Source organism: Sinohyriopsis cumingii, chromosome 6, assembly GCF_028554795.1.
Source record: "Sinohyriopsis cumingii isolate HCF-2022 chromosome 6, ASM2855479v2, whole genome shotgun sequence".
In the NCBI taxonomy this organism is placed as follows: Eukaryota; Metazoa; Mollusca; class Bivalvia; order Unionida; family Unionidae; genus Sinohyriopsis; species Sinohyriopsis cumingii.
The window spans coordinates 82,199,958-82,333,492 of record NC_142966.1 but is presented as its reverse complement, the minus strand read 5'-3'; the positions used below and the strand labels follow the sequence as shown (position 1 = coordinate 82,333,492).

Sequence of the window (133,535 nt, the reverse complement as noted above, 5' to 3'; positions counted from 1 at the left end):
GGGAAAGAATTTCGTGGCGCATTATCATCACTGATGAAACAACATAACGTTAAAATCAGACGCGGTCATGCCGCCATACATCGCGATTAGGCAATCGTTGAACGATTTAATCAAACGCTTGCTCAGCGATGTTTTGGACATCAGTCCGCCCAGGAATTACTGAGGAAAGAGACATATCGCGAAAGCGTTGCGAGACTACCTCACGTGCTAGATGCGTTAAACATCGATGTCACAGGTGGAACTGCTATGAAAACCGTTGATGCCATGGGGACGAAACACATACCGGCTAAGCGGCGCGTTTCGCCGGTGAGACTGGAGCTGGAGAGCAACGTGACGGTCAGGAATTCATAAGAAACTGTTGAATTTGAAGGTAGTAGAAAAAGAAGCAACTGATCATGTCCAGAGTGAAACCACCATTTCGTGAGATCTACTAGTAGGAATGCAATCTACAGACTAGATTATGTGTCTCCTCAGTGTAGATTTATCCGTGGACAATTACAAGTAATTCCTGAAACATTACCACTAGGTTGGATTAGCGCTAGCAAAGGACACTTCCTCCTCGACACCGTTTACATTCAAGACACGTCAGCGCGAATTTTCGCATATGTAGCCGAGAACACTATCGATTCTGTCCACGGTGAATTGTGTTTCGTCATTAGGAAATATTTCCGCAACTTTATTGTGTTACATCAGGCGCAGTTATTATTTTGTCTTTGCTTTAGCGCCATGATACATTCTGGATCAAGATCAACCTGTCTCTATTTTTGTGTCATCTCGCTGAAAGACAGTTACATTTTTCTTTTCCGTGCCAGGGATTGGCAAGAGGGTGACTTACCATCTGCTAGGCTCTTGTGCATTGAGGTTGATTATAAACCATCTTGGAATTGTCGTAGACAATTGTTTGTATCTGAAACATTGCTGTAGCTCGAGATCCTGCCAATTACACTACATTTAACCATTCAACATCATCATCGTCAATCCCTATATTGGTATCTGAGATTGTTAGTCCCTGCTATGAATGAGTTGTTATTTCATATCGTAGAGTACAGAACGAAGGTTGTGCATAGGCCTGCAAGGTAACAACAACTATGTCATTAAGAACGAGGTTTTGCTGCTGAGTAGGTCACATTACTGGAATATTAACAAGAATATTATGGCGACTAGTATCCGATGAACGATAACATACTAGAACTGCCAACGTTAATTCTTTTCCTTACGAATTTAAAATGATCTTGTCTGATGTGAATCACGAAACATTTTTCAGGACGTAACATTCATATTATTTGGGCGCCAAAAGTTCCAGGGTTATTGATTGCTGTTTCTGGAATAACACTGCGCATTATCTCGCCTAGAATCTTGTATGGCTGAAAACTAATCCGCACGGTCAGCTCTCGTAATGATTCATCGCTGGCCCGTGATCTATCAACATTTGCTTGTAAATGTCCAGGTGATCTCGAAGCCATTTATCTGGCGATTCTCCTGTAAACGGAGGTGGTTGCCCATGAATGCCGGAAATTTGTTTTGTTTCTAACCAAACAAGAAATATTTCTAACATTTGTTGGACACAGGAGATACTTCTTCCAAAATGATGATTTTTGGGAATATTCGTTTTTCACCTATTCGTGTTGGTGTCTACGCATCTCCCTTCCATCGAAAGAAGTTGAGGTAAGTGAAAGACTTAGAACCCCTTTGTTTCATCTCTTTGGCAAGCCGGTGAGTTGGGGTTAGCACTAACATATTGGAATTTCTCTTTTGTTCTAATGCACGCGTGATTATACCAGAACCACCAGAACCATTCAAATAAAATGATTATGTCGTGTAATACGATCATTAACTGATAGCGCCGATGACGGATGTGATAAAGTATCATTGCGATAATATACACGACGAGGTATATGATCTGCAGATTCAGAAAAATTACGTATTTTGTCATATTTATTATCCAATGACCCCAACGAGTTGAGTCAGTGTTGTTGGTGTGCATCATCGGGAGATTTTTACAAAAAAATCTTTTTTTTATATATTTCTATAAATTGAGTCCGTGGCTACTCTAACAGCGTCATTTGGAAATCGATTAATCATCGATTAAAGGTTTATTGATGCATATTCCACCATCGATGCTTTCAAATGAGTAAACTGGGGAGAATCTCCTTCGTAGTAGCTGAAGATGGAACCGACTGCGGTTCCATCTGGTAAGTTTACCCCATCTCTGGACGCTAATAACCCTTTTGCTGCTGTATCTGCTATTATAAAATTAAGTTCTGCTTGGTCCATAATTAACCATGATTAACGGTGCATGTTATCAGATCAGGATCCCTGAGTAAATTGGACAATGATTGTTCGGTTCATATCTTTTGCAAATGATCTATTGTCATCCTTTGGCAGCCACACATTTTTGTTGCCTATATGAAATTATCTCCGTGCTCACTATCAGCAATGTCAGTATCATCATATTGAGCACAAATCTCAATGGCACTATTGGAGCCCAACCATGTTTATCTTTTGCAAAGCAGGTTAGGAGATTTTTCTTCGTATCTGGTTTATTTAAATGACGACCAAACCAAGTAAAAATAACTGGATGAACGTTGTTGCAAACTCCAATGATTCAATCTCATCAAATCCAGTTAGATCCACTGGTGGCAGCGGTCCGTTTATTGCAACTCTGGTCATTTCACTAGCAAACTAGCGGGGTAACAAGCCATCATATCAGCTGAATTACATCAACGTGATTACATTTTGTGTTGCTAATTCAATACATGATATATCCCTGAGAAAGTGTTTCTGCGTTGGGCGCCATGAATATTTTTGCTGGGCGACAAGAGTAGCCGTAGGCAATATTGTAAAACAGTTATTCAATAATTCATCTATGTCGAATTGTGAATCGACGATGGTATATTTTAGCGCTACCTTTTTTATCTTGTCTTGGAGAGGTAGCACAAAATAATCAAACCACAATTCCGATTCTATATCACTCTGAAACAGCCAGACTGAGACTGTCTCGCGCTTACTAATATTATAAAGTTCCTAAAAAATATTACAGTGGTAAAAACTAGTAGTTTTTTTCGGCGGAAATTTTGTTACACGTGCGGTCCATGCATGAGCGTTGTGGTAAATTATCACTACAGGGGCGCCTTCATTGCGATAGTTGCCGGAATTGTGCAAAACTTCGTGGGTTATTGTTTATACTATTATCGGAAACTTTAGTCACTTTTACAACATTACGATATCTTCCGTGCGGGCTCCACTGTCGTTAACACGCTCTGGCCATTCGTTTACTTTTTATTGGTGATCCTGTTAATCCTTTTCCTCGTCGTGCATTCATATAATGTTCGGTGACCCACTGAGGTACACAATTTAAGAAACCAGTTGGCATTGTTTGAAGAACTTGAATATTGGAATCATTTAAACGATAAAGTGCGTAAACAACATCAGTCGCAGGATATGACTTTTCATGATATGGCCTACTGATGCCTGTCAGCATTCCCGATGCAGAATTTTTTTCTGCAACGACGATATGCAGTTTACGTCCTCGTGATTGTTAAACAGCTTATCCCGGATAATCCATGTTGGGACATCCACACCATCATCTTCAACAAAAAATTTAATTCTACAAAAATAACTTGTATAACCAGCTACACGATCAATAATCATCCCCCGGGTTGGTCATTCATTGTAGTATCAGTTAAAATACTGTCGTGATCTATCCGGAACTTTAACTAAACATGAGCTGCACCGTCCCGCTTGAACTCTTCCTTGGCCATTCTGATATATTCGTGTAATTGTAAATGAAAAGTCGTTAATTTTTCCTGATATTCTACTTTATCAAAATGAAACCTATCTGCATCTGGTTTAATCATAGATAATGTTGCAAACTCTTTTCTCGTAGTTTCTAACGATTTAATTTGATTTCTCAAAATTTCTAGGTCAACTTTTGACTTAACAAGTGCTCGTCTAGCATCGGTGAGATTATAATACTGTTCTTGCAATTGTTTTGCTACAGTCCATCTATCCATTGTACAATTAAGACATGATGTTCTCCAATTGATCATTTTCCCGGAATATTATATAATAATGTCACGAGCACAAAATACTTGTAAGAGGCTTACAATTGGATCGACAACCCCATGTAGAAAATATTGTTTAAATGAGTTAAGGATCTCGTTTAGCGACTGTCTGGCGTAGACCCTTAGGGCCAAAACAGAGCATGAAATGAGGGATGGGGGTATTGGGAATGTCCAAACTTTGTGTTCAATGTAGTGATAAAAAATACAGAGCGCGAAAACGATATTATGATAAAAGCCGTCATGAGTACGACGAGACTAGAATAAAAGACGACAAATAATATCTTGATAAAAATAATCACAGATTTGTTCGCGAGAAAATCCAGGAAGAAATCGTGATCATAGTTTTAGTAATATGAAATTATTAATTGACAAGTAAGTAACGTACTGCATTTTTTCTTTTATCTCTGAACTTACAACGCCCGGACCTCGACGGGATTTTTACTGCTCTAAATATAACGTGGAATTACGCATTTAAGTTTAATGACCTGACAACATATAACTTTTACAGAGATATTTTCATTTTTATTGTTCAGTGAACATTTTATCAAAACGCTAAACTACATATCTGGTATGGTTTTAATTAGTCGCTGACATATTCAGATAGGCCGATTTTATTATATAAACGCTTGTAACAGACGCTAGTGTTATTGATTTGGCAATGTAATGTATATAGTCATCCATAAAAGACGTTATCGACGTAGAGTAGCTGAAGGTAGTAAATCCATGTGGGCTGTATGATTTATACCGCATTTAAGTTCAATGACCTGACCACACAGTAATTGTACAGATACATTGTCATTAATATCACTGATTAAGTGGGTATTCATCAACACGATAAACTACATACATTTTGTTTTAATCGGTCTCTAGCATAGTCAGATAGGCCGATGTTTTTTTTTTTTTATATAAAAACTTGTAACAGACGCTAGTGTTATTGATTTGGCAATGGAGTGTATAACGTCACGCATGAAAACGTGTTATCGATCGATCTAGAGTGGCTGAAGTTATTAAATCCAGGTGGATCTCTAGCAGAGCGAGAACAACAAGAGAAGGAAATAATATTAAAAAAAAAAAACAGAACTAAAATGAAAGAAATAAATATCCTTCGTTGTGCTTATTACACACTGAAATTAACATATCGTTGCCAGTATTTTTCCATTGAGCTTTTTGTGATATTTAAAATTTATCTGTCAAGAGTAATCAGTGCCAGTAGTTTTTCTAGAAGTTTAGAATGGTTGACTAACCAATGCCAGTATTTTTCCATTGAGCTTAGAAGGATGAGCACTCAATTCTTGTATTTTATCTATTGATCTTGTACACAAGGCTCGAACTGGTTTTTGGCAACAAAGAAATCAACATTTTTCCAAGGCCCGGATCGTACGCTCCCCCAAATGCTCGGCTGCCCTACTCCCGCTGCCGCTGCAAACACGGTAAACAAAAGTGAATAAATAGTTTATGCGTACTGCATATTGCAAATTTGCGTTTCATGTGCATAATTAATTTTAGAACAAATTTCAATTCACAGTTACTGAGCACAAACTTACTTTTACCTCCGACTGACTTTAAACATTATGTAAAGAGGCGTCACACATGTCTATTTTCAGAAAAACGTCGGCTCGTCTATTGTCTCAGTTAGAAATAATATTGGATGAGTTAATATGTCCTTTAAAAATCGAACAAGCAATCATTAGAATGCATATTAGGGTCTCATCCAGCGGACAAGAAACGTACAAAATTGATGAATATAATGCTTATGTTTGATGCACAAGATATAATTTCTACACAAAAGTAAGAAGGATGCATACAATCAACTACCTGTTTTGGAATGGACCATACACACATAAATAATCCACTTGCAGTTAAAACCAAGATGTCATTCTCATCGAACTATTGATAATGCCGACTGCATCATCAACGTAACTAGACATAGCGCGTGGTATGGGTCACATGGGAAAATCCTCTCATTTTAAAAATATGGTATTATGGGACTTACGGGAATTTAATGTTACTATGTCACACAGCTATCAAATTAAATGGTGATATAGGGCTTGCGGGACGGGACTTAACGGTAGAATTTAATGTTTAAAGATCCACATAATTAACCTAGAAGGTATTATTGGCGTTAGAGGAATGTAACATTATGGGCCGCTGTGGGTCATGTGGGAATTTAAGATGGTGGGCTGCTGAAGGCTATGCTAGTAGAGCAGATGTTGATAATACTATATTCATGCTATTTCGCAACCAGACTATTGTAATGATAAACAGATGTATAAGGAGGAGTGGATGTTAAGGGGTTTAGATGGGTAGAATAATGAGGACGTCCACCTAATAACGACCCATTATTTCCCTTGACCATTCAAAACAAACCCTTTCAAACAATAATAGAGAGAGGAAAGGAGAGTCATGGGGAGATCAGTATTACTCCTGTATTTAGTACGTGCGTTCGTACATACATACATACATATATATTTTGGCAATACTTTAAACCTAGATCACCCTGAAAATGACATTATAGATGACCCTGAAAATGGAATTTCTTAATGACCACACGTTGGCCGTACTTCCCAGAATCCGCAGATACATCGATTCACTGGTTTCAGCTTCAAATATTAATGGATACAGAAAGGTTATAGCAAGCATAGCTACCCTCAAATGCCCAATACTCTCCTGGTATCAAATATTATATGCTGGCAGTGGTGGATGTTTCTGTAGGTTTTGCTGTTTTGGCGACATTAACTTTGGTGTAACATCTCAGATTGTTCTTGTTGGAGATGATGCTATTCCATTTGTTGGCGCAACAAAGCAGTTCTTTCGTCCCATCTAGTCTACTTTTATTTTTCGTTTTCCTCTCCCAGGACATCTTGAAACAAATGTTTTGCTATTTTCGTTAAGTACACACCACTTCGTTTCACTGATCTGTGTCACCTTCGAAGACGATTTAACTCCTTCACCCGTTCCTGTAGGTGCTTCAGTCTCTGCAGTGTACAAATATCATCGCAATTCACACTCGATCTTAATCTTGTCGACGATAACCGGCAAAACTAGAAAATTAACAGTTTTATATGCCAGAAACGAAGGCTTGAAGGGATATATGCCTATGTCTAATAGAGAAGACAGAACACATTGTCAGGAAGGTTTATTCGGACGTAAATACAAACATCCTTTCAGAAATTCAAAGCAGATAAAATCACGAGAATGAAAGCGCATCCACGAATTAAAAATATGAGACAGAAAATGAACATGAACACACAATTATTAACAAATTTAGAGGTTGTTTTACTTTTATAAACAGTGCCTAATAATTCATAATCAAAATAATCAAGGCGGAAGAAAAGGCTAGTCCTCCGTCTTTAATTTGTACACCCCACTCTCCCAAATAAATAAATAAAAACAGAAAAGAACACGTGTGCACATGAACTTATTAATAGTGCTGGGATCGTTGTTGAGTGAGACCTTGGTTGCAGTTATATATTATGGGTTTGTCTTGCAATGGACTCAAACTATGTTTGCGCTAAAGAAAAGAGATAACCATAATGAAGATAATGATAATTAAGTGAATGTTTGGCCATCAGTTCACTTGTTTCCACTGCTTCTATACAGCTACATGACATAAATAGTGGATACATTAGTTTCTCAAACTCCACTCATTATAAATAGCTAAACATTTACTTTATTCTAGCTGCCTGTGTTTCATTAAAGTCAAGAAGAACTGACCTTCAAAACGTCACCGAAGATCATTATGATACAAATAATTTAGCTCGTCTGAGATTTCTAGATACAATATTACTTTGTAACCGTTTTATGTTCTTTGTACAGATGAACTCCAGCTGGATAATTTACAAAACTGTCAGTCGTAAATGGTCAGAATGGTTCAATTTGTTTCGCTGTGTCCTAAAAACATGGTGTATTCCCTTCTTTCACATCGCTGTTAACATCTACTTGAGTCCGTTATGAAAAAGACAAAACTAATTATTCACATTCAGTGTCCTCCAGAGTCAGAAGTATCTGGGAATTGTCAAGTGAGGTCTCCGAACATTCCCCTTTCTATTAGTGAGTCTCTTTTTCTTTGCTCGGACTTCAGGGAACTCTGACCTTGTTCATGTGAATTAAGATTACACAGCAACTGGTTAAAGTCGTCTCTACAAGGGCATATTTCCTGTACAATAAAAACAATAGTGTAAGTTCTCTAAGCTGACTAATGAATATAACTAAAACATTACTTTCCATGGTTGTTGAAAGTAACTATGAAAGTGTATTTTAAAACGCGGTTATATAACTAATTATGATAACAGATGAAATTGTGATCCTGTGGGAAATATTATTTTTTCAATCAGAGCCAATCATAGAACAAAAAATCTTCTCACTCTTGTTTCAACTTTGACCAAATTAACACTGTTCTCTCATGCCATTAAGTTTTCCTTACACACACACAAACACACATACACACACACTCAATAACATATATTATTAAACATATCTTCTTCCTAAAGATTAAAATATTTGTGTATAATAAAACATGACACAGCGCAGCTTAGTAGCTTTAAAGTTTAAAAAACATGACTCTTGTCAAAGCTCCCTACATTACTTTCAACCCTGTTGCATTGACGAATAGATGGATAAGGATTATTTCCTCGTTTCATATGCAAATGGCGGCATTTTTGAACGTTTGTTTTATGGGTTTCAGACTTTTTCTCCAACATAGTGACATTTATTAACGTCTTTAATATTTAGTAAGTCATTAGGACACATTTTAAACACTGAAAGTGTTGTACGGCCAGAAATTTGAAGATTTTTAAGGTATGCTGTTGATCGATGTTTGCGCATTTATCGGCGTTAATGTCACAGGGAAATGTTACCGGCGACATTGTATGTCGTGTCTATGGTGAATGTCACTTGTAGTATTTACGGGCAAGTGTGAATTTTACAGCAGTTGCAAAACTTTCTTTTCTGTTCTTCTGTTAAAGCGCTTGATTAGAAATTGTACTTGAACGAACACTGTGGACGAGATATCGTAATCAACCATTCTGGACAGCTATCATGTTTATGTCCTTCATAATTCTTGCTTTTTAACTGACGATAATATATTTTAATTCAATCAAATGTTAAAGCACACAAATATGTAAGTTCATGTTTTTTCTTCGACTCTATGATTGTCGAAACACTGTTAGACAGCTATAATTGTTTGCTTTGAAAGCTATAAGTGCACAGATCAATCTGGTTTCCAGCCAAAAGATCTTGGACTGGCAATAGTAATCGATATTTTATTATCAATAACAGTAGATTCGTTCACTAAATGCCTAATGTAGGCAAATGAGATGCAGATTATCATCAAACATTACCCTATATCAAATTACCTGACGTGAAGAATGAAAGATTCCTAATAAATGAGAGAATGTTTGCAGCATCTTCAACAAATCCGCAACGTTAAATTGTAGAGGATTTGCGTCTTAAGGACAATTACATCAATTTTCCCATTTACAACACGCCTATTTCCAAGTATCGACAAGTAACATTTGTTCGCAAAGTCAAGAAGGAGGAACCATGCTATGAAATTGTCAGTGAAGAAAGAAATCAATAGAATATTAGGAAAAAAAGAAACCAATTCCCACACCAATATGAGCCACGCTCTCTAAAAGCTTGCCAAACAGATAGATCTTTGATAATTTATTATAGATATGATGCAGAGAATATTATTTTTAAGACACTTGCTATTCTGTAGAAGCAAATAACCAAACCAATCTTTATTTACTCGCCCTACCATAGCAGAGTAAACTGATTGCAATCATGTTTTACAGTTACTATTTAATGCGGACATGGAGGATTCTTAAGAGTGAATGAGATTCCTATAATGATGAGATTAGAAAGACATGCTAAGGGAAAGCAAGACAATATAAATAAAAAGGGTTGTTCAGAAAACAAATGCGACCTTTACGTGTAATCAATATGTTGTAAAATGTATATCTTTTCAAAAGATGACCTAATTGTGGTGTCTGCAAATCATTAATGAGGGATTGTGTTTGCAATCATACAATATTTCCCTTTCGGACGACTGATTGTGTAGATTCTTTCTAAATGCAGAGGTTTTCATAAGACGGAAGGTACCAATTAAGAGACCATGTTGTCACCTATAATCATTTAAATAAATATTATTTGAAACCGTATGATCTTTTTCTGCACACCCATTCAACAGTTTTATAGAGAAGATATGAACCATCCATACTCATAATTACGTAATATAAAGACAGCAATGGTACAATTTGAATAAATTGATGAGCAGACACATTGCTGTTTGAAAGATGTAATAATACAATGTATTTCTTTATCAACGTGCGGTATCATTCATCTGTGTAAACTTTAACATTTATATATGCCCATATAATTTCTTCTTTTGCCAATGTTCATCGTCTGAAATTCATATCATTATGAACAAAGCGATTGTACTGTAGAGCTTACACTTGTTCTAGGAATGTGAGAAATGTAATGCTTGTGCATGGACTGATATAGGATTATGAGGATCATTCAAAAGGATTCCTGAAACCAAAAAGTTATTTGTTATCAGATATTTGGAAATCACTATTTACCTCTCAGTTGATGTTATTCAGAGTAGTAAAGATAATGCACTGTTTAAATAAAATAATTCTGAAATTGCGACTTTGGTCCAGAATATATTTCATTCTAGGTGACATGACGTTTTTGTTGTAAACCGTTTGCTGAATTTACTGTGTGTACAATACAAAAGAGGGATCTCTCTCAGACGTCAATAACAGAGATTTTCCCTAGTCATTTATGTTTATGAAATAAACAACGCATTGACAAATTTCAAGTATGTTTCCACTATGTGGTACAGTTTTACAATAAAGTCGTTGTATTAGCATTACATTGCAAAAGCATCCTGTACGATGTATTCCATTCTGGGCATTCGAGTTATACTCTGTATTCAAATTATAGATACGCCAATTCTCCTTTTCGTCGAAATTATAGAAACAGTTTTGGAGAATGTTCGATCGGGATAATTGGGAAGAAAAAAATATCAATTTTATCTTTCAATTAAAAAAAACTGTCTAGTATGTGCGAGAGAGGGGGGTGGGGGGGGGCTTAGAGAGTGATACAGAGAGAGAGGTTGACAGCAAACATACTAGTATCGCCTGTGCAGGTACGTGAGTTGCCAAACAGTCAATACATCGTTATTTATTGAGTATTTTCTCAACATTGTGACAGCAGAAGAATGCATTTTCCATAGATCACGTAAGACTAGTAGGTATATTGCTTACGTGTTGCATTTTGTCAAAGATTTTAAGCAGTTAGTTTTTCATGTGTAATAAACTCGAGTCATCTTAGAGACTTAATGCTGTCGTAACATTTAAATGCTCAACGTATGTTCCGGTGCATGCTACCACATGTTTTACATATGAATTATTAATTACCGTTGATCTACAAAATGTATCATTGTTGTACTTTACTCTTTTACCAAATTATTTTCTATTCTTAAACCGTTTTCTTTATGTTACAGTGGTACAGTGATGATCGACATTTAACACAATCTTTGGAGCAATAAATTTGCTCCCGCAACGAGGTCTGTTATATTATTTGAAATCGTTATATCTGAAGAAAAAAAAATCATCGAGAAAGGGTCTAAGACTTTGCGCAAAGTGGCAACAATGGTCGCTGGTCATATATCGTCTGAGATAATAACAGTTGGTTAAATGTGAAAGCATGCAATCTTTCTTTTGATAAGCAACAAATTATTAGCCGTGAAAGAAGACGATCGCAGCATGACATTTATCAACAATATATGTTGTGGCATCGAGTACAAACTGAAGAGTTTATTCAAAGTTCTGAAAGCACTTTGCAATGACGAATATTGAATTTTATGGCAAAGAGCTCAGTAGGGACAACGTTGTAAAATATTTCATTGTCCAAATGTGTTATCGCATATTCCATTTTAAGATCTATTATTCTTGTGGGCGAGTATCACATCAAGTCCGGCTGCTAGAGTTAGTAACATTCGTTTGCCATCAGACTACATTAATAAGGATACGCTATACTAAGGATTTTATGAATACGGGCTTCCTTGTTTGCATGTATGATCCGGGATGATCTTCGCTCTCATATTGTATGCAAATCCGGGGCGTTCTGGTACATGTGTTCATATCTGTTCACATATATATTCACTCTTGCATCGTTGTTACATCTCTAGTTCTCGGTAACGCTCTGTCTCGGTAACGACAGAGCGTTATATTGATGTTTGTTAGACGTCGCTGTTATTGACTTCATAATGTATAAAACTGGTAGACAAAAATATACACTTGCTAATTTAATTTGTCGAATGTTTCTATATGGTGCTAAGAAATGCGCAATACGATGTATATACATGACATCAATCATATTCAATAGCGGAAGTATGCGATATAATCTTCACTTACAGATAACATTTGAACAAAGGTAGTCAATATGGCGGCCATGAAAATGTTCATCTGGATATTCATTTTCTGCACATTGGCAGGTAAGTTTAATAGCAATAATAATAAGGTCAAAAATACACTGGAATTTAGACTTCACCAATGAGAAGCCTTCGCAAAACCAGCTTTAACGTACGGAAATTAACTCATATAATCTCACAGGGCAAGCAAGGAAAGATAATTGAAGTACTAGATATGTATTTGCTATTTAGGACCATTAATAATGTTTTCGTCTTCAATGTTGACTTCAGTGATCTTCTGAGCAAGCATATCTCAATCCCATTGCCGGAATTAGACAGCGCATGTTGTTCTGGACTTAGATACTATCTATCAATTTCTTCCGATGAATAAACAGAAGGAACTGAGTTTATGGTTTGTTCGTGTATCTGTCAGAAGGGATACCTAAAGCAAATGTTAAAAGTTACTTCTACAAACAAATAATAAGCAAACACTTGAGTGCTCTTCTGGTTTCTAAAATAAAGCAAAGATTTTCTATGAGACCGCTTTCTTTCTAGAAACAAAAATGAACATGTACATCGTTAGGTTATGTACATCGTTAGGTTATGTATTATTAGCATCTGAGCATATATATATACTCACATAGTGAAGGGCACCAATATAACCAAAAAGTTAGAGTTGTAGTTACTTTAAGGCATTAGAGCAATTGAAATGCTAAAGGACATACATGGACCACTCAATGTTTTAAAAATAAAAACATTATCCGAAGCTACCTGAAGAATATACGTGATATTTTACGGTTAAATCCTACATATTTTGCTATTTTAAAATCAAATGAAAAATCTTGTATTGTCATAATATGCACCTTCTGTAGGTATTAAGGTAAACGGATACTAAAGTATTTACTGACAAACAGGTAGTCGTAAATAAAATGTGTGTGTGTGATTTGGATTTTTAACGTAGCTTTAACAATTTTTCAGTCATATCGCTACGATGTCTGTAGTGTGGCAGTTTATATTTATATCTATCACTGGGCATCATGCCGCAGACATGTAGCATGATGTACCACCCAGTCACGTTATCCTGACACCAGGCCAACCTGTCCTAACACTAACCTCTTAATGCTGAGCGCCAAGCGAGGCAGCTGTTAGCACCATTTTTGTAAGTCTTTGGTATGACTCGGTCGTGAATCGAACCCACGACCTCCCGCGTCTGAGGCGGACTCTCTAACCACTAGGCCACAGGAGCGGTCAATAAAAAAAATGATAACGCCTTACTTTGCTCAAGACTTTGAGTTAGTTACCTTTTTTGTTAATCAAGTTAATGGGGCTCTACTGTATACATTTCGAAAATAAATTAAATTCGTTTTCTTTTGGCTCCTTTCTAATTAATAAAGAGAACCTCCCATGTCTTTATTTTGGGGGAGGAGACTATTTTAGCACCAAATATATAAACTTATAGCCTCCATACCCAGAGAGAACATATTATATTAAATTATATTAACTGAAACAATTAGCCATCTTAAGGTAACAGAAAAAAATATTTATGTTTTGAAAATAAATCCAAGTCCCCCTCCTTCCAGACAAAATAATTTGTTTGTCCCTTAGCATATAGCATTTTTTTCTCCACACTTAAAACAACTGTAGAAAATGTAAAACATAATTATTTCATTTGTAATGTCTGACTTATTCTGCACTTATAGATTCTTTTAAAATATTTGGTTGATATGGATGCATACGAAACAACATTAAGTAAAGCATCTCACATATTAACACTTCTTGAAAGTTTTGCAATATTCAATGAAGTAGATTTGTAGAAGGTGTGAAAGTTAGCTTTCTCACCCAGCTATCTTGGGGATCGAGATGCACAAATTTGTATGTAGACTATGACAATAAATATTACATCCAATGCTTTCATAAAAATCTTACCTGTGTATTTGTTAGTGGGGACATAAAAATATGTACTGAGGTACCTGGTTGCAATGGAGTTTTAATGGTTACTATGGTAGCTCTCAAAACAAAAACTTGCCTGAAAATACTTATAGAATGTTTAGCCAAATATAATTATTTCTTTAGATGTTAAAGTCTATTTAAAGTCTATTGTTGGTCCGTTACATGCGATCTTAAACTTCGTCACTTCATTAGTTCATGCAATGCAGTTTATATATATATATATATATATATATATATATATATATATATATATAGAGAGAGAGAGAGAGAGAGAGAGAGAGAGAGAGAGAGAGAGAGAGAGAGGTGGGGGAGAGGCATATGCCTGCCCATTAAATGTAAAATTCGTTCCTGGACAATCTTAACAATTTATTGCTTACTAGCCAGGGTCAACTTCACAGCATCAGAGACCCAACTTAGGCACTGTGTTAGACATCCATCCAATTTGTTTCCTCTTTCCCTTCAATTCTAAATATTGTTTTCGAGTGGGCATATCAACACTCAACAGTCTCCAAGTTGTGGCCCAGGGACAACATACATACTGGGACTATCCCTGGGCAAGACCAAAGAGTGCTACCAAAAAGTCCAAGGATATGTCCTTGCCCTGGTAGTGAAGATGACATAAACCAGTTTTCAGATTTTCACCTCAAGCACTTCATATATTCAGATTTTTGTAGAAATATTAACCATCTTTTTGAAACCACTGTGAATATCGAAAGACCACTCCTGGGTATACAGCAAAGTTTCAAGTATGTGTCTTTAATATTGTAGGAGATACATTGCATCACTGAAGGTGGGACATACAGACTTTTCAGGCAGCAGGAAATAATCCCACCTTTCGAAAAGGTGCATGTAGATATAAGTCACAGTTATTGTTTTTTATTTTAACTTTAACATTATCATCTTCAATGATAACTTTTAAACGACCTCAAACAATATCAAAACTTTGAGAAAAATATAAAATTGGTTCACCAAATACGCCTTTAATGAAACAGCTTTTTCATGAAATGCGAAACATAAAAAGCAAATTTACATACCTTTATTTCCAAGTATAATGATATTACTAAAACCTACACACATTACTGCATCAGCAAGAATTCTGTTAAAACAATTTAATATTAAGTATACCTTAAAAACAACTATAAACAACAGAAGCTCTGAATAAAACATTATTTTCAATTTACGCTATTAATATGATGAGCCAATTGTCTTCCCATTTTTCATAAATTCTGCATTTTCCATTCAGTTGTCATGAAGAAAGAATGGTTGTGAGGAACAAGTAAGTAGTGAATGGGAAAAATGAAACGACACATAGCAACTTATGCACTTTGCAAGTGAATATAATTATTATTATTACTATTATTATTATAATTATTATTATTATTATTATTATTATTATTATTATTATTATTATTATTTCCTCCACCTTTGTATTTGAAAAAAGGGAAAACATTTAACGTGTGTGGCTCTTGTACGTAACGGTCTATAGGTGATTTTGTGATATTGTAATAGCCGACTCCGTTATTGCGAAGCAAGAAAATTTGATTTCTTCCTTACAGATGATGATTTTAAGACACTCTTGGTTACTATGTATTCCGAAAATACAAATGTTAGCAAACAAGAAAACTTTATTTCTTCTCTACCAATGATAATTTTAAGATATTCTTGGTAACTATGTATTCGAAGAATGCAAATGTTGGCAAACAAGAAAATTTGGTTTCTTCCTTGCAGAAGATAATTTAAGATACTTTTGATTACTATGTATTCGATGAATACAAATGTTAGCAAGCAAGAAAATTTGATTTCTTCCTTAGAGATGATAATTTGAAGTCACTAATAGTTACTATGTATTCGATGAATACAAATGTTAGCAAGCAAGAAAATTTGATTTCTTCCTTAGAGATGATAATTTGAAGTCACTAATAGTTACTATGTATTCGATGAATACAAATGTTAGCAAGCAAGAAAATTTGATTTCTTCCTTAGAGATGATAATTTGAAGTCACTAATAGTTACTATGTATTCCAAGAATACAAATGTTAGCAAACAAGAAAATTTGATTTCTTCCCTACAAATGATAATTTTAAGATACTCTTGGATTACTATGTATTCATGGCATACAAATGTTGGCAGACAAGAAAATTTAATTTTTTATCCTTCAGATGATAATTTTAAGATACTGAATGATAATCTATATTATGCTACTGAAAACAAACACTGCTTTTCGTGCAAATATTTATACAAAACACCACTTTCCTCTTTCTAATAACACAAATTTATATCTATTTTGTAAACATAGACTAAAGCTATTCTTTGGAAACACTGTTGACAAAGTATAAATATGATCATGGTAAAAATATACATAGAATCCTTTACTAAAACAGTTACACTGCTATAAGTGTAAGTAATGTTTACAATGGGTCTATACAGACAAAATAGGTTTTGACTATAATACAGAAGAATCACTGGTAGGTCAATGATACGCTCGCATGAATAATTACCTTAAACGTTGATTTTATGACACTCTGCTGAACGCATCTGCAGTCCATACCATTCTTAATAAAATGTTGAGTAAAGTAACTGAATCGTGATTTAGCAGTAATAATTCTTTGAATTAAGCAATATTATTGACGTAAGAAACCGTTCTTGATTATGTAGATAGCATACACTGCAGACATGCACTCAGTTAAAGGTCAAAATGATGAAAGTATAAATTTAAAACTTCAGTCTCCACGCTAATTTCCAGTAAAAATACCTGTATTCATTATATTGAATACATATCCGTTTCTCCATCATTAATGTAAATTATCATTGTGATTTAAATTTGCAGCATTGACAATTCAGCTTTTGTAGCGGTTTTTGAAGATCCAATTTTTCCTTCATATCAACTTACTTTATGCCATTTTCCATGTAGGTTTGAAGCGTCTGTCTCCATTATATATTATGTCCTGTCTTCTATTTCTTCTTTTGTCGTTTTCTTGATCTAAATAATCCCGTACGTACCTGCAGAATAAAACATGAAACTTTGCAGAATCGCCTGCATTTGTGACTATTCTTCTTGTTTTAAACTTACAGCAATGATTTTATTAAACGCGTGTAAACAGTTTTCAAATTGTTCTCCATGTTCAATTCTATGTGCAACCTTTTCGTTTTATCATAGTAATTAAGACGGTAAGAACAATGTAAAGGGGCTCGCCTGATTGACTATCTTAGGTTGGGGTGGGATGCTCCCAGTATTATCTTTAATTTTTACAGAAGACCCACCCTGTCTCGTTTGTGTTAGAAATTGAAGTAGTGATAGAGGTGCAAAGCGTCGAGCCCCGAGTCAGCGATGCCGACAGTTAAATTACTGAATACACAAAAGGTGAAATGCAAATAAACAACAAATGTAATGCCATTCAATTACAGATAATCTTTCCTCAAATGAAATTCAATATTCAAAACCCTATAACTCGTCTTTCACTTGACCAAGTGACGGCCTATTTCATCATCTGACTTAATGTGATATATTTTCCTCCTGTCCTGTGTTTCTACTCATCTCTTGATCTGTATTATTTCTTGACTGGTATCCAGTACCCTTTCAATCCGTCCAACAACCACGTCCTCCAACCTTCCACTTCCGTTCTCTCCTTCTCTTGTCTCCCAGAGACTCGGGACCAACTGTACCAGGGTCTTTCCCTTCTCTGTCTCCTACAGCTCCTCCGGTCCCTAAAAGCTTCCTGTGCCAACACACAAGGACATCAGTATATTCCTCTACTAGCTAGCCTCACACTAAACAACAATATATCATCAGATAACCCATTACCTTCTTTTGTCACGCGTTCGTACACATCGAAATACTCATACTTTCTGGTATGGTATACACGGTATAAACTGCGTATCATGCATATATCAATAGATTTCATCGCATCGGTATATATAGATTCTCAATCTTGTTATACAAAACAATATCACGTAATCAGACGCATTTCTGTACATTACACTTCTTCAAAGTGTACACAGATATCCACATATCCATGCGCTGTTATATCCGTACACATTATGCTCCTACAAAGTATAAATAAATAGTCAAATACTCATATTAACTAATGCTGCACACTGCAACCATTATACAAAGTTATAATTCAATTCAAAATTTGCAAATCTAAAATATCACATGAATAAATACACGAAGTTACCACGAATTAACCAAATAGCGAATTACAATATTAATTCTTTACATAAATATTGCTCATATCTCAAAATATGCATGTAGATCAATAACTACAAATGAATCGAACCCTACAAATGGTAATTATACGTACTAACGATTCTAGTAATGAAGTATACATACTGCACATAATTAAAGTACAATTACCTTGCCGTAATAGATTGCGACAATTGAGCAAATAAGTCACTGACCTTTCCGAAGCTCCTTTGTAACTCCCAGAATAACAATGTTTCCCGCCAATTTCGAATGACGTCGGAGTAGCTTAGAACTTCCTTATGTAATTGCGCAAGATGGTTTAGCAACTACTGACGTTTAGTTTCAAGACATTAGGTTTAAACTTGTGATTCCAATGGCGGCCACGCCTTGCTCAATTCCGAGTCGATGTCGATTTACCCATGGTCTACATAATTAGCAGACGTTGCCCCCTCGCCGGCAGTTGTCAAGGGTGGATTTACAACTCCCACTTGATTTCCTTTGAGTCAACACCGGCAATTCGAGCCACTTGCCTGCGAATCGCATTCAGAAGAATAAGGCGCCGGTAAAATGTTCTTATGGCCATGTTATATACATCTGGCTTCCCTTCCGTCTTTTTGATGTCGGCTTACCTAGCAACATTTATGAAGCGAACAATTAGCCTCAGGGTCTGGCATATACATGTTGCAATCTGGCTATTGTTCCTTACTTATAACTTGACAAACAATACTATAGCTTTCCCAACGTCTTAGAAAATCAAGATTAAAGATGCCCTCGATTACTTTGAAAAATTGCTCTTGACAACTTGCATGTAAATAAACGATTTATCTTTCATACAAATAACGAGAGAGGAGATATAAGAAAGAATGATCAATAAGAAAGTAATCAAAAGAGGAAAAGAAAGAAGACTATAAACAAGATAAAGTAGAAATAGAGAATTAATATCAGAAGAAGAGTAAGACAACAATGGATGGATTAGTAAAGAAACATAATTTCACCAACCTCGCCAGGAAGCAACAGCAATACCGGAAATAATATGTCGAATGAAAAGCAATGTTTGTAATGTAGTGTGCATTGGATATACAGTGTTAAAAGTCAAGAAGCCTATTGCTGAAGTGAGTGGAAAAAATGAGACAATCATATTAACTAATATGAAAAGGTTATAAACTCATAAAAGTCCATATGTTCAATAGTAATAAACTGACAGTATTTATAAACTAAGGAATATGAAGTCAGTTTTTCCTTTTCATTAAGATTTTTATTTTCATTATGTTTTTATTCTCGTTCGTTTTCTTTCAGCAAGGCAACGACAGGCGCCACCGTTTTATAATAGCCTTTTGCTTCTTTATCCCATCTTTGAAAGTAAAGAAACTTTGCTAAAGCATTATTTACAATCCCTATACAATGGTTGGGGTCGATCTGGGTCCGCCCTGCATCCCTACTCATAGGGTAACTTAATAGATTTCCTTAGCGCCAAAGATATTATTGTCGGATAGCCTTATCAATCTTACAGTGATGGTAGATTTCTCTTTTACATCGTATTGGCTTTAGAATGCAAACAGTCTGTCTGTTGTGGAACTGTACCTGACTACTTACATGTTTCTTACGTTAAACTTTGGAAGTAATGATAGAGTTCGGTAGAATCTTTGTACTACTAACGCAAGGGAAGACATACAGCTGAGCATGCCTTTTCCGAAAATTACTGGAAGCAGATCCAAAAATATCTTACGGGTTGTGAGGCAATGCGGGGAGGGTGGGGGTCAGGTGCATAGACCGATATGCTTTATGGTCCACGTGACGAAACCCTTAGTAGGGATCCAAAGAAGGTTTTGTATTTTGAAAATTTTTAGGGTATAATTTGAACCATCTAAATGTAAAGAAAATTTACTGTTGGAAACGTTCTGGTTGGTTCGCGGTTATTTTATTTCACAATACTTTTGCGGGTAAGGGCTCGTTCCGCCTTCCCTACCTTCCTAACCCTATGATCCAAGCTTTATTTTGTGTATATTCTGAACAACCAAGCTAGGTGCCATTCATCATCCTATGTAATTGTAATTATTATAATATCATATGCATATTTTACTAATATGTAAAATAATTCTTTATTGTATAAATTTTTTTCTTTTTGAGGGGAGGTGTTAAGTATATTTCATTTTTTATATGTGCTTAACTTTTGTCCATGATTGCTTGTTGTAAACAGAATGTTTACCTAGCTAACTATTGTCCGTTACTGTAGGTTGGAAAGATAATGTTTACGTTGCAAGAGTTCAATACCAGTCTTTTTTACAATTAGACTAGGATTTTACATTAGAATGATTCATGTTCTATTGCGGGGTATGTCAAGTGAAAATATGTATAAATAGGAATTTGATGAACACATAAATCATTTTTGTTCTATATCGGTCTGTGGGAATCCATGATCAGAATTTGAAGATATTCTGCTGACATCAGATATAATTCTGGATGAATTATTTATTTAAAATATTCATTACAATTACTGAAAGGGCTTATTGACTTTTGGGATTTTTGTGAATTCATTCGAATACTGTCTGGATTGCATCATTGTGTTATATCAGGATATTCATGACTATTCGATATCGTTTGAAACTTTCTCTATTTTATGTACTCGTGATCGGATATTTAGGATTCACTGCGATTTAGTTCACAATTCTGAAATTTTCCTTTTGTACTGTAGCGAAAAACAGAACTTCCTGATTTTACTTAAAGTGTTGGTTTCAGTTCTTTCTGTTACCTATTTACTGACCTAGAGTCGTGTTATTTCAACATGTTTAGCTCCCTGTTTCTGAGCAGCAATCAATTCTAAATCTGTCAATTGTCAACATTATCCGCAACATCATCTCGGTACAGTAAGATACGTTATGACGCATTCAGCATGTCTGAATATACTGCTGGTGACATTCTAAGGATATATATATATGATATAACATGTTTTCACATCTAAAAGATCCCGCTAAATCATGAAGACGATTACATAAAGCAAACCACGTCACAACATAAACTTTCTTAATAGGTCTTTTGTCAAGGTACCTAAATTATCATTATCGTGGTGGAAAAAATGCACTAAATACATTATACTTTGAAGCTGAGATTTAGTTATATAATTTCTTATCTTGATATTTATTTATTTATTTATTTATTTATTTATTTATTATCGAACTATGTAAAGAGCGAAAGGAAAATTGTTGAACAATTTTAAAAACGACGAGAATCATGGAAAATGTAATAATTATTTTACTGAATATATTATGACGGTTAATTCGTTTAAGTATATTATTCTCAAATTTGTAAGCATAATATATACTGTATGAGACAATAACTGTAATAATTGTTATTTTTTTATCTAAATCTAATCTATTTACACGCGTATAGAAGCACTCACGTGTATATAACATATGTATACTTCTAGGTAATAGTAGCGCGTCACATTTTTTTTTTCAATATTTCATACGTCAAAACATACACTCATTCAATTTAACGTCGTTATACAAATCTTTTCTCTTCAGGATCAATTATCGTACGAGAACGCCTAGCATATTGTAAGAGCATTATGTTGTATGATGTATTTATACTATCAAGGACTTTCATACGATCGCCAATAGCAGCCGGCCGAATACAGCATCCAAGTAACATAAATGTGTACATGTGCACAATTTGTACGTGACGGCTCTACATATTAAAGCAAGAGAAATCTGTACATGTACACATTTTGCTTAAGTGTGTAGGTGACGGATCTACATATTAAAGTAAGAGAAAGTTGTACATGTACATGTTTTACTCAAATGTTTACGTGTACAAATCTTTCTAACCCGCAAGTAAAAGCAATAAAGACATTCCTTGCGCAGTAATAAATCAGAAACAACAATTCACCTTTCTGATAAGGACTTAACCTATCGGCTTATTTATTTGTTTGTCTGAACCAAATTACACTGGTCTATGTTAGCAAGAAAGCGGAAGAAAATCTACATTCAATTTATATCAAAATAAATTTTACAGTATTTAACTAGTAGCTCAGACACATTCTCTCTGGCTTAACAGCCTCTAAATATCTACGAATGTGTATTTTCATTTGTCGAAGAGTGTCTGTTATTTGTCTGTCACCAACGATGTGTGGCAAGTCAGGTAATAACGACTGGAATCAAAAAGAAGAAAGTATTTACTAGATAGAAATAACATGCAGATTTGTACATTTCCACAATTAAGCAAAATGTGTACATGTACAATTGTCTGATTTTAATACGTAGATCCGTCACGTACACAACTGAGCAAAATGTGTACCTGTACAATTGTCTCTCATTTTAATACGTAGATCCGTCACGTTCAAAATATGTACATGTACAATTGTCTCTCATGTGAACACGTAGATCCGTCACGTACACAATTGAACAAAATGTGTACATGTACAATTGTCTCTCATTTGAATAAGTAGCTCCGTCACGTACCCATTTGAGCAATATGTGTACATGTAAATGTTTCTCTTGCTTTAATACTTAGATCAGTCACGTACAATATATGTACATGTATAAATTCATCTTCCATTGATATTGTATTCTGTCGGCCGCTATCGACCATCGTACTTTCAACAATGGGCGTACGGATCACGATCTTCGCTTATCTCTAACATTTCGCACAAAGGCAGCCACTATGGTGGTCAAGAAAGTATTCATATCGATATGCATTTTCTACTCATTAGCAGGTAATACTACTACTGCTACTAATAATACTGTTAATAATAATAATGATAACAATAATATGAAGATGATAATGATGATGAGGAGGAAGATGATGCTAATCAATGTCTGTAGGTTATACATTAGAGAGCAATGAAGGAGCTCTGACATCACGGGCTTTAATGAAAGGAAATTACTTCATTTAATCTACGAGTGTGAACTATGAAAGTTAATTAGAGTACTAGAGAGGCATTTCCTATTGAGGACCATTAATACTATTTCCTCTCCCATCTCAACTTAACCGATCTTTTGAACAAATGTATGTCAATCCCAATGCATGATATAGAAGATTGTGTATTTTGTTGTCACCTGGGGAATGTATGTCAATGCATTCCCCATAACAAAAAATAATTTAATTTATGATATATTCGCCCATTTCCTATACAAGGTACCTTAAAAAATGTTGTATGCTACGTTTGAGGGCAGGTAATGGGTGTAAACTTTAGGAAATGGTTCTAGTGCGCCAGTGAGGAGAAGTACGACGTACCGGTATTGTCGTTACGATCTTATCAGAAAGACGGAGTCGAGGGTCGGAACCATACCGCTTCGAGTTAAAAACTACTTGCACCACTGACTTTAGGGTTCGTACGTTATTGGTCTAAACGGCGTTTAAAACACGACTGAAAAACAAATCACAGCATAAGTATTTTCATAATATATATATATATATATATATATATATATATATATATATATATATATATATACACACACAGGGATGGTCCTGGTTTTATAAGTTGGCGCCAAAAAAATCGCCAATCTTAATATTTTGTCGTCAATTTTAAAAAATGTCACCAGAACAAGCAGTGAATATTTTTCCAAGCACATTAATGAAAATTTAAAAAGATGGGATGCTTATTACTTTATTGACAACAAGCAATACAACCATAATATTACAAAATAAATCATTACATGATAGTTTTGCACTACTTCCATTGTCATCACATCCCGCATCACCGTTAGTGCATAGGTATGACTGATGTCACCTGAAATAAATGCATTATCAAATGTAAAATATCTACTTTCCTGAGACCTACAGTCTCTCTCTCTCTCTTTCTGTCTCTCTTTATCTCTCTCTCTCTCTCTCTCTCTCTCTCTCTCTCACACACACACACACACACACACTCTCTCTCTCTCTCTTGCTTTCCAAACAATAGTTTTGTAAGGTACTTTAGTTAATGACATTTTAATACTAAAACCCTATGATCGTACAACTTGCAATGTAAGATAAGTGACGTATAATGCGACCGTCGATTTAATGCAGAGTTGACCAGAATATGAAATGGAGGCACATGGGGGGGGGATAACGCACTCTACAGGGATAAAGGGCGAGAATTTCACGTGTATTGGACCCGAAAATGCGGTGAAAATGATGCTTAAATATGCCGCAAAAATCTTCTCGTGGGTAGGCCCTAGTCTGTGCGTTTTCGGATTCAATTTACCAGCTTGGTTTTTGCATGACACGCTAGAATAACTGCACGGTATAACTAAATTTATTCAACGACTATTTGAATTTTTTGGAAATCTTTCTGTACATTTGAAACTTCAACACAGAAGGGGCGTTTTTCGTTGGAATGTATTCGAATTTCTTGGAACTATTGGAATTGAAAGGACTTTTAGGAAACAGGAATCCATTCACCATGCTGTTAGTTCATTTAATTCTTGTACTCCTGTATTTTAAGAAAATGGATTATTTTCAATTATGTAAAACTTGTTTGTTTTGCTATGTCTTGTTGCATAACGTCCCTAGAGTCGTAATACGGGATTAATGGCAAAAGTAAAAGAGCATTGAGCAAAATTATCCTTCCTGAATTCATGTTTGGTGACACACCCTTTCTTCAAAATATCACAGCCAGTTATAAATGAATTGACGACTTGTACCTTGATACATATACGACAGAATATCTGCTTTAACTTTGTATCATATCTCAGCCACAGACGCACAAGTTTTCAGCTGTCGAGAAATTTGACCCGTTCATCATCATGTGGTGTTGCACTTGAAGCATAACTACCATCACTACATGTAGATGATGTTGGACTGTCATGTATAAAATCAGGTTCAGGGACTGTGTTGTCTGATGAGGTCTATTATCTGTAGTATAAATCAAGACAGCGTGAGACCATGTGATGCATACTGAACATATCATAATTTGTATGACCCGTACAAACATAACAAACGCCCCCAACAGTTGAAGAAAAGAATAAGATCTTCACTTTTTATTAGCATTTGCGTGATGATGATAAATAAGGCAGTGATGAAGCAATTCATTTGGATACACATTTCTTACATATTAACTAGTAAGTATTATACAAATACATGATCTTGAAAGTTTAGATTAGACGTCAATTGAAATGCCTTCACCGCGTTAATATTAATTGATTTTCTGGTTTCATTGTTACAGACACAGCCAGAGATACAAGGGTTGCGGTTTTGGATTCACCTTTATACGAGGTTTTGACATACGTATCACAAAATAATGCATAAATAGAGAGAGAGAGAGAGAGAGAGAGAGAGAGAGATTGTACACATTTAGCTGATTTGATTAAGAGAGAAAAAACAAAAGATTTAGTATACATTATTTTCTGATACATGGTCAAAGCAACCTGACATGGTTTGTACACGATATGTTGGTAAGTGTCTCACGAGACAACTCGTTATGCCTAATCACATTTAAGTGTGCTTCACTATGTCAGAGGTGTACAAACGCGATCCTGTACCTGTCAGTGGAATAGCCTGGTGTTAATCACACACAAGTGATTTTCTTTCAGCCCTTTCGCGCATGTTTGTAACTATGCATATTTATTATTTTAGGATAAAGTGTCCTTAGTTTAATCCAGATAAAATGAAATGTAAGATCTTATCAAATCTGTTCCGATTATAAGTTTAATATCCTCAAGAATATGCAGGTTATTTTTAATACTTCACGTGATTCTACACACACACATACACATAAACACACACACACACATACATACACACACACACACACACATACACACACATACATTGAAATTTCCATGTTAGTAATAATCTTGGGCAGTATGACGACGAATATTATTTTAACATTATAATGTTGGTTTTCATTATTGTTCCCGGACCACATTATATACATTGTTACTTTATTATAAGTTCTTACATTCAGCTGAGGATGAATTGATATATTGTTACAAGTTGTTTATCCCAAACTTTTAATGTGAGATACCTTAGGTGTCTACGTGAATTTAACATTAAGCCCCTATTTTGTACAGTGTTTATTGCTTTTATAGATGACATATAAATTAATGATATACTATCCAATACTCATTGATGAATATCAGAAACAAGAGGAAAGGACTGGTGATGTATAAAAAATATTCGCATACACACATATATACTGTCACACGACTCAAAATGAAAGGTACAGTGTTTTCCTGTGCAATTTTTGGACACCAAATGATTTTTAAGTTTTGTTACATGTGAACAGATGTAGCCAGAGACACCGGTGACTTTGAAACGGGATATTGATGTGGTGAATATATATATATATATATATATATATATATATATATATATATATATATATATATATATATATATATATATATATATATATATATATGTATATATATATGTGTGTGTGTGTGTGTGTGTGTAGTTTACAGAACTATCGAAATCGAATCTGAAGTTCCAACGATAAAAACTCGGGTAAAATATTTGTCTTGGAAATATCCAACCAGATTACATGAGTCGGTATGGCGTCATTTTAGTATCAGAAGGACATGCTGGACCATCTAATATTACTCATCCTTATAGGCAAGCACACAATATAACATCGTTGAGGGTAGAGGGATTGAGTTTTTGTCATCAATAAACAACGACATACACACAATAAACATGTTTTTTCAGTCATTATTTGACAATAGTAACAGCTCCTCCCGATGCGGCTCCGCAAGGTACATGTCTTTTTCACACGGATCTACAAAATCAGAGAGGGAGTAATAAAGATGGTTAGCCTCACTATCCCAATCATTCGCTTGAGGGACCAGAAGCTCATCTCTATGATGTGTTTGTGCTTGTTACAGTGTCTACATCTCTAGCTCCATTTCCCAGTCTCAGTCTTCGTGCTTAGCTCTCTCCAAATGCTCAATAATGTCGCTGCTGCTCATTACTCTGGGCTTTTATCTTCATTCTACTCCTTCTTACCGCTTTCGTTTTGTTCCTTCATCAAATACTTTATCGGCTCTTCTGCAATCTTGTACTAGATTAACGTTTATTTAACTTATCTCATATTTGCAACGATCCCCGTGCCTTGAACACAACATTGTAAATTCTTGATGTTGAATGGTGGTTTGCAAACATCTTACACTATTTTTGTTTAAGTCATTTTGCTTTTTGTTAAATTGATGAAAGAATCCCTCTTATTCAACGATGGACAGTCAATGAGCGCTTTAGTAATTCCAATGAATTATTTAAATAAATAATTACTTTGGAATTATTTATTAACACAATTTCAAACTCTGGTCATGGATTCCCATAAACTGTTCCCATAAACTGCTATAAAACAGGAATGGAGTATTAATTTATCATGTCCCAATATATTCAGACCACCGAATAACCTACAACGCAATATAATATTCTGGAAAACTAATCAGCCTAATGGAAAATTCACTAACTCTTACATACGCCCAGGCTTTGAATACAAATGATATTAAACATCTTGTTTACCACTTGCAATCATGGACAAAAATCAGGTATCCAAATCTCCATTCATAATAGTGTCTTTCCATAAGATCCAATGGTACAAGTGTGATGTTTTTACTAGAAAAGCGTCATCAACTCATCACTTTCCCTAAACGAGGTCAGAAAACGGTTCTAACAAAGGGGGTGCCAGTACTGACACAGGTCAAATCATCAGGGTCGAAATCCCTATCGTTGAATGAGCATTTTCCACTTTTGATTATCAGAATATTAATTTTCACCATCTGACTTAGGACGTAACTGTATTTTCCTAATTGTTCTTTCTGTACCTTGGACAAGGCACCCTTCAGTTGAAAACATTTATATAACATTCACACACGATATCAGTGTTTCGTTTGATTGATTTGTTTTCGCATCGGAGCATTGGATTTGATCAGCTATGTTTTAGCTACACTAGAAGGGAGTCCCTATTATTTTGTGGAGGTTTGCTTCTTATTGTAACAGTGTAAATTTATTGTACCATTTGTCTTCTTTTTGGTCTGTCATTATGGTGGCTAGACTTCGATATTCCTTTTCCATCTTAGAAGCGAACAAATAATGACATTTCCATAAGAGCTACTTCTACCTTGTTTCAAAAGGACGCATTGTTTTGGCTTGAGTATATAATCATGAATCAGCTAGCTGTGACAAAGTTACTTATGTTTTCCAAGACACATTTTTTCATGTGGAATGTGAAATATGTCTTGTAGTAACTGACGTGTTGTAAAAATAATCCATTGTAGCATTTGTTTGAGACTAGCTTATAACAAATGTTAGTGTGCCCGCAACTGTGAATGTTTTTTGTGATTAATGGTATAATGGCAAGAGGATGAGATTGAAAGGAAGTCATTTTGAATTCTATTGAAAAGAAAACCGTCAATAATTTGATAATATTTTATGCAGACAAAATGAAGAAAGTATCGTGTTTATGAGGAAAGCATTCGCGATAACAATCGTGAAATAAATCCGTGTGAAATCTCGGATAGTCTGGAATGGTGGGTTTAAATCGATGAAGAAATATGCATGTGTCGAATGCGCACCCTTTTCATAGGAATAATATATCTAAAATGTTCCTAATTGTTTGGGCGACACTTGTACTTTTGGACGTTTAAACAGTATCGCATAATGGATATTGATAATAGTGATGCAGTAATGATTACTTAGATTTTATGTAATGTAGATTATACTTGCACAGTGATGGTGTCCTTGTAAATCAAAGTTTAATCAATTCCTTGTCTTCTCGTAACACGCCATCCGAGATGCCACAATGATTCGGACTAAAGTCGTACATGATTCCTTTGATTTTCTTTTAGACACAGTTTAGACCTTTTTCTTGAAACACGACACGATACATTGTGGAGAATAATGAAGCAATTGTGATTTGTGTTCGATCCCATGTTTGACAAAATGGGTTTTCCTTGAACCAATTGTCCATCAATGAACATGTTAAAGGGATGTAGACGATACGGCAATGCCTTCCACGATACAGCAACAGAAAAAGAGCCAAAGTCAGTGGAGACATCCAACAAAGCAATACAGTGAAAGAAAGAGGAAGAAAAATTATCTTGGTGAAGAATTTTGACATTTCCTTGCGATTTTTATTCATAGAGAATATACCCCAAAAGGTATATTTGTCTTTGTCTTGATTTAGTATTTTCCTATTCATGATAAGATAACAAACACACACACAGACAGACAGAAATACCCACATTATAATGGAGGGATTAAAAGTTTTATCTGACTCCTGCTGCTGTGGTAAGGGAAGATGTTGCTACTGATTATGCTGATATCGTCTAAGTGTTGAAGGCCTATAAGTAATGGGTAGTGAATATCTCTGTATGTTCGGTTTGTTTAAAGAAATATGATGCATTTCTTTTAGGAATTTGAACTTCACCAAAATGTCTTGTAGCAACGAAACCGTTTTGTTTTCACTTTCTTCCTTCTTCTCACTGTTCAAAGTTTTCCTCTTCTCCTCTTATTTCTTTATTTGTTCCTCTTGTTCTTGTTGTTGCAAACATCTATCCAACTCTTCCTTTTGTTTTTGTTTCCTGGTAATGATGGTTACTGAGGTAAAAGTGGTACTACAGATGGCAAAATTTCTTGCAGAGAAGATAAGAAATTGCACAAAGCCAAACTGAAGTCATTCTCTTCTGGACGAATACGTGCTACAGCAGCTACGGTAATAGTAATGCTAGTAGCAGTAGTACTAGTAGTAGCAGTAGCAGCAGCAGTCGGCATATCGCCCCAAAATATAGTCTTCATTTCATCCATATGTTTTGTACAGTATTTGAACTCTTCAGCACAGGTAGATCGTAGCATCGTATATATTGTGAATGTAGTCACGCGTCCGCTGTATTCTTCTGGAAGATAGACCATATGCCCTGACTGAGTTATGTTACAGGGATTCTGACAGGTACAACTTGCTTATATGTTTCGATTCGGTCCTACAGAGATTAGTTGGCCCACTATATCGTTTGTTCTCAAGACAACTCAGCAAGATGTGAATACAAGTCGACCATCATTTCCAGCAAGCTGCTTACTCCAGACCACTTGAAATATAGTAAAACATCACGAGAGGTCACACACTCCATCGATACAGCTATTTGAAGAGATAAATCTATGTGGAAAGGCCAATTCACCACAACGGCCCTTTAAGAACCACATAAAACTCTTCAAAAAGAGAGATACTACACAAAGTCATTGCCACTATGTTTAATGTAAACATGTTTGTGTATGTCGATCTCCAACCCAAAAAACTTAACAACAGTTTTTGTGTGATAAAAGTGTGTACCTAAACACTGCTACCCTCTGATTTGGCGCTCAGTAATAGTATGTTTGTGTGTTTGTAAGCATAGTAAAACTACTCGCGCCCTCTTGAGTGTGATAGTATGTTTTTGCGATTCCATACCCCTGCTGTTACATCCTACCCTTTTGTCTTGGATATGAGGTGTCGAGTTTGGTTACACACGGTCTGTTGGATAGTATCGTGCGGGCTATTAGATAATAGGACAATATATCAGTACTTGAAGATAACTAGGTCTTGGATAGTAGATTAGAAGGTGTTGCGTAGTATTTCACTAAATATTGGATAGTAAATCACTATTTCACATTTCCATCTATATAAATCCATACACATTTTTCAAACTAGAAGGGTAATCCTAAATTCACATACATTCCCAATCTATCCCCATTGTGAACCTACGGCGTAATGTTAATTCCCGTAGTCACTAGGGTATTCCACATATTCTACTCCCATCTGAGGTCAATAATGCCATCTGCACAAGGTGATATCGACAGCATAAGTATCAGCTTTATGGCCTCAGTGCTAACTTTACCTTGTCAACATAACGGTCCTTAGTCTCTCCACATTACTACTGATGTCATCGAGATGCAAAATGCCTGGGTAACTTGGCCTGCAATTGTGTTTGTACACTTACAGCTGTAGAATCACAATGTGTGCCTTGACGTATCTCAATGTCATTCGGGGCTACTATATTGTTGCTGTGACATCTACAGCTTTAACGAATAACAATTACTTGCTACAATCTCAAACTATTAGCGCTAAAGTATTTACAGTGGATGCATCTGTATTGTTCAGAACCAGTAACACATGAAAGTTTCCTCTCGAATGTCTTTTTATGGTACCCACTTACTGAGTATATATCAAGGTCATTTTTAGAATTAGCAGGTGGAACATTCTGCCGTGGAGCTGAGGAATGTATGTATATTTGTTTCTGCATGACCGTCATATTCAGGATATTCATTTTAAAGTAGTCTTGCATACCGGTACTAGGTGGTATGAATACGCAAATAGATGTTGCAAAATACTGTTAAGCCCGTACAATTGACATAAATATGATGGGGTATTGTACTACGTATAACAAAATACAGCTCTGTATTAGACCGAATCATTTTAAAAAGTGATTTAAAAATGTCATATGTCCTCTTTCTTGAAACAAAAATAAAAAATACATCACTGGATAATGTATTGTTTCAAGAAAGATTAAACTCTTGACTCGCAATGTTGGTAATATGGCTGACTGAGAAGAATCATTATGATTCGCTGGTTAAGTTACTGTCTGGGTTTGACAAAGAAAGAGAATATATTCCTATCATGTATAAAAGGTACATGCACCCAAGCCAGTCTATCAATGTTCGAATTGCAGACGTACGACCTAAGCTAGATTTAATAAATAGCAACATTTATTTCTGTTAGGTCACAAAGTTAGAGGCAGAACAAAAATGTTCATTTAGATGAGTGTTCATTTCCTATTGCCTAGCGAACTTGTCCCATCAATAATTGGGATGATCCTCTATCCAAGTATTTCATGTTGATATCTAATACACTATCCCCAGCACAAGCTGGTTTTGAAGTGAGAGAAGACACCCTGTGTTCCGAATTGTGTTTCTTAACGCTGTGTATTCCCGTATTTGGGAGGCAAAGAGGAATACTTGTATATAACAATAATAACACAAATATTTAAGTAATACAGATGTTGTAATTTTTGATCTTTGTTCCGTTCAGTGATATCGTGTGAGTGGTCCCTCGCTTGCTTGCTTCAAAGCTCATACCTCCTCCTCACTAGAACCTGTAAAGAGGTTACATACGCTGATCCTTTGCAAGCTTGAACTTGGGTTCGTACTTCCTTCTCTCTAGACATAAATCATTGTTATTTATGTATAACTTGTTATTATGTTATTAATATAAAGTGACTTTTGACAGTATATTCATTTATCCTCTTATGCTGAAAAATGTGTACGCAAGTGTTGATATTGCACCCCATTTTCATGTGAGGAATGGCATATCTATGTGAAACAATGAGTTGTTGTCTAATACATTATTAAATTATTTACAATAGACCATAGCCTAAATTGTTTAGGTTTTGCAAACCTTTTGATTATAATCCAGAATGAATTATTTGGGGATAGGATCGGTAGGGGGTGGATTAGGAGAAACAAATCCGCAATGTGAACTGGGCAATTTCGACAGTAAATCTTTCTAAAATACAAAGAAAATAAATAATTAAGTGCGATTATTTATGTATGGTGTTTGCCTGTTTGTATTCAGAATTAAAGGAGTGTTTAGAATAGTAGTAGAAGAGAGATAAATTATATTGCAGTTCTAGTAAACATGTAGTAATTCTGTTTGTTAACAGTTTGTGAAGAGTTCAAATGCATTATATATCCAAGTAGGTTATCTAGTCATTCACGAGGACGGAAAAACAATTATATCACGCATTAGTTCCGTGTGGTACGATTTGGTGTATTTTAGACGGTAATCCTTTTAGAAATAATCCATTAGGCATCAAATGTTTATTCATTTTTCATTTAGAATTAATCCTTGATGTAGTATTAGAGTATTGTGTCATCATTTTCTTTTTATATTGCTTTGAGTATAGCCGTTTTCAAGAATCAGTTTCCGTAATAAATTGCTCTGTCGTTTCCTTTGGAAATCTATTTTGTTTCTAAATTAGTAAATGATTCTTTTCATATTGTTATCTACTATTGAGTTTTATTAACAGTTTCGTTTCTCCTCTTGGTACCAATATGTAGTCTTCTCCATCATCTTAACGAAATAATTCAGCTTGAAACAATCTTGGGTAACAGTTCGTCTTGTGCGGGTCTCTTTTCCGATGAATTTAACCCTTTGGTATAAATCGTTTTTCAGGTATTTCTCAATGCTTTATTCGCTTGTTTCATGTTTGTTACTGCTGTTTCCATTTTATTTTTTACTTGGCGATTTCATTTCCTATGCTTTTCTTCTTGTATTTGCCTTTTCTGGTAGTATTTGCCTTGCTTCTATTATTGTTTGTGTAATTGTGTTCTCGGTAGATTTTGAGCTTGTAAATATTTTCCTGGACGATTATTATTGTTTGTTGTGTGTGTATACTTGGTTTGTTTCTTCAACTTGTCTTGTTTTAAGTATCGTTTTTCTTTCACGTGTATTATTTGGTTTGTTTCATCAACTCCTCTTGATTTATAGGTAAGTGTTCATTTCGTATTGCTAAGTGAGCTTGACCCATCCATAATTTTGGATGATCCTATGTCATATTAGAGCATTGGACATGAAATATGGGTGATGAGTGGGAACGAATTATAACTGTCTAATTTGTTTGATGATTTTGGTGTCAATGAAAGTAATAAGTTTTTTGTTTTTAAAACAAAAGGATAAGATATTATCATTCATACAATATGGGATTCAGAGATAAACACTCTTCTATATTTAGTTTATAGCTATAAATTTGTGTAGAAATAATTGCATCTTTATATTTTCAAAATCTTACAACTCCAGTGGGTTTGTGCCTTTAGCTGCGCGTTAATTTGGTTTCCTTCGATCTCGAGCAGAGAGAGAGAGAGAGAGAGAGAGAGAATGCACATATTATTATCTTATCGTGTCTCCGAATATCCAGGTGGTCTAAAGCGCTCGCCTTTACCCATCATTGCCATCTCACCTCTGTCTGTGTGGGTATGTGAGAAAGCTTGGCATAGCTTCCAGTGGAAAGATTGTTCTTCCCGGGAATTTCCCCTGTTCTTTTACGACAAGTTTTAGCGGCCGCCCTGTATGATGTACTAAACATCTGATTCATCTTGATGTTGCATGTTAAAACTATAGATTCCCTGGAAAAACCTTCATGCGTTTTTAAACCTATTAACATTACAAAAATAATAAAACGAAAATAAATCATAAAACAGAAAGAAAACGTTTCTTTCGTCTAAAAAGGTTATTCGTGTATTGTGTCCCTTCAATCAGCAGGATTCACTGGAGCAATGCAGTACGTTACAAGGAATGAAGAAGCGAAATTGAGGTAAAAAGGGGAAAGTCATATAATGAAGGTAAATATTTATTATATTATATGCGTAATATTTTATGTCACCAATTTGAAGAGTATCTGTGCTTTTGTTAATTTTGTTGAATTAAAAATAATTTGTCATAGCTGTGGGTATCCCCACTTTAAAGAGCAAGTAGTCGTCGCAATTGTGCTCATTTCAATCGTTTCAGTTGCTTTTCAATCAGTCTTTTCTTTGCTCGTTAGTCGGCAAAAATATCATAATTACATTTTATCGCAGATATTTGGACATTGTTGTATGTTATCGGTCACGCACGCGTAAACAAAACTATCAGATAAAAATTAGAACGCACGTAAATATCACGTCAATCTCAATGTTCCTTACGCACAACACCTTGGATCGATCTATAAAAATGGTTTACTCAGGCAAGCAAAGACACAAGGCAATGGGATGCAAATACACAAAGTGATGGCAGACAAATACACAAAGCAATGGTAGGCAAGGACACAAGCAACGGCGGACAAAGACAGAAACAACGACAGACAATGCACGCAAAGCGATACACAAGCAACGGGAAAGACACATGCAACGGCAGACAAATGCATAAAGCAACATCGGGCAAAGACAAAAGCAACAACAAGCAAAGACACGAGCAACGGCAGACAAATATACAAGCAAGGCAAACAAAGACACAAACAACAGCAGACAAAAACACAAGGCCTATAGCACTGCTGCAGAGAGAGCCGTTTGATTTACAATCAAACTGAAAGCAGTCCACGGACCACACTAGTTCTAGAAGCCATCCTACAGGGGTGCGGAAAGTATTTCGAAGAATACGAGGACAAAAGACATAGATCGTCGATATTCTACGTTGTCCATTTGCGACTAACGTGGCGTGTCCTGCTAGAGATCCATCGTCCGTGCTTGTCCCTCAACAACTACGGCAGGGAAATATTTTGCAACAAGATATGAGCATAGGGTTTGTCTAGCGACAAAAGAAATTGACAGACATGCATATATAAATCATTTTGTCTGTAAATAAAAAACATTTTTTGGAAATAGAGAATATACATCTGTTCTAGACATATGAGTAGCCCTGAAAAGGGCTGTTTAACTTTCGTCTACTTTCACTAATCCCTTCTTCTTCTCCACCGGCACCTCATCTTCTTCAGTACATTTTTCTTCTTTTTCTCATCTTTGTCCTCCTCCTTCTCCTCTTTTTTCCACGTCTCATTTTCTTCTTCTTTCATTAATTTCTCATTGTAAGCTTCAACCTGTTCCTTGTCCTTCTTGTCATCCTTTTCCTCTTTTCCCTGCTTTATATTTACGTTAATCACTCTTTTCCTTTCCTCAAATTATTTATCTCCTTCTTGACTCTGTGTAGGCTATAACATTCAAACTCCACCCTTACTAACATCTCTTTTACCATCGCTATTTGATTTACCACCTCTTGCATCTTGTGCATTTTGTCCACTTGATTGCTCGCCATCGTTGACTATTCAATGTTAAATGGCGCGAATTAACTTAGATTAACTTAGCTTGATTTTACGTCGATTTTGCAATAAGGCATGCGCGAAGAGTTTATGCCCGCACAGCTGGCTAATTAATTATTCGTACGAGGGGAACAGAGCCACACCTTCTACACGTTTATGCTCACATAGTGAGCTGATTAATTCAGCACGAGTCGAAATGACAATTATGTCCCACTCGATTCGTATGTAAGCTCTGGTGAGTTGGAATCTACCCAACACGCACTCACCGTGAAGAGGTAATCGTGAGAGGTGGAAATGACTCTCACCCCATCACGCGTGTATGCACAGATTACTTTAATTAATGTATCCGGACGAGGAAGGCAGGTGGGGAGGAAGTGAGGCGCCCACGTCCAGCGAAGGCACACTAATTTTCCATTGTATAATTTTGATTCCAGGTTACCGAAAGGTAAAACTTCGTAGTTGCACAATTTTGGTATAAAAATAATTTGTGCTGTTATAAGAGAGTAGTTCTACAAGGGCAATGGCTTAAATAATATATTGTATCATTCTGGGTTGAAGTTATGTATTTTTATATCGTTAATATATTGGGTCAAATCGAACAGTGTTATTTTTCCGCATTGTACGGAGGTGTCTAATGGCAATTGTTTTCGCCACTTTATATTGTTTAATTTTGAGGTCTTAATGACTTTTTCTATTTAGATGCCACATTGTGCAGCTGGGCCTAGTTGACCTGGATGTTAAACCACTTTATGCTCTTATTTGGAGGCTTAATAAAAGTCCTAATTTATTTAGTTGTCCCATTGTACAGCTGGGCCTCATGGTCATGAGTTTATGACCACATTATAATAGTAAAGTTTGGATTCTATATAATTCTATATTATAAGTTTAAAGTAATATAGTATGTATTTTTATAAATATGTCAGTGTTATTTCTATATCGTGATGACAACCATCACCATCTGCGAGAATGAGAGCTAGAGTAGTAAGGAGTTGTTAAAGATCAGCATGTTGTATACAAGATGATTAATATCGTTAATATTGCTTATTATTACTGCTCTTATATTGCTGTACTGATTAGTGGGTTTTCTTTTCCTATGTTACCTAATGAATTATTATTACTGTTTCGATATGGAACCTGTTCCTATTGTCATTGCTAGGTCGAAGGCACACAGCCACAGCATGGCATAGGGGACACATCCATGTATTTCAATGGTCCCCCGTATGCTCACCGGCATAACACTACTACCTATGCGGCTGGTATCCAGCATTTCCTATACCTTTTGATGCACTTATCATGCCCCGATTACAAGGCCAATGCGCTGCACCCAATCGCCCGTTTCGAAAACTGCATAATTTATGTGGATTACCTTTGCATTACATATTGATTCGGATAGTTAAGAGGGGTTTCTGATAAACTGCATTGCTTATTAATTTACGTATCGTCGCTTTCTACATTGCCAATGGTGGGGGGGGGGGGGGTATGCGGAATGAGTAAAATAAGATTGCTCCTTTTTTCCCAGTTTCTTTTATAAATTTAATGATATTATGGTTGTTAGGTCCATATATGGGTTAGAGGTTTCTAAAAATAACCGTATAATCTATTGGTGTTTCTTATTTTTTATGATTTTCCTTAAATTCTTTTCTGTGTAAATTATACCTGGGACAGATATTAAACACATGGTTAACTTTTTCTGGAATCCGGCAATATGGACAGTTTATATTTCCAATGTTATTAGTCGTTAGATATTTTCCAAAGCTGCTAACTAGTTTTGCTTTCCCCGTTCTTATTATGTTAATGATTTTTGGATCATCATTATTTACTATTTTTGGGGGCCTAATATTCCTTCAAACTTCACTTTGAATGGAGTACTGTTTTCGTCCTTGGATTTCTTCTAGGCTTTTTAGGATATAAAGGGTTTCCTTTATTAACTTGTCTCTGGTATTCTATTCACCTATTTCAATTACTAATAACGCTTAGGGAATCACTAATAGTTAACATTTTGTCAATATTGTTATGGTTGATTCATTTTAATGATGCTATTGTGGCGCAGAACTTAGCTGTGCATATAGACCAGTTATCCGATAGTCGGGCTCCTAGTTCAATATCTTTTTCAGGTATGACTGCTGCTGCTGATGTTCTTTTTGGTGCTGCGGTTTTAGAGCTGTCAGTGTAGACCTTGAGGGATCCAGTGTATTTGTCCTCTATTTCTCCTAAGACTTTAACCTTTATTTCAGTAGGGAGATCGTGTTTGGGGCCATATGTAGTAGCTTGAGTATTGACAATTGGTGCATTGTATCTCCATTGTTTCTGGTCTGGGTATTAGATTGTTCTGTCTGAATGGTTTCAATGCCTAAACTTGCAGTTGGATCGTGTATCTTTTCCCCTCTGATATACTGGGGACTATTGCAATTTGATATAGTACTTTCAGTGCGGTGTAGGCTGGAATGCATGGATATACCTGTGACATATTTCAGCATACGTTTCTGTCTTCTTATGTTTAGTGGCGTTTCTCCAGCTAAGATCCGGATCACTGCCATCTCACCTCTGTCTGCGTGGGTTCGAGTCCAACGCTCGGCTAGCGTGGGTATGTGGGAAAGCCTGCCAGTAGCTTCTCGTGGGTCGGTGGTTCTTCCCTGGGTTTTCCAGGGTTCTTCCTCCACCAGTTATACTAGCCGCCATGTATAGCCTAACTTGTGCTGAAAAATGGCGTTAAACCCTAGAACAACAACAACAACCAGCTAAGATCTGAAGTTCTCCCCTGGATGTGGATGGGAGTACTCTTGTGCATATTATTAGAGCTTCATACTGAATGCTATCTAATTTCTGCAATAGACTTGGGCTTACTGAGGCATAAACCTGGCTTCCATAGTCCATCATTGATGGTATGAGGGCTCTGTATAACGTTATGAGTATTAATTAGTTAGTTAGCCACGTGGTAATTTTGGTCTCAGGTTCATCTTCCTATCAGATCTGTAATATGATAGTTCCATGTTAGGTGTTCATCAAAGTACATGCCTAGGAACTAGGATATTTTGACGAAAATTATTTGGATGTTTTGTATAAATAATTTTGGGTAGTCAAGTTTTTTTTGTGCTTGGGGCGACAACATGACCGCTACGGTTTTTCCGTGGGATATTTTAAAGCATCATTTTAGTTGGTCCATCGACCTATTAGGTTTAGATCTTCTTGAATATGTCCGATAACCCTACTGCTGGTCGGGTCTCCTTTCTTCCATGTCCCGCTGTCATCAGCAAATTTGGAAAGATCTAACATTTTTAATAGGTTCAGAGTTTAATCTAAATCATTAACAAAGATATTGAATAGGTTGGGCTACGAACCCTTCATTGAGGAGTACCGTTTTCCAGTGGAATTATATCGGAGTATTCATTTCCTATTCTTATTTTGATTTTCCTTCTGGTGAGAAAGTCATTTATCCAGCGATGAATGCGACTCGTCATTCCGTAGTGATTTAGGTTTGCAATAAGGACCTTTGTACATAAATGGTCAAAAGCTTTGTGTAGGTCAAAGAAGACAGCAATGAGATGGCGATCTCTCTTCCTTTTGGCATTAAAGGACAGTTTGATGCTAGTTTCAAGTCTAAATAATTGATCTGTTGTGGACCATTCATTGCGGAAACCGCTCTGATTTGCATATAACAGGTTGTTACGTTCTAGGTGCAGTTTTTGTATCATTGTTACTATGATTTTGCATATGTTTTCTGTTAGGGAGATTTGTCTGTACGCATCGATATTTGCGGGGTCTTTGCTCGGCGTAAGGATTGTGATTACTATTGCCTGTTTCAAGTTGTTAGGGATTTGTCATATTTTTCCATATTGCATTACGCAGATCGAGGATTATAGGTTCAAAAGTGTCTGGAAACATCCCCTGGCATTTACTCAGAAAACGTATGTTCAGATCTGCTTTGACAATATCAGTGGTAGCCACAAGATATATTTTCACGTGTACATGCCGTGATATTCATTTGGTGTGGATTCCTCTCAAGACACATGTCCTTATAGTCAAAGCTTTGCGTTTGGTCGCAAGTATCATTGGCAATGCGGTCGTCAACGGAGTCATCTATTAAAATCCTTTAAAGTTCCAACACTTCAATGTGTCGAAGATAAATGTCACGCGCGATGACTATACGTTGTGTACCGGACCCTTTATTTACTTTAATTACTTTAGAACTTACTTGATATTCTTTAAAGAAGCAAATGAACCTCATTTAAGGGTCCTTGTCAATATCAGAAGATTAATAGATGTCTTCAGCAAGACGTGTTCTTGTTGCCAAGCCTGACCCCGGAGTGTAGCTATCCTCGATATCGATAAACACCCATAATCCCGGACAAAACCAAATGATCTATTTTAGGTCCACCTAAATATCAATGAAAGAGAGCTACTACTAAAAAAACATGGCAATATATGATTTTTAATTTGTGTATGACTATGTCTAACTTAGGCACCTTACACGTTTTATGTGTGACAGTATTTGTATGTGGGTATACTGTGTCCACTACCATTACTTCTTATGGCATAGCATGTTGGATGTACGTATGGCTTGTGTATAAACATTACTTTCTTTGTTTGTGGGTGATTGTGTTTTTGTAAGTACAGCCTTTGTATAAGCACTACTACCCTTTCCTTTAGATAGTAGAATGAACGTTAGTTCTAATCAAACGGTATGTATAGGATAGTACATCAAAACTACTTATTGAATATTATATAAAAAGTATGTTAGGCAGTATATCAAAGCGTATATGCTGGATATTATAATATCAAGTGTGTTGGATAACATCTAACCTATTGAACATTACGTTTCACGCTGTGACCTAGAACTGTTTCAAAATGGAAATCGCCTACAATACTCCACAATTTAGCATTATATTTGCCATAGAATCTTATACCCATGGGCAATTTTAGTACAGGTTTTCCCGTACATACATATGGTCAACTCTAAACTGTAATTCTATCTGACGTCAACCACGTCTTCCAAAGTTATAGTGTACCCTAAATATTAAATTTTCGTAGAGGCCTATAGTTTCCCACTAATATTACAACTACGTACAATTTTAGCATAGGATTTATCATAAAGACCAATAGTGTAATCTAATATATAATCCAAATGCATAATATTAAGTTTCATAGAGGACCATAGTTACACCTATTACTAACTGCATCATTAGAAAACTTAAGTTATGGAAAAATAAAGGATATAAATGATTTGGCTTCGAATATGTTGTTTTTTATGTTTCTTTAAAACGTAGACGAACGTATTATATATGGCGTTAATGAAAATAATGAACTTGCACAAAGGTTATAATAATTATTGCAAGTAGTTCTAAAAGTCTGTATTTCTGAACCAAATTACTGTAAATCAATTGTATTACTGTTTTGTATTTTAACGCTTTGTTTCGCTTGTTTCCATGAAAAAGCTCACTAATGTATAACATTTAGCACGTCACTGAATCTTGAACTTGAGTACACTGACGTTGAATCATAGAGTTCTGTGCCATCGACGTAAGGAATGAAATAGACACAGATATTGCTTTATTCAGTGGGACGAACGCTTTTATAATGTAATAATGATATCTCATTTGTCAAATGCGAAATACATGTTTAGAAAACATGCTTAATTGTCATAAACAATGATTGTTTTGACCTAGAGATAGAACTTTATAATTTTTGTTTGTTCGTTTGTTTATTTTTCCAGGGGGTTTGTTTTTCGTTTGATACGGTATGACTAAACACATCAGGAAGACAAAACTGGTTACAAAGTATATATTAATGCGGAATTATTATTATTCAATTATTTTATTGACATAATCCTTACATGGAAATTATGAGACATTACTACAACGGCTTGGAAAAATTGATTCCAATAATTTACATGATATGCGGATTTCTTCATTAATGAACCAAACTTCTTTATGCAATCATCATAGTTTTGCGATTCCGTCTAAAACTACTTTCGTCGTAAATGCAATGACATCATCTTATTGTATGCAAGAGATTGGCACTATTTATGCATCAGTTTCTTTTATACCTGTTTATCCGTCTTTTCAGTATGTATTCGCCGTAAATATTAAAAATCAAGATCTTGCGTAAGAAGCCGCGTTGGTCCTTGCTATAAAAATGGTTTCGAATCCTATTCTTGAATCAGCCCATACTGGCTACTGTCGCGTGTCCTTGATCAAGTCACTTTATTCCAACTGCCTTAGCGGAAAATATCCTTGTGTTTATGTCATCAAACACCACGCGAAATATTTTTCGGTTATTTCAGTGTTTAAACCATTTATGATCTGTTACTATATTTTTGTTGAATGATGGCTTTGAAACCCTAAATCTATCAAATTTGGCCTGAATTCCTTGGATTTATTCGCTACATTAATTGCTGATTTCTGCTTCTGACGCGATTGTTCTCAAATATCATCCGCACCATCACAATGGGACGGAAGAGACGATACGCAAGTCCGTATATACTGTTGGTGTCATTCTACAAACATATGTAATGGTATTGCATGTTTTCACAAATATTCCGGTCAATAATAAAACATAAAACATTTTAACTGTTTATTCGACAACGTACGCACATTTTAATTTCAATATTGGGAAAGTTACATTAAAAACATTGTTTTTTTAAGATGATTATTTTTAATTTCTAAAAAAAAGACGTTTCAAACAGCTTAATAACGAAGAATAACGTGTAAAGTGTAGGTAGTTTTTTTACGGAATATATTTTGACAACTCAATAGATTGAGTCGATTTTTTGACATTGTTGGGAAAACAGTAAATGAATAGCATAGGGGGCCACCTGAAAGATACACATGCATCCTTTGTTAAATAGTGAAGAACGTATTAACTTATAAAGGGTGATTAACATTAAGCTGCCATGCAAAGTATGGGGACAAGATGTAATGTGCTATTGGGTGTAGGATTCACGTGATTAGATCATTTAGAAATATCACAATTTAAGTTATTGTGTATATTTGGCGGACTTAGGTGGAATCTCACGAAATTGAAGACCTACAATTAAAAAGGTCTTCAGAATATTATTGGCAGCATACTTTATTTTCGGTAAGTATCATGTAAAGCAAATGTTTAATTCATCAGGTTTCTGGAGATTGTATTACATTGTGCGGCAGAAATTTTGGCGTGTACGAAACGACGGGAAATGAAAAATTTTAAAATATTGGGGCACACTAGCTTCTATTATTAATTCATCATTAAGGCTTAATATAAGTATCATATATGCACGTTCTGTTGCCGCTCTAATAGCAACTGAATCGAATTCGGTTATTAAGTTGCATTAATGTTTTTTCCCATTGGGTAGCATACTCTTACATAACATGTAGCTAAAGTGAGGTCACCTTTTGCAAAAATCATGTTTTGCCTTAGATTTTGAAGACAAGCGGTTTGAATTTTACTCTCGAAACCCATGTTAAGATTCCTTTTTGGCAATAGTCTCAGTTGATATTTTTCGTAAAGCACAGATCTAATGTTATTTCAGTTCCTGTGACACATGCGGACAGACACACACACATACATACATACATAGATACATAGATACATACATACATACATACATACATACATACATACATACATATTTTTCGTCAAGCTAAATATTGATTGTAACATTTAGTCGTCATTTTGTGAAATATCACTGAGACAGAGAAATAGATCTTTATTATACAATGTGCGTGTGAGTAGTGTATTCATACTTAAGACAAAGAAAAGCCAATCATAAACGCTTACCAGTTTTGGTAAATTTTCATTTGAATAACAAATTTGATGAAATATTAACAGGGATATCATTTTGGCAGGAAATAGTAATACATTGCCAAAACTATTTTGGCGGTAAACTGGATGTAAGAAGTGTACCAAGTCATAAACATACATACGTCCAACATTTAAAGCATATGCTCTGGTAAAATCGGTGTACAAAAACCTACCTGTTTTAAAATTGCTACAAATTTATCCCCATGTGAAGAAGTCATTCATCCTACATGACAGACTATTCATCGTTACAAAAAAGTATGTGTATGTGTTTTGTGTGACTGATGAAACAACTAATTTGCATCTCATGTGTCACGAAAACATCTTATTACGAGGTCTCAAGTATACAAGAACCACAAACACATTACTTTACTTCTTAGCTTTATAAAAGCCAAATTTGTGAGTTGACAAAAATTAGCAAAATATTGCAGCTGTTAAAACAAATAAAGCAAAACAAAGCAAAAAAGATTTGTATTTACCATTTTCCACTACCTCTCTTAAATCTAAGCCAGAACAAAGTTTTTGCAACAAATGACCTGACTTTGGAAACAAACTTAACACAAATATGTTACCAATATATTAGGAAAATGGTTATCAACACATCATTTAAACCTGCCTTATCTGATTTATGCTGTCTACAGAGAGAGTTGCAAAAACTGTTCAGTCCGTGCCTTGAATAAGCGGAAGTGAATCAGTTTAAGACAGGTTCAGTTTCAGATAGAAAAGATATAAATGGAAATAGAGAGGGAGCTAAGACAAATGCAATTTGAGAAAGAAAACAAGATTATTGCAAATGCAAATGCTAAAAGAAAAGGAATAAATGGGATTTCAAAACTAGCTACTGACATGTACAATATATATATATATATATATATATATATATATATATATATATATATATATATATATATATATATATATATATATATATATATATATATATATATATATATATATTACAGTGATATGTATATTTGATTTAACTTAATTATCTATTTGTTATTTTTTAATATTTTTATTCTATTACAAGCTATTGTAATGCAACTTTATTTACTGGATTTGATATTTTCCAGAATAGAGTTTACTTCTGGCTGATTTTTTTAAATTTTGACGTAAACGACCTTATAGAGACATTGTATCTAAGGCTGAGTTAGGTCCTGACCTTTATTCAGAGACAGTGGAAGATTTGGTAAACAATCTTATTTTAAATCTTTGTTTATTCTTTGTCAGAGTAGAACCATTGATTTCAGTTCAGGTCATACTGGGAGTACGTGATATTAGGCATGTTAAAAGCTTTTATTTTGCTCTGGAAAGATGACCTTGTGATCCTCATCCGGGCATCTGTTTTGCGTTGTAGTGAGACTTATTAATGATGTTTTGAGAAAGAAGTCATTTGTGCCTGAACACTTGGGACGTCCAGGTGTTTTATGTTGTGTCCAGTTTGGATTAATTATTCTTTTTTCTTCAGATAATTTGGGGTTCAAATAATCGTTTTCCCTGCAAATGCTAGTGCTCTAAATTAATTATTGTATAAGGACATTTATCATTTATGCAGAATTCAAAAAACCAAGGAAGTACTGGACTGTATTAGTACAATGCGTATTTACTGTTAAAGCTAGAGATATTTACAACTGACTGTCACTACAGCAGAGTGATTATTATGAAATGGTTAAAGACTTTATTTTAAAGGGTTATGAGTTGGTACCCGAGGCTTATCCACAAAGATTTATGAATTCTAGAAAATTAATTGACCAGACATATGTAGAATTGCATTGAAAAAGCATGACAATTTGATAGCTGTGCTCTTCTAGAAAGGTTAATAAAGATTAAGAAAGTCTCCGACAACTCATATTAGCTGAAGCGTCCAAGAACTGTGTCCATAGTGACATCAGGATTTAGCTCCATGAGCATAAGGTTGAAACCTTGGAAAATGCTGCTTGTGCTACTGACGAGTCCTCCTTAGCTCATACACTTTATTTCGTTGGCAAGTCTTCCACTTAGCGGTCATTTAGTAGAAAAGTATTTCAGCTTAATACAAGCCCTTCTAATTTTCAATCTGGCGCAGCGTCTAGAAATTAAGCTCCCGATAAGCTTGATAAACAATCATTGTCTCTTCCTATGTGTACTTATTACAAGAAAAAAGGACACTTATTGCTGATTGCTACAAATTGAAAAATGAATGTAAGACTCAAAACAGACATATTCCAAATGCTCTTATTTCTAAGAGGTCAAGGTCATGGTCTTGTATGGAAAGCAATACATGTGTTGGGTCTCATAAACCCCAGTCTGATTTTATTATGGAGAATTAAGAACCATTCATGTCGTAGGGTTCTAGATCACTCTTGGGTTATTCGGTCAATCCTATTCCTATTAAAATTATAAGTGACACAGGAGCTTCTCAGACTCTTTTATTATCAGATACATTGTCTTTTTCTGAGAAGTCTTCCTCTGATGAGAGTGTTCTTATCCAGGGAGTAGAGTGCGGCTTTGTTAATGTTCCTGTCTTACTGGGCAAAGAACTAGCTGGAGATAAGGTTGTGGTTAATCAAATTGAGACTGACAAGCCGTTTTTGGATCAGAAAGTCTTGCTTGTGCAGTTACTATAGCTATGGCAAAGAAAACGTTTTAGAATGATGTTGATGAGGAAAGTATTCCTTTAGCTGACGCATGTATTCGTCAGGCTTTTGATGAGGTCACTTTCACTCCTTGTTTAGATCGATCAAAAGCTATTGATCACAGTGTTCTTCTTTTAATCACTAATTATCTTTATTATAATCAGGGTGACAAACAACACTCATTTGTCATGGAACAGGAACAATATCCTGAGATCTCCTGTTTGTTTCAAAGTGCCATTAGTGAAACTAAAGCCTCTGAAGTACCGGTTTGTTATTTCATTACGAGAAAATTTGGACCTTCCAAGGTACCTGCTGGTGACGAGTGGTCAGGGAACTATCAAATTCTAGTTCCAAAATCGTACAGACAGGAAATTCTTAGTCAGGCTTTGAAACTAGTTGATAATGGACTTTATTTCAAACTGATTGAGGTTAAACCTTTTATGAACATTATTTTATCCTACGTGGAATTTCCTGAGAATAAGTTTGATCATACCTGATTTGAGAATATAAATGGTGGCACCAAAATATTTGAACATGTACAGGCCGTGATATTCATCATGTAAGGATTCCTTTCAGGGCATATGTTCCCATAATCAGAATCATTGCTGATAGAGGAGGCCCATGCTCAAATGGGTTTCTGTCTTGGTAAGGCTCTTTAGTATTTTCGTTGATGAGTGATGGTTTGACAGTCACTGGCTTATTAGTATCTGTGCGGATTGTCGATGTTCTTGTTCCGGCCTTTGTACCTTTGTCTAGTAGTTTTAAGCAGTGTGATAGTATTGTGTGTTTTATTCACTAGCAAAGCACAGATATATTGGTTAACCGTATTAAGTTTGTCAACTGACATGTTCTTTTTAATTGTATGTATGTGGAACTGTTTAAAGTCATCTCAGCTCTAAAGTGACTTCATTAAAAACCGAATAAAATTAAGGTTCGAAGAAAAATGTAAACACGAGGACAGGCAAGCATGCAATAAAACCGTTGGTACATACGACATTTTAATTAAATGTAACATGAAGTACAACATGATCAAATATACAAGGTAAGGATGCTGCAATTCAGTGAAAAAGGTAATACATAAGAGATAAAAGTAACACATGCAAGAATCTAAACAACTTATATTGTGAATTTGCTACATGAACCACATTCCCTCTAAGGTCCATCATCATTCAGTTTCTCTATCAAGTTCACATCAAACTGCAGAAGTCCCAACTAATGAAAGTGTGCACACGCGCGAAAAGTGTGATCAACTGTCATTTTACACTTTCATCCGGTATTGATTTCGACCAAGACCACATTTTCATCATTGCATAAGTGCAGGTTTTATATTGTTCTTCTGCTTTGGTTAACTGTTGATGGTTAGTTTTAAAAAACTTTGCCAATGTGTGTTGAAGTACTGAAGCAAGTTTACCAGTTGTCCAAATGCTCAAGCAGCTACTCATCATCTCATCATCTTGATGTTGTTGTTTGAACTCACTTTATTTGTGCTAGGCAGCGTGACTTCTTACGACTTTTTGGTCTTAAGAAAAGTATCAGAAAAGAGTGAAAACCAGCAAGTTTTGGAAAATGCATACAGTCATTTATTTTCGTAGATAACAAAATGAAAAATTAAAAATATCTTACAAGATGGTGAATGAGATCCGAAACAGTCCTAAAAGTTTTATCATAACTCCAATAGTATCTAGCATTCCAATTATAGCGGTGTTCCGATCGAAGTCCAATCTATTGTGATGATGTACAAATAGTCTGGAATCGTATGATGTGTTATCAGTGTTGATTTGTCACAAATGATATGGTACGAACTGTCGATTAATTAATTCACAGTCATTCCGAAATAATTACTTAAAATTCAGTCGTTTATGAGCATGTTGTGATCCCAATGAATAATGGAAATGCATCCATAAATAAATAACCTCCACTGAACAAAGCAAAATGACTCTACAAAGACCGATATTCAAGATTGGAATAACCAATTCTCAAGTAAACATCTCTTATATAAAAAGCTAAGATACTGTTGCAAAACCATAGAGAGGGTTTAATAATCATTTCCATAATATTCTATTTGTGAAGAAGGTCGGGTAATTTAGCGGTTAACCAAACAGGAATTTTAATTTACTTGGTTTTCCTGGGCAAATAGCCACTTAAATCTCAACAAAGTTGTCAGCAATATGTTGTTTACATTTTCTAAAGTCAACAGGCCATAATAACATGTTTACTCAAACGAAATTACCTCAACCGAAAGAACAAACCACACGATGTAGAAAATGGATAAATGTATCTTTTTAATAAGATGTCCACTAAATGACACTGACAATCCACAGTCATGAATGATAATGTAATGCATAATTTTTACCTTTCTGCTTCTCACTCTCGGCGTTTGTATGTATGTGTGTTATTATTGTACAAACTCATTTCATGGGCCAACCGGGATCATGCATGAATTGCATTCCGTTATATGATAAATCATCCTACTTTGGACAAAGCAATAGGACATTTAATATACATATCTGCTCCTATTGCTTTTTGTGCATTTTTTGACTAATATAATTTTTGGGAAAATCTGTAATTCAGAAATTACCCTCTTAAAAGAAAATACTAAAATATATATTTACCCGAAGGGCTACAACAATAAATTTGAACAACCAGCAAATAATTTAAAATGACTATCTACTGATCACTTTTTAAAAATCTAGATAACTACCGGTATTTGATGGTTTAAAACTGAACACATTTTCTCATTACCACGATTGACTTCAATTATCTGTCGCATAAAACTCTTTAAATAATCCATTTCTATAACATCAGCTGAATCAGCATATTTAGTGTTCTTTTCAATGACTAAACTTGGTATTAAAAATATAATGCCTACAATGCTGGGTAGAACGAATATTTGAGTTAAAAGTGACAACCTTTTGCATGCTCAGAATCGGATAGATGTACCTTGTCACAGGCATGAACCTACAACTCTTTTAATGGAATTTGTATCGCCGCACATGAACTAATAGATGTAAATAGTGACACTTGACCGGGTCTGATGTTACAGTAACATTGTTCTAAATAAAAAGGGGGGCTTCATTTGAGTATCATCTTCTCAAAGTTTTCATCTTGGAAAGGATATGAGCATTATTTTCGCGATCTTAATACAAAGATATTGCAATTTGGCGAAACATGTTTAATACTGTCTATGGGAGCTCAGTTAGACACGTGTGCCCATTGGTGCATATAACTACATACATACATATATATATATATATATATATATATATATATATATATATATATATATATATATATATATATATATATATGTATGTATCGATGTGAGAAGCAAAATTGAAGCATAATGTCAATTGTTTAAAAATAGAGGACGTTATCCGGGTACCATCTTAGACTCTCAATGACATAGAAGAATTCACAGAACAAGGAAGTTTCTTGTCAGTCACATCCTAGTTTTGTAATCACCAATGCAATGTATATACTATTGTATTCACATATGTTATGTGTGACCACATTTACCGCAATTAAAAGGCATCAAGAAGCCTTTGCTAAAATAAATAAAAAAGTAAACTTTCTTTCACCAAACTTAACAGAAAGAGTTATTGCATTAACACATTTAATATTTGTTCAAACGCCTGTCATAGATCAAATACAGTCAACATTATTAAAAAGAGAAAACTCGTTTAAAGGAGTCTTCTCAATAACAGCTGGATAGACGCTTGAAGCAAGTTGATTGAAGGCACTCAAGTATTAGAATAGTCTACTTTTATTCAAATAATAGTAACCCTCCACCAAATAGTGCTGCTGCTATTAATGAAAAAGATTAGCATGACGATTTCTTCAAAACTAACTCGCAACACAGTTTGAAAGAATTTGATAGAATGCATTCCGCCTTAGTAACTTTAGTTTCTACTGAAAGAATGTGAATCGACCCTACAAATGTTTGGCGTCTTCACTACAAATAAGAAACAACCAATTAAAGTCATTTCTAATAGAAATGTCAGACCAAACGTCTACCGAAAGAATCATCGAATGAAGGTCTTATGAATGTGTGGCGATAGTAGTGACCCACCAAAGATATAGCCGCCATGACTGATATTAGACACACAACATACAGGACTATTTTTCATGAACCGTATGACACAGTGTAAATATACATAACTAGTGGGGAGCAAGGTCTTGCAAGATTACAAACGATTCGTGGCTTCATCTTTAAATACCTGAGCGAAAAAATCCTCTAACCCTGATATTTAGTCCTACGATTATGGAATTTAGGATTTAATTTGTATTAATGTAAGTTCTTTGTAAATTTTCATTTTGTATTCTAGAGAAATACATTGTTTCGCTCTTTTCTATATCTTATTTTAAGACCATAGAGTGATACAGATCTATTAAGAAAAGTATAGTAAACTGTTATTCATAACTATATATTGTGTGCGTAACATTTGTCTATGATTGTAGATCGTCCCTTAGGATAATAGTCATAGGAGTTAAATGTCAGTCTTGCTTGCAGTTAGACTAGGTTTTTCTCTTCAAATGACTCACATCTAGGAGGCGTGCAAGTGTGAATAAATAGGGATTTGGTCAACAAATAATTTATTCATGTTTTCAGATCAATATGTGAGAATTATTTATAGACACGTTCATTTATAATTTGATTGGATTTATTTGCTTAAAAAAATTATTGGAATTACCAAGTGTTCATTGACTTTCGGACAAACACATTTGGAAATTATTGGAAATTAATTTAAAGACATTATGGATTGCATATTTGTGATTTATCATGGTATTCAACACTATTGGAATTCATCTGAAACACTATAATTTAGGTGCAGTTTATATATTTGGACTTGCGTTATGACATTTCGATTATGTTGGATTCACAAAACTGAGTTTCTTGAATTTTCACTTTCTATTGTAGAGAAATAAATACATTGTTGATTGTGGTTCTTTTCTGTTACATAAGTTAAGACCAAGATTAGTACAGCGGCTCTATAGGGATCTGAATTTGTTTCTAAAACATGTCAGAAATAGTAAGCATTGTCCTTAAAATTGAAATTGGCTTTGTTTCGGAATTTCATTGTAACTGATAAAGAGTTTAGTTTCACACATTCGAGAAATCATGTCAAACCACTAGCATTTGCAATGTCGTTTAATGGTTAGAATCCAAGAAAAAATGGAGTTATTTGAACAAGCCAGACTTTTTAACGTGAAATCATCTTTAACCAAAGCAAGAGATACGCATTTGATTTGTAAATTGGCATCTGGTTTTGATAGGAATTAGAGCCACAAAACCTGATAGAATTGATAATAAGAATCCCGTTCTATCATAAGCAAATGACACAGATGCACAGAAAGTGATATATTCACATTCAAAAGAATGAAAACAGATAGGAAAATGCAGATGCGAAAGAGAAAGAGAAAGAAGGAGAAGAAAGAAGAAAAGGAAATATATAATAGATTAAAATAATTAGAATGGCAGGCGGAGCACTCCCCCTCTTAACACACTAGTTCAGGTTTTGATATTACCAGATATATTAGGTATGCCATTTTGATGAAAAAGAAGTAGATAAATAATTCGTTTACTTTGAGAAATTTGCTGACAATTTTAAATGTACAAGATACCATTCGACTTTATTATTATAAAGTCTACGTTTTCAAAAGTTCGTGAAGTCTACACTTCACTGTCGGCAAAACAGAGTGCTAATTTTGATGAGGTTAGGCAATTATTTTAAACAGTTCTGAGTTGGTAGCTGAGGCATATCAAAAAAAGTTTCGAAATTGTATAGAATAAACTGGACAAACTCAATTCGAATTTGCAAGACTAAATAACAGTTATTTGATAGGTGGTGCTCAGCCAAGGTTGATAACACTTATGGCAACCTCAGACAGCTCAAACTAATTGAAGAGGTCACGAATTGCATATATACTGATGTATAGGCTTATGTAGAAGAGAGAAAGATGGAAACCTTGGAAAAGGCTGATCGCACATATGACAATGACTCACTGCTCATTTTTCAGTACGTCTTTCTCTCAGCAGTTTTCATGGTCAAAAGGAAGTCATCTCAGTTTCATGCAAATGCTTCCGAACTTAGAAGTCAAATATCCTTCAAGACTGATCAGAAATCCTATCTTTTCGTACGTGTACTTATTGTTTAAAACGAAACGGTACGTCATTTCTGCTAATACAAGTTGAACAAAAGCAAAAAGAATAAATATAAGAGCTATTCCAAATGGCCTTATTTCAAAGTTCAATGTCACGGTCTTGTTTTGAAGGAAATACATTTGTTGGGGTCAGACAAACACCAGCCTAATTATATTTGGGAGAATCATGAAGAATGTGAGAAGGTTCACTTATGCGTGATTCTGCAGAGCTTATTCATATTCAAATATTAAGGGACATATGAGCTTATCGGATACGTCTGTGTCGTTTCTTGAGAAGTCTTCTTCTAGTGAAAGTGTTTTAATGTAGAGATCACAGATCGGCTTTGTTAATGTTCCTCTCCATTTTTCTAAATTTGTCCTCAGATTTAGTCTCAGAACCCGTGACAGTCAGAACAGTGTTAGCTTTACCCATAGAGACGGTGTTTAATCCATAAGTAACTGGCAAACCTTGTCTGGATTTAAAAGTTGATCCTCTTGACAACTATTACTTTCACTGAATATAATTCGCAGGTTGCTCATAACATCAGACTTCTTTTAACAATATGAGCAGAACTCATGGGGGATAGAGGCTGTGATCTAGATAAACGCCATTAGGAGACAATTTTTTTTTGTGCCAAAAGTAGGAAGGATAACGGAAAGCCATTCAAGTAGTTTCATTTAATTTTATGTCTATTTTGCGAAAATATGCCCTTGAATAGACAAAGAAAATTATATCGAAATTAATTGTATATGCGCTAGACACACTTCATCAAGTGGTTACCTCGCGTTGTTCATCATTATTGTTCATTCTTGTTTTAAATAATTAATATAGGAATGACACTCTATCAATATAAAGGAAACTTACTAACGGTGAGACGACAATAAATGCAAGTAAGGAGCCTAATCAGTGATATTGCGTTGACATTCATAACACTTTATATAATGTTGGTTTTCTGCGCTATAGACATGAAAATGTCTTCTTTGTTGTTTTTTTTATACAGCTACATTGGGCTGACGGCTACACAAAAGAGGCATATTCATCCGTTTTAAGACAGTTGCTCAATACTATGTACTTAATTTGTCCATTTTTTTAAAACTCTTGTTTGTAGATTTTCCGTGATTCAAAACGAGATGGGAGTCTATTGGCTTTGTGCGTGGTGTTTGTTCGTGGATGTAAGTTGCTTCTTTCCCTGAAGAGAAGCACGTTTAACCCAAAACATATGGAAATTGATTTTTATTTATAGTTTGTGCCTTTATCTCTCTCTCTGTCTCTCTCGATCATTTTATTCATAACCTAATTAGTTATCAAGTTTATAAACTGAATTTTCCTGCAATGTCTGACCTAACATGCCAGGTTTGTCTTATAGACACATAATAATTTTTTCCAACATAGTCTCTACATTCGTTTCTCAGTACTTAACTTTCTACAGTATCTAAATCCCAATAAATTGTATGTTAATCTGAAGTACCTGCACAAATAAACTTATCAGGAAGGTTATCGAGCATTTTCTGGAGAGGCTTTATTGTAAAGAAAGCAATGTGTAATGGGTCACAGATTTCACTTCCGTATCAACATCAATGCCTCATTACTCACTGTGCACTGTCGCCAAAATAAACGGAGAACTACGTCATGGTGCTTTTATTCTAATGAATAAACAATTACTGTCATATCAATGTAAAATATTAACAGATTTAATTCTTGTATCACCACCGAAATGAGAGAAGAAATAATGATCCAACAATAGACTGTGAGTACATTTATGGTCACTGAATTGGAAGTAATAATTGTGACATGAGTCCACATATTAAATTTCGTTTGACTCTGATTAATTATTATGTTCATTATTAGAAGGAAATATGAAAACTAGCAACAAATTGTTCGAAAAAACCTATATATTATATATAATGTTGGATTTGATCATGTGTTTCAGTTTTACTGTTTGCCCTCGATATCGTTCGCCCCTGTATCACTTCTGAATATACTTGCATAGCATGATGCAGTCGTTGAATTTAATTCAGATTCATCGAAAGCATTTTTCGATGTTTCTCCGTAGTCCAGTTTGCATTTTTCTAGTATAATTATTTCCCATTTCATTCTCTTTCCAACTAATTTTCGATGTCTTCCGCTTGTTCCTGTCATGAATATTCCACAGTGAAAAACAGTCAAACGAAATCTCTAAATCCAGATGGAACCACTTAGCTCCACTCACAACTGGAAACATTTTTTTGTGGTCTAACCCCAGTTAATTTCACAATGTCTGCTGTTCGCAGTCTCTAACTCGCTGTTGATAAATGATCCTCGAACTCTGTTGATTCGATCGTCCTTCTTGAACAATTTGGCCTTCCATAGTTGCCTTACAAGAGTGTTGTCACCTTTTCAATAACAAATTAGCTTTCTTTGACGCAGATGTTCTTCACCAGTTTCACTATCTGACCAGAAAAGAAAGATATCAGGCTTTGTTGTATCTTTATGACAGTGTCCGATACTGTCACCGATTTCAACAGTTCTTATAACATGAAATCAAGAAATATAAGTCTTAAAATCTATAAAATTGATCATGTTGCGACTTTACCTCATCCTTTTGTGGTGTTCATTTAGACCGCCAAAACTCAACCTAAATTATCATCCGCAAACTAGACATTTTTACACAGTGCTGAAATGTTCGAAACAATCGGTTAGATAACCAATTTCTGTTAACAAAATTTTCAATGAAGGACACCTATTGTGGGTATTTAAAAACCTGGCGCTACCAAAATACAAGACAGAACTTATGCGATGGCCTTTCGGACAAAAGTCTTTGTTTTATTCATCAATTCAAAGTCTCTTAACATAACTCTCTTCTGCATGCATAAGCGATGGTACCCCAATTTAATATATATATATATATATATATATATATATATATATATATATATATATATATATATATATATATATATATATATCTGCTACACATAGTGGCATACTCTATTAGAAAATGTTTGGCCAGGAAGCATGAGTTTTATACCTATGTTTAAAATGTATTTTTGTTGTTGTCTTTGTTTTTGCAGATTTCAAGAGTAGTTTTACAGTAATTATTCTTGGAATCAGTGATACTATGTACAAGGTTACAACTACCAGCAAAAGTCGATATGGATCAACGCAAGTTCCCATTTTGGTACAGTGTAAAACATTATGTCCTGTACATACGCTTCCACTGAAAACTTAGGATATATATTTTAATGCCATATATATATATATATATCTGTGTGCGTTTGTATATGTTTGTGTGTGTGATATTGAGAATCATTTTATTAGTCAGTTGAGGTGTTAAGCATTCTTTTATATGAAAAACAAGAACATTTAAAACATTATTGTCTCTTTCCTTACTTAAAATGAATAATTTTGAGGTATATATTAAAATTTCACGGTATTTTAAAATGTACTAAAAGTTCTTCACTCTTGCTGTAGTTTTGCTTGGTATTGAAGATATTTATTTCGTACGTTTTTCACGTCAAAAAGTAGAAATTAATTTGATGATATTATGTTATTTGTTTTAACGTGAATCATTTAATAGCGGAATATTAAAAAGGATAACTGTCAAAACTTTCTTGCATTTTGGGACAACTGATCGATATCTTAATCTATAGGCCAGCTGACCAATATTTGAATATCTAGTGTAATATAAATAAATTTTAAAGGTTTGGTTATTTACTAAAGTGCAGTCACATGTCAAAATTATGTAAAATACGTACGTTTCTCTCCGCGTAAGGCTTAAGATAAGGTACGACAGTGTCTAAGTAGGAGGAATATGAATATAACCCAGTTTAATAACTTTTAGCGTACTGCTGATCTTCCATGAAGTCAATGTTGCAAACTGCACAACCAACTTTGTTCACGTCAGTAAAGTCCAGGTGAGCGTTTACAATGGATGATTAATCAGGTCCGCTTTCAGAAAACCTCTCGATATCGGATTCATGCACATTAATCTAATTTTTGTTTTTCATCTTGCCAAAGAAAGTAAGTGAGTTGTGATAACTAATACAATAATCGTAGAAGAGACTGAGCTAATATATCATTCAAAGTGTTTCAAAGCCAGTATCAAAACCAAACATTTCTTCTCGATTGTGGAATATTTTTTTCTGGAGCTTGTTTTAATGTTTTAAAACATTAGCACAATGGATGATCTTCACAAATTTTGTTTTCTTAAATCAATACTGCAACAGTCCCAATAACAGAAATTTTAAATGATTGACTGTAATTTGGAGCTGAAAGAACTGGCGCACTCTTAAGTATTACCTTTAATTTATCAAAAGTCTCCTGACATTTTCCAGACCAAAGAAAGATTTTTAATCAATAAATATGTCAGGGTTCATCGGTTACGGAATAATTGGAATAAAATGTCCGATAGTATACAGCTATACCCAAACAATCGCATCAGTTGCTTTTTATTGATAGGCAGAGGATATTCAGAGTTAGATTTAACCTTTGCATTTATAAATTAAACTTGCCCATGTCCCACAATACCTCTCAAAATATAACACAAGCACTGAAACAGTCACGTGTACACAAATCAATTGTCAAATTTTGCATTAATGAGTATATCATAGCCTTTCCAAATCATCTCCAAATGATCTTTGATGTGTCGTTGTAGATTAGATATAATCACGTTCATTAAACTTTGAAGTGTACAAGGTAATTCTTTAATCCCAAACGGCATCATTATATATTAATAAAGTTCATCTGGGATTACGAATGCCGAAATTTTCTTTGCCCATTCCGTCTCTGTAATTTGCAAAATCCGTTCAGAAATTCTAATTTTGTGACATGTTTTGGATGTCCAATCTCTCAATGTAATTATCGATTCTTTGCAATTGAAATGAATCTGTTATGGTCATACTGTGCATTGTTCTATAGTTGGTGCATATGCGGAAAGTATTATCCGGTTTCAGTACAAGAATACATGGTGAACTCCCGTCACATTTACTCGGTTGTATGCAATCAATCGGCGACAAATGCTGAATTTCTTTTTTCATTCCTGTTTGATAGGATTTACCCTGTACGGATACAGATTGACAGGTGTGGAATTTACAATTTCAAAGTCATGGTAGATTGCATTTGTTCGTGCAGGAACATCTTTAAACAAGTGATAATAATCAAATATTAGTTATTTTAGCTCATTCTTTTCTTGCAGCTGTAGATATGAAAATTTCTGTTCTAGATTAATCAATATTTTTTTAATTCCGAAGATTGGTTACACAAAAAATCACTACAGTCCAACTGCATTCCTTCGCTTAAATCTTCACTGTGTGGGACAAGTACAACTACATTTACTGCATGATTTACAGGACTCTCTCTCTCAAAATATTCCTTTAACCTATTTGATGGCAAAGTAGTTTTTGTTCTTTTTTTTCGCTTCCCAGGCGTGTTAATGATATAATATGTCACTTATTTTCTTTTCAACTGTGTAAGTACCATAGTATTAAGCATGAAGAGGTTTTCCAGGTAAGGAAAAGATATAAAATCTCCTTTTCCAGGTTCAAACTCATTTCATTTGTATTTCTGTCATCCCTTATATCAGTAGAGTGATGATAAGGTCCTGCTACATCACATTCTTTTTTACAACTTATATTTGAAATTAGGAACATAGTCAAGAAGATTAATTTCTGTATCTTCATTTGCAAAACATTCCTCTCTTAAAAACTTGAATGGCCCTCATACAATATGTACAAAACTAGTACAAACTGATAATATAATAATGATTCTTGAACTTATTTCATAACGGCATACACCAGTAAATGAACATCTTTGTTCCAATCTTTTCCGGTATCAAGGCAATACGACCGAATCATTTGTTGCAACTTTTGCTGAAAATATTCTATAGCCCCATGACATTCAGGGTGATAGGCAGAATATTTAAATTACTCAATGCCATATTCATACATATCTTGCTAGTAAACACCACACATGAAATTTGATCCGTGATCAGATTTATGAAGCCCAATTTTTGCAACAACAAAACAAAAAACTTTATCAAAACTTTTAATAAGGTTTTACTTTCAATACTCCTCAAAGGAATTACCTCCGGAAACCTTGTAGACGCACACATTATTATCAGCAGGTAATAGTTACCTGACTTTGTCTTATGTAAGGGACCGATGCAGTCTACCATTATTGTGCTAAATGGTTCGTCAAATGCGGGAATAGGTTGCAAATGAGCATTATGCATCTTCTGATTGGATTATCTTACCTTTGACAAAATAACAAGACTTACAATATTTTCAAACATTTCTTTTAAGTGTCGGCCAATAAAAATGATTCAGTATCTTGTAATCATTCTTATTAACCCTTAAATGGCCAGCCAAATTTAACTTTATGGGATAGACTAAGAATTTCCTGTCTGTATGACTTATGAACAACACCTTCATAGCTACCGGAGCACTCGTTAACAACGGGTACCTCAGGTGGTCTCCATTTTCTCCTAAGGACCACACTTTTAACAAAATAACAAACAGGTACTTGTTCGATTTCAGTTTGACTCATAACCCTCTAAGAACAATAGGAGATATCGGGGTCATTGTTCTTGTTCGACGATGAATGAGTTTCGTTTTTCATCCTGCTTACAATAAAGAGAATGAATAGTAAAAGGAGGATCCGTGATCAATATTTCTTGATTGATCCATACCAGCGGCAAAAATGACCTCATCAAACGATGACCAATACATGTGTTGGATAAAGGAATAATTTCCTGATCAAAATCATTCTCAAGAGCTCATTTTGCCATAACTCTAGTAACCGCACAAACAGGTTATAAATCAGACATTCTTCCAATAGGATCGGCTTTCTGAACCAAAAGGCTTGCCACGTACAAGTGGATTAATCACAGCCTTATTTTTGCTAGATCATTGCCTAGTAATAAATGAATAGCCTCGAGAGTACGGACTTCACTGTACTGAGTGTCACGAATCCTAAGACTTGGTCTGATGAGAAATTTGCATCTTGGAGCGGAACTTAAACAAAGCCGCGCTCTACTACCTGAATAAAAAAACTTTCGTTAAAGAGCGTCTTCTCAAAAAAGGACAAAATACCTGATGATACAGGAATATGAGACTCGGCTGTGTCTCTTAATATTTTAGTTGGATAGGACTGGCAGAATCAGTTAAAAGTGATAAAGAAAACATGACTGGTTCATAATTCTCTATCAAAAAATCAAATTTGACAGAGCCCTTCGACATAAATGGTTAATTATTCTCCATAATAAAGCCTGACTTGGTTTCTTAGACGCAACAAATTTATTGCTTTCAATGCATGATCGTCACCGTGATCTCTTAGAAATAAAAGCATTTGGAATAGCTCTGTCTTGATTTTGTCACTTAATTTTCAATCTGTAGCAATCCGAAATAACGTGCACCTTTTTGGTAAAGGTGCACATATAAAGAGATTCCGATTTCTGATTATTCTTATCAGAAACGCAATTTATAAATGTTGCGGCAGATTGAGAGTTGAAAGGTCTCATATGAGATTGAGATGTTTTCATTTTGTTTACCATAAAACAGCTGAGTAGAAGACATTTTCACAAGTGAAACCTTGTGATTGTAGGAATAGTCGTCTAAATTATCAAACTTCGCTCATCAAGGTAGGTTCTGACCTCACAGTGGATGCAATTCTTGAACTCTTTAATAAATATGAGTTGTCTAAGGTTATCGTAGTCTGGACCAACCCTCTTGGATGAGTACCGCCTATAAAATAATTGTTATTTTTCTCTTGCAGATTCAACATGAGTGTGTTCAGTTTCTTATTTATAGTTCCAAATATTTTGTTCATAAACCTCAGGTACCAACTCAGAACCCTTCAAGATACATTCTTTAATAAAAAGGACGTTGTGGCCAATAAATACACGTTGTAGTAATAGACTCAAAAGCTCTCTTGGCCCTTTCAAATTTTCAGCAAAGATTGGAAAATGATAAAATATATTTATCTACTTATTTTTAATTTAAATAATATTTCTAGCAACATTAAAATACTGAACTGTTTGTAAAGAGAGACGAGTGTTTTCAACTTGCCAGACATAATTCTTTTAAACTATCTTGAAATTCTCTTTCTTCCTTTTCTCGCTGCACCTGCATTTATCTTCTCTCTCTCTCTCTCTTTCTCTTATTTCTTCAACTACAGTTCTCTTTCTTCGTTTTATTGCTACAAGTGTCTCTGTCTCTCTTTTTTTCTTCCATTGTATTTGTTTGCATTTGTCTCTCTTCTTTCTGGAACTGCATTTCTCTTTCCCCATTCTGAAGCTGAAGCCTGTTAACTCTAGGTCCGTCTTGTGTTTTATTTTTAATTATATTACTTTCATTTCATACCTAGATAGACAACCAAACCCAAAGCACTTTAACTAGAAATTATTGTCCACCAGATCTTGGACCAAAATGTTTGTATTGCTTGCGTCGGTAACGAAGTCTTAGCCTCAGTAAGATCATATTTTCCGGCAAGCTGGAGCAACTCAGCCTTTTAAAAACTCTAACCCTTCTTGGTATGATTTAAAATATACATATCCAATTTAGATGACACTGTAAATGCTTGCTGGTTTCACTATAGATTTCTTAAATATATGAAATAATATGACGGACTTAGGACATTCTTAAATAAAGTGAATTAAAATTTCAATAACAGTTTTCTGTAATATATTATACAAATTACTATCCCGGACGAGCCCGTTATTTTCTATTAATAATCTATGGTTTGAAGCTAAGTAACTGCAGAGAGTGAAAATTCACCACATTTTGTGACATTCAACATATAATTAATTTCCCTAGAATACGAAGTGAACGTTTAAATAGAACTTACACTATTGTGAACTAAATACCAAGACCTAAAAGTTCTTTCACAGATTCAACTATATGAAGTATAAATTGAATTCCATTGGTATACCAGATAAGTTCCAGTATTGAATGTCCTGTTGTGCCTGTAATCTCAATTAAGAAAATGTGCCAGTGGTCTGGATTATGGCGATATGTTAACAGTCTTTCGGTGTTTTCAATAATATAATCAAATATTTTCTTGTCTGAATTCACTATAATTCCAAATAATTTCAAGAATATTATTGAGCACTTTTTGAAATACCTGTTAATAAAAATGTGAATAAATCCACCCAAATGAAAGAGAGCACTAAGACTCATTTTGCTTTGAAGGTTAAGGCAAGAACAAATAATCCCAATATAAAGAGGATTATCTAACAGTCCACTTGATCTAGATCATAATTAACATTTCTGGAAATGATCAATCAAGTTAATGAAATTTTCCATTCTAGAAGATTTTAAGTTCAAAATCAAGACAATAAACCTGTTTATCTTTAGTAATGATTTAAATATTTAATCCACAATTATAGACAAACATTAGCTATGTAGTATGTTGTTTACAAAATTAATGTTGCTGGTTAGGTACACCATGAACATAATTTTGAACAAGGGCAAGTGCAGGATACAGATAGTCATAACACATAAGCATTACAAAGAGGCTATATATGGTACAAATTAAATATACGTAGCATCTAATAGAACGTATAACACTGTCAACTGAAGCTTTGAAATATTAATATTCAGGTCTTTCCGGTTCCTAAGTAGTTCGAATATCTCACTTATACCAGTCCATCCTCAGACTATAATAAGTACTTAAAATCACTGCTGTTATCTTCGGGTCTACGTGAAATTGCATACCAGTTATAATCACCGTTTCTTAATCCATGTAGTCTATGCTTAGACTGCAAGATCAAGTCCATTCTAACAATAAAAACGTGACTTTTTGACCCCACATCATATGTTCATTCCGTATTCGACCCTATTGCTGTCATCTATACTTCCTTGTGAAACATATCAAACATGATCATCCTCTCTCAATCTGTGCAGCAGGAGTTCATGTTAAACGCAAAACCGATTGACAGATGGAAACGAACGCTCTGGATGATGAACACAGGCGGATATGAACGATCCAGTCTATCGAGAATGTTATGATGTAAGAAATGGTGTAAGAAATATTATACAATGTATTGCTGAAAACACATATTATGCGGTTAAATGTCGCTCCAGACCCACCATCTCAATTTATTTTGAAATTTCTGATTTTTTAAACGACTTTGTTTTCAGAAACGGCACTAGCCGGAGATCTGAGTGTGACAGCATGTTACAATAAAGGTAACTGTTCCTATTATAGCTTAAACTGTCCAGAGGGACGTAAGATACGAATAATGGAAGCAGAATATAGACAGAAACAAACATCTCCATGCCAGAGTGGTAGCTGTCATGAAAAATGCTGTCTCCTAAATGAGACTGATTGTAGAGAAGACTACTCGAAGTTCCATGCACAGACTTTGTACCAGAGGTGTTCAGGAAAGAAAGAATGCGGACCCAATAATACACCACAATCGCCAAACTACAAATGTACATATGCAGGTCAAAACTATATACAATTGAAGTATCAGTGCACTAATGGTAAGTCTCTTCGTGTATCTCAATTTATACATAATTTTATTCATCTCTGTCTCTCTCTCTCTCTTATACTCCTGTAATTAAGAAAATCATGCTGTTTCAAAAACCATTGAAATGCTTCCACGCTGTATTCAAGAAAGGTTTCTACAGGTGTCAGGAGACTGATTAAAATAGCGATCAAACAAAATGCCTTTAACATGTAAAGATTATATCTTACGGACTAATCATAAAATGAACTTCCGGTACACAAGTGTTGATAGTCACGATAATTATTTTCACTAATGTTTCCACATTTTTATATTTATACAGAAAACATATGGGTGGGTTTTAGCAGATGTGATATTAACAACATTACCACCACCAACAACATTCATAAACAATGCGATGAATGTTAGAAACAGTGACTCCCTTTAGAATGAAACTGTGAACGTAGAAGGTTAGATACATGAACACATCCTTACATATGTGGCTTGGGGTTAGATTTCACGTAGATGAAGCATACTGTTCACCGTCTGTTGGAGTAGTGGAGGTGTCCATCCAGATGTCTCTTTTACTCAAATAAAGCTCTGAAATCTACACCAATTAGAATAATAGAAATCAGTGGTTTATCTCTGGCAGTGAAAGGTAGCTTGTCTTTTCTTGTCACTGGTGCACGGAGTGGAGACAAATCCAGGTCCTGGATCTAGAGGTAGATCCCCCAAAACCAATCAAGGAGACAGAACACACCCATAAGGGTTACACTCGTCATATAACCCTTTCAGTAATACTAGGCTACATAATCATACCAAGGAATGTGTGACAGACTCGTACATTTCATTATTTACATGGATGAGGAACTCTCAACCTAATCTGAAAAGTTAAATTTGCGCAGGACCGCTAAGGTGGCCTAGTGGTTAGAGCGTCCACAGTGTGACACTTTATAGTCATGTAACGCACTGAGGCATCATGCTGCAGACATGTAGCATCATGTCCCACTCAGTCAAAATATCCTGATACCAAGCCGACCAGTCTTAACACTAATCTCTTATACTGAGCGCCAAGCGAGGCAGCTACTAGTACTATTTTAATACGTCCGTGGTATGAATCAGCCGGGATCGACCTCCCGCATCCTAGGTGGACGATCTAAACACTTAGGCCACCGGAGCCGTCCTGTAGAGAGGAAAGGATAGAAGCCCATGAAGCCGCAAAAACCACGGCTGAGAATGAAGATATAGAGGCAGGTTCCCAGTGATGTATCTCAGGATTTTCCATTCATAGTTAGAGAAAGATCGTGCTACTCTCTACTCGAAATAAAACAGCATTAGAATAAGTAGAAAAAAAAGGTTTTTACAAATATTACAAGTTAATAATAGATGGCTACGCCCATGTATTTGACGAGATTAGAAATGAGAAAAAAAAGGTGTGTTGGAGGAGAGTCTTTTTCATTTTGTTTTAGGTTGTTTAATATGGAAAATATCTGGATTAAGTGGAAACATTTCTAGAATAAAGGGGTATGATTATATTAACTATGTTGAATACTTTGATATACTAGGCTCTATTTAAACTTGAGCAAAATCTAAATATGTCAGTATCGTATTAACTTTGATTTCGTTAGAGCTATATCCATATAAAAAGGTGTCTCAAAAATATATTTTGGTTCGTTATTTCGTCTAAGGTAAGCATACTGAGGTGGATCTATATGTTTAGTTTTATCTATATATTACCTAAATATTATGTTCGTTCCGATGAAAATGTATATACAGTGGTAGAAAATAAATAGCTTACCTAAAAGCGAAATATGTTGATAATAAAATAATAAATGCGGGTGTTAATGCCTATACAGGTACAGAGCCAGGTTGTATCTAATATGATGGTGTTATAGACATGCTTCAAGAACATAATTACACAGAAGACGAACACATGTATGGTCGGGCTAATAAATACATACGAGAGATACATTACTATGGAATTGGTTCTAAATCTATTTAAGATCGCTGGGTTAAGGGTGGCCAGTGGTAGATGCGGATCTGATAGAGGCATAGGGAAATTTGAATGTATCCATGTCAATCGGCCTGAGCAATATATTATGTTTTAGTTGACGTATGTGTTTAACAATACATCGTAATTTGATATAGATTATACATTGGAATCAATACATTGGCCATTGTATGTTCGCTTGACTACATTGGGAAATTAGAACAAGAAGTTTTAAGTGACTATGAGAATAATGAAGTAGATGAATACACAGGGAACAAGAAGAAAGTCTATCTTGTATTTCAAATTTAAGGCATCTATTATCTCAAGATATGGTTACAATTCTAAATTATATCAACAATAGCAAATTCAATGAGTGTGTCGACACAGCTACTGCTATTTACCATCATGCAGCAAACTCAGTGAATACAGTCAACATAATGCAAAATCTGGGTGTGACATCTCCAAGAAAACTTCCTTAAGGTCAGTCTTGGTTTGACAGTGATCGCATTAAAATAGTCTTATATCGGCATTGTGTTCTTCAAATAGAAAACTTTTTAAGTAAACTGAAACATGACAAAGCTGGGGTTGTAGATGCTTTATGCAGGGATTTCGTTACATGTACAGGTAACATAATTGCACCAATAGTAACAACATTATTGAATAAACTATTCGATGTTGGATAATTTCCGGAATATTGGTCAACGACTATTATTATACCAATTCTGGAGAAGGGGGATACAAATGAACCCTCCAATTATAGAGGCATTAATTTATTACCTGTAGTAAGCAAAGTGTTTACATCGATATTGAGATGTTATCGTTGAATTCTGAAAATGCCAGAAGATATATATCCTAAAAAATTCTACATTAACAGCTAAGGGGGGTGGGTGGGGTGTGATTGCTGGGTTAACAAAGTTACACAGCTTGTCTACCTACTTATCGATTTGGTAATGTTTGGTGTACCCAGAGCGTAAATAATGAAAATACTTTTCATAGATGTTTTTTCAGTGATGTGAAGATATTTTTAGGCTAAAGCTGTCGGACGAGATCAAGTCAGTGGGAGGACTGCTTTTATATAGATCATTGAGAGCAGAATCCACTTGCTAAGGGTGTCTAGAATTATTAGGAGATAGCGATGTTTGTTATATAATCACTTTGCTTTGAGTGGGGAACTTCACAAATAGAGTTAACAGAGTTAGATTTGAAAATATTTGTTATGAAGAAAGACTGCGGCAAAATTTTCTAATATTAATATTGAAAATGAATTCTAGTTTATTAGTGTTTGTCCGGTATAGGGAGAATTACGAAGAATATATTTACCCACCTTTGCATATAAAAATCCAACTTTAGAAACATTTAGAAAGTTTATAGAAAATGTAAAAAAAAATGCTGATGACTACTTTATCCGTTTTTACTTTAAAAGCCTTCAATAGAAGCAGTGCTATCATCAACTACTGGTACATATGCACTAGAGCAATATCACATGCAGGCAGTAGGGTATTCTTTAATCAACATTGTCTGATTACTGTGTAATATACATTTGCATTTCACTCATAAAGAAACATTATACAATAATGATTACTTGCATGTATAACAATTCCAAGTGATGCTATGTTTTTTTTTTCTGTTACATACTTAAACACCTTCTTGTACATCATGATGTATGGCTATGTATGCTAGTCCAGTGGTCTTCGTTACAAATAAACATTGTTATTATTATTACTATTGCTAATTTGTGACTTTAACTTGCTAACTTCAGTTATAATTCATATTTATCAAGAAATAAAAAGTTTTTGATAAGAATTCCAGCGGCGAAAATGTTAGACTTAATTGATTATTATAAGGACCATATAACTTCAAGAAGAAAAAAAAAATTGGTCCGGCCGACATTGTAGCGTCCGCTATCTCTATAACTATAGAACATGTATTGGGATATAGTATTATTTTAAGAGTTTAGTACTTCTCTAGCCTGCACATTATCAGGGTTAATCAAATCACAATATAAATATCTTACATGCCAGAAAGCGCGATCCATAATTAAGACTTGCATAAGAATTAGATAACTAAAAATGTCTTATTAGAGAAATATACTGCCTGAGCTTGTAAGAGTTTTAACAACAGTCAGGTTGCTTTAAGTAACTCTTTCACAGTAACATCGGAAAATTGTGCCGTCTACGCTTTCAGCACAGACCAGATTTACCAAACTTATAGAGGGGCCCCGAGTGGCCAAGTGGTCTAAAGCGCTCTCCGTTACGGATCACTGCCATCTCACCTCTGTCTGCGTGGGTTCGAGTCTCGGATTCGGCTAATGTGGGTATGTGAGACAGCATGCCAGTAGCTTCTCGTGGGTCGGTGGTTCTTTCCGGGGGTTTTCCGGGTTCTTCCTCCACCATTAATACTGGCCGCCATGTACAGCCTATCGTGAGCTGAAAAATGGTGTTAAACCCTACAACAACAACAACATCAAACTTATAGTGGTATTCATTGTAAAAGAAATACAACAGTAATAACAAATTAATAAAATATTAATTTTGTTTTGTGCCTAAGCTAAACACAATCTACAATGTTTTAGAAACTCAGCAAATTAATTGAAATGGTTCTTCCAAATTAAGTATTGCAGTTCAAATGCAATATATCAACAAATTTTAAGTTTAATACTATTCCCCTATTCCCAAATATTCATGAGAGTTTTCATAAATGTCATGATACGACTCGTTATTGTTTGTTGTCTTTTTTAATTAGATCTTTTAATTGTAACAGTGTCCGAATTGATTTAGATTGCTACTGTGAAATTTGAACTTTGAATTTTGGTTTTCTGGGCACTCCTTTACAGTTGAACCCTGAAACGAATATATAATAGCTAAGTGGAAAACATGGCTAAGATCTACACCCTTTTCCAAGACTTAAACGCCATACTATCTTCATTATAACATGTTTGTAAATATATCATAGCGGAATTCAGCCACAGACCATTTCTTTATTTGTTAATGCTGTTTTTGGCACAGAAGCAGTTCGACATCACTAATTAATTGGGCTGTTGCACTTTTAAGAGAATTTTTTTCATCTTGTTCATCTAAAAGTAAGATAAAATAAAAATAGTTACAGTATAATAAAATACCTCTGTCATATTTATAAATAAGGTTTACGAATATGCAAAACAGAAGCAGTTCGAATGAATAGCCGCAAGTATAATACGTAAAGACCTCAATATTCTGCACAGATTATGAATATTTCCTCAACAATAACAGTTTTATATAGTACTTATTCATATCAAAAATCTACTAAATTGTGTTTGCAGGATTCGGATGTGATTGAATGTGTGCAATTACGCTAAAAATGCACAAAAATCAGTAATACTTATCAATCGATTTTATTTGCTTCCAATCAAATTTCGTTTTTGTCTCGATTGGGGAAAATAAGGCTTATGCCATGGATTACTTAAGAATGTTATAGAATTTTATCTTTCGCATCATACTGTGAACAAAATAAGTCGCCATTTTCTAAGTACTGCGTATACACGGTATTGTTTGATGAATACATAAATCTCGCACATGATTAAATCAATCAGATTAAGAAAAAATGGACTATTGCAACAACAATGATTCAAGCTAAACAGGTACGCAATGTGATCCCAAATAAAGACTAGTGTATAACATTGCAAAACACTCATGGAATTAGGCTGCAACGTGGGTATCGTACAATCGTAAAATATTTTTAAACGTTTTATAAGACATTTGCTATTATTGGTCACAGACAGCGGACGATGTATTTCTACCATGAACCATTGTGTAGTATATTTTAGTAAATGTATAGCTTCTTAAGATCTTATAAACAGCAAACAAACCTCATTTACATTAGTAGCAGTAATCGGCTACGTCAGGGCTCATCCAATTGTCTTTAAGGTTTGAAAAACTAAAACGCTAAACTATATTTTTTATATATGAAGTCCTGCCCATTCCCATGTATTGTTTCTTTTGTTTGACACACAAAGACAATACAAGTTTAGAAAGTGCGGATAATTGCTTGCGCACCCTTTCCCATACTTTTTTTTAAAAATTACAATGCCCTACACGATAACAATAACTTTCTTGAAATCCCTGGCTACTGATCCTCGTTAATATATTTTTGTAAAAAAAATCCTAGGTTATCATAATCATACAAAAGAGTTTCTTTAAAAATCCAAATACAAATTTCGAAAAGGGAAATAAATAATCTTGCCTTAGCGGAGACTCACTTGCCACTTTGTACTTAACATTTTGTACTTTTTTATGAGTGATTTTGAAGCCAATAATATTATATATTATTAGCCATTGTATAAAGCTGTGAAAGCAACATTTAGAGAAAAAAAATCACAAACAAAAAATATAATTTCAATAATGAAATAGAGAAATGTAATTTGTAGGTCTTGTTTTAGAAATAATGTACCTAATAATGATCAAGCTCTGGAAAGTCGGAGAAAAGCCGCACAGAAAGCGAAAACATGTGTAGAGCTCCAAATCAGAGGCAGTTGAATACTGCATAATATTAACAATACGCACATAAGTTATAATGGTTTGTCGATAAAGCCTGGGCGATAGAGCAGGAGACAAAATAAACTACAAAAAACACACTACTTTATAAGCACATGCAAAGTTAATTTCTTTAGTTCATTTCATTTTTCAATATTTTGTGCAAACGTATGTGATACATATACACTTGAAAGTATAAGAAAATATAAAAACAGAAGTAGCATCTTTATTGTTTTCCGTGAAGAATAATTCGAAAATAATAATTTATGATATGATTTTATATCTGTATAGCGTTAGCTAATAACTTAAAATAAATATATAACTTAACAAAACCAATTTTCAAACATGGTTCTCTATGACTATATACGATATCGATTAGGTACGTTATACTTTGCTGATTTATAACTAAGTACCTGATGCACTCGCGATAAAGAGCAATGGTACACACAGAGCGAAAATATTCTAGACTTTTTATTAAAGGTTTTAACTTAGATAATAAAATTATAAAATCGATGGACAGATTATTGTATGAAAGAAATACTATATTTTAGTTTTGTCATTCATGTTATCAAAAGCCTATCTGCTCACTTTTGTTTGTCGAATCCACTGCGGGAGGTCGTATGGTCGAACCCCAGCCGAGTCATATAAAAAATGTATACAAGTGGTACAAGCTGCCCCGTTTGGCGTTCAGCATTGAGAGGTCAGATTTAGGCTTGATTGGCCTGGTGTCCGGATAATGTGACTGGGTGGGGCTACGTTAAAAATCCATCACACACATATGCACGCATGCACACACATGCACGCAAGCACACACACACACACACACACACACACACACACACTCTCTCTCTCTCTCTCTCTCTCTCTCTCTCTACAACCGATTCTAAGTATTTTGATGCACCTTGTCGTCACTTCTTTTTATTACACTTTTTATAGTATTAGTACACTATATACAAATTTGTAAAAACCACAAACACGATAATGATGCAATGTAATGGTTAGTATATACATCGATGATGTACAAATGTATGTGGCAATGTCTGGCTTACTAGTGGGTTGCCCATTTATTAGATTAGAATCAGATTCACGAGAATCTGCAAGTAGTTGCACACCAAGCTTTCGTTGTGAATATGGTATTAGTGGTCATTGGGATCTGAAACTGTCTAGGGATAGCCCGCCTCCGAGGTCGTTGACACTACTTTATGGATGCAAATCTTAGTAGCGATTATGTTATGTTCCATAAATGGTAGCTAAATACAGATCTGAGTCCACCATACATCAAAATGTTACTAAGTCTCGTTGCACGGTGGGTGTATGAAGGTCTTGGCGGTTATGGTAGCATATGATAAGGTGGATGACTATCACAACACACCAATTAGAGACGCTTGGGTCTATACGACAAAAATCATGGGGCGCAAAGACACGGTTATGCGCTATTAGGCTGCACTCACCGTTTGGAAACTAATGCTGCACAGGTGCCATACAGAGACTGAATGCTACTACCGAACTGTAGGAATTTGGCAGTAGGCACTCTTACCGTCCATTTTATATGTAAAAGATACGGAGATCTTCACAAGGCCGACAAGTCGAGACGAATAGAACTAAAGGACTTAACGACGAGCAAAATTAAAGGCCGCCAAGACAGCAAAGACACCACCCCAGTCCCTGCATTGCAATATCCTACGCGAGCTTATGGCCAAAGTCATACGCAAGGCAACCTATGGCCATAATCGAACAGCGCTGAAGCAAGAGCATATACATCCATCTGACCTCAACGGTCGCCTATTTCGAGAAAGATTTGGTACAATAGCATACTTAATTAAATACGCACGTCTGCTCTCAGCAGCAGACAACAACCTGCAGCATACATTTTGCATTTAGAAATTAGTAGCACACAATAGGATAACAATGCCAGCTATAACCTTGCCCAGCACGGAGCGAAAGAACTAAGGGACGGACATATAAATTGGAGCGAAGAAGATGATGATATCCGGGAGGCTATGCTGGCTGCCAGAGCACGGCAGACAAACCCAGCCACCGGGAGATCCACACCAGCCCCACAAGCCTACTTGGATTGCAAGGCAATCACACTTACCGGCTCCAAGGTCGCCACCACGCCAGTCCTTAGGAGGCTTAAACCAACCTATTTCAGGCACACATACTTTTCATCTTAGATTTTATCTTATGCATTTTTATTACATGTATATATGACAAATAGTAAAAGGAAAGCTTTATTGCATGAACGTTTCTATTTCTTTATGAGGGAAAGTGTTATGTATATTTAATTTACTTTGTTTGTTTGTTAATATGTTATTCATCTTTTAAAATTTCATTATATGCTATGGAAAAATGTATGCTGGACTTGACCTTGTCCAAAAACAATTTCACATTTTACTTGACCCGAATCATTGATTTTGTTACTTCTGTCAACAACTAATACATATCTAAATATTTCTCTATCAGTATGAAAACATTTTAGGAGTATTATCTTTGCCTGAGTCAAGGACATTTTTTGCTGACCACATTTTATATTAGAAGCTTATTGAAAGACTTTCTAATTATAACTGAGATTTTATTTAGTAAATTGCAGGAACCTTCTGGAAGGCTGTTTTCCATGATGTAATAGTTTTTTTTAGAGAAAATGCTAATTGTGACATCAGGCCAAGTAAAGGATTATATGATCTTTCCAAAGAAGTTGTTTTATTCCCGTTTTAAGATCTGAGCAGAATCAATTGTATTGTTGTTGTTTGCAGTGGTTGATTTGGATTGGAATTTATTCAGATAATTTATTCGCTGGAAATACACAGTGCTCATTAAGATAACATTCTTGGAAATGGAGACATGGATTTATAATAAAATTTCAATTAAGGGTGTATTCTTAGATCGTTGTGATTAAACAAAAGAGTATTGACACATTGCTACTGCACGGGCCACCACAGGCACGTCAACACTTGCAGTGTTCGATTTAATTTAGATTTCCACTAAAGGACTTTAATCATCAGGACTTTGTGGTTGTCAAGTTAGGATTATTTGTAATTTAATTCGCAATACCAAACGTTATTGTTTTACATTGTTTTGCTTTAGTATTCTTGAGAAAATAATATTATTTGTTGAATTTTGCAAACAAATCGTTTTGCTTCCAACTCTTTTATTTTACTTATTTGAGATAAATATGCCGTAAAATCTAATTATCAATGAATATAATATTAAGCCATATTTGCATAATTCTCATTGTTCAGCAGAGGTCTCTATAAGTACATCTCATTTTACATAATATTTTATTGGTGGATATAAAGACCATATTAAGACTACAGTAAGCACAGTTCATGTGCGTTCCAAATTATTTAAAACTAATTTATACATTGGAGATTCATAGCGGTATTTTATTTTCCTATGCTAACATCGGATACATTTCATTGGGAGGTACTAAAAAAGTGATATCACAGCAAATGGCGAAGCCTCAATTTAAATTTATTGGGTATTTGTTGTATCAATAGATGAACTATATCCGGTATTTACTTAGGGAAAACACATTTGATGTACATACCTATAATGCTCCTCCAATAGAGCATACAAGTTATATTCACTCTATAGTAATTCACCCCACACATTTTTTTAACTTAACCTATCTTTCATCTGGATACAAAAGTGCGGTAAACTCGAGATGATCTAAAATATTAAGAAACTAATATAGTTCGAAATTTTGTTAAATATTTTACTTCTGACTATTTTATTCCCTTGCTCGTAAAAGCAGGCCAGTGCGACCCATGTTTCATATTCTAATGTCTTTAGTTAAATGTTATGTTTGTAAATTATTTCCTATGGTATGTGTTTGGTAGAATCATCAAAATATACGCTTCCATTAGCCTGCATTTGTACTAAACCCTCACAACACGAACGGTCTCAATGACCTATGTAATATATGCTATTGTTTAAAGTTTTGTATTTAGCTCATACCTACATAGGGTTTAGCACCCTATATACATACTGCCATAACATGATTCATGCAACTTAGTGAGGCTTTGCAGCTTGTCAGAAAGGTAGGTCACTGTCACACATATTCTTTTGGGTTTAATCGCTAACACTGTTCATGTCAGACTAGATGATTGAATGCATCTCTATTGGTACCATACCTTTACAATGAAAGAGGGCCGATCGGACCTACATTTCACATTTTACTGCTTAGTCTATATTTGTACATTGATCTCATGGCGTTGAGTGCATCTTGATGAGTACTATACCGCCATCTTAACAGTAGGTCACCGTGATCAATATTCACCCCTTAATGACTTGGGTTTGATTTGACGTTCGTAACTATTCGTGCTTTAAATTATTCAACTAGATAAGTATATATATTTTCTTATTACTACACATATAACAAAACACACCATTACACACTTTTTCTATGCGACATATATTTCATACCTCTGTGTGATTATATTACTTTTGTGCTAAACGTTCCATTATTAAGTGATGCCTGTGTTATCAAAATTGACAACCGGATGCATCATTGGTAGTGCTAAGCTCTTTCAAAACGGTTTAAACGACCTACATTTGATATTTTACTATGTTGATCCCGTGCGAAGACTCACTGACGACTGTAGGGCTCAGAAAAAAAATCCCAAGCACTCTCCCTGTGATGAATGAGTTTCAAGAGTTACATTTCTCTGCCGTCATTATTATGCTGTTATTAGTCTATGCCCTTAAAAAAAGTAACAGGAAAAGTGAAAAGCAGCAATATTTGTAAAATTCAATAATTTATTTCCCTAATATCCAAGATTAAAATAAAAAAAGTTACAGCATTGCGAAATAAATTCTAAGATAATCATAGAATTACAGACACAAGTCCCAATATTATAGTTCTGAAAAAACTGTACTGGAAATCCAAATTAAGTCCAGCGCTGAAGGTGTTGATGTTCCTGTGGCGCCCTGTATCGTGTTGTACCGACAGTATTTTGTTGAAACACGATAATATAATTCCAGGTTTGAATTCACCATCAATCCCAGTGAATGCCTTTGTCCAAGAATATTATTTTGTATGAGCACTTTGTATTTCCAGAAGAAAAACTCACTGAAAGAAATAATGTGAAGAAATAAATTCCAGCCCGAATCAAATTCTGGACACAATAATAATACAAAATAGATACTACTAGATTTTAAAATAAATAATATTTCCCGTGACAAGATTATATATTCTTCCACCTGACCTCAGGGCACATTTAAGATTTAAAAGAAATCCTGTACCTAATGGAACATAACCGTTCAGAATGTAGTAATGCTTCCAAAATAAAATGATTGCTATAATCAGAAGGTCTGTTACTAAACTTGTTTACAGATAACCTGGACTATATTAGGCATACCAGGTAAATTGTAGGGGAATTTCGATAACCTAGACCCAGACCCAAATGTATATGTTTACTTCTATTAATCCTGATCCTGATATTAAGCTCATACATATAGATGATATTTTAGTTATATATGACTTGTTTTTAGAATTAAAAAAATCAATAGTTCAGTTCAAGTAGAGAATAAACTTGATTTTAGACAATGCTTAGTCCAACATACAATGTTACATTACAATATCATATAATGAAATAAATTTTTTTGAAAGACTTAACAAACAATACAAATTAAATATGCATAACAATATTAAACTGCACGTTTTCACAATGCTGCTTTCGCTACGTGCATTCAATGTTTTGACCAATGACATGTTGTCTCGACAATATCTGCTTTATAAACAGATTACAAAATCACGAAAATACATATTTCTAATGTAAGTTGGCAACATTCTTTATTGAAAAGTAATTGCATATTTAGAGCAACATCTGCTGGCCTATCACCTTTGTCATATTAATATATCAACAGTCTTGAAACTACTGGTTACCTGGAGCAACTGTAACATAGCCTGACCGGATGAGAAATGATAAATTTTCGTGCATTCACTGTCCATTAACTCCTCAAAGGTCTGACTCATCAAGATGTTTGATGGCTGGTTGAAAGGTAAACTTCATTCACATCACCATTATAGCTAAATTACTGAAATGTGACACTGTACAATACTCTGTGGAAATTTCCAACATAATATGTTGATAGTATTGACCGATATTAGTATCAAGATTACCCATTGTTGAACGATGTTGAACTTGCTAAGGGTATACAATACGCTCAGATTTAATCTCAAGGTGCGAAACTAAATTTATTCGACCCACTGGCATTTATCTAATAAAGCTGTATTCGACATTACCATTTTTACCTTGTCAGGACAAGAGGTTGAGTGGTTTACTTGAGCTCTGATTGAGATTCCTTTTCATTTCACTCTGTATTCAGTGGTCTTCTTTATCTTGCTCCAGTTGTATCACACTCTCTCGGTAGCCAGTGCACCTCTGCCTTCCTTTTCCCTTTGGTTTACATCTCAATGATTGTCTCATGATGTTGTTTTTCTGTCTCATCGGTATCCATTTCCATTTTTGCATGCAAATGTGGACATCTTTTCCTAGAGTTTTTCCGTGCTTCCTGTCTCAGGTGACCGAATGCAGAGTATTTTCCTTAGGCGTCTGTTATTGAAACTTTGCAGCTGTCCTATTAAGCTAGTTGTGTACCTCTACGTTTTTTAACCGTGCGGCAATAATGCCTTGTTGGTAGAACGGAATATGGGTCTCTTAGATGTCAGTTTGATTTCTTTGGTTTTTTAAAGAATATTTATCAGTATAAAGCAGATCTGGCTTTTCCTGTCCTGATTATGGTATCCTCTTTTGTTTCACGTATCATACGTTTCAAGTTAGAAAAGTTATGTGCTTGTTATGTTATGCCTCGTTTTCGTTTGCCTGACTGTCTTATTTGATCTGATTTTTATTTTCATAACAATGGACTGTTCTTCATTAATCAGCAAGCATATTTCGTTTACACGACGTCCATTAAATGCCATGTCTCCTATCATTAATGGTGGATTTATCATCCAATCTGTTGCAAAAAGAAATAATGATGGTGACAATAAGCATTCCTGTCTCATCTCGGTTGTGATGAAAAACCTATCTGATAGTCCTTCCTTATAAAGTAATCGACCTGTTGTTCCCTGGTATGTGTTTCGGTCGAACGCGATAACCTTCTCTGATACCCCATTGTCCTATATACAGTTACGATCCAGGCTATCACAGACTTTCTTAAAGTTAATATAATTAGCATATGTAGAATACTCCCACTCATTAGGATGGTTCAATGATCATTCTAAGTATCCGTATCTGGTCTCTACATGATCTTTGTAGTCAATGGTATCTAAGCTTTTCGTTCATAACTAATGTTAACCACTCGAGTATTCATCTATTGATTACCTTTGCTGGCGAGGAGAGAAGCATAACTTCCAGGTAGTTGTTTCATACTTTAAATCTTTCCTTAGGATTTTAACAATAAAGTCTTTGGTCCATTCCTTGGCATTTTGTTTGCCTCCTAGATCAAACATGCTAGCTGGTACATCCTTTCTGTACATGTGTTGATCGCCGTGTTTAGTTTTTCTGCAGTTATTACATCTAGAACTGGAGATTTATACTTGCTCAGCATTTTGATGGCTTTCTTGAGTTTTTCTCAAGTGGGTCTGTTGCATTAAAATGGTAATATATCCATAGCTGGTTGAACTGATGTTCTTTTCGGAGGTACTGGTCGGTTAAGAAATTCCTGAAAATGCTCCTCCCATTTTTCCCCTTCTCTTTTTGTGTTATAATCAGCTTCCATTGTTGTCATCGAATGGTCTGCCAACCTCTCTTTTCTCTTCCCGCCATTTTCTTTGTAACTTATACAAGTCATATATAATTCCTTGCTCATCTGCTCTGTCTCCTGTGTTGCTAATTCTTACATAAATTGATGTTTATTTTTTATAATGGGGTCCTTGACATCACTATGCGTCTGCATCTACGGTGTTTGTGTTGTCGCCTTTTCTGAGTTTGTGCAGCAGTTATTCAGCATTTTCTTGTCTCAGCTCGTGCATTACATATGTTCTATCATATTGTTATGTCAATATTAGGCTCATCACTTTTGATGCAAATTTACAAATTGCCAACTTCACTAGCTATGGTAGATTGATAAATACACTAATCAACATTTTTACCCCCAAGGTCCATAGAAATATAACATTTGGAAACTTTTTAACAACCAATACGCAGTGTTCTAACTAAATGCAATGTGGTGAAGTTCTACTGTTGAAAACCACCAAATTCAAGAGTGTATATTTATGTGTGTATGCGTGTGTGCGAAACACATAAAGAAAGACCGATAATTGTATTTTCTCCGTATATTAGAAAGAGTACAATTAATAGTATAAATAATTCAGGAAACTCAGGAAGTACTGTACTTAACGGTGCGAATTAACATACATTTACCAATGATCATACATAAATAATTGCCTATTTGTGAACATTCACTATGAGAACTAAGGAAAATTAACTGGACATATCATAAGGTCGTATTTTAACATTTGTTCATCTATACAATATAACAGTGGGATAACCATCTAAGTGAACACAACTGTTATGGTTCAGATACAACTTTAGGTGTAAACAAATTATACTTATTACATAATTCATTATCAAATGCAGTTACTGTTTCCTTAATATAAAAGCATTTAAATACTTATCCAATGGGATAATATAAATTATAACAGTGATGAACCACACATAATATTTGATATTAATAAACTAAATTATAGATTCACTGACAAAGGTTTAACTAGGAACACGTTCATTATCAGCATCGACACAATGAAAAGTTTGTTGTATATCTTTTGCACATGGACCCAAGAGGTAAAATATTTATGAAATGGAAATAAATAAGTTTTTATTGCTTAAATTAATTAAGAAATCACGGGTCATCATTGAGTATTCAACAAATCAATACTGGATATTTAATCTAAGTATACGTAAATATTCACCCCTTATTTAGCAATAATACTACATAAAAGTTGTTCACTGGCCTGTGTTAAAGCAAACTGCCTATGTATGTAAAATGATCAACCACTGCGGTGCAGACTGTTTTACAGCGAGTACACACATATTCTTCCAGAGGTGAAAAAAGGTTTGTCACAATATTTCCACGAGCCGACAGAACTCTAGCGATGAAATCGAATAACATAATTATCGTCACAAAGTCAACATTTCAAACCATTTTCCTAAAAAGTAGGACTTGGAATTTAACAATACCTTTCCATTCAGATGTATTAAATATGAATTGCTTACAGCAGACAGCTGCGACAACGGCTGAAACTGGTGAGCGAGAACAATGAGAATTACGATGCCAATACCCAATTGGGGCTTGTTAACAAGGCATCATGGCGCTGTTTAACAGTGCACATTACTCCATCGATGGAAAGTAAATCGAAACCATTCTCAACAATGTGGATGTAGCCTCGATGTTTCTCGGACTCGTCCGATACAGCGATGATTACAAGAAAACTGGTGATCCAAACATGATATTTGTCCCAGATGCCTCTAACCATCCAAATCAGAGAGCAAACATAATCAAACGGCCTCGAAATGCCGCTTGTGATGCTGATGTAACTGTATAAATTTTAGCGCTTCCTAATGCAAATTTCAATCTTAGATTTGCACAGCATCGAGCTCAACTTCGTGGAGTCTCATTACTATGATCGTGTGCTATTTCTATCAGTCATAATCTTTGGGTTTTGCAAAGTAATATTTGGTGGCAAAACCACCGTCACCCTGTTTCGTAAAAATAACTCCAACGATGCGATATGGGGCGATGGAGGTGCTCTTGCCGGTAAAGTTGTGCTAGATTCACTGACCTTGTGGATGCTTGTGTTATCCTCCTCACTGTGCTCAGAGTCACGTACTTTCTAGTTAATGTAGTCGGGAGCCATATCAACGCAATCGTTTCCCGCACATACCACAGATTCATACCCGTCCACTGATATTTTGAAGCAGTTTAGCTGGTAAGTAACTATCCAGAAGGGTGTTACTGCACCAAAGGATGTTTTCTTGGTGTTTCAACTTGCAGCACGAGATAATGACGAGCCACAAAATAAACTGGCATCTGAAAACTTAGAAGTGACCGAGGTCTCTTTGCGATTTAACGGTCACCAGGAACCTTCAGAAGAAATTCGGCTAGACTACACAGAACCCAGTCATACTGCGCGTGCATATCACAATCCGTGGTGTTACATCGGCCGGCATCAAACCGTTGAAACGGACAGGCAAATGTCTCAGCAAGACTTTCGAACGTAGCACTCGATTTATTACTTTTTACTGGAACATCAGGCAGTCCGTTGTCGTCATGTACTTTGAAGCACGTGTCGGTAATGCTGGTGGTGCTAATTACAAATGATATGCTGTGATACTTGCTGACAGGATGCTGTTGTCGGAAGCTATTGGTGGTCGAATAGAATGATCGATGAACCTGTGGGAAATTCGTATTTGAACGTGTTTAGAATTTGAATAACAATGTCCGACCATGAAGAGATGGTCGGCATTACTCAAAGTCAATTGGGGAAAATCAAACACGCAATCAGAAAGAATTGTGAGGTCACAATGAAACTGTCTGCAGCAAAATTACTTGGAAATGTCCTTGTGTGGCAGACCCAAAAGCAACTCGCTCAGCTTAATGCGGCCAAGCACAAAAAATTAATTCAACAACATTTAAATTATCCAAGTCAGAGGGGACAGAAATGCAAAAGACTGTTGGAACATTTCCATTCCTTGTAGCGATTTTAGCGTTGTTGGCACCAGCGGCTCCAGCGGTTGGAAAAGAGGTTGTCGGAACTGCATTAGGAATGGCTTTGAATGAGGCGGTTAGTGGTCGCATACAAAAGGAAGGGGCCTTCCTTTGCCAGTCACGACTCATCGAAAACCTTTAGGAAACGATTTTCAATTGCCCGGTCGTATAAGATCGCGCCGTTGATGGAAGTGAAGCCGGCGTTGACCAATATTTACACGGGATGGCAAAGTAGGTCAAACTTTTTTTGTGCTGTTGTATGTGAGATGAACGTGCAGCCATGGGCACCATGGCACACTCACAAGCAAAACGGGCACCGTCAATCTGGATTCTTCCACAGGTCATGGCACTCAGTAGGTCTCATACGTGGTGACACACCAATATAGTTTGTATTTTGATTTGTATGGACTTGCACCGCCAGTCGAAGTGGTTAATTACTTATCAAAGGGCACTGGTGGACGTGGAAGATAGAGTCGTATGCTATTGTTATGTTCGACCATGCCAGTTCAAACACAGTTGGACGGTATCATATGCGGTCATCTTGCAGCGCAAGCACCGTTCACCAACCCCGCAAACCCTTATTGATTTCATACTAAAGTTTGTGTGATATTATACACCCATGTCTATCAATATTTGCGGTCGTTACTCTGCTCGACGACACGTATCCCATGTGGATCTCAGCCGATTTGCCACCAAAGCGGATTTCTCTAAGCTTACGAGGAAGGTTGTTGTTGGCGTTGATCCAGGTGAACTTGTGACGTTTGAAGATCAATCTGGCAATCGGAAAACGTCCGGCGTGGACATACAAGATATTATTGTCAAGGTGAAAGACAACTCTGTGGTAAAGAATCTGGCTAAGCTCAATGACAACGGTTGAGTCTGAGACAGCGGCTTGTCCGTTGCTCATATCATATGTTGATACTAAAGGTGCAACAAAACAATACGTAAATAAACAAATTGACAAAAAAAAAAAAAACAACGCGTGGATCAGCAAAGCGAAGATGTGCCGGCAACACCACGAGTAGTAACTTCATGGAGCGTCCATACGGTAATATTAATAAGAAAAAGAGAAGAACAAGCTAATGTATGTACTTTAGCAAATGGCCGTGTTAACAATTTCACATCTATTGCTGAACGTGCATTTGACAGACCTAACAGTCACATATTAAAGGTGTGCGAGTCTGGATCATACTTGTTTATCGTAACCAGAACTAAAGGTACGTGGGGCCGAATGGGAATGTTGATAAATCATCAGCGCAATCTTGATGCCGATTATATACGCTAATATCACAATTAAGAAAGCTGACAGTGATAACAATTTTTTTTCACAGTTGTGTTATCAGCATCATTGGTCGGCGGAGATGAAATTCAGTTTCAAGCAGTCAGAATTTATCATGATGTTTTCTTAATCGTCTTTGGCGTTTGTGTTTAAGATTAAATTTTTCTGTAAGTATAAGTAGTTGCATATGCGCGCTGTGATGAAACTGCGATTTGACCACAGATTGAATCAGCTGCCAGCGGATTTTAACATTGAAAACAATTGTGCGCCACTTGTCGAGGAATATCTGATTCACAGTGGTGTTTCCAAACCCTCGTACGAACTGTTATATAATTTTGCTAAGGGTCAAGTAGAAATTACATTTGGAATCACCCCGATGTACCACAACATACTCGAGGCCAGCTTGGAATCAACGCACGTGCACGTGAAAAAGACGAACCGTTGACTGGAGCTCCAGATGCAAAAACATTCCGGGATTGTTTCTACATGGGCAAAGTATCATTGACCGATGTCTCCACCCCTGTTAAATTCATCATCGGATATTTTAAACCAACATTGACTCAGTTTAGAAAAAGGTCGCGAGAGTTATTCAATAAGAACACACTTATTCAGGTAACAGTTATTGGGCAAAAACGATCGATAGATGTCAAAGGCTCTGTTGTGATCGGTCTGGTTTTTGTATGAGATGGGTGCGGGACCACCAGAACTCATCATTGACAGAGATTTGAATATTCCAGAGGTTAACGTTGTTATATAACTGCATGAGAATTATGCCAGTCAAAAGAATAATTGGCTAGAAATTCGCGTGCGTATTGCTCCTCACCTGATGATGAGACCGGACAAGGTCTACTTGCAATTGAAATACGCGATTATATTATTGAAAGAATAAATATGATACACCCCCAGTCTTATCGGCGTGAAAGGAAAAATAATCTAAGCGGTAAAACAGCTGCGAGATGAAATTACCAAGAGAACTGCGTTGATCGTGAAATGCCAATCGCATGTCTGATCATAAATGTTATTTGCGGTCTCGCTCCTGCAGCAACTATCAGTTTTGGTGCAATTGGAATCACCACAACATCTACCATTGTATGTGCATCAATCTTTATTGTTGTTGGAACTATATCGAAATTAACCGCTGTCTCTGGTGGCGCGAGAAACCTAGTTTCGATGCGACTGCATTCCCGAGTATGCATCTATTCCGAATTGCTTGCGGCCTCATAGAGCAGTATCAATACCATCAGTAAATTGTACTCAGTTGAAATAGAGGATAAAATAACCAGTGCGGCTGAGTTTGAGATCATGCTGGAAGAAATGAAAAATCGCAGACAGTTACCAATACAAATAACAAACAACGCCGATTTACAAACAGAGAAAGTCAAATAAAAACAATCTCCATGCAGCGTGTATATCGATCGCTACCATAAACTTGCCTATCTCTCTGCAGAGATTTTCCTGACCACAATCTATGCTCATTATCACAGCACAGAGTAGTTTATAAGTGCTGCTTGGTCTTATTCGGTACCATATGGTGGCACTGACAACCGTCCGAGACTCTACCCCATGACTGACAAACTCGCGTTACATGTGTGTGCACCTCAGCGACCCTACGGAAAAAAGTAACCAAATATCTATGGGTCGCGTGGAGGATAGGTTGTCAGGGGGTTAGAGGTGAGAACGTCTTACAAGAACCAATCGCATCACACAGACTGATTGCACGATATTGTTCAACTGTTAACCAGAATTACACTTTTATAGTTCTGTCATATTGCTAGTAAGCTTAATATTTATTAAGTTTCAAATAATTTAACCTCTTATTTGGCCAGTGAACTTCGGTGTAATAAGTATCGATTAATGGTCAGATCAAAAACTCCTATATCGGAAGAGTACACTTTGAAAGTCGGCTAGAAATAAGAAAAACAGAAAAAAATGCCAAAGGTTTTTTGGTTTATTACACCATATCCTTATCAATGTGTGATATACTGGAATTTAATTAAAAGGTCCAAAAGCATTTTGAAAACAGAATTGTGATCCAGTTTTTATTGATTTAAATTTTGATGCTGTACTTAGATAGGTTAATCCCCTTTATTCTTTATAAGTTTTCTAAAGTTTTTGCAATTTGGGTTTCTGTGTTAGTACTCTTAACTTCCACAGACTTAAAATCGCATTGAGAGAATGTCCTTATTATTCATCCTCTTGCGTCTCTTTTGTCCATTTTCAGTTGAAGAAACAGCAACCCTCCTCTAGCTAACTCAGGTCACGTGTTACTATTGTCAATACTAGCTACATAGGCTATACAGACAGTGTTTAAATGTTTAAGTGACCATGCCATTTTGGCGTATGGCATATATAATATGTTGTTACCCCGTTCAAGGTGTAGAGTGTAGCATATGCGTACATACATGTTGTCCATTTTAAGTCCATTGTCTGTGTTGTGTAACATGCTTGCACTTGAATTGATGTGCTCATGTTTTGCATTTTTCTGTATATGCACAAACAAAAAAGAGTAAGTGCATTTGTTTTGCGTATGAAGTGTGTCCACTGTAAATGGGATAACCTAATTGTCATAATGTTGTCATAATATGTCCCCTTTCTATTATTGTAGTACTTGTGCATATGTTGTGTCCTATTTTTATCAGAAACTCTTTTTAGTCCCTTCTATCACGCGTGGCGTCTTATAGAAGTGCTCTGTAACGTTTTATTCCTGATTTACAGAGGGGCGTAGCTCCCTGTCCCATATGAGTAAACGTTGGTTGTACTTATACAAGTTAATACTACGTTTGTGTGACTCCCACTTTTTGTGTTTGTTAGAATGTTAGTTAGATCTATATACAGTAAACCCGATCTAAGGACATATTTTGATGATGTATTTTCATAGTGTATAATTTTGCTCTTGCCCATACATTTCGATCGAGAGTATTACTAAATGTACACATAGTTGGATATTTTATTGAGTTTATGGTTATGTTTCCTTGTCTTTGAATATGGAGTCAAGGCTATATCTAAATAGTAGGAGGACATAAATCAATTTTGTAAAGCGTCCCCGTCCTAAAATCAAAAATGTACAAGTAAAAAAGACATCAGCCATCACCCCCCAACAGTAACCAATAATAAACAAACAGAAGAAATCAACCAATAAAAACAAAAACAAAGCAAAACAAAATAAACATCTCACTACATTGTTGGGCCCCCACCATGCAGGAGCCATGGGGCAAATGCTCCTTTTGATCATACTTTAATCCGACCGTGCGCATATCCTGTGTATGAATCTGCGAGAGGATGTTATCCCTCTCCACACAATTTTGTGGTTGGAAAAGAAATGCCCAACTGTTGGCATCATCCCTTCGCAATATTAATAATGATGTCCCATGAAAGGCGCTTTGGATATAGTTTTCTCGCAGTTGAAGTATTATTGGCAGTATTAATAATCATATTTTATGAAGGCGTTTCGAATACAGTAGTATCTCAGCTGAAGTGGAAATTTTCTAGCATGTGACAGTGAAGTCGGGCCCGGCATTCGTTCAAGGCATACAGCTTGGTACGAGTTAAACTTTCTACATGTCTATTAATGCATATAGGTACTACGCGCTTCCCTTCTGAGAGTTCACCATAGATCAGCTGTTTGGAATCCATTACTCGAGCATTAGGGAGATGTCTCCTTCCCGTCTAACTTGCTACATGACTTCAGTCTTTTTGGTGCTAGTTATGAGGCCGTAATTGTCGCATGCCTCAGCGAACCCGTCCATGCTGGTCTGTATCTCTTCTTCTGAGCTAGCATTGATAGCGCAGTTCTGTTAAAGTCCATAATTAATGTTTTCGGAACTGCCTACAGTCGCCTGGATATGGACTCTTCCCGTCAGACCTGTATCTGACATGGATGCCCTCATAACTGGATTGGATCGCGTCTGTTAGCGTAACAGTGGACATGATGGTGAAGAGTGTGGGCGCCAGAACGAAGCCTTGTTTGACGCCATTTCTGACTGTGAAGGCATATGTATGTTCGCCGTCATCCATTACGTAGGCCATCATACCGTCTTGGAACTGACGAACGATTGTGATGAACATATTCGGGGAGGCGAATATTTGCCATGATCGTCCAAAGTCCATCTCTGCTGACTGTGTCCAACGCCTTGGTCAGGTCAACAAAAATTGTGAAGATGTCTTTATGTGGCTCCTGGCATTTCTACTGGTGTTATTGTGCAGCGAATATCATGTCGACAGTCCCTCTGCCGGCAAGGAGGAGAGGAGAGGACCCAGAGGACCTGGGACCGTAGACAGCTTTCAAGGGGTCGTAATAAGCACACTGCGTCCTTTCTATCTACATAGGCCTGAATCTCGTATTTATAACGACGAGCCAGGTGTCCTGGATTTTGCGAAACTTTGCCTGCACTGTCCTGCGCACACCGGCGATGGTTTGCCCTCTTGGAAGCTGATGAAAAGTTCTTCAGAAAGACTCTGTGTAGGTACTGTTGTTCTGCGAGCAGTGTCGTTATCATCTGATCATTCCTTTTAAACCAGTCCTCGTTCTTGCGAGCCGTTTGTCCCAGAGGCTAGTGGACGGTGGAGTAGAGAGTGTCTCTAAGGGATGCACAGTCCTCTTCCACAGTAGCCTAGCAGTCTGCATGTCTTCCAGTGTGCTATCAAGGATCAATGAGACGCTTTCGGCGATTGGGTTAATTGTCAGCTTGAAAACGTTGAGTCTCTTTACAGTCTTTTTCCTTTGTGGATGTCTTTCGGGCTGGATGTGAAGCTGAACTTGGACACCATTAAACTGTTCTTCATCCAAAAATCAGCATCCTTCTTTGATTTGTGTAGATACTCCAATCGTGTTCTTCAATGCGGATAGTTTGAAGTGCCATTAAGAACTGTCTAAATGTTTACAAAGATTGACATAAAATCAACAATGTTTCTTAGAACCATTGTACAAAATTGTATTCTAGTACAATTTTGTTTACTATTTCAGATGTAGAACTTAATTTAAAGTTCATCACAATGAGTTCCATATAAGTTCCTTAACAGCTCATGAAGGGATCACAGAGAGTGGAGAGTTAACTCCCTGTAATTATTTCCATTATATTTAAAGAACGAGTCCTTTGAGAATGACATGGTTATACGTCTGATACCTAATGACTGGCCCATCATTCGGTATGACAAATATTGTTCCAATACCAGATTCTCCATAAAGAAACAAATAATCACCAATATCTTTCAAATTTACGAATAAAGACGGAAATACTAGAGTTCAGACCCCCGTATTATTACATTTGTAATCTGTTAGAAAACTGAGTTGACATATAATACTAATAATACCACCCCAATTAGAGAGACAAAAAACAACAAAACTACGGTAATGAATAAAAGGGTATTATACATGAATATTAAAAAGTAGGACTGCAAATACATTTATATGCAATCGTGTCCATTAAATTTGTTTGGTGATAATTTCATTTGTATAGATTGATATCTAGCACACTCGGTTCTATAGCTTACATCTGTATGACCAGTCAGGGTTTATTATCTTCAATGAAATAGCTAGGTGAAATATATTCTAGATGCATTTTTAGAAACAAACACTGTCACTAATTTACTAAAGGTCTTCCAATTCATGTGTATCCCAGAAAAATTAGCAAGAGCAATACTAGATTCAATCAATTTTGTAATAAATTAACCTACTATGCATGCATAAAATATAGGGGATAGAAACTATCGAAATGTTGTCAAATCAGCAACCATCGAAAATTTAAACCGGAGTCAACATCAGTTACACAGGATCAATTGAAAATAATTTGCTCTAAAATAAGGAAGTATCAAAAGAGAAACTTTTTATAAAGCGAAACAAAGTCAGAGCAAAAATAATCAAAAGTCTCAAACTGCAACCAAATCTCTTTCCTAGATAACCTAAAACAAACGAAATTTCATCTAAAACTAAACATAAAAAGTAAATAGCCGTAACAGCTAGAAACGTAAACAACCCACAACGAAAATTATTTCAACTATTACTAAAACAGAAGTTAATCCCTCAAAACGAACAGGGGGAGAAATAAACCTGTCATCAAAACGTTTCAATTTATGTCCCCACAAGACATACGACAAAGGTTAACCACAAAAGGACAGTAAATACTTTAGCCGCAGACTTTAAAACAGTCCCATTTTGTCCTGCATCCAAATATGAATCGGATTGTGATATCTACCGCGACCAAACCATGTTCTCAAGGAAATTAGTTGGACCCCACAAAAAAGCTCAATTGCAAATTTAGAAGCCTTCCTCAACTCAGTTTAGAAGGGCCATGCTAGCAGATCTTCAGGTTTGAGTAAAGAAGATAAAGATACCCCACATTCATTGAAAACAGATCATAAATCATGATCAGCATTGGCCTGCAGATAAGGTCATCACTTTTACTGTCCTAAATAGGAAATGCTACATAAATGAAGTAAATATACAACTAAGCTACGCAAGTCTCTTCCAAATACTAGGCCAAGATCCTAACCTATGCGATGCAAAAACTATTGCAAATAGAACTCATCAGGCGTAGCAAATCGGACTCATAGTCCAGCAAACAAAAGATAATTAGGACCAGAAAACACTAGAGCAGGACGATTTTATCTTCAACATAAAATCCATTAACGTCCAATAACGGACATCGCACAGAAAGGATATTAAAATGTCTGCACACTTTCATGAGAGCACATGTGCACATTTTACCGTTCTATCTTCAGGACAGGACTTAATACCTCGCAAAAGCAAAGTAACTGAACTATTGCCTTTAGATTCAGTACTTGTTTCCTTAGACGTAACATCCTTGTATACAAATATACCTGCACGGAAATGGATACAGACGTTTAAAGTAGTATGTTTGTCCATATTTTGTGTTTAACGTTTGTCCATGATAATTGATTATTAGGATCATTTGTAATCAACAAAGTTTATAGATGACCTTTGCCTGTGGAAGTGGATTAGTACATTAATATGATAATTGTAAACATGTTTATATCGTTGTATATATATATATATATATATATATATATATATATATATATATATATATATATATATATATATATATATATATATATAAAATTTTATGACCAGAGAACTAGTTTGTTTTGTTTTATTAATATGTATATTGCTTTTGTTTATAATGTATTGTGAATTGATGAAATAATGAAGATTGTACATTATCTTTTACATTTCAACGTTTATAATTTTTAGTTTATATGCCAGTATCCTAGCAGTAAATATAAAATATGTTACGTTTTCAAAAATGTTAATTTAAAGAGTGAAATTTGAATTATGTTCCCTGTTACAATTATTTAATAAGAACTTTTTATTTTTCTAATTTATTGAATAACTTAAAATATGAAACAATGATTAAAACAATATCATATGAATATGTTTCATAACATGTGTAATAAATAATTAACATATAATAATTTAAATTATAGCATAATTACTTATTTTCTTAAATACTTCTTTATTTATATTATTGTTAATTTAATTTACATAAAAATTCAATTATATAATTTGGGTTACAATGGGGTTAATTTTACTTTTAGTACTCATAAACAAGAATAGATGAACAAAAGGAAATGCGAAACACATTTTCAAGTTCTATTTTAAACAATGTCATGTACTATTTTTAAATTTAGATATTTTGGATATATGGTATCCAGACGGAGAATCCAATATGTTTCTTTGAGCATCCTTTCCATCTCCGAATTACCATATTAATAGGCTGAATTGAAAAATCTTGTAAAGTGTGTCTGATTTAGTTTTTAATGAAGGTTTAACAATTCTTCAGTCATATTGCTACAATGTCTGCAATGTGACAGTTTATAGTGATGTCTAGCACTGGGGCATTATGCTGCAGACATATAGCACCATGTCAAACCCGGTCACCTTATCCTGACACCAGGCCGACCAGTCCTAAAACTAGCCTCTTAATGTTGAGTGCCTAGCAAGGCAACTGCTAGTACCATTTGTATAAGTCTTTGGTATGACTAGCCCGGGGTTTGAACCCGCTGCCCTCCGCATCCAAGGCGGATGCTCTAACCACTTGGCCTCCACAGCGGTCTTGTAAAGTGTGAACACCCTCATTAAAGCGTGCGGCGACATGATATGAAAAAAAAGATTGACCTATATATACAGGTTACTGCATTTGTATGGTAAAATATTAACTAGATTTCGGATTAATACTGCACTTCTACGGTCGTGCAGTATTAATTAGGAAAATAAACCGAGTTAATATTTTCCCATAATAATGCCGTAACCTTTTTATTATATTATCATTTTGTTATTCTACCTAAGGCTTCATTAAAAAATACACTTCAAGAAACAAAGTATTTAAATGTATGGTGTATTCCAAAAGAAATACAAAGCCGTATATTCATCATTACACAATACCAATATTAATGCGCACAACTCAGCGACCTTTTAACTTCGTCGCGCACTCGACATTAGTTTCACAAATAATTGTCGTTTTGGTCTACTTAAAACTGAAATTGCGTCATATTGTGGATAAATGCGAATTGCATTAAATTTTCCAGTTGGTCTGGAATGGACAGATTGTGTTTTTGTTGTCGATTCTACTCAATTCTGCTCGGTATGGATTTGATTTATTAGCTGCGCCAATTCTGCACGAAATACATGCGATTTGAGCAGGGAAAGACTAGCCTTCACTCTACTGCATGTGTGTTTCTGTTCTGCCATTAAATATTTGAAGTCATAATGTGGGGAAACTATGAAATCCTTGAATTTCAATTATCACTAAGACGCTATAGGATTTCACGTTTATTTCGAGTGCAGCAAAGAGAACATGATTGCAGTTGGAAATGCAGTTAAAATTACAGTAAAATTTTGCGGTGTGGAATCAAACATTTTATTTTCCATGCTATAGCTCTTGTAATTCGGATTTGCAGACAGTAATTTTTGAGGAAATTGAAGATGCAAAAATGTGAGTATTTTTTGTTGTCATTTTAATTACCAGCTAAAGAAGATATTTGTATGCCTTGCCACTTGGATGCTCATTGTAGAGACCACATCTATGTAATGACCTATATGGCGTCTATCGTTAACATAATTCCGAAATATTGTATCAGAAACGTTTACATGGAAAATTTGAAAGCAGTCGGTGTGTGACAGTCCATTCAACCAGCAAAAATAATAATTCTTTGTCGTCTTGGCTTATTGGCTCTGAGGCCCTTTCCATTCTACCAAAACCATCAGTTGCATTTTTTCTCGAATTTGGTACTTTGACTTATAAAATGGTACGTCTATATTTTGCGATAGCCCTTTGCCACAGTATGTTTTTTTATGCAATTGCTATATACCCCAGAGTGCACTGGTCATAGTCTAAACCATTCCACATTTCGCCTAAGTAACTGACCAAATGATTAGAATGGTATGTTCAATACTGCGTCTCTCAAATTTGTTGTGGACATTGCGAAAATCACGTTCATTCGTTTGCTTGTTTGAACGTTTCATTTGTGGTTCAGTAAACTCCTCCACATCGTTTATTTTATTATCTCTACTTTCATTAAGATGAAACAGCTTCTTTAGTTCATCCACAAACAAATCTAATAAACTAAAACGTAAAGCGATTGCTACATGAGTGTACATGTTTTGTTACAAAGTAGTTCCTAATACACTATATAATATTTATGGGCACTTGTGCATTATAAATGTGTTCAGTAGTGTATGATACCGCACAATTCTGACAATACGGCTGTAACAAAAAAAGGAGCATATTATAAAATTATTTATATCAAACCTACATTGGATCATGCATTTAGATACTTGTTCACTGGTTTGTCCAATATATTATGTGCCCCAAATTTTACAGGTGTTCATATAAATATCATTTGATACTGCACAATTACAATCATAATGCATTCTAAATGTTTCTTTACTACTGAAATAAGTATATTTTATCACTTTAAGAACAGTGGGAGCATCTAAGTCTATTACATTTAGCTGATAAAGCCTTACTAAATGATGTCTGTGTTAGCTTAAAATTAATTAGCAAATCTTTAAGATTCTTTTTCCCTTAGTAATCAAGTGTGGGCTTGCATTTGTGTAGCAACTGAACACTTACATCACACGATAATTGTAATAAATCCCAATATTTATTGGTAAACTTGGATAATATTCAACAACAAAAGGAATTATACTTTCATTTTTGTCTCTGACTTTACATTCTAGTTTGTCAAGTTTTGTAAGGAGATATACTTTTTGGAAAGCAGCATTAATGATATCAGTTGGATACTTTCTTCTCAAAAAATGTTGACGTAACTCTGTAAAAGATGATTTAAAGACAGTGTCATCCGAAATAATTCTTCGATATCTTTCCGCTTGACTATATGGTATTCCGTCTTTACATGATTTTGGATGACGAGTAGAATATTCAACATATTGATGAACAACCGTGCTTTTAACACGTATCGTAGCAGCGATATCAACGCATTCATTGTTCACGACTTCTCCGTCCAAAAATGATACGTTATGTTAGACACATACAACGTAAACTTAATTGTTGGGTGTAATGTATTTAAACACTCTATGAAATTCCAAAGGTCCTCCAATGAATGACTCCAGATCATAAAACATGTCATTTAAAAACCTTAATAAAACATCGGGTTTTAAAAAGAATTTATTTAGAAGGTTTATAACTTCCCATGAATAGTGATGCATAAGAGGGCGCCATCGGACTACTTATTACTGTGCCCACCTTTTGAATATAGTTTGTATCACCAAACCAAAATAAAGTTATTTTCAACTATACGTTTTATTAAATCACATACAATTTGTTTCGATGTATCAATATAGTATTTACGCGCTTCGATACCATCGTTGTGTGGTATATTCATGTAGGTCAAAACTGTTACGAGTCTATGCTCTTAAAATAAGTAACGGAAAAGAGTGAAAGACAACAAACTTTGTAAAATTTAACAAATGTAATTTATTTCCCTAGAATACAAAGTGAAAATGAAACAATGAACTTATGGTATTGCTAATAAATCCCTAAATTCAAGAATTTCGCACACAAGTCCTAATAATTTGAAGTCCTGAATAAAGCTCATAACAAGTTCCGAAGAAATAAAAAACTGAAAGCGATGACGTGTGTGTTATAGCCTTTAGATTGTTGATATGTCAGCAATCTTTTGTTGAATCATAGTAATATAATTCCAGGTTTGAATTCAGTATAAATTCCAGTAAATGTTTTTATCCAAGAATTTTATCAGAGCGCTTTTCTATTTCCAGAGAAAATAATCACTTTAATTCAATAAGCTGAATAAAATAAAATTCATCGAAACTGCTCACAACATAATACAACATGAAAGTGGTAGATATTAAAGCACTAATGACCAAGTTCTCACAATCACAAGATTATATTATATAGTTGTCTACTTGACCTCAGGTCACAATTAGCATTTTATTTAAAAAGACCATTACCTAATGGAAAATAATCTTCTAGAATGATCCTGATGTTTAAAAATCAAAACCATAACCTGGATTACATTCAGCAAATTCCTTAACTTAGACTCTAATAAACATATTTACTTCTTCTATTAATAATGATCCTGACATTAAGCCCATACACAGAGATAATAGTTTAGCTATTTATTAGTTGTTTACACAAAATATACTAACAAAGTCAGGTCAAGCAGAAATGAACTCAATTTGGACAAGGTCAAGTCCAACATACAATGTTACATTACAACAGCATGTAATGAAATAATTTCTTTTAAATACAACTGACAAACAAACAATGAAATTAAAAATACAGAACACCACATAAAGTGTAATTATGAATGATTTTTCAGTTACTTTTAGTTTGGTAATGAAATCTGAAGCTTCTTTGAGATACGACGGTAGTGATTTCGCTAATGGTTGTAAACGATGATCACTATATTTAGATCTATTATTAGTATATGCGTTTCATGGAAAATTATTGGCCCTCATGGGTACTCCAAAGGTAGTGATCTATCAAGTGTTTTATGTGTTGTAGGTAGAATATAAAACTGACGTGTGTGTATTATATTTCGGATGATGTCAAATTTATTATATATGGAGGTATTGTGCATACAAATTTATTTAGAACATTTACTTATTATTTTTTCTTTAATTTCTTCAAAACGGATGATAGGAAGATTTTGTATAATATACTTTGTCGCTTAATTGTCTTTCTACCTCTTTAATAAAAGCTTCTGTACTTATTATCACTATAGTGTTAGACTTATCAGCTATTTTAATGATGATACTTTCATCCGATACGTTACATAAAGAATTTAGTTTTTGTTTTATATATGTTTGTAAACTCTCTTTTTTCAGGACTGCTATTTAAAATTTATTGTTTGGTCGCTTCAGCGTAAAAATCGAGGTAAATATCATGTCCGCTAGCAGTTGGAAATGAAGACTTTTTTTTAGAAAAACAGCTTATTTTGTACATAATGACTATTTTTATATGTGAATATGTACATGTTTGTGAATAAAATTGTTTAATTTTAATCTTTTTTTATATTTGAACAATGCTTCGGCTAGTCAAATATTTTCATGCACTTTAGCTCTTGGACAATGTGAAAAACCTCAGCCTAAAAGAACAAAGTCACTATCAATTAGAATGCGATTAGATAGCTCTAATGCCATCTCTTTCCTTCTTTTGGCAGGTTCTTTTCGTTTCTTCTCTTATCCCCACATGCTCTTGTTTTGTATCCTAACGAACCGCTTGTTCTTTTCTCGGTTTTTTATATCTGTATTAGATATTCCTGGTTTTCATTAGGAGTTTTAGTGTTTCTGTCAATAAGAATTATGCAGATTCTTGTGCAGCTTTTTTGCCCCATTTTTTTACGGTTTCGACATAAATTATTTTCTTTATGCCTGGGGATGTTACGTTGTTTGCTTCAATATCCATGGAAATTTTTTCTTTGGGTTTAGTTTTGTCTGTGAAAGTTGTCAGATTGTTTCGTCTGGATTCTGGAGATCTATATTCATGTTGATTGTTTTGGTTGTTGCTCATTCCGTGTGAGATTATTGTCCCCCATATGTCTATTCCTGAGATTCATGAATTTAATATTCCTTCTTGATTCCTTGGGTTGTTGAACAGTTCTGTTAGGTTTAGCATTGGTAATTGTTTATGAGGATGTGATTCCTTGCATTGAAGAATTGCTTTTCTCTCTTTGTAGATTTTGTAACTTTCTAATATATATATATATATATATATATATATATATATATATATATATATATATATATATATATATATATATATATATATATATATATATATTGTTACGAATCTAGGTCTATATACAACAATGATGCACGTCTTTGAATGAATTCGCCATTATTCCAAAATGATGTGTTAATCTATTGTTAATGGTCACCTTGTAACTCTATTGCATACTATACATAAATATTTCGTTTCGAATTACAAGACAATTGTGAACAAATCCACAGACTGGTTTTAAAATATTTAAGAATTATTGTGTTATGATGTACCTACTTATACGAATTTTCACTTGGACTAGATATGAGTCATATCAGTAGAAACTTCCAATCAATTGTAAATCATTTTGTTTCTAGGATATTTTAAACTGAAGAAACTGTGTCAACAAGTTATTCACAACTTACAATCATGGACAAAAGTTAGTTATGCAAACAGGTTGTTTAGATTTGGCCATTATCTTAAAGTTCTACACTCACGTATTAAAGCTAACCACACAGCAGTGATATGCACGTGTAATACATACATACATACATACATACATACATACATACATACATACATACATACATATACATACATACATACATACATACATACATACATGCATAAATACATACATACATACATACATACATGCATACATACATATATACATACATACATACATACATACATACATACATACATACATACATACATACATACATACATACATACATACATACATACATATATACATACATACATACATACATTCATACATACATACATACATACATACATACATACATACATACATACATACATACATACATACATACATATATGGATAGTTCGGGAGATTGTGTATTAAGGAGGGTGATGTTTTGAAGTCTTGATCGAAAGAGCCAATAATAATCTTAATGTTACATCGAGTTTAAAGAAGAATAACGATTATATTTGCTTTTCTAACAAACTTACTACCTCCTTGTACCAATACGCATCATGCATAAAGAATTCATAAATAAATCAAGTAGCTCTCTATATCTCAGTTAACATCAAAGCTTCTCTGATTACATATATATTTGTTATATGAGAGTCGCAAGCTACTGACAACTTATTACATATAATAGTACGTAAATGTACGTTTTGGACTTTTGTTATTATATACCACTGTAATAATTTACGAAACACCAGCGATTTCTGGTTCTGGTGACTGCATAGAACAAATGTAAATACAATCCATACTGGATATGTACGAATTTTTTCTATATATTTTCAAATATTATGGAATATTTCTGGTTCCATTTTGATAGATCTATGCATATTCTGTTCTGTTATTCGGAATTGCTGCAATATGAATTGTAGTTTGTTTTGCTCAGTATAGTGATCAGAGCCTGGAATCAATAGTTTTTCATGTATTTCGTTCCTATGTTAAAAATATCCCAAACATGCGTTCGTCCACTACTACTACTACTCATTTACCAGTTCTGATGATGACACTTGCAATGAAGATTATCACAAATAAAAAGTGATGAAACGCAAGAGACTGAAGTATTGGTAGATAGATTTGTTCTTTGCAACAGTAATTTAACAGGTATTGACGTTTGATTAAAGGGACAACTATTAATTTTTTTTAAAGCAAAATATGTAATTGCAATTATTCTTACGAATTGTGTTTTTAATAATAATAATAATAATAATAATAATAATAATAATAATAATAATAATAATATTTTGTATTTTAATTTGATGATCACAATATCTTATATTATCTCACGCATATATAAAAATATTGGGGGGGAAAGCTCTCTGTTAGATGTTGTGAGGAAAATTCCCTGTTATCGAGATGATTGTTGCTAATATTAGTGATCATTACTATATTTATTCTGATTATAGAAACTGGCATTATCGATATATGCGGCAGCTCGACAGCATTGGAAGTCTCTGAAGTGAATATTATGCTATTTAATAAAACAAGGCCGACAGATGCGGTATCACGATGCACATGCCAAGTTCAGGCAAAAGGGAATGTAAACTTCGAACTTGTCGATATTAGATTCTTTACATCAAGCGAATTCGATGACATATACAGTTGTACAAGCGGCATTTTAACCATCAATAATCGATCCATTTGGTGCGACCAGCAAAATAATAGTTTTATTTACTTGAGAACCAAATTCATCGGAGAAATTCAACGAAACGCTAACGATATACAGCTCATATATACTGAAAATAACAGACCTGCGATGGTGTGGATTAATTTAAAAGGTAATATTAAACACTTACACTTCATGGAATTGAAGAAAGAATTATATTAATCACATTTCTGCAAGTTATATAATCTCATAAAATCGTATTCTATCTTTCTTTTAATATGACATTATGATGATAAAAAAGTTACAAGTGAAATAATTATGTCACGCAAGGCAAATACACAATGCTCCATCCAAATATATTTAAAACACAATTTGATTATGATGTCTGTCAGTTTTATTGTGTTATCTTTTTTGAGGGGGCGGAAAGTGTGGTATGAGTCATAAATATAACCATAGATATCTGCTCTTATACATCAAATTGAGGAGACATTTCGGTAAGTGCAATGTTTTGTTCTTCAAGGCTCGGAGGACACAGCAGCTGTATGGCTCATTTACTAAATTTAATTGAGATGATTACTTATGTAAGATCTTTTATGTATAATGTCTGAGACAATCCCATAAGTGATAGCGTAACATAATAAGATCCAATGACCTTCCTAAGTGAAACATGGGTACAAAATGTGTGGGGCATTCCATATGGCTAACTAATCATTCTGTTCGATGCATTAAACTTCTTTTGTCACCATAAATCTACTATTTCATGATATCATTTTAAATTACATATCGCTATAGGTTGTCAAGCTTTATACTGCATAATTACATATAGTCTAGTTGCAAGAACTTGCATGGTGATATATTTCCGAATCTATCTGCCTTCATTGATGTGTTCCATGTTTATATAAAATGCGTTCAGTCTTGATCCGCGTTTCATCTAAAATCCTTTCGCAAAACCACATACACGCCCTGCAAGTTTGCGGTTTTGTCAATTTATTCATTCAAATCTTTTAAATTGACTCATAATTTTATATATGATCGAAAATGTATATATTTTGTTTCATTGTACCGAATGTCAAATAAATTGTGATCAAGCGATTTAAATATTTATTACTGACAAGAAAACTTATCATTTTGCGTTTAGTACAGTACCACCACTAAAACCCAGGAGTCCTTTCTTTTTCTTTCATTTTGTGTACATATATGGCATACTATTATTCATTATTTCCATTGGAAGAGTCACAAAAACATGCAAAGTTACTATCACAACTTGCTTGTTTTTGGGAGTAATGTGACTTTAAATATCATATTAAATAAAGTGACGAAAGATGATTATATTGTCTTAATAATTGTTGATTTTATTTCTAGGCTCAAACAGCACTTTTGTGATAACCTGCACGAATAATTCCTCTATGACTACTACGATCCCGAGTGAAACTGATAAAAGACATGGTGAGCTTTATTATTTTCTTTATTGGGTTTGGCATATTGAGTAAAAGTACGGTAAAACCGGTCTAAACGGACATTGGATTTCTGAGGTATTTTGCTCTTATCGAATATATTTTAAAGGTAATACATTATGTAAACAGGAATGATGTCAATTTTAATACCGACTGTCACTGTTATGAATTGCGTGTCATCGCATACGAATATGTATCTCTTTATCCCCTCGTATGAGTCTATTAGTAGAAAAATATGAATCAGCCATGAAGATCTGGTGATGATCTATGTTTTAAATAATTAGCTAGTATAAATAAATGCATAATATTGTTGCTGGTTTTATTCTTCCTCGCTCATTTTCTTTCTTGGGGCTGGCGTGGGGATGGACGGCTGGCTTCGTCACCAACGCTTCCCCATTCCTTTGTATCCGCCTCTGCTCCATCTGTTTTGTTTATAATGACGATTTTTATTGTTTAATTAAAGATATGTACTGGGCATTTGAAGATAAACTGATTTCATTCAAAGTATCAGAGAGAGAGCGAGAGAGAATTGTTTTGTCAAGTAAGAATTTTCTAGTGTGATAGTAATCTCTCTCGCACTCTCTCTCTCTCTCTCTCTTTGTATGTATGTATGTATGCATGTATGCATGCATGCATGTATGTATGTATGTATGTATGTATGTATGTATATATATATATATATATATATATATATATACATATATATATATATATATATATATATATATATATATATATATATATATAAATTTGTTACGTCTATGCGCTTAAACTTAAGTAATAGAACCAGGTATGTATGTATGTATGTATGTATGCATGCATGCATGCATGCATGTATATATATATATATATATATATATATATATATATATATATATATATATATATATATATATATATATATAAATTTGTTACGTCTATGCGCTTAAACTTAAGTAATAGAACCAGGTAAGGGTACCCAGCAAACATTCAAGTTTCCAAAATATAAATTTATTCAAGATAATATACAAAGTGAAGAAAATACAAATAGCTTACAATGTATGAGTTCCTAGGATGGAATCCTAATAATTTTGTATTAATTTCTCACTAATCCGTAAACTGTTCTAAGGTAATCCTAACGAAGCTTGTAATGTGCTTATGTGATTCGATGATAACACTGAAGTTAACACAACTATTTATCCAAAAGGTTTTATTTCAATGTAATCTCGTGAACGAAGAATATCGCTGATGTCATGGAACGTTTCACATGAGCAGATGAAATTAGTAAAAAATTCAAATCCTTGAATATATTCACATAATCCACAAAGGTTCTTACTGTTTAAATCAAAGTTATCTGTTCTGCTAAATCCAACAATATGTAAATCGCAAATTCCTCTTTGACTCTTGCTAACGCTGAATATAACTGAACGTATAAAAATAGTGCCTGCATCTTTATTATACATTATCCTTTTGTATTTGAAATTAACACATTTTAATCGCTAGAATTTATCTGTGACGTTGCCTGGTCGCGATTACGTAAGTCAAGAACAAAGGAATTGGTTAAAAGCCATGTATATATGTTAGACCCCGCGGCTATAGTGGTCCTGTTATGAATTGTTACGAGATCCCTGCTTGTTGGGTGTCACAAATCACATGTGGACGTTGAAAGCTTTGTTCAAGAACAAAGGACCCTTATTAGCGTCGTAAATGCCACCGCGTTGACAGACGGCCGGAGCATTGTCTGCTAAGTATAGAACAGGGTAGAATCGATATCCAATCGGAATTGTATAGTTTTAGTAGCAGAATGTTCTAGAATATAAAAGATATATTAAATCATAGCATTTTCAGAAATTGCTAATTGTGACCTAGGTAAAGATGAGGGCTTTGTAATCGTATGTATCTAGAAATGATCTATTCTTGCAGTAAGATCTTGCAGATTACAATATATTGTTTTATTCAGTATTTGATTTGTTTGAAATTATTTATTCAAAGTATGTATTCACCGCAAATACAAAGTGCTCATAAAATATTCTTGAACAGATACAGTAACTGGGAATTCTAGTGAATTCATAAAAAGACATGTTAAATTATATTACTGTATTTCATCAAAATATTGCTGTTACATCACCAAGTCACAGTCACAACAGGCACGTCAACACCTTTAGAGTAGGATATTATTTCAAACACTACTGGAGCTTCATTAAAGATATATTTATTAAGACTGGTGATACAACTTTTTGGAAAGTTTTGGGATTTAATTAGCATTAATGTAAGTTCGTTTTGAATTTTAATTTTGTATTCTAGGAAAAAAATTATCGGTTTAAGTTTTTACAAAACTTATTCATTTTTGCACTTTTCTATTGCTTATTTTAAGACCATATAGTTGTAATACTGATATACCAATAAAAGTATAGTAAACTGTTATGCGTAACTATATGTTTGATTAACGTTTGCCCATGATTGTAGATTGTACCTTAAGATAAGAGTCATTTGAGTTCAATGTTAGTCTTTGTTGCAGTTAGAAGAGGATTTTCTCTTGAAATAACTCACATCGAGGTGACTTGAAAATATGAATAAATAGGGATTTGATAAACAAACAAAATTCATTCATGATTTAAGATCAATCTGTGGGAATCATTTTAAGTCGTGTTCATTTATTATTTGAGAGGAATTATTTATTTAAATGATTTATTGGAATTACCAAGTGTTCATTGACTTTTGGACTAACACAATGTTTTGTGATTATTGGAAATGAATTTAAAGATATTCTTGATTGCATATTTGTGGCATATCATGACATTCAAGACTATTGAAATTCGTTGGATACATTATATATTTTCGGTACACTATAAATATTTAAACTTGTGTTATGGCATTTAGGATTATTTGGGATTCACAAAACTGTTTCTCTTCAATTTTGACTTACTACTGTAGAGAAATAAAGTGTAGATTTCACTTAAATTGTTGGTTTTACTCCCTTACTGTTACATAAGTTAAGACCAAGAGTTGTAACAGAAAGTGGAGGCTCGTCCGGGATCTGAATTTCTTTAAAACATTTTAGGGATAGTAAGCATTGTCCTTAAAACTGAAAGTGTCTTTGTTTCGCAATGTTCATTGTAACTGATAAAGATTTTAGTTTGACTCGTTCGAGAAATCATTAGTCAAAACAGCAAGCTTTCATAATGTCATCTAATGGTGAGAAACAAGGAATGGTCATAATCCAAGAAAAAAGAGGAGTTGCTTGAACTTGCCAGACTTTTTAACGCGAAAGCATCTTTAACAAAGCAAGAAATAAGCATTTTATTTGTAAATTTGTATCTGGGAAATTAAACGAAATTACAGCCACAAAACCAGATAGAATTGATAATAAAAGAAAACCTCTGCATCATAAGGAAATGATAAAGATGGACAAAGAGGAGAGAGAAACATTCAGAGGAAGGTAAAAATAGAGGTAAATGCAAATGAGAAAGTAGAAAGAGAAAGAAGGAGGAGATAGAAGAAAGGAAAAACGTTATATATTAAAACAATCAGAAATGGCAGGCGGATCACTCACCCTCTTTACACACAAGTTCACGTTTTAATATTAGCAGATATATTAGGTATATCCTTTTCATAAGTAAATTGTTATTGTTGTCGTTGTTGTTGTTGTGGGGTTTAATGCCATTTTTCAGCACACGATATGCTCTACATGGCGGCCAGTATTAATGGTGTCGGAAGAACCCGGGAAAACCCCGGAAAGAACCACCTACCCACGAAAAGCTACTTTCAAGCTTTCTCACAAACCCACATTGGCCGAAGCCGAGACTCGAACCCACGCAGACAGAGGTGAGATGGCAGTGATCCGTAACGGAAAGCGCTTTTGACCACTCGGCCACTCGGGGCCCCGGTACATGTATTCATTAATGAAGAAGGAAAACTATCGACAACACCCAGTCCTATTCTATAATTTTTTTATTAAAATCTTTGCACAAGGTGATAAACTTCAGCTGTTTGAAATATGTCCCCTTGCTGATTCTGTGGTAATTTTATTTATTCATCAGCACCTTCATTCGCTGGTTAAATATATCTGCATAGAAAGAGAAATTCCAAATTTGTTCCCCAAGTAGAATTTAAGGAGAGATACTGCCAGTTTTATATCTTAAGGAAGCCCTCACTCTTTGTCATATAAAGAAGAGGAGATTAGAAAAAGGGGGCAGGAGGAAACAGGCATGGTTCAATATTTACCTTACACTTCAATACTCCACTTTGTTAGAGCTCCAGTAAAATCAAAATCTTTAAAAGACGTCACCTCTAGTTGCATAAGTATTAATCGGTCAATTATTTCTGAGCATACTCTGTTTTTTATCTGTGTATAAATATTTTTTTGCGCTTTCTTCTGAAAGGGCATATGCATAGCTATCTTTGTCAGCTCAAGATGTTGGGAAAATTATCTGTGTGGCTATTATTTACAATTTTCCAGAGCTCACATATTATATTTTCGATACATCTGCTCCAAAATAGAATTTTTCACTAACACAAACTTACTTCTTGGATCAGTAGTTTACTGACTGCTATGCTAGATTTCTTATCTGTTCTATAATGCTGTATTAGGGTTTTCAGTCTAGCAATGCTATAGTCAGCTTGTACAGACTGAGGTATTTAAAATAAATATCTTTTCTTCTTAATTTCGTTTTTTCTTCATCCTTACTTATTCAATTTATTTGAACCCAAATATGGATATATAGTTTAGTCGCATATGATTCACAGGGCAAAGTTGATTGATAAAAAAAGGCTTTTAAATTGTCTCTATTTTAATTAGGCTCAGTGTTCTGCCCTTTCTACATTTAATTTCGAAATACCGCTGAAAGGGAGACTAACCGTCATGCCTTCTATCTTAGTCCATCAAATGTACATCTGACTCTTATTTAACACCATTTTCGGGCTCAAAATCACGCACTGTTATCTCCGTTAACAATTTCCCAGCTCCAATAATCCAACATACTTCATACCTTTAAAAATTATTGTCATCATCACTATCACCAGCCAGTATTTAGCAAACTAAACCGTAATGAACCACGCCATGAATCAGACATCTTTTTCTGTTACTTTTCTAGTGCTTCCTGTCTTGTCAGGCAGGGAATAATCTACACGGATTGCTGATTGGTAGTTATTATTTAACCTCGACCGGAACAAGTAACCACCAATAAGATATGAACGTAACATATTTCACCGTGTGACACACAGTAGTGTGACTTTCAAATCGACCAGACTAGACACGATCAAATTCAGTGTAGAAACTTCGCGTAAAATTGGTTATAAAATGATGAGTAAAGTACTTCATTATATTCATTATGCAAGCGGAACATGCTGCTGGGATAAGATAATTAGCGTGGAATTGGGGGTGGGGGCAGATTACAAGCCATGTCACTTTGTTCGAATTAGCAGACTGCAAGCGAGTATTCTCAATAGTCTCGTTCACTTTTACTAATAAAAATGAGTGCCTAGGACTGCACGTTCTGTTTCAGATGAATTATATATTTAAGTAATAAGAAGGCGAACTAACAATAACTATTCATAACTTCTGAAGACAAAAAAATACTTATATACGGTAAGCATCGTTTTGCATCGATTATCCTTCTCTTGTATCGATATGTGTATCGCTCCATCAAAAGTATCGATGCATCGATATATCGATGAATCGTTTCACTAATAGTAAATATTCATTCCACATGCAGCAAGACATACATTTACCTATCTGAATAAGATGACCTGCTGCGAGAAAGCGACAAATTGACCTTAGAGTGAAATAAGGGGTTGTAACAATACATTTGATCATTTATGCTTTTATATACTTTCAAAGGTACTTGAGAAAGATTTGAAAAGGTATGCTGTTGTAGTAAGTAAAACTGTTAGAAATCCTTCTATAAGTAGAAACAGGTCACTGTAGAATGTTTCATGTCGTTACAGCAGAGCTTACCAGAAACTGACAAGGTATCCGCTGAGTCATGGGAGAGAAGCCACTTTTGTACCCTACCTTGTTCAAGCCAAGCCATGTCAGTGGAGTCAGACTTCTCACTCTAAAATTTGTAATTTTATAAGTTCGCATCGATTGTATATACTTAATATGCCATTATTCAGTGCAAATAATTCTTTTAAAAATAGGTAAATAAAGGCACGTCGATAACGATAGTAATTTAACGATATTAATTACCTCATTGATACATTTTTATTTAGTTACTGAAGTAAAAATGTTATCGTTCAGAGGTTTTCGTTTGTAATGAATGATCTGGTCTAAATTACTGGAGGATATAGCGACGTTTGTTGTCTCAAGAGAAATATTCTTTAGATTGACTGGGAATGCTTAAATTATTATAAAAATAGATTGGGTAAAACATTGATGGCTTATATTTGATTTGTTTGAAATTGCAGAGTTTGTGTGGTAAACGTTACTGGAGGGATAAAGGGGCGTCTGTAATGTTCAAGAAATAGCAGATAGTTACACTGGCTACAAGCTCTTAAATTATTAGATTTTGGATAATCGAGCATTGTAGTTGGTTGTCAAAAGAGTTTGAGGATAGGAGGGTGAGTGGCCTTATGTTTTCAGACGATGGAGGATAAGAGGGTGTTGGCCCATGGCTTTGTATAAACAAATTAGAGAATTTGTTTCGACTCAACGAAATGCAGGATAGACGGGTAGGTGGTTTAAGATATGTTTTTGAAACCATTCGTTAGATAGGAAGGTGCGTGGCCTACGCTTTAATAAAATGGAGAATTGGCAGGCAGGTATTCTAAAACGTATGACAGTTAGACTATTCCTTTGGCAAATATCTATTATTATGCAGCATAGCCATGTCAAAAAGACAATACTATTTAACTTATTCGGACAGAACATGTAGCAAATTTTTATTCTGAATCACGACAAATACAAAGATGGTTATCAGATTACTCTCTCTCTTTCTCTCTCATCTAAGGAAAGAAACAATTTAAGTAAATTCAAGAGGTTGTGTATTATTTTAAGTTACCAAGCATAAGTTTAAGATACACTTGCAGCAGTGTGAATTGTTGCACAAAATATATCCAAACTGTATTATTGAAAACTCCAAAAATGTAGAATGTTTCAAATGTCTTGAATGTCATGATATACCACAACAATGATATAATCTAGAATGCATTTAAATTGAGTTCTCAAAATCCCCAAAAAATGTAATATCTCAGGCAATGAGCACATTCATAATTACTATGAATGATTTAAAACTTCCTCTCGAATTATAGCCCACTCTGATTATAAATTCCCAAAGACTGATATGAATAGGGAATGAATGAATTGTTTACAAGGCCTTGATTTATACTTGTTTCACTTAACGTAAGACACAGTACAATGTTCCCTAGATATGTGTCATTCCTAATTCGACATTTCCATCAATTTATAAACAAGTTTGTATCTTGAATATTCTGAACTCGAAAAACCGTGTCAACATGTACTATACAACCTACAATCATGAACAAATGCTATCTGTGTAAACATGATGTTCACAAACAGCCATTAATTTCTCCAAATCATGGACAAATGTTAAGCAAGCAAAATAGTACACACACACACACACACAGAGACACACACACACACACACACACACATATATATATATATATATATATATATATATATATATATATATATATATATATATATATATATATATATATATATATATATATATATGATTGATCGATTTCTCATAAATAGAGTTACTACGTCAATATTACCAATCTTTATGGCTGTGTTCGTATCTTATTGTGCTTTGTACCTTTTACCCTATGATTTTCTCTTTCATAGCAAAATCAAGAACCCCAAACCCTCTATCTTTCTATCTTGTCTGATAGTATGTCAATATGTTTGTGTGCATATATGTGAATATTCAACAATTTCTCTCCTTACACTCCACTTTGGTAAATTATGTATACAGGTGTATGTCCGAACTGTCATTTTGTTCACTTTAGGTGTTAGTATTTTAATTACACTTTCTATTTTGCTTCGTCTTCACCCTGTAGATGTGTGTTTTGGTCAGTATCGCTGTGTATTGGCTATTACGCGTGATGATTTTTCAGTAACACTGCGTACTGGTTCGTAGAAATGTGTAATGGTCAGTATATGTCGGGTATTGGTCTGCAAGATACCGCCTGTTTTTAACATTAATGTTTCCGTTTTCCCTATAAATGTTTAAACATGGCAGCCTAATTATAATTTTCCCATGTCCGTATAGAGTGGTATCATGTTAAACCTATGGATGCTTTTCTCATTAGATTTTAACTTGTTCCCATAAATTTTCCACCATGACAGATGAATGTTTATTTTCTCTTTTCCGCTTCAGTGTCATACGAATGTTAAATTTCTGTTGTACCCATAGGGTTATGCTAAAGTCGTATGGAATTCGCGTTGTATCCTAAGGGTCATATTTGCAAAATGGTTGCCGTAATATTAATTCCCATTCTCCCCATACGTTAAGTTTGTCCCTATATCGTTCCCAGTTAGTACTGCAGTACGCCGGATAGGTGATATAATAAGCTCATCGCTGACATAGGAACAAACTCATGTTCTCCATTTAACCTAAATTAAATCCTTATTACACCCGTAAACATCCTCAGGTGTATGATATTCATAATTTATGACACTGAAGACAGAATCAGAATTCTATGCGTTCATTTTGTTAGGAAAGGCGAAGGGAAGCTATAGAGATAGAGATATTCAGAGAACGAGTTGCAAGTCAGCACCATTTTCACGGCTTTATACCATCATTCAGAGACTGTACTTTAACCTCAAAAGCTAGCATATGTACATAATTCTTACAGATGTTGAATTCGGTTGTATAGTTATTCCCTTACGCTCTTATTACATATCTAAATTATTCTATGTATCATAAGTTATTTCTGAAATGTTATATTGACGTTTGGAGTAGTCTACACTTATCAATATATAACCCCTTTTCGAAAATGTAATACTAAAACTGTGTCTTAAGATAATCAAATTAATCAAGAACAGTAAAGTCAAGTATCCCTACATTTTAGTAAATACTGTAGATTTGCCACTGTCGCGCACCTTAACTCGGTTCAAGATATATATGGTACAATGTTCCTCTTGTGACACTGGTCAGCGTCATTAAGAAGGCTGAAATACCTATATAACCTTCGCAAGCACTTGGATAAGCAGTTGTAACGATGCCCTCGATTATTCACAAAAATTGCTCTTTAAGATTGATTGTATGTAAATAGACTATTTATCTATTAAAATATCATATAAAATAGCATATAAAATATCATATGAATGTTCGTATTTTCAACAGTAACAAACAGGAAGTATCTTAAAGTAATGAATACTAAGATTTTTTATTCTCAATTATGTTCACTCTACATAACAACGACTGTCGCATCCTTCGTATTCACAGTTATGCCCTTCTTACAATGATGGTAAATCTCATTTATACGATCTGACTTATCTTGCGAACAGCCTGGTACAGAATATTGTTCACTTTGTTTCCAGGGATTGAGATTTTCAGCGACAGACATACACACACAATGTTTAATGTTTGCTAGGTTAATTGCATATCTTCATTACCGGTACCAGGAATCCCCCGCACGAGCAAATTCCACTATGCCCCGCTATACAAGACTTAGCAGGACATTTTCCACACACTTCAGTTTGGTTTCTGAATCTGGTAGGAGTCTTTTACGGAGTGTTTAGAATCTAACATGACAAAATTCCAGCCTCGACTCAACTTGGACAACAAGTTTAATGACTGCCATATACTAAACCCTGTATAGATTGACTTGTGCGCTTGGCCCGTACACTCGGAAACTTCTAACAAAAGCTATCGGAAAGTATGAAAGTTCAGTTTAAATATTTCTACATATATCTTGTTCCTCGTCTGAAATTGTCAGCTACTGTCAAAACTGTGGTGATGAAGCATTAAATTAATAATCACTAATGATTGAGGACGGTCGCCATCTACTGACAGGCGACCATACGGAAATCCTCCTTTAAACAGAAATTTGTAATTGTAAATGATCCAAGAGTAAACTGTATACATGCCATAGCAAGACCGTGCTCGATTACTATATATTTACATATATGGTTATGTTACAGAGAGTGACACTACGCAATATGCTTCCTTTCTCCAAATAGTTTCAAGATGTGTTATCCTGATCTGGAGTAGGGATACCCAAAGTGTTGCTTGAACTACCGTTTGTAGACTATAGGCATGAAAATAATCTTTTTATTTGCAAACACTGGAATTAAACATTTGAATTATATATGTCTTTACAGGCGGATATGAGGATCGGAGCAATTTACCAACGATCATTGGGGTAGTCATAGCAGTTATTAGTGTGCTAGCGGTGGTCGTTATAGCGCTAATTTTATTCAGAAGGTACAATACATTGATACAGATGCTTGTCTGTAAAGCTTAATTTACCGTTTTAAGCTGGTTGAGATGATAACAACAATTATCTCACACTTATAGATAGGTCTGGTGCATTATTCATATCCTTAATTGCATACAATTTGCAATATTCAATTTTAAGATCAGTTTTAAATATATTATCTACTTCTGTGAAGGTTATGATCGTGTTAAGTATATTTGGTGTAATTTACAATTGAATTTAATCAAACGGATACCAAGATATTACTTTGCGTTGAGGTTTATGTACTTCGTACTCTTGTATGCATTTGTTTCCATTAGTACGTTTGTTTGCTGATAAGTGTACCCGTTAATAGTAATTTTATTTGCTGATTATGCAGTCTTTTCAGCACATTTTATATAAGATGCACACTTCGTAAGCAAGTACACTCGAGCTTGGCACCTAACATGAGTTTATTAAATAAAATAGATTCGAAATTGTTTTATATTGAATCCATTTGATTGACACAGGATACGTAACGTCAAACAATGACAATAATGCCAAGCACAGACTGCTTTATATAAAAGGTTAACATTTTTGTATGAGTAAAAAAATCCTAATACGACAATTTATTTCCCACGAGTTCGTAAATCAAGCTGAAGAAAAAATAGTTTAATTTCTGAAAGTGAAAACGATCTATTAGGATTTCATTATATAACAAATAATTTTCGTTTTTATATTATTAAATGTCAACATATACCACGTCACACTCTTGTACTTGTAATGTAATCTCTACTTAGTAGAATGTTCATTTTTTTCATCCTTTTCTCTCTCCAACCAGAATCACATACTAGTTCCTTAAATTTGTTTTAATTTCATTCTATGGAGACTGATGAATCTCGATCATGCATATGACCACTCTTGATCACGGATATCATATCCAGTCCTGGTCATGTATATGATATCCATATATTATCATAATATCATGATCTTGATTGCTAGGTCATTCAGACTTTTCAGTATCAGAAGATCCGAATCATTAAGAGACGCGAAACATAATACCATGCTTCAGAGAACTGATGCTGACAAGGACAATTGATCCAGCAATCCTAATCCCAATACTGTTATAATTTTTTAATGTGCCTGTAAATGAAGCGATATTTTTTATAATATTTATAATTTAAAATTCAATAGGCATGAAACTCACCAACGTTATAAATGGGTTGTTATATAGAGGTATTATTGTTAACCTATTTCCGAATTTGATCTTGTTTCAGACAAACTCTTTGACCATTTTATTTGTTTTAAAATGTATTTCTCTTTTTTATTGTTGTATTGACAAAGTCATGGTTTGGACCATTCACATATTTAGACATATTCATCAATGTTACTGAAATAAAGTCGTTGTGAGAGCTTTATTAGCACTCCATCGCTATGGGCGCTGCTATTGTTACCAGGAAACCTTGAGGTAAAAGTAGCTCGAGCCTCGTTGGAGGTTCATGGTAAGAAGGAATCAGAAAACGATCGTAGTTTTCCACCTTGTAGGAAATGACAGTAAATTCTGACTCTTTCTGTGGTAGAAGATGGATAGCTATAATTTACCTCAAGTACACGTTCATACGCCGAGAGAATTAGAGTATTTGGCTTTACGCTGAATAATAACAACATAAATGCGTATATTGCAGGAAAATACAGGACACAGCTTTGAAAATATCAAGTACGGAGCGAAATAGTCCGACCAGGTGTACGGTCGCATTTAATGTGATGGAATCTATTAACCCAAACCCTGAAAACTATGCATCGTTGGATAAATGCCAGCTGGGCAATGCTGACTATGACGAGCTTACATACGATTATATAAACACAATTGTCGCTTGAGCAGAAGGAGGACACATTATGCAAAACTATGCTAATATCCCAGCAGCCTCAGTCACAGACAGACACAAAGTGGCATGATGCACCAATCGTACAAAGGCAGTCATCCTATGATTGGTATTTCATGTGCATTTCCAGCACGAAGCTCCAATCGTGCAAGTAATAATCTTATAATCTTTGATTTGTTTTTAAAAAAAACACGTATAATCAGTAGAAAGTTGGAATAATATTTAATTTATTCCTATGTAATCATCCCTCTATTATTATTCAAGATATCCCTGTTGTAGAAAATACGTTTAAATACGCATAAAAAGTTATAAATCTTGTTATGGATACATGTATATAAAGTATTTTTCACACATCTTTGACCGTACATCTTAAATTTGTTCAAACTCATTTGTTTAGTTTTATTACAAGTCATATCAGAAATCGTTTATGCAGACAGTAATAACTTATTATCGTCGCAAAAGCAGTCGCTGATATAATAATTTAAACTATATGTACATTTATTAGATGACAAAAAGAATCCAAATTTCCATTTATGTAGCTTTAAAGTTATCGAATACACACTGTAACCTTTGCTTGAATATCAGCCATGATATTCTTCTCGTCACTTTTATGTGTGATGGCGAATGCCACGATATTTTATCTTAGGCGGAAGTTGATTTTGTAAAACATTTTTTCTTACTATTGTACACACACACACATACATAAACACACACACACACATGCACACACACACACACACACACACACACACACACACACACACATATATATATATATATATATATAGAGAGAGAGAGAGAGAGAGAGAGAGAGAAAGAGAGAGAGATAGATAAATAGAGAGAGAGACAGACAGAGAGAGACAGGGGGTGGGGTGGGAATTACAAATATACACCAAACAGAACGGAAAGTGCTATTCCTCGATTCTGTAGAAGATGTTTGACAATACTAGGCAGAATTAACGTCTAATACAAACAAATATATCATATAGGTTAGATAATTCCTAATTACTTTCTTAGCTTGGTGCGTGGAGGCAATGCGATGGGTGCCGTGCGTACCTTGGTTCCAATCTCCGTAGTGTATATATATATATATATATATATATATATATATATATATATATATATATATATATATATATATATATATATATAATGTTTTGTATATTTAATTATATCTTATTTAATATATATATTTATTTCAATTTAACTGCTTGTTTTTGAGTTCTAATTTTTTAAAATTTTTTATTACATGATATTTTAATGTAAATTTATTCACTGGAGATGATACTTTTTCAGAAAAAAGTTTGAAATTGACTTCGTTTTTGTAAACACCAGCTGTTGACCTGGATCTTAACCTTGATTCAAAATTAGTAGCTGCCACGCAAATAAGTTCTATTTTTATTTTAAAATGATTGGTTCTTGTCAAGGTCATAATTGGACTACGTGATTAAAAAGTAAACAATTTTTTAATATTTGATTTGTTAGGTTTAAAAGATTGGTTTTCGTCAGGGTCATGTTAGGCGTGCGTGATATGTACATGATCACGTATCCCCCTTTTCGATTTCGCAACTTGGGGACTTTCGAAACAGCGTTTTAGAATATGATATAATCTTTGTTTTAGAGAAATATTCTCAGTCGTTTTTTTTTTTCTTTGTACTGGCAAGTGTTGTGTCGTTTGGAGTTATTTCAAGTTACTTGGATTCAAAACGAATATTTATTTTTTCCTGGAAAATACGTGTGCTCTTATGAAATTCCTGAACAAAGACAGCTCTTATAAAAATGTATTCGCATGTCCAAAACCAGAGTGATAGTTCTTGTTTTAACAAGGAACTGTAGCCTTCAACACACTACAGGTTACAGCATACGTAATCGTGTTCCATCTTAGATTTTTCGTCCGGATTCGAACTTGAAATCATTAGAACCAATTATTAATAGGACTTCTACAATTTTATTATTAGAAAATCTTAAAAAGATTTCGTGGATTATTCTCGGGTCATTTTCGGATTTAATTCTTAAAACCATAAGTTTTTTTCATTTTTACAGGCTTTTCCAGGGAAATAAATTATTATATTTTTTAAAGCTTGTTGTTTTCACTCTTGGTTGAGTTACTGTTTATTCCAGCCTAAACACGTAACATAAAAATTAGGCTCTCGTCCGAATGACAATTTTTAATTTTGGCTAGAATATTTCAGAAAGTTTTGCTTTTTGAAATTTAGATAACATTGTTTTTGAAACTTTTAGTGAAATCTACAAACTTTTTCTAAAATGTCATCAAAAGTAGAAATCTTTCTTTCAACTCCTACCCAGGAACAATTAGATCCTTTCATAAAAGATGAATCGATTCAACTTGCAAGAAAATATAATCTTTCTGAAGTAAACCGTCCTTAACGAAACAGGAAATAAAATATATTTTAGTTCACTATTTGGTAGAAAAGAACGTTTGTGATAAAAGTGCTTTGGTTTCGATCACTAAGCCTGTATCAGAATCTAACATTAAAGCAAAGGAATGAATTAGAATTAAAATACAAAATGAAATCGGAGCTAAGGAAGCTGGAACTTCAGAAAGATAAAGAAGAAAAACAAATACAAATACAGTTGCAATTGAAAAAAGAAAAAACCCAAATAAAATTGGAGGAACACAAACAATAAACAAAGTTAAAATTTGAGAAAGAGGAGAGAGAGACATGAAATACAAAAAGAAAAACAAATGCATTTACAAGTGGATGAGAAAGAGAAAGATATAGAAATGCAGCTACAAGTAAAACAAATGCAATTACAAAAAGAACAAATGCAAAAGGAAGAAAGAGAGAAAGAGAGATGCAAATGCAAATGCAAAGAGAGAAGGAAAAGAGGGAATATCAATTTGGAATGAAAAACATGGAAATGTCAAGTGAGATGCACATTCATACTTCAAATACAAATTTAAGTTTTGATCTTGCAAAATTATTAGATTAGTGCCCCCTTTCAGAGAAAAAGAGGTAGACAAATATTTTCCTTATTTGAAAAAGGTGATGAAAATTTGAAGTGGCCAATGGACAATTGGACTCAATTATTACAATGTGTACTCACTAGTAAAGCTAGTGATATTTACCGTTCACTGTCTGTTCAACAGTGTGGGACTATGATACGGTCTAAGAATGCATCTTAAGAGGTTATGAGATAGTCCCTGAAGCTTATCGGAAAAAATTCAGAAACTATAGAAAAGAAGCTGAAAAACTCATGTCGAATTTGCTAGAGAAAAAGAGTAGTTATTTGATAAATGGTGCTTAGCCAAGAAAGTTGAACAAGATTACGAAAGTCTCAACTAATATAACTTGAAGAGTTCAAAAACTATGTCCATAGTGACATTAAGTCTTATCTTGACGATCATCAGATTGAAACCTTGGAAACGTCTCCTCGAGCTGCTGATGAGTATTCTTTAACTCATAAAGTTTATTTTGTAAATAAGACTTCTGCTGAACAGTCTTCTGGCAAAAAAGTATTTCAGCATAATAGAAGCCTTTCTAAAACTAAAATTTGCAGAACTTCTAACAATCAAACTTCAGAGAAGCTTGTATCAAGATCCTTGTCTCTTCCTACATGTACCAATTGCAAGTAAAAAGGACACGTTATTTATGATTGCTAAAAATTGAAAAATAGGCATCTGAATCAGTACAGACCTATTCCAAATGCTCTTATTTCTAAGAGGTCAAGGTCAGTGTCATGTATTGAAAGATATACTTTTGTTGGGTCTAATAAACACCAGTCTGATTTTATTATGGAGAATTATGAACCATTCATATCAAAGGTTTCTATATCACTCTTGGGTGATTCGGCCAATCCTATCCCTATTAAAATTTACGAAACACAGGAGCTTCTCAGAGTCTTTTATTTTCAGGTACTTTGCCTTTTTCTAAGAAGTCTTGTTCTAATGAATGTGTTATTATTCAGGGAGTAAAGTTCGGCATTGTTAATGTTCCTCTCCATTGTGTAAATTTGACATCAGACTTAGTCTCAGGACCGTGACAGTCGGAACAGTCACTGTTTTACCCGTTGAGGGCATTCATCTGGCTACGACCTAGCTGGAGACACTGCTGTCGTTAATTCACTTCACTTGTAACTGACAAGCCTTGCTTGGATCAGAAAGTCGGTCCAATTGAACACAAATTCCGTGACTTATTCCCAGCTTGTGCAGTTACCGGAGCTATGACAAAGAAAGCTCTTGAGAATCATATGGATAAGGAAAGTATTCCTTTAGCTGACACATGTATTGGTCAGTCTTTTGATAGGTCACTTTTACTCATTGATTGGATCAATCAGAAGGTATTGATCACAGTGATCCTCTTTTAACTACTCATTCTCTTTATTCTAATCAGGGTGATGAACGATAATCACGTGTCGTCGAACAAGAACAAGATCCTGAGATATCCTGTTTATTTCAAAGGGTCATTAGTGAAACTGAAGCTACTGAAGTTCCTGTCTGTTATTTCATTACAAATGGAATTTTTATGAGAAAATAAAGACCTGTTCATCGTGTCGTACCTGTCCAATTGTAGGAAAACCCAATCAGAAAATATGTAAGGCTCATCTACAACTTATTCCTGCCTTTGACGAACCATTTAGTAGAATTATTTTAGATTGTGTTGGTTGGTCCCTTACCTAAGACCAAGTCAGATAACTAATGTCTGTGGACCATAGTGTGGCGACAGCAAGGTTTCCAGAGGCAATTCCCTTGAGGAAAATAAAATCTAAAGCAAAAGTAAAATCTTTGATAAAATTTTTTTATACTCAATTTGGCTTTCCCAAGTTTGTCCAGTCTCATCAAGTCTCCATTTCATATCTGGAATTTCCAGCAAGTTCTGTACGAATTAGGCATGCAACAAGTGAAATTTCAAATCGTTTGCCTATCACCCTAAGATCGAAGGGGCATTATAAACATTCAATCAGAATTTGAAAAATGGGATTCGATCATATTGTTTTGATTCCGTAAAGATTGGGATGAAGGCATTAATCTACTATTGTTTGGTGTTAGAAAATCAGTTCAAGAATCCTTAGGTTTCAGTCGCTTTGAACTGATTTTTGGACACACTGTGCGTGACCATTTAAGTTATTGAAAAAGAAACTTCTTTATGATGAAGATTCTGAAATTAATCTTCTTGATTATGTTTCTAATTTTAAGTACAAGTTGTCAAAGGCTTGTGAGGTCGCAAGAACAAATCTGCACTCTACGCAATCCAAACAGAAGTCAAGATAGGGTAAAATCTCGAAGGAAAGGAGCTTTCAGCCTGGTGATAGAGTATCTGGTCTCTTGCCCATTCCACAAAATCCTCTTCAGGCCAAGTAGTATGGTCCCTATACAGTTGACAGGAACCTAAATGATTTAAATTATATCATAAATACTCCTGGGAGAGGTAAACAAAACAAACTCTATTACATAAACATGCTTAAAGAGTATATTGTAAAGGATAGCCAGGTTAAACATTGACAGACTCACAGATGCAAGTTTGACAATTAATTTATCTAAAAGTGAGTTCTGTCGTGCTAGTGTACATTTTCTAAGACGTATCGTGGGACATGGACAAGTTAAACCTATATATGCTAAGTCAAGACTATCTCTGAATTTCCCGTGCCTGTTAATAAAAAGCAACTGATGCGATTTGTAGTTATGGCCGAATGCTATCGAAAATTGTGCTCCAATCTTTATATAATTGCTGAACCCCTGACAAATCTCTTGAATAAGAAAAAACAAGTTCCTTTGGACTGAAAAACATCAGCAGGCTTTAGGCAAGTTGAAAGTCCTACGTAAAAGCGCGCCAGTTCTTACAGCCCCAAATTTCAGCCAATGTTTTAAAGTGTCTGTTTATGCAAGTGATGTTGGTTTAAAGCAGTTTTGATTCAAGAAGATGAAAATGGTATTGATCATCCAGTGTGCAATTTTTCTAAGAAATTAAAACAAGCACCTTCAAAATTATTCAACAATCGAGAAGGAATGCATAGCTTTGATATTGACATTACAACATTTTGAAATTTACTTTAATTCAGCTCCTTCTTCGATTATTGTGCTTAGTGACCACAACCTTCTTGCTCTCAATGGTAAGATGAAAAATAAAAATCAAAGACTACTAAGCTGGAGTTTGTTGTTACAGGAATATAATCTTGACATCAGGCCCATCGAGGGCAAAGAAAATTGAATAGCAGACGCAATTTCCCTTGCACAACAATGTATTATTTCATGTACACTGTGTGTAATTTATATGAGTTTTTTAACCTCATGTATAATTAGTCTGTGGTAAAAAGAAAGCTTTATCATATAAATCTTTCTTTTCTGTATCGGAGGAAATGTTATGTATATTTGATTTAATTATATCTGATTTAAAATATATTCATTTCAATTTAATTGTTTGTTTGTTTGTCACTTGTACATTTGTTTTATGTTTCATTACATGCCATTTTAAAGTAAATTCATTCATTGGAGATGATACATTTTTCAGAAAATAGTTTGACATTGACTGTTCGTTTCAGTAAACCTCAGGTGTTGACATGGATCTTAACCTTGATTCAAAATTAGTAGCAGCCACGTAAATAAGTCATATTTTTAGTTTAAAATGATTGTTTGTTGTCAAACTCATGATGGGACTACGTGATTCAAAAGTAAACATTTTTTTCTTAGAGTAAAATGATTGGTTTTCGTCAGGGTCATGTTTGAGCGCACGTGATATAAACATGATCATGTGACCTCCCTTTTCGATTTTGCAACTTGAGGATTTTCGAAACTGCATTTTAGAATACGCTTTAATCTTTGTTTTAGAGAAATATTCTCAATTGGGCTTTTTTCTTTACACTGGAAAGTGTTGTGTCGTTTGGAGTTATTTCTAATTACTTGGATTCAAAAAGATTAATATTTATCCTCTGGAAAATACGTTTGTCGACCTGAAATTCCTGAACAAAGACAGCTCTTATTTAATTTTATTCGGATTTCCAAAACCGGAGTGATAGTTCCTGTTTTTACAAGGAAGTGTAGACTTCAAGACACTACAGATTACAACATACCTAATTGTCTTCCGTCTTGGAAATTTCGTCGTGACTCGAACTTGAAATCATTCGAAAATTGTATTAATATGATTCTAAAATTTTATTCGAGGATTATCCTTGGATTATTTTTGGATTTGAGTCTTAAACCAGTAAGTTCATATTTTTTCATTTTTACAGACTTTTTCCAGTTTAATAACTTATTATATTTTTCAAGGCTTGTTTTCACTCTTTCTTGAGTTACTGCTTTTTTGACGCTAAACACGTAACATAAGAATATACATATATATATATATATATATATATATATATATATATATATATATATATATATATATATATATATATATAGATAGATAGATAGATAGATAGATAGAAAAATAGATAAATATATATGTATATGTATATGTATATATATGTATGTATATTTATGTATATGTATATGTATATATATGTATATATATATATATATATATATATATATATATATATATATATATATATATATATATATATGTATGTATGTATATATATATATATATATATATATATATATATATATATATATATATATATATATATATATATATATAATATATATATATATATATATATATATATATATATATATATATATATATATATATACACTGCCCGAGTAAACAGAGACGGGAAGCAAATTAAAAATAGTAATTGTTAATAAACGTTAGAAACAATCTCCTCTGTATCGTTTCTGTTCATCGGAAGGGCAACACAACCCTAAAGTAATAAAAATAACTTCGTATTTTCGATGTAAAAAGTTACTAATTTTGTTAATAGATAATTGCTGTTAGTCTATGCTTAATAAGATTGCTAATGCAGTCAGAATTGTATCTGCCACCAAAAATAAATAAACGATTCTCAAAATGTGTTTTCAAGAGCTGACACCGATATCACACATATCATCATAAGCATCTAGTATCCCCAGATTTCACCATTATTTCTCTTTGATATAAACTACGACAGGATGAAAGAATATATCTTTGCTGTTTTATTTTCAGAAAGTGTGAAGTTTTATGAAAGCAATAGCTGTATATGCTTGGACATTGATAAATCATTAGGAAACTTTACCAGCTTGCACCATCTTTTTGAACTTCGTGTTTCTGAATACAGTTGATCATATGAAATCAGAAAGCTTTATATATGACACAGATAACACATATTTTGAAAGATATTTAGGCTACCCTTTTTCAATTTACAGGTTAATATTTGTGAAAATAAACATTATTAATTTCATATTAATTTCATATGAATAGTAGACTGTCTATGTTATAACCAATATCAAAACAATTATTATCGATCTGAGTAGTTTTTGTGATCCGATATGGTCAAATATTATATATATATAGACTCAAGCAGAAAGAGTAGCATGTTGGTGATATGTATAAACCACTCGGCCACAATGAACCCCAATTCAGGATATGTTTGACCTGTGAAGAGGGGTAGGTTAATCTCCGAATCATCAGTTCAGAAGAAAGATATTGTCATTATAACAGGAAACTTTTCTTTGTCCACCCTTATAACAGAATCGTTCATTTGTGATAAAAGGACTATGTTTTAGCTACAAGTGAATGAGAAAGGTTAGGACCTTTTAACACCATTTGGAAATTGTAAGAGAATTTGTGTTGGTAAAGATTATAATTCCATTAAATTATGACATTGAAAGAGCGCATGATTTTAGTAATGAAATAAAGCGAACGTGTGATAAAATAAAATGTCTAATCCGAAATGGACACAGATTTTTATTTAATCACACAGAAAGTTATGAACAGACGAGTTTGCTCTCATTACACAATAATGAGATGTGCATCATGAAAATGACATTTTCCATTTATGATGACGAGCTTAGTTTGGTTGATAACGTAAACATATCATGTTAGAGACATGCTATGCAATAGAAAGGACATTCAAGTCAAATTAAACGTTTGTTTCGCTTTTCGGAATCAATGTGTATCAAAGTTAATTTTATACTATTACCATGAATTTTAGTTTCGTGTGCACTTCACAAATCAAGCCATCCTCATCCGTTTATTGTTTATTGTTTACCTCTACTCCGGTATACAAATAAAATAAATGATATTGATATTTTGTTATGTACAAAAGTTGACAAACATTGCATAGAAGCCTAATCAGTTGATTATACTTAAACAGTGCTGTAAATCAATGTGCGTATCTTGTTTTCAGCAAAGGTCAACACGGCATAGTTAAATCCATAAGTTTCAAAACATTTTTAAAGTTCAATTTCTGATATTGACATGTGCACAAACCCTTCAATGTGTTCTTGAAATGTTTTAAAAAGTTAGGCACTAAGAGAGCTTTTCTTCTTTCTAGAGTCCAATTGTATTTTAATCAGCACATAATTCAATACCATCCGAATAAAGAAACGTTTTCGCTGGTCAACACTAGATAGCCAGTAAATATAGCTCTAAAAGGGAGACAATGGCTCTAAAGGTAACACTGGTCAACAGTGAAATCATTACTGACTTGAAAAGGCCCTAATCTGTAGTATTTTGGTGTGCCGAACACGAATATAACCGTGAAAAATTTGTATTGGCTCTCGTTTTGAAGATATTCATATACCTCATTTTCTATGTTTCACTGTGTAAATTTCTCCAGTAGGACTGCAGCAACATCCGGAATAATGATGTAACATTGCATAATACCATCATGCTCACATCATCCACAGTTGATTGCATCATTTTCTGATGCAACGCAATACTAATGCCATGCGGCTGCTGAAGTAAGTTGACGTCAGCAGTGTACTATACATGTGTAGGCCTATTATACTAATGCCAGGCGGCTGCTGAAGCTGACGTAAGCAGTGTACTATATAAAACCCAATCAGATAGGTTCAGCATTTAAAATATTTTAGACGTTGTGCGAGACAGTTCAAGCTACTGTTACATAAAACTTATTATTTTATCCATTTACGTACAATAAAGAACAGTAATGCCTCGAAAGTGTGTTAATACCGCGGACAATTTTTGCTATATTTGTGGGGAAGTGACATTTGCCAACCAGAAGAAAAGTATCAATTCTCAAGTGAAGAAGGCATATCATCTTTACTTCGGATGCAAGGTTGGTGACCAAGACAAGCCTTGGGCTCCGCATATATGCTGTGCTACATGTACAACACAGCTTTCACAGTGGTTGAATTGCAAAAGGTCATCAATGCCGTTTGCAGTCCCAATGGTGTGGAGAGAGCCAAGCAACCACCTAAATGACTGTTACTTCTGCTTGGTTCCTCCTCTTTCCGGCGGAATAACGAAGCGAAAGAAGTCGAGAATAGTCTACCCAAACATTCCGTCTGCATTGAGACCAGTTCCACATGGTGAGGGACTTCCTATTCCAGAACCTCCAGCAGAATATTCTCTTGATTCATCTGACGAAGACAAAGGTGAGTCGACCTGTTCTTCTCCTGGTCCATCAGCATGCAGTGATCCAGATTTTCACTGTGGTGCATCATCAACCCCACACAGAATAACACAGGAAGAACTAAATGACCTGATTCGTGATTTGGACTTATCAAAGAACAAGGCAGAATTGCTAGGATCAAGACTCCAACAATGGAATCTTCTAGAAGAAGATGTCACAATTACTGCATATCGAAAGCGCCACCAGCAATTGGAGCCTTTCTTCAGAAAGGAAAGTAATCTGATATTCTGTTCCGATATTGAGGGCCTCATGAATGCTTTAAAAATCACTCATGACCCACAAGAATGGAGACTATTTGTGGACTCTTCGAAACTGAGTCTCAAGGCTGTGCTTTTGCACAATGGAAACATTCTTCCATCTATTCCAGTAGCGTATGCTGTCCACATGAAAGAGACATACGATAACTTAAGGCAGCTACTGAATTCCATTGAGTATAACAAGTACAGCTGGCACCTCTGTGGTGATTTGAAGGTAGTTGCCCTTTTAATGGGACTGCAGCAAGGATATACAAAATACATGTGTTTCTTGTGCGAGTGGGATAGCCGAGCAAGGGAAATGCACTACATGAGGAAGGAATGGACTCACAGGCAGAATGTAGCCATTGGAGAGAAGAATATCCAACACCCAGCTCTGGTTGAGGCTCAGAAAATCTTGCTACCACCCCTTCACATCAAACTAGGTTTGATGAAGAACTTCGTGAAAGCCATTGACCGGACTTTGCCAGCATTCCGATACCTGCATGAAAAATTCCCTCGACTCAGCGAAGCAAAGATTAAAGAGGGAGTTTTTGTGGGTCCTCAGATTCGAGAGCTTTTCAAAGATGACCGGTTCAACAACTTGCTGGAAGGTGACGCGAAACAAGCATGGAATGCTTTTCGCCTAGTTTCTACAAACTTCCTCGGAAATGTTAGGGCAGAAAACTATAAGGAACTAGTAGAAGACATGTTGATGAAGTATAAGAAACTTGGCTGCAATATGTCTCTAAAGATTCACTTCCTTCATTCCCATTTGGATTTCTTTCCTAGCAACTGTGGTATTGTTAGTGATGAACACGGCGAACGTTTTCATCAAGATATCGCAACAATGGAACAAAGATACCAGGGAAAATGGTCCACTACAATGCTGGCTGACTACTGCTGGACACTCCTCAGAGATGTTCCCGAACAGCTGTACAAGAGACAGGCGAAGAAATCTAAGATGTAGTCAATGACTTGATTTTTTATAGGTAGGCTATTACAGTTGACCTTTTACTATTGGAATGCATTTCGTTATGCAAACATTAATTTCTTGCAGATTACAAAAAAACTAGAGCCAATTTTGCAATTTGACTGTCATATTCGTGTTCAGCACATAAAAATTGATAAGAATTGACTAATTTTATTTCAGTAACATGACTTTTGTAAAAATTTGTTGTCCAGTGTAATATAACCAATCATAAGAAACTGTTGAATTACTGAAGATTGTAAACGTTGTCAGTAGGGATATTTAAAATCACATTCATTAGTATATTTATGTCTAATATATTTTTCTTGTAAGAGAGTATCACACGGCAATCAGCTACTCATTACATGGTAAATATTGTGACAGTTTCAGTCAATAATCCAGACTGTTTAACATTAAAATTAACTAGTATATAACGTTCAAAATCTGACGTTGGAATTCAGATCTTAATAATTATATCATTGAAAACGATTCCATATATTGCTTTTATTTGTATCTGTTCCATTTTATTTCGAAATATTTTTGATGAATATTTATTCATACTATCACCGTATGTTCTATTTCAAAAAGTTACTTTAAATATCTGTTTGTTCTCTTCAATGTTTACATAATGTTTTTGTGTTCGCTAAATCCCAGTTAGTTTTCATCTGTGCTTTTAAATAAGCCTCAATATATGAAGGCTGAAAAAAATAGATGTTGCTTTGTATCTGACAATACTTTACCTGTGCTTTCTAGCACAAGTATATGAAAAGAGTGCGAGGACTCTGATTTAAGACTCATGTATGTAAAGATGATGATGAAACAGACATAAAGGGTGAAATAGAAGTTTATTCTGCCATGAATCTTGCACGTTGTTTTACAGAATAAAACATACAAAATTACAAAGATATTACTTCAGCTGAAGGTTATAGTATTTCACGTAAAGATGTATAATTGGTCAATTACATGTAAAAAATTATATTACCACAAATCTCGTGTTAAAACAAGTCAGATCTCGCGCTATGTTGATTTTTTTTACCAAATTCTTTAACCAAACCTCACAACAAGATGACGCCATCAGTACTACTCAGTTTATTTGATTATAACAGAATTGCGTGTGTTAAGGTGATACACAATCAATTACGCAATTTTCCTGGACTAATTTATCCTTTAATATTAAGTGGGTGCTAATGCGTTGTGATGCATGGTCTTATGGATACTTTAAAATTGGTCATTGTCAAAGTTTCCAGGTGAAATGCATAGTTGAATGAGTATTGGTATAAATTGTTCCTTGATGTTCTTTCAATAAACTTTGAAATAATATTCAAATGTTCTCATGATTGCGTCAACATATATGTAATTTTCATCATCATTTAACTTGTTCGAAATGTCTTAGAAGAGCTTGTTTTGTGTGCATTGAACTTGTCCTTCACTTTACAAAAATAATAATAGCTTAAATAGCAAGTTTCATTATAATATAGTACACTTTAAATCAACGATCCCTCTAAGCGAATGGTAGATGTGCGTGCTATGCGCACTGCATTGTGCAACTATTACGGTGACTTGAGCAAAATCTTTAGATCTCATCGATTGCGATGCGCGGAGATGTCTGAGCAGCTGCGTGGCCGTGCGCGCGCAGCTTGGAGTGAACGTTGTTTCAAATCTCAAGACTGGTCTAAGCATTACTCTGAGGTACGGGACATGGGTAAGGTTCTGAACTAGTCCTTATTTGTTTACATACGTCCATTAATCTACAATCAAGTGTAATATTGATATATACCTTGTACATAATATTAAGTTAAATTGGCAGAGAACTCTGTCTTTTATTAACCGTATTTAAATATTGTCATACGAAGTTCTTTGTTGATTCGTCTCTTTTATCTATTCATTCCCTCTAATATAATGTGATTTTATTCTTTTTATTTTTGAGTCACTTCTAACATCTCTAATATTTTATATTTCTTTTCTCCAGCCCATTATACTGTTTTCTTTTTGAATTTTAAATGCGCTACAACTGCAACTATAATTTATTTCCGATCTTTAATTTGCTAATATTAGAAATAAAATGAAACATCTAAATATATTATCACCTAACGTTAGATATAGTCAAAAGGTGTATTAGAATTTACTTCATCCAAGTTAGAAAATGTTCCCACATTCTGTGGCTATCCTTTGTAACAGATAGTTTTAAAGATGTGCTCAAACTGCGTAGGACGAAACGTTTGTCCAGGAAACTTGTGTAATTGATTGTGTAGGTTTCCAAATCGTATGTGATGTTGGAGTGCTTGACATGACTAATATACCTTCATTGAAGAAAACCTGAAAGAGTGGTTAAATTCGTTCATGACTGAATGAGATCTCCATGACCTTTTGCCGTGTTCAATAAAATCGAAGATATAATTGTATTTATTTCTCGCTTATCCTGGTGTTGATAGCATGAACTTCATCTTTTTAGTTGGTATCTCTTCAATAGTTTAATTTATCAGCCACATATTAAATCATGATGAAGTTTACTTTGCATTCCGTGCATATTATAAATCTTTCACTATTAAAAGTGCTTATTTGCGACATTTTTAGCATCATAGAAAATCCATCTTTTAGAATCTCAAAGTCGCCATGTTTACTTTAATATTTGTAATTTAATAGTGTGCTTCCTCCATATTTTAAGGTACAATCATGATATTCCAAGTTAATTTCCATCTGTTCAAATAGTGTTCAGTTCCTTTCCATTTTGTGAGAATATATTCATTATCTATTAATTTATTTAGTCTTTAAAATATTTCACCTTTATATACGTCATGATGTTTGTTGTAAAGGGACGACTCAAAATATGTAACGGGGACAATCAGAAGTTGTTACTGCTCTGTGGTCTTAAACTAAGTAGCCAAAAAAGGTGAACCAACAAGTTTAGTACAATTCCACAAATAATTTATTTAGATAGAATACAAACTGAGAATACAAAAGGAACTTACTGTATTGTGAATTAAGTCTCCAACAATCTTAAATGTTCTATCAGAAGTCCAAAAGTATATAATGTTCCAAATGAATTATGTGTCTTGAATGTGCCGATGCACAAATAATCTTGAATGTTCTGATGTGGTAACAGTCTTGATGTATCTCTATGATATAACCCAGAATATCATTGAATCAACTCACAATAATCCCAAAGTAGTGTCTGAGTCCAACATGTCAATGCGCACTTTGTAATTCCAATGAATAGTTTAAATAAATGATTCCTCTCAGATTATTCCTGAAGACAACTAAACGACTGATATTTGCATCGAAAAGAACAATCTTTCGATTTCAAATTTATATACATCCCTACTTGACCTGTGTCGGAAAAACTTTTTCTAATAAAACTAAATCATCTTAATGCAACATTATCCAAAAGAGTAAACAAATTCCTCGTTTTAGAACCTTCATATGTCATCATCAAGATTGGGTCATAAAATGAAACCCAAGTGAGCTTTCATGTATAACTTATAAACCAGACAAGTATGAAAGTAGTCAAGTATGAATCTATCTTCAATTACAGGCGAAGTACAAGCACACATTAGAACTTAAATATAACAGTAGATGGCATGTATTATATATATATATATATATATATATATATATATATATATATATATATATATATATATATATATATATATATATATATACAACAGTAGTTCTTGTGCTATCTACTGGGGTTTACACAGATTCCAAAACAAATTTGACTCAAAATTCCTTGCTTGATCTGTGTGAATTCACATCGGTACACCAAATCGAGCCATGAACTGATCCACTAGAAATTGTGCCACAGTCTGTCTCTCTGCCTCCTGGTCTGGCATTGAGAAGGCTTCTATCCGTTTTGTGAAATAGTACCCTATCACAACGACTTACTTGTTACCATGATTTGACACAGGAAGGTCACAAAATGTATATGGCGATTCGTTCCATTGGTGCACCAACATTACTAATTTTCATGGTGGCCCGGTTAACTTTATATGGCGTCTTCCGTGCTGAACACTGGTCACAACTACGACACCATTCTTTAACATTTCCTCCAGTAGAATCGTTCTCGTATTCTCGAAAGAGTCTTGTTCACTCCAAGATGACCAACAGTAACGGCATCATGCAAGCTCGAGATAACATCTTCCCGAAATACGGCAGATACCACAAGCTGCAAGGAAATGTGCTTGGCCGTCATATCTTGCCATCTACGGTACAAAACCCCATCCTCGAATTCCAACCTGTCCCACTTACTCCATAAAGCCTTTACTGCTGTATTTTCCATAGAGATTTCATGCCATTTCGTGCGCTCGACAGACTTTTCCATACAGCTGATTGCGTAATCGATATCCTTATCCTCTTGCTGACGCTTGAACAGTTCTCTTGGCGATAGTCCTACAATTCACGAGGACTCTTTCGTGTGCCCGTCTTCCTTACTACGTGTCAGAACATCCCAGGGGTGATTTTTGTACTCCTTACTGGAGCTTTATAACGCATTCCCATCTTTAATTTCAACATTTTTGCAATGTGCACTGTCTACACGAGGCCTACATGACAGGATGTCAGCGTTTTGGTGTTTCTTACCCATGCGATAAATGATTTCGAAATCATAGGTCCCAAGAGTTTATAAACAACGTGCGAATTGGCCTTCGATGTCCTTGAACTGAGTGAGCCATCTTTATGAACTATGATCAGTAATGATGACGAACTGCCTACTGTACAAATAGCAGTGCAAATGCTTGATAACCTCAAGAAGTTCTTTACGCGTGAAGCAATACCTCCTCTCTGCTTCAACCAGTGTCCGGCAGTAGTAGGCTGTACCATTTTCCTGTCCATCTTGATTGTTGGTTAGCACTGCGCCAGTTGAAATGTTACTTGCGTCAGTATACAAACTAAAGTTAGAACCAGACGGGACGGGATAAGTAAGAATATGGTTCGAAGACAATTTGGATTCCAGAGTCAGGAATGCCACCTCACATGCATCATTCTATTCAAAATGATAATTTTCTTCTGTCAGTATCGTGCAAGACCTTGCAATCTCAGCAAATCCTCGAATAAAGTTTATGTAGTACTGCTTAAGCGTTTTACAAAATGAGCTAATTCTGGCAACTTTTGATCTCGCATCAGGGTGATTCTTTTAAGTTGCATCCTGAACAATTTTGTTTGATTCTCTGCGTCAAACCTCCTGATCAGTGCGTTTGCCAATTCCCGATATATTTTCCTCTCCGAAGATTCCAAATCCGCTAGTACTGGCTGTGCACTTCCTCGTAAATTTGATGCCAGAAACATTGCTTTTTTGTCTTCAGTCCAGTTGTTAAATTCAGCAACAAGCTCAAAATGAACTCCAAAGTCTTCCCACGGTTCCGATTCGTCCTAGGGCGTGGACCTCAGTAATGGTTTTTGAACATTTCTACTCGCACTGATGTTTGCAACATTTCCCAAACTTGCAAGGTTTCCCTGAGTTTGGCTCTCCAGTGCCTCACATTCCCGGTCTAGCTTCTTTATTTCCCCCACCTGCGACCTACTTTGCACGTTAATGGAAAGTTGAGGTTTGTAACATTGTACCCAAACGTGTGTCGGCATTTCTTCGATGTCCAAAAATAATGTTTGGGGTATCAAGGCCTCCTTCCGCCATTTTGTACACGATGAATACAAAATTTCTGAATCTGAATTAAACCAAAACATAATCCTCACTAAAATCAAAGCGATTTAAATCAAGGAATCAACTTTAAGAGACACACTCTCCCAAAAGAGATCACTATCTGCAATAAAAATGCGTTAACGAAATAGTTTAAAGAAACAAACACAATAGATATATACAATCAGTCAAACTTCATGCTGTGGATTGATCACAATTGCACACAACAACACACTCAATAATCCACTAAGAGTGAGAATATCCCGCGCTGCCACCAAAACATTGTAACGTGATGGGTTCAGAAATAAATCCATAAACTAATTCTGCTATTTACATGTTTATTTACAGTTTACACTATATACATTCCGTTTCCCTTGTGTTGCATTAGACAAGAAAACACATACTTCCCTGTATGATTACAATCATTATCCCCTAGAACAGAGCGAGAGAGAGAGACAGAGAGAGAGAGAGAGAGAAAATCCAATTAATCCTTTCACACTGAAAGCTACAAAACCTCTCCCCCTCTCAAGTATGTGAATCTTATTAAAACCACTTTCCCACTCCTTAATTCAGTTTAGTTGAAACATGCTACTTGACACAAGAAAGCATATAAGGGTTGTATTACTCCCTATGATCATTGTCCTGAGCCAGACAGTTCCGTTATAATTAACAGCTGTAATTGTTTCAAACCTCTAGGGAAAAGATAACTGTCCCTATCATTAAAGCATCACACTTTCCAGGTATCTAATTTCATTACAATATATATATATATATATATATATATATATATATATATATATATATATATATATATATATATATATATATATATATATATATATATAAAGTTTCAGCAATGAAAGGTGAGCAATGATATACATTTTCAAATGATAAGAAAGAAATAATTTACCATGAGAGCATAGAAAATTAAACTGGTTATATGTTTAGGTCATAGTTCGTTTCCAACATTTTTTTTCCTGTGCATTATAACAGTGAGATTCCAATTAAATAAAAATAAACTGGCACGTTTGCAAGGTAGCTTTAGAGGCAAAGAAACTATACAAAGTACAAACTGCCTTATCATATGCAATGAGTGTTCATTGTGATATTGTAAATAATATATCGTACTAATGAACTAAATGATAGACTTACTTGGAAAGATTTAAATAGGAATACGTTCTCTATCAGCATCCATAAGGTGAAATGTTTTGATGCATAGCGAAGCAACATTTAAAATACATGTAAGATGGACATGCATCAGTTTTTGATTGCATAAAAGTATTGAGAAATAACGTGTAATCATTCCTAGAAGAGTATTCACCAAATCAATATTGGACATCGAATTTATCTGCAGGTAAACATGCGTCGAATTTTATCAATAATATCACACCAAATACGCTTGACGTTCTTCTGTAAGACAACTAAATACCGATATAATGATCAACGGTTGAAGTATAGACTGTTTGATACGAATACACACAGATACTTCGAAAGATATTAAAGGTTTTCTCACAAAGTTGGCTATCAGCCGACATGGATCAGGAGATCCTGGAAATGTTTTTCATATTTCCAACTGAGGGAAACAAACTGTCATTAAGCCATAACTTCTGAAAACGAGCATGAGATATATCTTCACAAAGTCTAGCTTCCTAAGTATTTTCATATAACAAACGAACATAACAATACTTTTCTGTTCAAATTTATTAACTTGGGAATCCACCTTGAATTGCCAAAAATGATGTGATCAGTTAGAGACTTACTTGCACCAGAATAAGAAACATACGAGTAACAGGGACCTTTGGAAAAATCAACAGTGCCCAAGGAAAATAAATTCTTACCAACCAACTGGAATTCAACATTTTACTTATCGCGTCCGTTTTGGAGTTGGATAGTATGTGTGATGTACCGAATTGTAGATATGATTTTAACATTGCATTTTCTTTTTTCTATCAACTCTCAACCGTTTATTCCTTCACCCTTTTAACATTACGTTTTCAATTGTTCGTATAAACACTTTTGTGCCTATAATACTATTCTCATTCTATACCAATGAATTAATTTAACACAGGACTTTCCCTCGCCCCCCAAATGGCCGACCGGAGCAGACATAAGTATGAGTTGTCTCTTCACATCTTGCTGGACATTTCCATTGTCTCCAAACAGACCATTTCTTCTTGACATCTTGCTGTATATTTTTCGTTGACTCTAAGCTTCCAATTTCTTCCTGATATCTTGTTGCGTATTTACATCGACTCCAACATTTACATTTGTTCTTGAGATTTTGCTGTAGATTGTCATCGGTTCCAAGTATTCAATTTCTTCTTGAACTTTTGCTATATTTCAAACGGTTGCGAACGTTTAATTTCTAATTGACATCCTGCTGTACATGTTCAACGGTTCCCATCAATCCATTGTCTATTTGGCATATTGCTGTACACTTTAATCCTCTCCAAGCATTCCATTTCTTATTAACAACTTGCTGTACATTGGTGTGCATTCCATCTGAAATACTTCTTTGATTTCAGATATATACTATAACCTTATACAAAGAATTATTAGAGCTCGTTTCACTGTCGAAATTCTGAAGTAAAACATTTATTCAGTTTGCTAACGTTGTATTAACTGCCATCATTTTGTTATTTGTCTTAATATTAAATAATACCATTGTGCTTTTGAATATTGACTGTCATTTTGTTATAATTTAAGGCATGTTTGGTATGAGTATGTACATAGGTTATATTATTTGGCCATAATGGCACAGAAGTTGCTCTGGGTTTGTTTTTTAGTTTGCCTGCATCATGACGCAATAAAAGCATTGGACTGATGACAATATAGTTTTGCATGTGTTTGCATATATTCCTTGATATGACTGAAGCACAGATACCCAACCAAGTTATTTTAACTGCGGTATTTATGCCACTGACCACTGTGATATAAATTGTCTTCACTGGATAACACGCAAATATAACTTGCTCGAGAGTGTTATGTGGATGACAATATATGTGGTGTCTGATAAAAATAAAATTTGATTTCAAAGATCTCGTGTAAAGCGTACATACAAACATATTTGCCTATTTATTTTTCTTTAGTAACTCGTGTCGTTTTCGCTTACCAAATTGCTTTGATTTATGTGATTCAGTAACGAGATGTAAGCAATCACGCAGACCTTTTACAATAAAATACGAAACAACGCGTTTTGTACCATTCTGACTGACAGGACTCCAGAGCCACTGGACCTATCATTTACGCCTATATCATCTATGAGTGAATTGTTTCGTCTCACCGTTATCAGCCATAATGGCTAAAATTGTATTTAAAACAGTCTAATCGTTTTGTTTTTTTAGGAGAAAGATACTGATATATAATTTCTCACATTGCTACAGCAAATCCATCCAAGAAATCATAAGTTTAAAAAACGTTTCATTGAATTGTGTAGTCTCTGCATTTGGGTATTTCAAACACATTACTACTCAGGCACAACTAGAACACTCCTACGGAAAGAAATGCATTATGATGTATTTACATAGCTAATTTTAAGGTGTGAAGTATCAGAATATGGATGAAAGATGCTTTATGTTGAACACTGCAACAACATGTCATCATGTAAAACAGTTCGTTTCGCATGAAGTATTTAAAAACCCTGCGAATCGGCATATAGAGTAACACATCTAATTAAATAAATGCTAAAACAAGGTAGACTTTTACATCAACCTTTCATGGCACCATGACCTGTAGAAGAGTCGATTTGTTTATTAAGGAGTGACCAACTTTCCTATTCGGCTATATTCGGCCATAATGTAATTGCCTCCCTTTGATATCTTTACCGTATCTAAATTAGAGTCTTTCAAGACGAACATAGCAAATGACATGCATACATATCAGTAGTTTTAGTACGTATCAAATGAATAGCGTTGTACTGTGTTTAAATGTAAATCATATTTAAATCAGAAGTTGACGAAACGAATTCGGTAATTGTCACTACATTTGGAGACGCTGACATGAAAATTCAATGAGAAACAAATGCGGATATTATTCGCGATACTGTGCTTAACTATCTTTAGGAAATTGAGAATAATGTTTTCGTTGCTGTTGCTACTGATAAAGTTTGTCAATAATATCTATCAACTGCACATTAGTCTGTGTGGTTGCAGTCCTACAGGTATTGTTTTCTGAAAATTGCATTGATTGTTTTTTTTTGAAACTTTAATCCCCAGATGAGGCTAAGAACATTTAGGGTGCATCAGTAGAGACCATGACAAAGCAACTTGTGGAAAAATAAGATCAAGTCAATAGCAAAAATGTCAAACAAAATGTGCTTTTTATTATTATATTTAGCCATGTTGTTGAAACGTGAGACATGGTCTTTATTTTCCTAAGGAATGGGGATTGGACTGAATGTTATAATGGTTGCTATAATCTTTCCAGGTGATCCGAAATCGAATCGATCATGATTATGCCTTTCCATATTTTGACAAGGTTTCAGAGACTAAAAGCCGTGTGAAATGAACATAAATCACATTCTCAATTGATACCCTTTCATCAAGTGCTGCTTGTACACTCTGCAGATAACTATTTGGTCTTATTTCATTGGGTGAAATAAGCTAAATATAAAATAATATTATGTATGTTGCCAGTAATTTCTCTTTTAAGCGTTTACTTTGGTCCCATATTCTTCAGATCCTCAAATGACATAATTTAGATTATGTTATGTAATAATGTTATAAACATGTGTAGACTACGATTAGATAACTTTTTTAGCTACATAAGTAATAAGCGTTGTGGGAGCACATTTGTAATATATTGATATCACATAGAATGCACAATTTATAGTCATAGCTGAAGACTGGGTGTATTGATTGTACTAGACAGTAAAGTGTTTTCTAATATTCACCAAGTGTGTCTAGATTGTATATAGAATAAAATTGAATATATCTGAAGAGCATGGTGTTAAGATGCAAACGTGGGTCATGGCTTACTCTGCTTTGTTGAACATTCTCCATATTAAAGTGGTGGTCGTCATGGAATACCGACCGTACGTGGTTTGACATTACATGACAATGTGGTTAATTGCACAATAGAAACTGAAATGTAACCGAATGTATCAGAAACAATGATTGCTTCGTGTTAGAGCTTGTTCACTGTTTATCCAGTGTCAAGTTATCTGCAACTTTACCATCGTTTCATGTATCAGATATTGTTAGCTAACTGATGCAAATAATGCTGATTTTGATATAAAATTGAGTTTTATTGACATTGTTTTGTCTTGTAAGTTGTTGCTGAGGGTTTTTAAAATCAATATAATATTAGACGTGGCCACGTTTACACCATACCAAAAAATCAAACCTCTGACTATATCATTAGCGTAGTGTCTGAATTGTGTACAAGCTTACGAATACTAAATAACAAACATATGATGGCTGT

General features: G+C 34.6%; 1 protein-coding gene across 1 annotated transcript; it reads left to right on the top strand.

The window, feature by feature from the left end:
* The first annotated feature begins 12,382 nt into the window (after positions 1–12,382).
* Positions 12,383–110,860, top strand: LOC149797330 (uncharacterized). Its single transcript, XM_089962056.1, has 6 exons — positions 12,383–12,567; positions 63,009–63,353; positions 96,911–97,282; positions 98,473–98,556; positions 108,841–108,943; positions 110,600–110,860. Exons 1-6 carry the CDS (start codon positions 12,516–12,518, stop codon positions 110,790–110,792), a joined length of 1,149 nt encoding a protein of 382 aa, XP_089818182.1. The 5' UTR covers positions 12,383–12,515; the 3' UTR covers positions 110,793–110,860.
* The last annotated feature ends 22,675 nt before the right edge of the window (positions 110,861–133,535 follow it).

Excerpts from the sequence above, each read along its gene's own strand:
- LOC149797330 (XM_089962056.1), top strand. The coding sequence starts at position 12,516 with ATGGCGGCCATGAAAATGTTCATCTGGATATTCATTTTCTGCACATTG. Across the intron at positions 12,568-63,008 it reads CATTTTCTGCACATTGGCAG|AAACGGCACTAGCCGGAGAT; the intron begins GTAAGTTTAATA and ends CTTTGTTTTCAG. Across the intron at positions 98,557-108,840 it reads TGAAACTGATAAAAGACATG|GCGGATATGAGGATCGGAGC; the intron begins GTGAGCTTTATT and ends ATGTCTTTACAG.